Raw genomic sequence first — 144,179 nt, 5'->3', positions numbered from 1 at the left:
CAACGGCCATGTTGCAAGTACGAAATTGCAAGATATAGACTCATTCTTACATGCAACTGCTTTTATAGCCTATGACTTTCTCTTCCAAAGCAGTTGTTGACAGATTAACTCCACTTCACAACTCACCAGAAATTGAGAAGAAGCCTTCAAAGTCCTGATTGAATAAATAGATCGCGTGTCAAAACTTGTCCAAGGAGATTTGATTGATCAAATCAGACTCAATCGGTAATGGGGATTGGCCTAAAACAAACAACGTGTGCCAAGCTGCGGAATTACTGTTGTCGTGACGTCTTTTCCCCATGTTCTCTATTCTCATCCTTCCTGCTTATTGTTGTTAACGATTTAAACATACGTCTTTGGATATTGTTCTTATAGCAGGGGAATAGAATAATAATGGGAACGGTATAGTATTCTACTGTTTTGGTTGTCGAAATGAGGTAACGCCTTGCAAACTTGGAACCAATACCATTCAGTTGCATAAACATGGGCCTGCTTGATAGGCTCAGTTGTGACAGCCTTCGTTGACAGTGTGCTTGTGATTGATAACTGAATGACATCACTGAGTATAGAAGTGAGATAAGCGCTGTGTCAGCAAGCTGAGTATTTCAACTGGCAAAAACTTGACAAACCCCGCAAAAATAAAAGCATAACATGCAACAGCGATGAAATAGAGCGAATATCACTTCACCATAGAATGCTCAATCTACAGTGATCAAAGAATTCAATATTTAAAGCTATACTTTTTAACCACCTTCAGTTTACGAATTTCTATAATTATTTTCTACTAATAAAGTTAAAGAATTAAGAAACTTGGCAGCATATGTGTAGGAATCTTTCCAGCGTCTAACTTGCTAATTTGCATAAATAGCCTAATAATTGTTATATCCTCGCTATCTTGATAGCATAACTTTCTATAAAATAATCATGTATATGTCCAGAGGCCATTTATTATGGCTTGTGTCAATAAACGTTTCTGTTTGTGTGTCCATCTGTCTGTCCATATAACACACCTCACCACCTTGAACTGTCCATCATGTACCATATTTACAAGGGACAACATGGACAACTCAAACTGTGATATCCTTACTCGTCTGGATGAGTCCAAGATAAAGGCTTGTTAATAAGTCGCCCTTCTCAATGACAAACTGTGCGGATTGCAGACACCTTATGATAGGGCTTGACAGGATAACCCCACTCACTTCGTTGTGAATTCAGCTTTCCAATGGAAACAGTGGAAGGGGTCGAAATCTCTTCTACGAGTATGCCTCACAGATTCTGACTTGAGGGACTTTTGACAATGCAGTAAGATGCTCATCACCTTCTGGCAGCCCTTTCTAGCGGTGCCTAAACATCATGAAAAGAAATAGGAAAACAATATTATTGCTACGGAAATATGTTGTAATCGGGATGTCATTTTTGTTAGTTCTCGAGTACATGCTTTCTTAATACTTAATGTAGGAAGACAACGACGAAGTCATCTGAAGGCTTAATAAAAGAGAACAACCTCTCATTCACCATGGTTCCCACACTTGATTCTACCTTCTTTAAGGGTGTATGCCAGCTATAGTATTCAAGATGTTTGAAGAGAACTGAAATTCCATGTTTAGGGATTCTCTGAGCTTGACTTGGATTCGGCTCGTTTGTCTCAATAGTCTTAGTAATAGTAATAGTCTGCTTATATGGCGCTCATATCCAAACTTATTAGACTGGTCACTACTCATCACATGATCATAGTGATCTTGGGTCCAGTAGTATGTAACATCAGAATCATTCAAATTCAAGCCGCTTGCACATGCCTTGATGTCAATGTAAAATAATGGGCTCTCATCTCCAAGTGTAAATATCAGGCACATTACTACTTGGTCCTCTATCTATTTTAACAGTCTCCTAAAATAGAAACTCCAGCTAAAGTAGTTTGTTTTCAGGTTTTTCAAGTTTCTTTTGTGATAGTTGACTGGCTCTAAAAAGAGCCTTTCACAGCTTCTGTGCTGAGTACTGATCATGCTGAAACGCCTTGGGGTTCTTCTGCTCTTTCCAGTAGGAAATGGCGTGCCTTGACGATTTCCTGCGCTTTCCTGCAAGCATATTCATAGTAGGCATTACGAACTCCTTCCATTGTAGTCATCCGTAGACGAGAGTTATACTCAAAGGACAGTTGTTCGGCAGCTTTGGCGTGTTCGTAACGCACCTGTAGTTCTTCAAGGCGATGATTCAAAAGTCGAACCTGAGCACAAGCACGATAAAAGTGCTTCTCTTCATCAAGACAACGTTTTCCAAATACGACTTTTCACACACAACGGCCATGTTGCAAGTACGAAATTGCAAGATATAGACTCATTCTTACATGCAACTGCTTTTATAGCCTATGACTTTCTCTCCCAAAGCAGTTGTTGACAGATTAACTCCACTTCACAACTCACCAGAAATTGAGAAGAAGCCTTCAAAGTCCTGATTGAATAAATAGATCGCGTGTCAAAACTTGTCCAAGGAGATTTGATTGATCAAATCAGACTCAATCGGTAATGGGATTGGCCTAAAACAAACAACGTGTGCCAAGCTGCGGAATTACTGTTGTCGTGACGTCTTTTCCCCATGTTCTCTATTCTCATCCTTCCTGCTTATTGTTGTTAACGATTTAAACATACGTGTTTGGATATTGTTCTTATAGCAGGGGAATAGAATAATAATGGGAACGGTATAGTATTCTACTGTTTTGGTTGTCGAAATGAGGTAACGCCTTGCAAACTTGGAACCAATACCATTCAGTTGCATAAACATGGGCCTGCTTGATAGGCTCAGTTGTGACAGCCTTCGTTGACAGTGTGCTTGTGATTGATAACTGAATGACATCACTGAGTATAGAAGTGAGATAAGCGCTGTGTCAGCAAGCTGAGTATTTCAACTGGCAAAAACTTGACAAACCCCGCAAAAATAAAAGCATAACATGCAACAGCGATGAAATAGAGCGAATATCACTTCACCATAGAATGCTCAATCTACAGTGATCAAAGAATTCAATATTTAAAGCTATACTTTTTAACCACCTTCAGTTTACGAATTTCTATAATTATTTTCTACTAATAAAGTTAAAGAATTAAGAAACTTGGCAGCATATGTGTAGGAATCTTTCCAGCGTCTAACTTGCTAATTTGCATAAATAGCCTAATAATTGTTATATCCTCGCTATCTTGATAGCATAACTTTCTATAAAATAATCATGTATATGTCCAGAGGCCATTTATTATGGCTTGTGTCAATAAACGTTTCTGTTTGTGTGTCCATCTGTCTGTCCATATAACACACCTCACCACCTTGAACTGTCCATCATGTACCATATTTACAAGGGACAACATGGACAACTCAAACTGTGATATCCTTACTCGTCTGGATGAGTCCAAGATAAAGGCTTGTTAATAAGTCGCCCTTCTCAATGACAAACTGTGCGGATTGCAGACACCTTATGATAGGGCTTGACAGGATAACCCCACTCACTTCGTTGTGAATTCAGCTTCCAATGGAAACAGTGGAAGGGGTCGAAATCTCTTCTACGAGTATGCCTCACAGATTCTGACTTGAGGGACTTTTGACAATGCAGTAAGATGCTCATCACCTTCTGGCAGCCCTTTCTAGCGGTGCCTAAACATCATGAAAAGAAATAGGAAAACAATATTATTGCTACGGAAATATGTTGTAATCGGGATGTCATTTTTGTTAGTTCTCGAGTACATGCTTTCTTAATACTTAATGTAGGAAGACAACGACGAAGTCATCTGAAGGCTTAATAAAAGAGAACAACCTCTCATTCACCATGGTTCCCACACTTGATTCTACCTTCTTTAAGGGTGTATGCCAGCTATAGTATTCAAGATGTTTGAAGAGAACTGAAATTCCATGTTTAGGATTCTCTGAGCTTGACTTGGATTCGGCTCGTTTGTCTCAATAGTCTTAGTAATAGTAATAGTCTGCTTATATGGCGCTCATATCCAAACTTATTAGACTGGTCACTACTCATCACATGATCATAGTGATCTTGGGTCCAGTAGTATGTAACATCAGAATCATTCAAATTCAAGCCGCTTGCACATGCCTTGATGTCAATGTAAAATAATGGGCTCTCATCTCCAAGTGTAAATATCAGGCACATTACTACTTGGTCCTCTATCTATTTTAACAGTCTCCCAAAATAGAAACCCAGCTAAAGTAGTTTGTTTTCAGGTTTTTCAAGTTTCTTTTGTGATAGTTGACTGGCTCTAAAAAGAGCCTTTCACAGCTTCTGTGCTGAGTACTGATCATGCTGAAACGCCTTGGGGTTCTTCTGCTCTTTCCAGTAGGAAATGGCGTGCCTTGACGATTTCCTGCGCTTTCCTGCAAGCATATTCATAGTAGGCATTACGAACTCCTTCCATTGTAGTCATCCGTAGACGAGAGTTATACTCAAAGGACAGTTGTTCGGCAGCTTTGGCGTGTTCGTAACGCACCTGTAGTTCTTCAAGGCGATGATCCAAAAGTCGAACCTGAGCACAAGCACGATAAAAGTGCTTCTCTTTCATCAAGACAACGTTTTCCAAATGCGCCTTTTCACACACAACGGCCATGTTGCAAGTACGAAATTGCAAGATATAGACTCATTCTTACATGCAACTGCTTTTTATAGCCTATGACTTTCTCTTCCAAAGCAGTTGTTGACAGATTAACTCCACTTCACAACTCACCAGAAATTGAGAAGAAGCCTTCAAAGTCCTGATTGAATAAATAGATCGCGTGTCAAAACTTGTCCAAGGAGAGTTGATTGATCAAATCAGACTCAATCGGTAATGGGAGAGTGGCCTAAAACAAACAACGTGCCAAGCTGCGGAATTACTGTTGTCGTGACGTCTTTTCCCCATGTTCTCTATTCTCATCCTTCCTGCTTATTGTTGTTAACGATTTAAACATACGTGTTTGGATATTGTTCTTATAGCAGGGAATAGAATAATAATGGGAACGGTATAGTATTCTACTGTTTTGGTTGTCGAAATGAGGTAACGCCTTGCAAACTTGGAACCAATACCATTCAGTTGCATAAACATGGGCCTGCTTGATAGGCTCAGTTGTGACAGCCTTCGTTGACAGTGTGCTTGTGATTGATAACTGAATGACATCACTGAGTATAGAAGTGAGATAAGCGCTGTGTCAGCAAGCTGAGTATTTCAACTGGCAAAACTTGACAAACCCCGCAAAAATAAAAGCATAACATGCAACAGCGATGAAATAGAGCGAATATCACTTCACCATAGAATGCTCAATCTACAGTGATCAAAGAATTCAATATTTAAAGCTATACTTTTTTAACCACCTTCACTTTACGAATTTCTATAATTATTTTCTACTAATCAAGTTAAAGAATTAAGAAACTTGGCAGCATATGTGTAGGAATCTTTCCAGCGTCTAACTTGCTAATTTGCATAAATAGCCTAATAATTGTTATTTCCTCGCTATCTTGATAGCATAACTTTCTAAAAAATAGTCATGTATATGTCCAGAGGCCATTTATTATGGCTTGTGTCAATAAACGTTTCTGTTTGTGTGTCCGTCTGTCTGTCCATATAACACACCTCACCACCTTGAACTGTCCATCATGTACCATATTTACAAGGGACAACATGGACAACTCAAACTGTGATATCCTTACTCGTCTGGATGAGTCCAAGATAAAGGCTTGTTAATAAGTCGCCCTTCTCAATGACAAACTGTGCGGATTGCAGACACCTTATGATAGGGCTTGACAGGATAACCCCACTCACTTCGTTGTGAATTCAGCTTCCAAATGGAAACAGTGGAAGGGGTCGAAATCTCTTCTACGAGTATGCCTCACAGATTCTGACTTGAGGGACTTTTGACAATGCAGTAAGATGCTCATCACCTTCTGGCAGCCCTTTCTAGCGGTGCCTAAACATCATGAAAAGAAATAGGAAAACAATATTATTGCTACGGAAATATGTTGTAATCGGGATGTCATTTTTGTTAGTTCTCGAGTACATGCTTTCTTAATACTTAATGTAGGAAGACAACGACGAAGTCATCTGAAGGCTTAATAAAAGAGAACAACCTCTCATTCACCATGGTTCCCACACTTGATTCTACCTTCTTTAAGGGTGTATGCCAGCTATAGTATTCAAGATGTTTGAAGAGAACTGAAATTCCATGTTTAGGGATTCTCTGAGCTTGACTTGATTCGGCTCGTTTGTCTCAATAGTCTTAGTAATAGTAATAGTCTGCTTATATGGCGCTCATATCCAAACTTATTAGACTGGTCACTACTCATCACATGATCATAGTGATCTTGGGTCCAGTAGTATGTAACATCAGAATCATTCACATTCAAGCCGCTTGCACATGCCTTGATGTCAATGTAAAATAATGGGCTCTCATCTCCAAGTGTAAATATCAGGCACATTACTACTTGGTCCTCTATCTATTTTAACAGTCTCCTAAAATAGAAACCCAGCTAAAGTAGTTTGTTTTCAGGTTTTTCAAGTTTCTTTTGTGATAGTTGACTGGCTCTAAAAAGAGCCTTTCACAGCTTCTGTGCTGAGTACTGATCATGCTGAAACGCCTTGGGGGTCTTCTGTTCTTTCCAGTAGGAAATGGCGTGCCTTGACGATTTCCTGCGCTTTCCTGCAAGCATATTCATAGTAGGCATTACGAACTCCTTCCATTGTAGTCATCCGTAGACGAGAGTTATACTCAAAGGACAGTTGTTCGGCAGCTTTGGCGTGTTCGTAACGCACCTGTAGTTCTTCAAGGCGATGATCCAAAAGTCGAACCTGAGCACAAGCACGATAAAAGTGCTTCTCTTCATCAAGACAACGTTTTCCAAATGCGCCTTTTCACACACAACGGCCATGTTGCAAGTACGAAATTGCAAGATATAGACTCATTCTTACATGCAACTGCTTTTTATAGCCTATGACTTTCTTCCAAAGCAGTTGTTGACAGATTAACTCCACTTCACAACTCACCAGAAATTGAGAAGAAGCCTTCAAAGTCCTGATTGAATAAATAGATCGCGTGTCAAAACTTGTCCAAGGAGAGTTGATTGATCAAATCAGACTCAATCGGTAATGGGAGTGGCCTAAAACAAACAACGTGTGCCAAGCTGCGGAATTACTGTTGTCGTGACGTCTTTTCCCATGTTCTCTATTCTCATCCTTCCTGCTTATTGTTGTTAACGATTTAAACATACGTGTTTGATATTGTTCTTATAGCAGGGGAATAGAATAATAATGGGAACGGTATAGTATTCTACTGTTTTGGTTGTCGAAATGAGGTAACGCCTTGCAAACTTGGAACCAATACCATTCAGTTGCATAAACATGGGCCTGCTTGATAGGCTCAGTTGTGACAGCCTTCGTTGAAAGTGTGCTTGTGATTGATAACTGAATGACATCACTGAGTATAGAAGTGAGATAAGCGCTGTGTCAGCAAGCTGAGTATTTCAACTGGCAAAAACTTGACAAACCCCGCAAAAATAAAAGCATAACATGCAACAGCGATGAAATAGAGCGAATATCACTTCACCATAGAATGCCTCAATCTACAGTGATCAAAGAATTCAATATTTAAAGCTATACTTTTTTAACCACCTTCAGTTTACGAATTTCTATAATTATTTTCTACTAATAAAGTTAAAGAATAAGAAACTTGGCAGCATATGTGTAGGAATCTTTCCAGCGTCTAACTTGCTAATTTGCATAAATAGCCTAATAATTGTTATATCCTCGCTATCTTGATAGCATAACTTTCTAAAAAATAATCATGTATATGTCCAGAGGCCATTTATTATGGCTTGTGTCAATAAACGTTTCTGTTTGTGTGTCCGTCTGTCTGTCCATATAACACACCTCACCACCTTGAACTGTCCATCATGTACCATATTTACAAGGGACAACATGGACAACTCAAACTGTGATATCCTTACTCGTCTGGATGAGTCCAAGATAAAGGCTTGTTAATAAGTCGCCCTTCTCAATGACAAACTGTGCGGATTGCAGACACCTTATGATAGGGCTTGACAGGATAACCCCACTCACTTCGTTGTGAATTCAGCTTTCCAATGGAAACAGTGGAAGGGGTCGAAATCTCTTCTACGAGTATGCCTCACAGATTCTGACTTGAGGGACTTTTGACAATGCAGTAAGATGCTCATCACCTTCTGGCAGCCCTTTCTAGCGGTGCCTAAACATCATGAAAAGAAATAGGAAAACAATATTATTGCTACGGAAATATGTTGTAATCGGGATGTCATTTTTTGTTAGTTCTCGAGTACATGCTTTCTTAATACTTAATGTAGGAAGACAACGACGAAGTCATCTGAAGGCTTAATAAAAGAGAACAACCTCTCATTCACCATGGTTCCCACACTTGATTCTACCTTCTTTAAGGGTGTATGCCAGCTATAGTATTCAAGATGTTTGAAGAGAACTGAAATTCCATGTTTAGGGATTCTCTGAGCTTGACTTGGATTCGGCTCGTTTGTCTCAATAGTCTTAGTAATAGTAATAGTCTGCTTATATGGCGCTCATATCCAAACTTATGAGACTGGTCACTACTCATCACATGATCATAGTGATCTTGGGTCCAGTAGTATGTAACATCAGAATCATTCACATTCAAGCCGCTTGCACATGCCTTGATGTCAATGTAAAATAATGGGCTCTCATCTCCAAGTGTAAATATCAGGCACATTACTACTTGGTCCTCTATCTATTTTAACAGTCTCCTAAAATAGAAACTCCAGCTAAAGTAGTTTGTTTTCAGGTTTTTCAAGTTTCTTTTGTGATAGTTGACTGGCTCTAAAAAGAGCCTTTCACAGCTTCTGTGCTGAGTACTGATCATGCTGAAACGCCTTGGGGTTCTTCTGCTCTTTCCAGTAGGAAATGGCGTGCCTTGACGATTTCCTGCGCTTTCCTGCAAGCATATTCATAGTAGGCATTACGAACTCCTTCCATTGTAGTCATCCGTAGACGAGAGTTATACTCAAAGGACAGTTGTTCGGCAGCTTTGGCGTGTTCGTAACGCACCTGTAGTTCTTCAAGGCGATGATCCAAAAGTCGAACCTGAGCACAAGCACGATAAAAGTGCTTCTCTTTCATCAAGACAACGTTTTCCAAATGCGACTTTTCACACACAACGGCCATGTTGCAAGTACGAAATTGCAAGATATAGACTCATTCTTACATGCAACTGCTTTTTATAGCCTATGACTTTCTCTTCCAAAGCAGTTGTTGACAGATTAACTCCACTTCACAACTCACCAGAAATTGAGAAGAAGCCTTCAAAGTCCTGATTGAATAAATAGATCGCGTGTCAAAACTTGTCCAAGGAGAGTTGATTGATCAAATCAGACTCAATCGGTAATGGGGATTGGCCTAAAACAAACAACGTGTGCCAAGCTGCGGAATTACTGTTGTCGCGACGTCTTTTCCCCATGTTCTCTATTCTCATCCTTCCTGCTTATTGTTGTTAACGATTTAAACATACGTGTTTGGATATTGTTCTTGTAGCAGGGGAATAGAATAATAATGGGAACGGTATAGTATTCTACTGTTTTGGTTGTCGAAATGAGGTAACGCCTTGCAAACTTGGAACCAATACCATTCAGTTGCATAAACATGGGCCTGCTTGATAGGCTCAGTTGTGACAGCCTTCGTTGAAAGTGTGCTTGTGATTGATAACTGAATGACATCACTGAGTATAGAAGTGAGTTAAGCGCTGTGTCAGCAAGCTGAGTATTTCAACTGGCAAAAACTTGACAAACCCCGCAAAAATAAAAGCATAACATGCAACAGCGATGAAATAGAGCGAATATCACTTCACCATAGAATGCTCAATCTACAGTGATCAAAGAATTCAATATTTAAAGCAATACTTTTTTAACCACCTTCAGTTTACGAATTTCTATAATTATTTTCTACTAATAAAGTTAAAGAATTAAGAAACTTGGCAGCATATGTGTAGGAATCTTTCCAGCGTCTAACTTGCTAATTTGCATAAATAGCCTAATAATTGTTATATCCTCGCTATCTTGATAGCATAACTTTCTAAAAAATAATCATGTATATGTCCAGAGGCCATTTATTATGGCTTGTGTCAATAAACGTTTCTGTTTGTGTGTCCGTCTGTCTGTCCATATAACACACCTCACCACCTTGAACTGTCCATCATGTACCATATTTACAAGGGACAACATGGACAACTCAAACTGTGATATCCTTACTCGTCTGGATGAGTCCAAGATAAAGGCTTGTTAATAAGTCGCCCTTCTCAATGACAAACTGTGCGGATTGCAGACACCTTATGATAGGGCTTGACAGGATAACCCCACTCACTTCGTTGTGAATTCAGCTTTCCAATGGAAACAGTGGAAGGGGTCGAAATCTCTTCTACGAGTATGCCTCACAGATTCTGACTTGAGGGACTTTTGACAATGCAGTAAGATGCTCATCACCTTCTGGCAGCCCTTTCTAGCGGTGCCTAAACATCATGAAAAGAAATAGGAAAACAATATTATTGCTACGGAAATATGTTGTAATCGGGATGTCATTTTGTTAGTTCTCGAGTACATGCTTTCTTAATACTTAATGTAGGAAGACAACGACGAAGTCATCTGAAGGCTTAATAAAAGAGAACAACCTCTCATTCACCATAGTTCCCACACTTTGATTCTACCTTCTTTAAGGGTGTATGCCAGCTATAGTATTCAAGATGTTTGAAGAGAACTGAAATTCCATGTTTAGGATTCTCTGAGCTTGACTTGATTCGGCTCTGTTTGTCTCAATAGTCTTAGTAATAGTAATAGTCTGCTTATATGGCGCTCATATCCAAACTTATTAGACTGGTCACTACTCATCACATGATCATAGTGATCTTGGGTCCAGTAGTATGTAACATCAGAATCATTCAAATTCAAGCCGCTTGCACATGCCTTGATGTCAATGTAAAATAATGGGCTCTCATCTCCAAGTGCAAATATCAGGCACATTACTACTTGGTCCTCTATCTATTTTAACAGTCTCTTAAAATAGAAACTCCAGCTAAAGTAGTTTGTTTCAGGTTTTTCAAGTTTCTTTTGTGATAGTTGACTGGCTCTAAAAAGAGCCTTTCACAGCTTCTGTGCTGAGTACTGATCATGCTGAAACGCCTTGGGGGTCTTCTGTTCTTTCCAGTAGGAAATGGCGTGCCTTGACGATTTCCTGCGCTTTCCTGCAAGCATATTCATAGTAGGCATTACGAACTCCTTCCATTGTAGTCATCCGTAGACGAGAGTTATACTCAAAGGACAGTTGTTCGGCAGCTTTGGCGTGTTCGTAACGCACCTGTAGTTCTTCAAGGCGATGATCCAAAAGTCGAACCTGAGCACAAGCACGATAAAAGTGCTTCTCTTTCATCAAGACAACGTTTTCCAAATGCGACTTTTCACACACAACGGCCATGTTGCAAGTACGAAATTGCAAGATATAGACTCATTCTTACATGCAACTGCTTTTATAGCCTATGACTTTCTCTTCCAAAGCAGTTGTTGACAGATTAACTCCACTTCACAACTCACCAGAAATTGAGAAGAAGCCTTCAAAGTCCTGATTGAATAAATAGATCGCGTGTCAAAACTTGTCCAAGGAGAGTTGATTGATCAAATCAGACTCAATCGGTAATGGGGAGTGGCCTAAAACAAACAACGTGCCAAGCTGCGGAATTACTGTTGTCGTGACGTCTTTTCCCCATGTTCTCTATTCTCATCCTTCCTGCTTATTGTTGTTAACGATTTAAACATACGTGTTTGGATATTGTTCTTATCGCAGGGGAATAGAATAATAATGGGAACGGTATAGTATTCTACTGTTTTGGTTGTCGAAATGAGGTAACGCCTTGCAAACTTGGAACCAATACCATTCAGTTGCATAAACATGGGCCTGCTTGATAGGCTCAGTTGTGACAGCCTTCGTTGAAAGTGTGCTTGTGATTGATAACTGAATGACATCACTGAGTAAAGAAGTGAGTTAAGCGCTGTGTCAGCAAGCTGAGTATTTCAACTGGCAAAAACTTGACAAACCCCGCAAAAATAAAAGCATAACATGCAACAGCGATGAAATAGATCGAATATCACTTCACCATAGAATGCTCAATCTACAGTGATCAAAGAATTCAATATTGAAAGCAATACTTTTTTAACCACCTTCAGTTTACGAATTTCTATAATTATTTTCTACTAACAAAGTTAAAGAATAAGAAACTTGGCAGCATATGTGTAGGAATCTTTCCAGCGTCTAACTTGCTAATTTGCATAAATAGCCTAATAATTGTTATATCCTCGCTATCTTGATAGCATAACTTTCTAAAAATAATCATGTATATGTCCAGAGGCCATTTATTATGGCTTGTGTCAATAAACGTTTCTGTTTGTGTGTCCGTCTGTCTGTCCATATAACACACCTCACCACCTTGAACTGTCCATCATGTACCATATTTACAAGGGACAACATGGACAACTCAAACTGTGATATCCTTACTCGTCTGGATGAGTCCAAGATAAAGGCTTGTTAATAAGTCGCCCTTCTCAATGACAAACTGTGCGGATTGCAGACACCTTATGATAGGGCTTGACAGGATAACCCCACTCACTTCGTTGTGAATTCAGCTTCCAATGGAAACAGTGGAAGGGGTCGAAATCTCTTCTACGAGTATGCCTCTGGACAGATTCTGACTTGAGGGACTTTTGACAATGCAGTAAGATGCTCATCACCTTCTGGCAGCCCTTTCTAGCGGTGCCTAAACATCATGAAAAGAAATAGGAAAACAATATTATTGCTACGGAAATATGTTGTAATCGGGATGTCATTTTGTTAGTTCTCGAGTACATGCTTTCTTAATACTTAATGTAGGAAGACAACGACGAAGTCATCTGAAGGCTTAATAAAAGAGAACAACCTCTCATTCACCATAGTTCCCACACTTGATTCTACCTTCTTTAAGGATGTATGCCAGCTATAGTATTCAAGATGTTTGAAGAGAACTGAAATTCCATGTTTAGGGATTCTCTGAGCTTGACTTGGATTCGGCTCGTTTGTCTCAATAGTCTTAGGAGTAGTAATAGTCTGCTTATATGGCGCTCATATCCAAACTTATTAGACTGGTCACTACTCATCACATGATCATAGTGATCTTGGGTCCAGTAGTATGTAACATCAGAATCATTCAAATTCAAGCCGCTTGCACATGCCTTGATGTCAATGTAAAATAATGGGCTCTCATCTCCAAGTGCAAATATCAGGCACATTACTACTTGGTCCTCTATCTATTTAAACAGTCTCTTAAAATAGAAACTCCAGCTAAAGTAGTTTGTTTTCAGGTTTTTCAAGTTTCTTTTGTGATAGTTGACTGGCTCTAAAAAGAGCCTTTCGCAGCTTCTGAGCTGAGTACTGATCATGCTGAAACGCCTTGGGGGTCTTCTGTTCTTTCCAGTAGGAAATGGCGTGCCTTGACGATTTCCTGCGCTTTCCTGCAAGCATATTCATAGTAGGCATTACGAACTCCTTCCATTGTAGTCATCCGTAGACGAGAGTTATACTCAAAGGACAGTTGTTCGGCAGCTTTGGCGTGTTCGTAACGCACCTGTAGTTCTTCAAGGCGATGATCCAAAAGTCGAACCTGAGCACAAGCACGATAAAAGTGCTTCTCTTTCATCAAGACAACGTTTTCCAAATGCGACTTTTCACACACAACGGCCATGTTGCAAGTACGAAATTGCAAGACTTTTTTAACCACCTTCAGTTTACGAATTTCTGTAATTATTTTCTACTAACAAAGTTAAAGAATTAAGAAACCTGGCAGCATATGTGTAGGAAGCTTCGGTCGGGGGTTTTGGTTGTCGAAATGAGGTAACGGGGCATAATGAGAGGTGTTCTCAGTTTAGAATTTTAAATGACTATTTTTTACCCGTGAATTATTTCCAAAGGACACCCTTCGTGGAAAGTTTGATTGACTACTGAATGACATCACTGAATATAACAGACCGGAGTTCGAACACAAAACCATCAGAATGTACTTGTTTATATAGATAAGTATAAACGAGTATGCACAGACATATACAACTGTCACTTTTTTATTCTCATGTTCTTTGTTTGAGGAATGGAAAACCTATTTTGGTCCCCAAACAATAAAACAATATTGAGGACCATGTTAATTATCTTTTTCAATAATATGGCGCAGAGTTCAATTGGTACTCTGTGATCATCTTCGTATTCAAAATACATTTTACAAGTTATATAGAAATACATCTCTTCTGGGAAACAACGAATTAACGTACAGACAATAATGAAATAGAGAAGATATGTCTTTTTAAACCAGAAAACAGTGAGTGAGCAAGTGAACAATATTCCAGCAATATCACAGCGGGGCTCCACACGTTGTACCCACGTGGGGAATCGAACGCGGGTCTTCGGCGTGAAGAGCGAACGCTTTAACCACTAGACTACCCCACCGTCCCGCATGAAAACAGTCATACGAATGTTGTGTACGAGACGTTTGTAAAATATGGAACCCGAGGCTTTAGAAATGTGCATTCCACTGCGAATACGTACATCGTCATTAATATTTCTGTCGTTCATAGTGAGTGAGTGAGTTGGTTATACGCCGCTTTTAGCAATATTCGAGCAATATCACGGCGTGGGACCTGTTGTTAATAACATATATAACGTTTTATAGTGAGTGAGTGTGTTGGGTTTTACTCCGCTTTTAGCAATATTCCAGCAACATCACGGCGGAGGACACCAGAAGCAGTACTATATGAATGCACTTCCTTGTAACACAACTCCAATAGAAGCAGCAATATATGTTTGTACCTCCTGTAACAATTAGTGAGTGAGTATGGCTTTTCGCTGTTTTTAAGCAATATTCCAGCAATATCACGGTGGAGGACACCAGAAATGGGCTTCACACACTGTACCCACGTGGGGAATCGAACCCGAACCATAAGCGTGACAACAAACACTTTAACCACTGGGTTACTCCACCGCCCCGTAAATCAATTTCCTCTAACACTATCATATTGACACTAATACCCCTATATGAACCCTCAAACAATCTGACATCCTATACAAACATTCTAGTGTACCAGCAAACAATCCCATTTTCTCATCCAGTGCATACTCTCAAACTCTCAATATGGGCATCCCAGTGTGCGCGACAAACAAAGTCATTTTGTCATTTGGTGCATACTCTCAAACACTGTTATCAACATCCATGTGCACTTGCTAATAATGTCATTGTGTCACCCGATGCATACCAAATTTTCCTGTGTTGATATAGATGCTACGTGGTTCAGTTGTTTCAAAAGAAGCTCTTTTATCAAGAAATCTCCGCCTGGTCTGAAACCTCAAAGTAATGACTGACATCGTTTTTCCTCACGTCCGTATGTTTTCTATAGGAAACGAACGTCTCTTCATAACCTCTAAACAACTTAGCTAGGATGATGTTGATAGCAGACTGCTCAAATCTGTGACATTTGCCGTAGCGGCGCACCTTAGCATCGCATCCAAAACTCCATAATGGAAAACTGGTGGGACACATGCAGCTTCCATCCATTGCACAGGCCGCCCATGGCTTCACGACAGCCTCCCGTATAAACATCTCATTTTGGAAGAAAAGAAGCCCGGTTTGTTTTTCTGTTACATGGGCAAAGTTGCATGCGTCCTCGTCGAAGTAATCAAACATTGTTTGATATGTATGTTGTGCCACTGAATGTGATCCGTACAGAGTCATCACTCCTTTTGTCTCGATCTCCTGGAGCATTTCCTGTATCACAGACTTATGGAATCGGATTGACGAATCAACCCAAATCAGTATATCACTTGTATGGAGGTTAGCCTGAAACATGAAAAATGTAAAAAGTGAGTGGGTGCGTGAGTTTGATTTTACGCCGCTTTTAGTAATATTCCAGCAATATCACGGCGAGGGACACCAGAAATGGGTTTCACATATTTTACCAATGTGGAGAATCGAACCCGGGCCCGTGACGAGCGAACGCTTTACCCACAAGGCTACCCCCATCGCCCCGGCAAGAAGCGAGGGAAGGTTGAATAACGTTTTAGTCTGTAATATTTCAGTCACTTTGAGATGACATTTACAAGGTTGACCATTTCATACTTAGGACGGTGTATGGGATTTTGTAATAAACATTATATTTTCCCGAAAGAAATTGAAAAAATATTGTTCACTCGGTGTTGGGATAGTTATAGTATAGAACTAAAACAAATGGGAGAATTGTACGGAGCAGTGGCCAAAACAAATTAATGGCTTGGTTCATAAATAATCGTGGCCGGGTGTGAAGTGAATTGAGGTCTGACGTGGCGTTCAAGATAATTGTACGTATACATTGTGTGTGTGTGTGAGAGAGGGAGAGGGAGAGGGATTTATAGTGCTGGTTTGTGTGACTGCCTGTACTAGTCCATTATTACACAGGCTTTATAGGGCTGGTTTGGGTGACTGCCTGAACTAGTCCAGAATTACACAGGTTGTATTGGGCTGGTTTGTGTGACTTTCTGTACTAGTCCAGAATTACACAGGTTTTATAGTGCTGGTTTGTGTGACTGCCTGTACTAGTCCAGAATTACACAGGTTTTACAGTGCTGGTTCGTCTGACTGTCTGTACTAGTCCATAATTACACAGGCTTTATAGGGCTGGTTTGTGTGACTGCCTGAACTAGTCCAGAATTACACAGGTTTTACAGTGCTGGTTCGTCTGACTGTCTGTACTAGTCCATAATTACACAGGCTTTATAGGGCTGGTTTGTGTGACTTTCTGTACTAGTCCAGAATTACACAGGTTTTATTGGGCTGGTTTGTGTGACTTTCTGTACTAGTCCAGAATTACATAGGTTTTATTGGGCTGGTTTGTGTGACTTTCTGTACTAGTCCATAATTACACAGGTTTTATAGTACTGGTTTGTGTGACTGCCTGTACTAGTCCATAATTACACAGGTTTTATAGGGCTGGTTTGTGTGACTGCCTGTACTAGTCCATAATTACACAGGTTTTATAAGGCTGGTTCGTCTGACTGTCTGTACTAGTCCATAATTACACAGGCTTTATAGGGCTGGTTTGTGTGACTGCCTGAACTAGTCCAGAATTACACAGGTTTTATAGGGCTGGTTTGTGTGACTTTCTGTACTAGTCCAGAATTACACAGGTTTTATTGGGCTGGTTTGTGTGACTTTCTGTACTAGTCCAGAATTACACAAGTTTTTATTGGGCTGGTTTGTGTGACTTTCTGTTCTAGTCCAGAATTACACAGGTTTTATAGTACTGGTTTGTGTGACTGCCTGTACTAGTCCATAATTACACAGGTTTTATAGTACTGGTTTGTGTGACTGCCTGTACTAGTCCATAATTACACAGGTTTTATAAGGCTGGTTTGTGTGACTGACTGTACTAGTCCATAATTACACAGGTTTTATAGTACTGGTTTGTGTGACTGCCTGTACTAGTCCATAATTACACAGGTTTTATAGGGCTGGTTTGTGTGACTGCCTGAACTAGTCCAGAATTACACAGGTTTTAAGGGGCTGGTTTGTGTGACTGCCTGAACTAGTCCAGAACTTTACAGGTTTTATAGAACTGGTTTGTGTGACTGTCTGTACTAGTCCATAATTACACAGGTTTTATAGTACTGGTTTGTGTGACTTTCTGTACTAGTCCATAATTACACAGGTTTTATAGGGCTGGTTTGTGTGACTGCCTGAACTAGTCCAGAACTTTACAGGTTTTATAGTACTGGTTTGTGTGACTGACTGAACTAGTCCATAATTACACAGGTTTTATAGGGCTGGTTTGTGTGACTTTCTGTACTAGTCCATAATTACACAGGTTTTATAGAACTGCTTTGTGTGACTGACTGAACTAGTCCAGAATTACACAGGTTTTATAGGGCTTGTTTGTGTGACTGTCTGTACTAGTCCAGAATTACACAGGTTTTATAGGGCTGGTTTGTGTGACTGCCTGAACTAGTCCATAATTACACAGGTTTTATAGTACAGGTTTGTGTGACTGACTGAACTAGTCCAGAATTACACAGGTTTTATAGGGCTGGTTTGTGTGACTGACTGAACTAGTCCAGAATTACACAGGTTTTATAAACATGGTTTGTGTGACTTTCTGTACTAGTCCGGACCTTCACCAGTTCTATCAGAGTTACGCTGGGTTTATAGTGCTGGTCCGAATAGCATTGTGCAGTTTAACATGAATACCAAATAAGACATCTTGTACTGACTGACCCCGGACAGACCAGTTCCTGTTTAATCTCCTTAATGCCGAAGGTCTTTGGTTCGGGAATCAATCCCCACACCTCTACTTCTCAAGTGAAACGATCTGTCCACCAGACCAAGGACACAGCTTACTTGCCTCTAACGACCAGCAAGTGGTCAACAGGGACCAACTCCTGTCAGGAAGGTCAGCAGTCCCACATTACACTGTAAAAACAGGATATCCCCCAAGAGCATATACCCGTGAAGATCCGGGTTAGAATTGATATTCAGTAACCCATGCTTGTCGTAAAAGGCTACTAACTGGAGCGGGTGGTGAGGCTCGCTGATTTGGTTGACACATGTCATCGGTTCCCATTTGCGTACATCGATGTTTATGCTGTTGATCACTGGATTGTCTTGTCCAGACTCGATTATCTACAGGGATCGCCTCCATATAGCTGGAATATTGCTTAGCACGGCGTAAAACTAAACTCACTCACTCCTCAAGAGCATAATGGCATAGTCACCTGAACCAAAAATGCCTTCCACGTATAACAGGAAAGACTCTGTAGTCGCCATGGAAACAGGTGGAATGGAAACGTCCGAACTTCGCACTTACAGTGGGTCACAAACTGACAAAGAAAACCAATAAAACATTAAAACTCAAACTCAATCACAAGCCGCCCCATCCCCCAATTCGTGTGCAATTCATCTGGTGAGCGGTTGTAGACGGTGAAAACTTAAAATTTAAAATACAAGGTTTGTACAAGTATAAGTAGTTAGCAAACATGTTGATCAAATCTCTTTGCTGACATAATGAATATTTGATACACCTTTTAATATCAATATGTTATGCAATAATGGCCAAGTGATCTCACATGTAGAATTGTTTGTATTGGCGATTGATCTCAAACTGTAAATATATTGTCATGCCACTGACCCGGAATACATATGCATTTAGAGAACTACAGGAATGTTGGTTGGTTTGTTGGTTGGTTTGTTGTTTAACGCCGCACTCAGCAATATTCCAGCTATAGGCGGCCATCTGCAAATTATCGAGTCTGGATCAGTTAATCCAGTGATCAAGAGCACGAGTATCGATCTACGCAACTGGGATACCATGACATGTGTCAACTAAGTCAGCGAGCCTGACCACCCGATCCCGTTAGTCGCCTCTTACGACACACATGGGTTGCTAAAGACTAACCCGGTTCAAACCCGGGTCTTCGCGGATCTAAACTTACTCACTCCCTAACGTCGGAATGAAAATTTAGGGTGGGTGTGAGATGGCAAAGACAGAAAAAAGGTGGACGGCCTAATAGAATAATCAAAGAACAAACCTCACTTCTTTCATAATCACTTAGACCCAGATCATAGAAGACGAAGGTGTAGTTATTCACATAGGGAAACACGTGGTTGTGCAAGTTCTCCACCAGACCTTGGTTCTCGCTGTAGTGATCGGATGAGGCCGCAGAGAGGAACAGTACTCGTTTACCGGTCATCCTGGCTCCGAACAAATCAAACAGCCTGGCGAAATCTTCAGAGTCGGTGTTCCTCATGGAGAACAGCAAGTTCCGCAGGTTCTGTTCCGGACTGGCAGTCGGGGAGGGACACTTCTCCTCAACGCATTCTCTGTCTGTGTGAAGAAGGAGGCAGTGAGTGAGTGACTTTAATTTTACACCGCTTTTACCAATGTTCCAGCAATATCACGGAGGGGGACACCAGAAATGGGCTTCACTTAATGTATCCATGTGGGGAATCGAACCCGGGTGGGTACAATGGGCACAATGTGTGAAGCCCATTTCTGGTGTCCCCCGCCGTGATAGTGCTGTAATATTGTATGAAGCTGCGTAAAATCATATTCACTCACCCAGGCACTCGAGATGACGCTTCAAGTCGTTGCGTATCACTCGGTCCTGTGTACTGCACGCACGTCACAAATCACACGAGACTGGTAACGGAAACATGTGGATGGGTACCCGGTAGTATGAGATGGTAATATGACAAAGTCTTTTATAGCCTCATACGGCAGCTTTGGTTGTATACTCCCCAGGGCTTTGAGAAATATTGTTTTGAGTACAAAATGATCAAAAGACCGGGATCAGAATAATGTAGCACTTTGAACATTCACTTGCTAGATGTAATCTTACGTCAGTTAAGTGGATAAATCATCATTATCATCATCACATACCCGCGATTTTCTCCTTGCTGCATGGTTGGAATTGTGTGTTCGCCTTCCAATACCCAGCAGACTGTATTTCTGCAAATATTAGAAATGCGTGATAATATCTTCATCCATTACTACAGTAAGACGGTTATTTCTTAATAGTTTTCTTGAGCCGACGAGCCTTCGAATCCATTAGACCGTGTCCAAATATTAGTGACGTGTGGTGGAAGATAATTCACGCGGCTGAACTGTTCTACAACACCGCGGGGGACCCGAGATAAGGAGAGAAATGAATGAAAAAATACTATTTATACTCGCATTACCCCCGACCATCACAGTATCCGTTTTTGTTTGTTGCAATTTCGCGGTTTCGCATCCTGCGCTAGCCTCGCAATATTTTGGCAATGGTAGGCAATCATTAGCCGTAGTTCACTGACAAAGATCGGACTGAGCATTGAAACAGCTCTCATTCGCGACAAACTCTTGTCATTCCGGGACAAGCCGAGGTGGCGGAAAAGGCCGAGTGGTGACGAATGCTCCCCTCTCGATGACTGTAAAGCGCGAAAATCACTGGGGATATTTCGACAAGCCCCGGAATAACACGAGTTGGCCACGAACAAAGTCTTCTTTTAGGTTACGGAAAAGGGCGAGTGGTGACGAATGTGCAACTCGGGGTGCTGTCGTGGATTTTATTGTGCTTCTGTTACATTTCTCACAATATTGACTGAGCTCTCACAGTACCTGTCAAACGTTTTTTCTAATTTTGTGACCAATTAAAAACACATAGGACAAAATTAAAAAAGGAAAAAATATCTTCTGGAACTTGGCTATGACCTTACATTTAGGTGAGTGAGTGAATAAGTTTAGTTTTAAGCCGCTTTTAGCATTGAGTGAGTGACAGGGGCTTGCTTATGTTTTCAGACGTATAGTTACAGAGTGCATTTTTTTCCTTCTGTACAAACTTAACACGGCGCCATTTTGGTACATTTGTGTAAGTCAGTTGATGTGTGAACCGCTTTATCCAGTTAATAAAATAGTAAGAAGAAATCGACATTGTTAGTCCAGAAATGTGTATATTAAGCACGTATCCAATAGGGAAACGTATGGTGCAAAACGGTTGTTTGTTAAATGTCAAACAAATTATAAACAGTGTAAGAATGGGTTTACCTGCAATTTTTCTCTTGTATTCACTCAAAAGGTCATGGAAGGTAACCTGTTCAAGATGAACTGAAACACAAAAAGAGTAATCTATACACGTTGGGATGATTATATTGGCATTTTGTAAGTAATTGCTGCATCTGGCATTAAAACCAGCACGGAGGGTCAGTGAGTGAGTGTGGATTTACATCGTATTTGGCAATATTCCAGCAACATCTCGGCGGAGTGAGTGAGTATGGATTTTAATCGTATTTGGCAATATTCCAGCAACATCCCTGTGGAGTGAGTGAGTATGGATTTACACCGTATTTGGCAATATTCCAGCAACATCCCGGTGGAGTGAGTGAGTATGGATTTACATCGTATTTGCCAACATATCGGCGGATGAGTACGGAGTTGGCATTAAACACAATGGTCGCGAACCGGGATTCGAACCACAACTTATCGGTTTCTGGTAAAAGGGACGCAACTCTAGGCAGCAAATCTGGGAGTCTTCTACGACTGAGCCGCATGTGTTTACGATGTAGCTAATATATGACTTTACTAACTTACTTGACTTTAAACCAAACAACAAATACATACTCAAAAGTACCAGTGTAACCTTACCTTGCTTGGAGCTCAGTTTGCGTAGATGTGTGAAATCCACCGGAGCCGAATCATCTAAAATATGTTAATATAAAAACAGTTAGTATACAATTGCTGCCTAATTGCAAAACACTTGGAAAACCAGAATAAGACACCGCTGAGCCAGGTAAATGGCGTGGTTTGTGAATGTTGTTGAACGCCGCAGATATTAAATAATCAGAGTTAATCACGGTGCGCATTCGAGAATTACGAGGACAAACCAGTGACATATATATATCGTAATACTAAATCAACCACTTGCGTTGGCAGTATTTCTGCAATATAGTCACTAAACCAAGCTATACATTCATGACACATAAACCGAGAATACAACAACCAGAATATCACAGATACAGATGTAAAACTAGTATGCAAGTCTAACACTATAGACAATACATTATATATAACAGGCTATTGATCGTCAAAACTGAAGGTCCATGGGGACTTACGGCAGATTTGTCCTTTTAGTCGGCTAGTATAGTCTGTTTGCAGTGAAAACGTACCGATGAATTTCACTCTAAGCAAAAAAGTAAATCGAATAATGTGAAATTAAGATTGCGAATCCTCATAATTTTATATGTACTTTAAACGAAACACCGAGAACAAGTAGGGTTGGTCTAAGTTAACGCTCATCACGTACCGCACGTGCATTTGTTTCACTGTTCCATCTACTGCCCTCACCCCCTTGTAATACAAACCAATAATAGCGATTTGAATCTATGATCGTTTGTTAAACAACTTTTATCCTAAGTTGAATAAAAGTATGAGATTTATATGTTCATTTAGCAAGGTAAAATTATGAGGATTCGCAGATCTGGACTTCACACATTGCACCCACTTGGGGAATCGATCCCGGGTCTTCGGCGTGACGAGCGAACCCTTAAACCACTGGGCTACTCCACCGACCCCAGTTCCACAAAGCGACCATAGCGCCATACTTAACGTAACTACCATACTTTAACAATGACTTACGAGAGTCGTAGCGCCATGATGACTTTCTGGAACGGGGCCATGAAGACCAGTCCTGTTCAGGAACTTGATTGATGTATCTCATCGTATTCCAGTTATACAGATCAATGCTCATGATGTCAATCACTGGATTGTCTGGTCCGGGCTCGATAATTTACAGTCCGCCTCATATAGCTGAAAAACTGCTTACTGCGGAATCAAACAACACATGAGGGAATGAGTGAGTTTAGTTTTACGCCGCACTCAGCAATATTCCAGCTATATGGCGGCGGTCTGTAAATATTCGAGGATGGACCAGACAAGCCAGTGATCAACAGCATGAGCATCGATCTGTGCGATTGGGAACCAATGACATGTGTCAACCAAGTCAGCGAGCCTGACCCGATCCCGTTAGTCGCCTCTTACGACAAGCATGGGTTACGGAAGGCTCATTCTAACCCGGACCTTCACGGGTTCAAACACCAAATGAACAAAATAAACATGTGCATTAATTTCACAAGGACACACACAAACAAACACGCGCACACACACAGAAAACAATACTCACATGAGAATATGAGAATAATCAGGATGAAGATCAAACTGACGACAAATAGACAGCCCTTAAAATTTGCTGAAAATAACAAAAAAATATGTTTGTCTAATATGTATACCTTAACGTTCAACGTAGGAGATGAGGTGAGGTGAAATTGGGTTTAACGTCGTGCTTGAGAATATTTCGCTCATATGACGATGTGCATGCGTGTATATGTGTATGTGAGGCTGCTTGTACTAGCCCAGACTGAAGCTGGTTTTATAGTGCTATACCATGCCGCTGTGAAGCATGAATACCCCACTCAGACACATTATACTGACTCCGAGCCGACCAGTTCTTGTTGTACCCATTAATGCAGAGCGCCAGGCAGGGACCAACAAGTGCCATATTTTAACGTCTTTTGGTATGACGCGGTTGGGGATCGAACCCGCGACCTTCCGCTCTCCGGGCGGACGCTCTAACCACTACACCACGGAGGCGGTCTCAACGTAGTAGAACACCAATCAAAATTACCATATGTATGCATAGTAAAATCATAAAATAAATAAGGTAATAGTTGTAGGAATTAATTTTGAGAAAAGATATTGCGTATGTTCCCGTTTCATGTGGAGAGCATTTCATGAAATGGTTGGTTGTTGTTGAACGTCACACTCAGCAATATTCCAGCTATATGAGGTGAGGAGAGGTGAGGTGAGGTGAGGTGAGGTGAGGTGAGGTGAGGTTAGGTGAGGTGAAATTGGGTTTAACGTCGTGCTTGAGAATATTTCGCTCATATGACGACGTGCATGCGTGTGTATGTGTATGTGCGGCCTCTTTGTACTAGCCAAGACTTAAGCTGATTATATAGTGCAAGCCCACTGAGATACCACGCTGCAGTGAAGCATGAATACCCCACTCAGACACATTATACTGACTCCGAGCCGACCAGTCCTTGTTGTACCCAATAATGCCGAGCGCCAGGCAGGGACCAACAAGTACCATATTTTAACGTCTATTGGTATGACGCGGTCGGGGATCGAACCCGCGACCTTCCGTTCTCCGGGCGGACGCTCTAACAACTACAACATGGAAGCGGTCCCAGCTATATGACGGCGGGACCCGTGAAGATCCAGGGCAGAATATGTCTTCAGCAACCCATGCTTGCCACAAAAGGCGACTATGCTTGTCGTAAGAGGCGACTAACGGGATCGGGTGGTCAGGCTCGCTGACTTGGTTGACACATGTCATCAGTTCCCAATTGCGCAGATCGATGCTCATGCTGTTGATCACTGGATCGTCTGGTCCAGACTCGATTATTTATAGACCGCCGCCATATAGGAGGAATATTGCTGAGTGCGACGTAAAACTAAACTCACTCACTCACTCACTCACTATATGACGGCGGTCTGTAAATAATCTAGTCGACCAGACCATTCATACGATGACGTGTCAACCAAGTCAGCGAGCCTGACCACCCGATATAATACTTTAACCGATAACTGGATGGTTTAATTTAATAACTCTAGTTTGGATTGAGCAGTTTTCATGAAAATAGTAGTTTGTGGAATGCCCAGACCAGGCCTACCAAAGAAAACTTTGCCACTGTGGAGAAAAACGCAGAAATGTCGTGGAAATAGCAACATAAACATTTACCTCGAGCTCGCTACTGAAACAGTAAAACAGTAAACGGCAACGCTAAAACTGCATAAAATAACGAAGAGCCTGCAACTTCGATTTTGCGCATGCGCACATGGAAGATGAAGTCTCGACCGCATGTTGACATTTTCCAGCTTGGACCAAAGTTACATTCCCTTTTTAAGTATTTCTGTTGTGTTATTTGGCATTTATCATCATGTTTATCATCACTTGTTTAGTATACTTTCTATTCGTATGAAATGATGGACAGCAATTATTTCGACATATTTAATACTTTTTCTACGCAGGCGATTCACGGTTGCTCGGAAATTGGAAAGAAGCGCGGATCGTAATGCGCATGCGCAGTAGAGGTCAGAGTTCGCTGATATAAAAATGTTGCAGTTTCATAGTCTTTCGTTGCCGTTTTTACTGTTTCAGTAGCGAGGTATTATGTTTATGTTGCCATTCCATGATTAATGTGGGCTTTTTTTGCGTTTTCCTGCACAGTGGGAAAGTTTTCTTTGGTAGGCCTGCAGATCATGATTTGAAATTGTGGACCATAATATTATATAAATGCTCATTGCAAAAATATTTTGGTAAGGTGAAAGGTCAGTTTTAATAGAAAGTGCATTTGATGAGAAAGATATGAGTTAAACTTTACAAATTAAAGGTGATGTTACTAAAATTATGGGGGTTATTCAAGATTAGAAGATCATATATACGTTTGGTTGGCAAACATTGTGTTTAGATCAGCAAAAAGTTTCCATGCTTTACAAAGTATCAACAGTACCAAATTTATATACTGACAGTCTTCATCAGATGAATGATGAAGCCCTGTCATCTTTCACCTGATGATGGGGAAAGTATTAGCCCAAACGTCGTGTGGAAATAATAAAGAAGTTGCACATCCATATCAAATGTCTTGTATTACTCTACCAACTTCTAAATGCCTATCAAATATCTGACTGTATAGCTGTTTTGAACACGGGATATGGGATATTCTAGGAGTAGCCATGTTTGGAAATTCAGAGTATCTTTCCTTGGTAATAGTACTTGACTATTTTCATCTGGGCTCAATCATAAACATGGCCACGATAGAGGTACGAGGCGCCATCCGGCGTGCCGGAATGAAACGAGTAGTTACGAATGGTTTGTAGGTTGATATCTTTAACGGAGGGGAGTGCAACGTTACATGAACAGCGCAGTCGTGTACTTCACGTGCTACTTAGTCTTTTTCGACTGGCAAGATACGCTTTTCAGCCATTGTTCGCTTGTCACGCCGGAGATGAGTGGTTCGATCGCCGGCATGGGTACAATGTATCAAGCCCATCTATAATGTCCCCTGGGGTGGTATTGCACGAATATTGATAAGCGCAGTCTGGAGACTGACCATGACGGCATTAAATAGCTCGCTATCCATACAATGTGTTGTGCAGTATAAAAGTATGTCAAAGAAATGAACATGCGATAACAGCTTACCTCTCAACTTTCTGCCCAGCGATATCACTGCTTCTGCTGTCTTGCGATGGGCTGCTGACAGTATGTGACGAGCCATAACCTCCTTGTCCAAATGTATAAGAGAATGACTCACAAATACTCAATGATAACTCCCTTGTTGACAGAATGTGAAGTGCTAAAGGCTCCCTTGTCCAGGGCGAATAGAACACAAATACTCAATGATAACTCCCTTGTTTACCGAATGTCACCTGCCATGAACTCCCTTGCACATGTTGACAGTATGTGACGTATCATGTTCTTCTTGTAAAGCGCATAGCACAAAAGTACTCAATGATTACTCCCTTATTAGCAATGCAGCCTGCATCCCTATCGAGTGACTCTTTCATCCAGGCTTAACCTTGTCGCATGTTTGAATACTGAACAGCAAGTATGAGATCTATAACCAACTGCGCCCAGAACTTGTCATGAATTGGTCCCCGATACTCTCCTATCAAACAGAACCCTGAAACACATTCCAAGATATTTCATTAGTCTATAATTAATAGCAGGTCTAGACAGTGCAGCTTCTGAAAATGAAGATCATTAAAATACATCTTTTTGCAAACTATGTCTATTTTTAATACCAGATGTTAATCAACCACAATAAAACAACCCAGTTTTACGAATAACAAACACGGTTGGCATGAAGTAAAGCTTTGTGATAATTCATGAATGTAATTGCGTATGTGGGTTCTGAATACCAACAGGTTTGCTGGTGATCCAGATTGCGATAGTATTATGGCAGAGGGGATGGGTGTGGTACGACTGTTTCATATTCCCCGTTTCATTTGTAAAGTCCCCACGTACCAACCCAGTACATCTCCCCGCCATGAACACAGAACAGTCCCTGCATAATGTTCAGGTATACATTTGTAAATACCCGTGACGATATGGGTTTGAATTTGCCTTCAGCAACCAATGCGTGTCGGAAAAGGCGACTAACGGGGGTATCAACCTGTTTCGTCTAATTTTTAAAAAAGGTAAACAGTAGCAATTAGACGACCCAGGCATAGTCAGGGTTGACTGACTTTGCTCGTTAGACGAAGTAGGCATGTGGACCAATTTCAAACTTAACAGGGGTGTTGCCACAAAATAAAAACAAAGACAACATAAATATATTTCATCGTATATTTTTATTATTCATTATTTTACTGTACTTATTTGCATATATATCTCACACATATATAACATTCACAAATATATAGAAATATATTTTATCATATATTTTGACTTATATTATATAGTTAGTTGCACGAACATCTGCAACTTATCACCACATATATATATATATATATATATATATATATATATATATATATATATATATATATATATATATATATATATATATATATATATATATAAGAAAGTGATGAGAATACCGAGCGTACAGTAGTACATATATAAGAAGAAGTTTCTGAAATAATCACACACACGGATCTTCTCCAACATGTTTCACTTTTATCTTCAGGGAGAAGTGATTACAGTTAAACGGATTATGTTATGACGTCAATTTGTCATGACGTCACAATGCAACTGTATACAAATGTTGTGACGCGGCTTTATATTGACAGTACTAGTAGCACAATGAAAACAAGTATAATTCAGACACATTGCGTTACCTATTTAACGATGGACACAATTCTTTGATGAAAAAGTTTTCTTTAGCTTTACGCTGCATGGCGTCAGCAGTATATATATGTATATATATATATATAAATGCTCGACGAAGACCTTGGTCAACTGCCACATACTGTCGACGTCTTGATGGTTTCACCACAGTTGTAAACTGTTCCCTCTTGATGAGCTGAATGAAATCAAATATATTCGGGTGGCATGGGGTGAGGGAGTTGATCTTGCTGTGCCAAACTTCAATGTTGCTGTTTGTTCTGTGTCCATCATTAGCAAAGTGGTTCTAAGTCAGTTGGTCCCAGGCTCCCTCAATCCATGTTGTTGTCACATAGTCCATAAACTTGACACAGGCCTCTCCCTCGGGACTTTCACTGATAACTTCTAGCCACACTTTTTCGACTTGGTCAATGGGCACTAAGGGAAGGGCTTTAGCTCGGCTCACCAGTTGATAAAAATCTCCTTTCTCCCTATACGTTGCTGCAAGTCCGAGATTTTGAATCTTCCTCCATAGTGCCTGGTCATTAATCTTATTACTAAGTGTTTGAAAATGAACTTACTGCTTGTAATTTCTTTATTGTCAGATCACTGGACATATTTTAATTGATAAACCCCTTTAATTAATCTAATCTCATTAGTAAACATCTTGAGACCCCCAAGATCTCCAATAGCCTCTCCCAAACAGATTTTACGGGTCAGTGACACCACGGCTCACACTGACCCATGGAGAAATCACTCATGCCTGGTTAGACAATCCAGGTATAGTCAGTGCCTAAATATTAGACGAACCAGGTTGTAATCCTAACGGGATTGGGTTTTCAGGCTGGTTGACACATCTGTCATCGTATCCCAATTGCGTAGCTAGATGCTCATGCTGTTGATCACTGGATTGGTCCAGTGTGGCGTTAAACAACAAACCAATCAACCAATCAAAATGGTAAAACATTGGACATCTTTTCATCCAATCGTCGTTTACAACTACACTTATAGAAGTTTTTACAGGCCCAGCTTCCGCTGTCATGATTTTTATGGCGAAAACCACCCTCCCCACCTCCTCAAATTCATCTCAAGACCCTGTATTATCCCTGATGACCCACCGCGTCCATGGTATAATATACTGAAAGGCAAAAGAAACGTCGTAATAATGGAAATGACATTTATGTATCAATGGTGTATTTAAACCTATTTTTTAAATATACACCGGAAGTCAAGTTTGAGGAAAACATGAATCATGGTCGTATAGTCTGTTTTGCCCAATAAAGTATAGTTTGAGATTGAGGGTAGAAATATTTTTCTTTGTGGAAAGGGAAGAATTCGCACAAACACAACATTGAAATCGAGATGCACGTGCATCATGCATGCATTCAGGCATAAATTGCAGGCTTGAATGGCAATCGTTCAATTGTTTTCTTAACACAGTAGCTATGGCAAGGTTAACGAGAGGTGTTGATGGACGATATGACGGTCCTGTCAACGTGTTACACGGGGTCGACCACTACGTGGACGGTCATCAGTGCTGTTGGTGGCGTTGTATCCCTGTCTTAGACGTTCTATCGTTCGTATTTATGTGTTACAGGTGATTTTAATGCAAGAACTAAATCCCTTTCAGACTATGTCATAATAGACGATTTTCTATGTGAAAATGACCAGATTGACTGTGAATACCTTTACGCCAATGTTGAGGTGCTTGAGAAGAACGGTATACAGGTTAACCGAACTTCAATGGACAAATCTGTGAACAACTACGGTAACAAACTTATTAACTTATGTAAGAATACTGGTCTGTACATTGCCAACGGAAGATTGGACCTTGACAAAAATATTGGCAAACTGACTTGTAAAGATGCAAGTGTTGTCGATTACTGTTTAGCGTCGGCGGACACTTTTCGCTTGTTCAAACTTTTTGATATAAGTGACTTTGACCCTATTCTATCTGATGTACATTGTAGCATCTCGTTTTCACTGGTCTCGGATAAGTTACCAGTCCCTGAACAAACGAGTGGTGATGTAACACAGGAATCATGCTCAGAAAACATCGCGGCCAACAAGTATAATCCTACTTTGTCAGAGGCATTTGCACAAAGCATTGACGTTACACAGATTGATGTTATTTGTAAAGACATTGAAAATGTAACCGCTGAAAATATTGACTATTGTGTAAACATTGTTTGTGAAAAAATTACAGGTGTTATACAAAATGCAGCAGCTTCTGCTTTCGGCGTAAAAAGAAATTTCACAAAAGCTCGAAAAAAACGTAAATTCAACAAACCATGGTTTAATGCAAATTGTAAAATTATGCGCAGACATTATCATAAATATAAACGTGCTTATAGACGTAATTGCTCACAACAGAGTAAATTAGCGTTTTTAAACGCTAGCCAAAGTTACAGTAAAAATTTAAAAAAAGCTTTTTCAAATTTCCAAAGAGAATGTGCAGAAAACTTACGTTCCTCAAAAAACACTGATTCTAAATCTTTTTGGAACATTTTGAAATCTTTTGATTCACAACAAGAAGAGCAGCCAGTGATTGATATTAATTCATTTTATACTTTCTTTAAGGATTTAAACGCTGCTAAGGGTGTTGAGAACGTTGCTGGTGTTCATAACGTTGAAAATGTTAATAATGTAGATAACGATGTAAATATTCATGATGTTAATGATGTTGATGTTGCTTTTCGACAAGCCTGTATTGTATATAGTAGTATATTAGATGCTCCTTTCACTGATAAAGAAATACTTAAATCTGTACATCAATTAAAAAATAATAAGGCTTGCGGTTTAGATAACGTGTATAATGAGTATATTAAGGGTACGATCAATACACTGCTTCCTGTTTATGTAAAGTTATTTAATGTCATTTTAGAGTATGGCGTAATGCCTGAATCGTGGCTTACGGGTAGGATAAGACCAATTTATAAGAACAAAGGGAACAAAGCTGACCCCAGTAATTACCGGGGAATCTCAATATTAAGCTGCTTGGGTAAGCTGTTCACTTCCGTATTGAGTAAGAGGCTACAAGCGTACTCTGATAAGGTCAGCCTGATAAGTGAAGCGCAATCGGGGTTTAGAAAGGGTTACTCAACTATTGACAATATGTACGTTTTAAAATCTGTAATTGATATTTATCTTAGCCAAAATAAGAAATTGTATTGTTGTTTCGTTGATTTTAGTAAAGCTTTTGATACTGTGTGGCGCTCCGGTTTATGGAGTAAGATGATTAAATATAATATTTCAGGTACTAGTAAATGTTTCCTCGTCATACGTAACATGTACAAATGTATTAAGTCATGTGTTTCATACAATGGTAATACCAGTGATTATTTTCATTGTTGTTCTGGTGTTAGACAAGGCGAAAATCTCTCCCCATTTCTCTTTGCATTATACCTAAATGATCTGGAAGAGTATTTATTAACCAATAATTATAATGGCCTTGAGAATTTGAATAGTAACATTCATCATGATCTCGGTATCTATTTAAAACTTCTTTTGTTACTCTATGCAGATGACACAGTTTTATTCGCAGAAAACCCTACTGACCTAAGCAAATGTTTATTTTTATTTGATGAGTATTGTAAAAGATGGAAATTAACTGTAAATGTTTCTAAAACAAAGATAATAATTTTTGGGAGGAGGTCTGACAAAATACACCATGCGTTCAAGCTACAACAGCAAAATATTGAATCGGTCTCAGAATATGTATATCTTGGTATTTTATTTACTCGCACTGGTAGATTCTGTAGCTCATAAGAGAATTGTCGAACAAGCCTCAAGAGCAATGTATGCGATTTTTAGAAAATTACGTTTGTTAGATATTCCCATTGATTGTCAACTTAAACTGTTCGATAACCTTGTGCAGCCGATTTTGTTATACGGCTCAGAAGTCTGGGGCTTTGAGAAGAGTACTATCTTAGAAAGGGTTCATTTAAAATTTTGTAAATATATATTAAAAGTTAAGCAATCAACACCAGATTTTATGATATATGGTGAACTGGGAAGATATCCAACAGATATACTTATAAAGGTTAGAATCATTTCATATTGGTGCAAACTAATCTCATCAACTAGCACATTATCTAGTATTTTATATCGGATCATGTTTACAATGAAAACGAATGACCCAAACATATATTTACCTCTTATCAATGTTGTTAAAACAATTTTGGAATGTTCTGGCTTAAACTATATATGGATGTCTCAAACCTGTACAAGTAAGATTTGGCTTAAAAGTAACCTTAAGTCTATATTATGTAACCAGTTTTATCAACACTGGAACAAATGTAAATCGAAATCTACTAAAGGCCACTATTATAATATGTTTAAGATATCTCCATACCTTGAAAGTTATCTATTACACCTCCCATTAAATGTACGCATTTGCCTTACCTATATTAGAACTTGTAACCATAAACTTTCAATAGAAACAGGTAGATGGTATAATATTATTAAAGAAGAAAGATTATGTAAACTGTGTAAGAACACAATAGGAGATGAACTTCACTTCATGTTATATTGTCCATGTTTAAGTAATGTAAGAAATTCATTCCTACCAAACTATTATTGTAATTATCCATCATTAGATAAATTTATATCCCTCATGTCTTGTACGCATAAAGCACTATTGTTAAAAATAAGCAACTATGTGAAAACCGGACTACGTATGCTCCCATGAAACAAATCTGTACATTTGTATTTTTCTCTATGTCACTATTGCGTGATCTTCATGAGAATAAACCATTCATTCATACACTGCAGTTGAAGTCATTAGCAATGCCTCGAGCACGTTGACCAGCGTTGACCAGCGTCCATTGGCTTGTTGTCGTTGATCTCTCGTTAACCTAGCCTTGTCCCCTAAAACCACCAAATAGCGGAGGGTATAGACCAAACACTGTCATTCCCTAGAAAATGCCCTCCCACGGGGTAGTATACTAAGCCCAACCCTCTTTAACATAATGATAAACGACCTCTTCAAGGAATCTCCCCTCAAATAAAAGCTTCAAAATTTGATGAGGATAGGGTGGGATTGTACAATCAGTTTTGGAAACTATGAGTATTAAAATCACAAAAAGGTAACTGGTCAATGGATTCGGAGCAAAGTCTCCACAAATCAGAGCAAAATCACTGATTGTGTGTTGACTGTGTATGTGTGCACTGCTGTAAAGTATGATATAGTAAAACACGAAGATCACATAGCAGTATTTACCCAAACCAGTTAATTACTAACTGGCTGAATGATCAATGATAGCAAATTTTATGATTCCCCACCCCACCTCTTGGCTCTATCTTTACATTGTTATCTAGTTGGCTTCGTGATTGCATTGTTATCTTTATACAATAACAGACATACAGACAGACAAACTTTATTGCGCAAGCCAAGTTGGTCTCTGGCCATACATATGATATTGTAAATCCATTTTTAGGTGGTGAGGTGAACAATCGATAAATACATTAATTATTGTTTCTGAACAGTGGCAGATTTATTCATAAGAACGATATCATCAGCGAAGAGAAGTGAAAATAGCACAATATCGTGTATATCAACACCCGGGGTAATGTTTTCCTGTAGTTTTAATTCGAGGTCTTCAATAAAAAATTAAAACAATACTGGGGAAAGAGTTTCGCCCTGACGTAAACCAGTATTGCTTGTGAAAACATCACTAATCTCATCATTATATCTGACGCATGATTTTACATCGTTATACATTTATCACAGAACTTGCCCCCTATGCCTACTTATAGGGGTGACTATTGAGGGGGAAACAGCTATTGCGATAGCGATAGTCTATTGTGACCGACTATTGTAATACTATTGCAATAGTTTTTTTTCTCCTTGAATTGTCTCATTTGATTTGATTTGATTTAAACATATTTATTAAAGAGAATGGATGTGGTACAAGTTATGCCAACTGAGTGAAACCCTCTCCTATTTACAATGCTTACATGCAAAAGTGAAGCAAACTATATGTACAGAGATAGAAAGATATATACAAAAGCATATATACAATACAATGAATACATGAATTATTTAGATCATAAACATTATGTCCAATTACTGAACCTTTTGGACTTTGATATATATTTTTGAGCTTCTTTAAAAATTTGAATGTTGTCACTGTATGGCAGATATGCACTGCCATTTAATAGTACGTGTAGGTTTGTTGGTGCTCTAATGTTGCAAATTCTGCCAATATTTTGAAACATTCCCTGTCTGATATTAGAATACAAAGAACATTCCATAAAATATTGATGATAATTTTCACAGGTAAATTTACAATTACATTCGGGGTTCTCTATAAGACCAATCCTATATAGATCACCATTTAATCTACTGTTTGAATATCTTAGCTGGGTATGAATTACATTGAGTTTTCTATTATCAAGTGAGAAATATCCTGGTGCTTTTGACTTACGCGAACTTATATGCGATTTAAAACTTTAAAGGGAAACTGATTCTCTAACATATAAAGAGAGATTATTCCAAAGTTGTGAAGATGAAGGGAAAAATGATTGACTGTATAGATTTGTGCGGGAATAAGACAGGGGAAGATCACGAATGTTTCTAATATTATAATTTATCCTAGATTCAACTGTTTGAGGCATAAGATCACAAAGGTAGCATGGAGCATTTTTGTTGTAGAAATTATAGAATAAGGACAGTTTACGACATCTTCTTCTTTCTTTTAACAATTGCCAACCTGTTTCATACATTAGAGTATCTCTAGTAGCATATTTTGGTAAACCAGTAACTATCCTGGCGGCCTCAAACTGAACTTTTTCACTTTTATCGGTTAAATCTATCGAGCAACCATCCCACAATTCACAAGCATATTCAAGATGTGGTATTATAAATACAATATATATCTTATTTAGATTGTCTCTGTTTAACATGAACTCTAATCTTCTCATTGATGAAATCACCAAGGACGTTGTTCTTACAATGTTATCATTATGGGTGTTCCATTTACAATCAGAAGAAAATGTTACTCCAAGATGTTTATGAGATTTTTGCAAACGTACACACTGATTTTCAAATTCTAAATTTAGAATTGTACTATTATTCTTAAGACTGAAAAGTATGGCTTCTGTTTTGTTTGGATTGTATGTCACAAGCCAACGTTTTGCCCAGCACGATAAATATTGTAGGTTCCTATTGAGTGTCTCTTGCATAAGCCTTTGATTGATAGATGAAACTCCCATTGATGTATTATCTGCGAATAAGCGTGCAGCACAATCTAGTTCATCGGCAATACAATTAACATATACTATAAACAGAAAGGGGCCCAGGACTGATCCCTGGGGTATCCCAGCTGCAAGAGATTTGGGATTTGATAACGAACCATTTAAAAACACCTTTTGAGCTCTGCCACTGATGTAACACTGTATCCATTTAAGTAATTCTTCACCTATACCGTAGCTAATTAATTTATGCCGTAAACCTCTGTGCTACACTCTGTCAAAAGCCTTTGAAACATCACAGAACACCATGCAACAGACTTCACGTCTATCTAGATCTGAGCAAATATTGTTATGTAGTTCTCTTAACTGATGAGTCGTAGAATGGCCTACTTGAAATCCGAATTGATATTTGTGTAACAATCTATTGTCCAGAAAATAATTAGACATATGCTCCATGACAACTCTTTCAAAGATTTTTCCTAAACGACTGATTAAAGAAATGGGTCGGTAATTACTACAACTAGATTTATCTCCTTTTTTTATACTGACTGACTGAGTTTGGTTTTACGCCGCTTTTAGCAATATTCCAGCAACATCACGGCGGGGGGGACACCAGAAATGGGCTTCACACATTGTGCCCATGTGGGGATTCGAACCCGGGTCTTCGGCGTGACGAGCCAACGCTTTAACCATTAGGCTACCCCACCGTCCCTCCATTTTTATAAATCGGCATGACATGAGCTTCTTTCGATCTATTAGGATAGATCCCTGAAGATAACGATATATTGAATAAAAAACACAATGGTTAACTAACAGATTCTTCAATACATTTCATTAGTTTATGACTTATGCGATCAGGTCCACTCGCTTTGTTAACATGTAAGCATTTAATAATATCAGCAATTTCACGTTCATTTACTACAATGTGATTGAGCCTACTAGATGTACGCATCTCATTTGAAGTCATTTCCCAAATGAAAGTATAGTTTATATGAATATAAACAAGTTGAATTAGTTTCAGGCTCTTTTAATAAATGACAAGAAACTTGAAACCAAGATCAAGTAAACAGTTAAAACATAAACTCAAGTCTGCACCCAAACAATAAAAACAAATCCAAAACAACATAAATATTTAATAAAAGTGAACGAATCTGGTACTTCCTGTATTTCGCGCTACGCATTTATCAACAGAAGTCAATTACTAAACTATCGATAGTCACACATGCTATCGATGCATCGATAGTTTTTCGTTTCTACCATCGATTAATTGCTATCGGAGACTCAACAATTGCAATCCATCGATAGTTCGATGCATCGTTAGAACCCTACTAGCTTAATTAATTTGAGCCACGGACCATTACGATATACACGATCGAATGCCTTTTGGTAATCTCTAAAAGCACAAATAATTTCTCTTTTACTTTAAGGGCATGATCTATCAATCTATCTAATATGAATATAGCGTCTATTGCACCACAATCTGCCTTAAATACAAACTGGGCCTCAGAAATCACATTAAACCTATGTGCAACCATGCTAAGCCATGTATTTAAAATTTTAGTAAGTAATTTGCCAAAACTACTCAAGAGGGTGATACCTCTATAATTATTAGTGTCATCAACAGAGTTTCCTTGCAAATTGTCACAGATTTATATCGTCAGTATTGTCCTTGTAGATGCACACTATGCTTTCCACCCAGCTCATATGTACGTCACTATTTATCATTAATATTAATACTATTGTATCATTTTTGGGGAGCGGCATTGATATAAGCATGTTTTATGCTTGTTTGCCGATCCCTTCATGATCACATGAAGAAATATACTCCTAACAAAACATTAAGCAACAAGTATTTTCAGTGTAATATCTTTATCAATCTAGACAGCGATTTTTGCCGACATGTTACTGAAAGGTAAATATTCAAAGAATACATAACCTTTAGTGACTGTCAAATTGATTTATCTGATAACATTAACAACATCACCCGAAACCTACCTGTAATCATACCTCTGATACAACAAGCGGGTCCTAACTCCATTTTTATGGATGATAATGCTCGTCCATGGATGACAATGACCGAGAAAGAGTTGTTAATGATGTTGTTTAGATCAACAGCATCGCACGTATGGACTGATCTGCAAGGTCACCTGATCTTAATCCTATTGAACATACATGTACTTTGGGCATTATTAGAAGTCGTGTTTACGGTCTCCATGTTAACCCCCAAACTCTGGATGACCTTGAGCAGGCGGTACAGAGAGAATGGCGGAACATTCCACAACAGCACCTTTAAAAGCTCATTTTGTCAATGCAAAGACGTGTAGAAGCTTGCATTTGTGCTCATGGTGGTCATACGCGTTACTGAACACTGCTTCACTGTCCAAAACTGACTTGAACCTTAATCTTAACATTTTGCTCCATCAATGCAGCACATTTTTCACGACTGTTTCGCGGGTACGTGCTTTTGATGATTTGTAAGTCTATTGTTGCTCAATACCATTTCATTTCATTTTGTTAATCGTGTGTACATATGTTTCACCTTTCTATTGCATCATGCCATGATTTGCAATTTCAATAAGTGAAAATGTAATGAGACTAAATATTTGTGTTGCTTAATTTTTTGTGAGGAGTACATATTTAAACCATCAACAGGGTTCTTCTTTTGTAAAGGTGCTGTAAGTCCGATTGACCAGATGGTCGGAAAACATCCTGAATCTAATATATTGTTGAAAAACTATATTTTGTCCATAATTTCCAATAAAATGTCCACATATTCTAACAAAAAAAATAACCCAACCTAGTTTGCTTTGTGATTACATTCTTGTCTTTGTACATTCTCCCGCCTTGCGTTGTGCTAACAGGTTTTATATGTGTACATTCATTCCGTGCACTGACTCAGCATTCAAGAAATAAAGAACTTGTTATCCATAAAAAAATTAAAAAAAATAAAAGGTTCTGTAAGGGATTAACGCTCGCCCATGATTAGTTATAGTCTGTTCACGGCTCTGCTATGAATCATAAATAATCAGTGAACACTTTTATGTCAGTGTTTATAACTGAATATAACCCATGAGTGAGTTTCACGTATACATACACTGGCAAACATGCAGGCCATACAAACCAACCACCCCGACATTTGTTTGAATATGTTCATGTTGTGTGTAATTGTGTAGATTCTGTGGAAATAATTTCAGAACAAACTATATCTGACCTCTCTATTGTCAGCCTATTAACCATGGTTGACTGCACTAGTAAACAAAAGCAGCGAGCACAGTGGGTGTCACCTATTCAGCCGAAGTGGTCTGCGTGTATCGCCTTCTGCTCTTTTTCAAATTTTGTTTGTCAACATGAGTCACAGGGATTGCCATCCATCCCACCCCCAGGCTCCCCTTCCAAGTTCAAGTTCAAGTTCAAGAATACACGCAATGATTACTGAAAACTAGAACATATACATTTGATAAATTTAGATACTATTAGGTGTTTGATTGTTGACATTTTAGTACTTGACATCAATTTTCTATATGTAGAGAGATTAGGGAAGGAACAAACACTATTTTCTAGATGAGTGGTACGTTGTTTGCTAAAGTATGAACATCTAAAGATGTAATTGATTTCATCCCATTTCCAAATGATGCTTTCTTTTGAGTAGCCATTGCTGAAAAAAAATCTTACATTTCTTCCAAGTAAAGCAGTCGATGAAAGTAAAAATTCCCGAGAATTTATAAAGAATGTGCAGATTTAGCAGCGTTAACCAACCTGGGGCGTGCTTCGACCACACCCCCGTTTTGTGCGGATATATCGTCAGCCATTTGTGTCAAGATCGTTTAGTTGAGAGTCAAAATCGGGTTTCAATCTACTTGCAGAAATAACAATAAAGAATTGTTGGATGTCATGAGTGGTGCTCGACAGGCCAATCATCCATGATTATGTTTACATTAAGTTTTAATTGATTGCATGCGATGGTAGCGTAGCGATCGGCAAAGCAGTCGGGTGGGATGCACCAAAGTGTCCGGCCTTGTCATGATGTATTGTACTGTGAAGCATTTTGAGTCGGGGGTCATCTCAAAAACAATATTTATTTAATAATTAATCCTCGCAAAGACACGAAGGCACAGTTTGCAGTCTGTTCCCAACATAGAGTTTGTCTCTGTGCGCCTTTTTATGTCTCTCCTAGCGTCTCTAAGTAGGGGCATGAGAACATCCTTCCTATGTGTGCTCACCTCCTCATGGAACTTTTCAAATATGCTGAACTGTTGTCCCTTAAGTTCCCTCCCAGCCCTCTTGACCGCATCCCTCTCTACAGTGAAGATGAACGTCGCTATCATAGGGCGGGGTCGCGAGGTTGCTCCCTGGCGTCTCCTACGTTGACCAAGACTGAACTTAACTGAACTGAACTGAACTGAACTGAACTGAACCGAACTATTACAACTCAGGCCGCAGACAGCGGCATATGAGGTTACATCTCTGTTACAAATACACACACAAACACACACACACACACATATATATATATATATATATATATATATAGTTATATAGTTATAGACTGTTTGAGAAATGCATAGTCCAGCAGGGACAAATATAAAGTAACTGTAAATGTCAGTCTTTTATGACTAGCATCGTATTGTTCTAGACATATACTTAAATTATCATATTTCATCATTACTGCTAAAATGACTTATCTTGTAACAATGATTTTACTTCAAATAGAACAATTCATGCATTCTGAAGTTTATATTAAAATTGAAAATATAAAAATAAATACATATTTTCAAATGTACCACTTTTGCAAGGAATGTGACTTTTATTATAATCTTCGTCAGAACCTGCTTTCTAAATATTATCATTCTTCACCAACTATTTGTAAATTTGTAAATCGTATGTCATCACACAACACTCCTCTTATTAATAGTTTAGCTAAACATGTATTTCTGGCTTTCAAGAAACGCTCATTAACAAGCTTTTTGGGGGACAAGCTTTTTCAATTGTCATTAACAAAGGGTGCCATTTTACGTCGCTTTACCCACCATTCATGTACACTTGGCCTTGTACCTGTATAATAAGCCGATGACTCCCTTATTGAATTAAACACAGTTTAATTTTATATTAAAATGACATCAATATCATTTCGTATATATATTTACAAATACAAGCCAGATCAATATGAAATTATTAATCATACCAGCATTCCTATACAGTCATCGCGAACGTTAAGAAAAGTATGATACTTTATGGATAACGTCGGATCATAATATAATAAAGAAGTACCATAAAGTATTACACTTTTCTTATCATTCAGCAACTAAAATGCCAACAGATAATCGCGAACGTTGTTGTTTTGGGAAAACTCATTTCAGGAAAGGCTTCTAAACATGTGTTAACTCTATATTTACAAATTACTCTATAATGATACAATCTATAACATACCTGGCCATAAATGGATTGTCTGTATGAAGGATACTTTTTACAAAATTGACCCGTGAAGATCCGGGTTAGAACTGATCTTCTGTAATCCAGGCTTGTCGTACGAGGCGTTGATCGGGCAGTCAGGCTCGCTGACTTGGTTGACACCTGTTATCGCATCCCTATAGCGTAGATCGTTGATCGTGCTGTTGATCACTGGATTGTCTGGTCCAGACTCGATTATTTACAGACCGCCGCCATATAGCTGGAATATTGCTGAGTGCGGCGTAAAACTAAACTCACTCACTCACTTTTACAAACTTGGAATGAGTTATATTTGGGCTACACTGGCATACTCTTAAATCACTTGTTGAAAACAGAAGGAAAGAAATTAATGGAAAGACTTGGATATCAAGCACAGAAAAATATTCTAGAAGAGCTGATAAGATAAAAAAATGTATTCTTTTTTTAAGTTCTGAAATGAAATAGGAAACCTATCTGAATTTATTACATGATAATAATCGGAGGACGTTACTCATTTTCAGAACCGTAAACCGTTACCTTCCATTTGAAACCTTACGATGGAGTAAACACCCAAATGAAAGATCATGCTCTCCATGGAATTCAAACGATATTGAAAATGAATAATATTTTCTGTTAATTTGCCCTAACCTGGCGTAGAAAATAAAACTAAAATGTCAACAATTATTATTGTAGAAACCCGAATATGCACAAAATGAAAAAGCTTTTTCACTGTAATAAACTAGGCGCAATTAGGAAATTATTAATGTCTCATTGTAATAAAACTAGGCAGACTTTAACCTAATGTCTGAATTATATAGGGGTTATCACGGACGAGTGATTTCTATACCTGAACAACAGCGTGGGACCAACCAAGGACAGCAGCAATGCGAAAAGCGCTCTATTCACCCGAGTCCCAACCAAGGCCTAATTCTGAAGCATAACCACTGATGCCGTTTGGTGAATATATATCACTGCATATAGCGCTGTAGTCCGTTTGGTGAATATATATCACTGCATATAGCGCTGTAGTCCGTTTGGCTTGAAGGCTACCGATGAATTACAATCTAACTCGAAAACTACTAAACATATAATACTCAATGAAAAGCTGATCATAATCAAAACACCAGACCAACTTTGTGTCCAATAAATAAAAACAATTGTTTAACAAACTATCATTAAAATATTGACACAGTTCGCTATTTGTTTCGAGGGAGGAGTGCAAAGAGAGGAACAGCCATTGCAATTAGATTACAATCGGTCCGCTTTTGAGCCAAACAGACTATAATATGACTACTTTCATATGATATTGCCATTCAATTTAAAGTGCCATCCTAACGGGAATCGGGTTGTTAGGCTCGCTGACGTGGTGGTTAAATGTCATCGTATCCTAATTGCGTTGATCGATGCTCATGCTGTTGATCACTGGGTTATCTGGTCTAGACACGATTATTTACAGACCGCCGCCATATAGCTGGAATATTGCTGAGTGCGGCGTTAAACAACCAAGCAACAAAGAGGTGCATCAGGTATGTTGACTCAAGGTATGGTATCCTCCTATTAAAATTATCTTTGACAGAATAGTTGGATGAAAACACATTCAGGAGCTGCAGCGGGAAACCACAAACAAAAAACTGCAGCGATTATGAATTCCGATACTAAGGAGAAACACTTACGAATTTGGTACACTTTGCAAAACCACTGAGGGCAGTTGAAGTCCCTCGGCTCAAACATAGTATGTAAAGCCAGCGTTTGCTTTTAATATAAAACAGTATACCCTTATAAAAGTTTGTTTTGCTTAATGCCGCACTCAGAAATATTCCAGCTGTTTGACTATCTGTAAATAATCGCGCCTGGACAAGCCAATCTAGTGACTCGTACATCACAAGCGTCGATCAAAGCAATTCAGATACGATTATATGTGTCAACCAAGGAAGCGAGCATGACATCCCGACCCCATAAGTCGCCTCTCAAGACAGGTATGGGTTGATGAAGATCAATTATAATCCAGCTTTTTACAATAATTAGGACAGATTTGTTTCACTTACTTTCAAAAGATTAGATAAAGAAAATTGAATTCGGTTATCTGTATATGTTATATATACTTCAACCTATGCGCCCATTCTGGCTTGTCGTCTCTCACAAACATCGATCGATTGCTTGGCGAGTCTTCTTGCAGTCGCCGGAATCCTGCTGGCTTTCAAGGTCAATACACAATTACATCAAGGTGAACGCTTGATAATGAACGTCATCCTATCCATACACTTTGCGAACCAAGGTTAAAGCCTGTGATCTGATTTCGATCATACTTCCAAACCAGCTGACCACACTAAGCGATTGGGGTATTCTGGTCAGGCTGTTTGTCTCGACCTGAATCTTTATTGCAAAGTGAAATAATAATAGTTCTAGGGTCTTTGTTCTGATATTCTCGGGATATGTCGTCGGTCTGTAAATAATCGAGCCTGGACCAGACATTCTAGTGATCAACAGCATATTCACGGATCGATATGCATCTGAAAAACGGACTTAACACAAGGCCAATTCTAATCCGGATTTTCACGGCTCTGAAATTATAATAAGTTCTCATACTTCAAATTATAAAAACATGCCCTAGATGGTAAAGAAATACTCCCACTCTTGCACACTCGAGAAATCCGAGAAGATCCGGGGTAGAAATGATCTTCAGTAACCCATGCTTGTCTTAAAAGGCGACTAACGGGATCGGGTGGTCAGGCTCGCTGACTTGGTTGACACATGCCATCGGTTCCCAATTGTTTATATTGATGCCCATCATGTTGATCACTGGATTGTCTGGTACAGACTCGATTATTTACAGACCGCCGCCATATAGCTGGAATATTGTTGAGTGCGACGTAAAACAACATACCAATCATCAGGAAATCCAAGTCGGTTTTATCTATCTTTATCTGTATTTGTTAAGAAATAGTTTAAAGGATGTGATTTGCACAATTGGTGACGTCCTTTTTTGAATTGTATTTATCTTTTTCGCCCGCCCACTCTTACTGATTGAGATCCTGATTAGGCTCCCTGCGTAGATCAAAGCTTATGATGTTAATCACTGGATTGTCTGGTCCAGGCCTGATTATTTAATTCAGACCATCGCCATAAAACTGGAATATTGCTGAGTGCGCTTTTAAAAAGAAAATCTCACTGACTAGCTGAGGTTGGGGATGCGTAACAAAACACGGCTTCCCTTGCCACAAGATACATACAAGCATGTGTACTAAGACCTACACCTATCTACAAATTCCCTCGTAAAACAGCACATCATATACATACTGATGTTTTCCTTCAGGTTAACGGTATATCCATACCACTACCGTGATTGGAGATGAGAAACATGAACAAAACACTGATATCCTCAGCAACCTTCAAGCAACGTCATCGTAAAAGGTATTTAGTGTCTTTAGTTTCATTTATTGATTCAGTCATACAATATCAATTTCACAGTTACCTAGCAACTGATGGTATACATGCGTCAGGGAGATTTAACTTTCGATTCTTGATATACTTTTGAATCTTTGAATCATTAATGCAACTTTGATATCAAGACAATTGCGTGTTTTCAAAGTGTTAGTTTTCACTTGCCATTTTACATGCATAAAATAAAAAAGGTACGGTTAAGGTTAACCAATGGCTCGGTTAAGCAATGAAACATTGGTTAACCTCTGAGAGTATTGTTGATCACTTGATTGTCTGGTCGAATATTTTACTGACCGCCGCCATATAGCTGGATTTGGTTTTGGTTTGTTGCTCAACGCCGCAGTCGGCACTATTCCAGCTATATGGCGGCGGTCTGGAAATAATCGAGTCTGGACTAGACATTCCAATGATCAACAGCATGAACATAGATCTACGCAACTGGGATACGATGACAGGCGCGTAGCAAGCCATTTTTTTCGTGTAACCCCGACAGATTGCAAAGCTTTATATTTAGATAGTATTGAGGGCTTGCCCAACTTTCATAGCAAAATCATGTGTAAGCCCGGGCTTATTTAACAATGGAAGCTACGCCACTGTATGACCTGTGTCAACCAAGTCAGCGAGCCTGACCATCCGATCCTGTTAGTCGCCTCTCACGAAACGAATGGGTTACTGGAGATCAATTTTAACCCGTATCTTCACGGGTCTGTCGGAGGTATCACAGGTCGTAAAACAACAAACAAGATCGTGTCAATGCAACACGCGTGTTCTATGATTTCCCTTCTGTCAGTCATTCTGTTCTATGGCATAAGGTTGTATTCTATGCATTGTATTTCGGATATATTCAAAGAGCTAACTCAGTTGAATCATGCCAAGCCTCGTTGAAAGAAATCTGGCAATCTCGGTTGACATAAGCCCCTCAAATCTTAACCATCGAACTAAGGTAATTATCAGACAGCGTAATTACAGAAATCCAGCTTTAAAGATGACTCTTCACAAGCACTTTAAATAACCATTACAACGCATGTAACATAGTTTAAGCCAACTATAAAATTACAAAACAATAATATCGGTAGAAAATACTTGCTGCGTTGATCCAAACCCTGGTGTATTGGAATCGAATAAATATGGGCAGCCGCCATCTTACTTCACTGGTCAAAATCATGTTCTTTCCATTTAAGAATACTCTGAAACGCCATGCTGTTCTCCGCCCTGAGCCCCTCGCGGAAGCCACCGTTATTGATCTGAGTTATTCGTGTTGTCTATGTTCATCATCAGACATCTCAGATCGATCGCATGCTGGCTGATCGCATCTGTGCTGGCACTACGCCTTGCTATATTCCGTTCTGTTCGTTTATTGGTCGACGCCTTCAATAACACGTACACGTAAGTACGGTAAAGCGGTAAATTCAAAGTCTGTACTTTCAGTTGTACGAGTGAGTGAGTGGGTTTAGTTTTACCCCGCTTTAGCAATATTCAAGCAATACCAGGGCTGGGGACACCGGGAATGGGCTTCGCATATTGTACAGGGAATCGAACCCGTGTCCTCGGCGTGAAGAGGGAACGCTTTTACCAAAGGCTACCCCTCCGCCCCTTCGGTTGTACGATTAACGCTTATAGAGAAAACTTTTCATCTACTACCTGGTAACCATGGCGCCATTTGTAAATATACATGGTTGCATTTTACAAAGAATAGAACAAAAACTGTGATGGAAAAAAATCTTAATGTTCAACAAATTTTCATAAATTTGAATTATTACACGAGAATACTTCTTATCTTCTCTAACGGATGCTATTGTAGCTCATGATGTAACTTTCTTTGATGGTTTGTTTTCCCACCTGTGTTATTGTTATCTGTTTATCTTATCTTGTATATAAACTGGTGTACCCCTTCATTCCCCATATGCCTGAAAACGGTATAAGAAGCTATACCGAAACGTCGCCATTGTCGAAATAAAGAAGTTGATCATCTATAACGTCTTGTCATCTCTATACCACCAACGTTTAGAATGTCACTCAAACAAATCATTTCTCTGACGGATGTAAGCATCACACACATGTTTTGTTTGTTACAACCTCGGGTTTGTTTGTTTGTTTGTTTTACTCAGCAATATTCCAGTCACACGAAATCAGTCTGTAAATAAGTCCAGAGTGAGTGAGTTCAGTTTTAAGACGCACTTAGCAATATTCCAACTATATGGCGGTGGTCTGTAGATAATCGAGTTTGGACGAGACAATCCAGTGATCAGCAGTATGTGCATCGTCCTACGCATTTGGAATACGATTAAGTGTGTCAACCAAGTCAGCGAGTCTTACCATCATCATTGATTTTGTTCATGACATGCACTTACTTGGTACATCAATGTTGGGGTGGGTTGGGGTCACATTGGGGGATAATCATTCACATTGCACATTCACACTCTATGAATGCTCAATGCGCTGAAAAATTGAGTAAAATCACCCACCACAAAATCATCATCACCCACCACACACACACCCAGCCATAAATGGTCCCTAACAGCCTCAAAGACTTCATAATTGTCTAATTGAGTTAAAAGGACGCCCGTGTGACAGAGGACTTCACTCAAAAAGTCCTAGAAGAAATACATGCACTTTCACCCTGCTATTTGCAAGCTCGGGACGAAAATTGGAGGGTGAAAATCCGACACCCCTGAAGATCCGGGTTAGAAAATGATCTTCAGTAACCCATGCTTGTCGTAAGAGGCGACTAACGGGATCGGGTGGTCAGGCTCGCTGTCTTGGTTGACACATGTCATCGGTTCCCAATTCCGCAGATCGATGCTCATGCTGTTGATCACTGGACTGTCTGGTCCAGACTCGATTATTTACAGACCGCCGCCATATAGCTGGAACATGGCTGAGTGCGGCTTAAAACTTAACTCACTCACTCACTCCTCAAACATATCGGACATAGAAAATTCCACACCTAAAGTTGTTGACGCCGAGGACCTGGGTTCAGTTCAATATCGTGACTCGTCAACACAAGTAGCGAAGTAATGAACAAAGTCAGCTCGAGCCAGGTCCACATGCACCCGTACACGTGCATCACTCGCGTTATCCAGCCTCATGTACGAATGTCGAGTTTTGATTGGTTCACGTGACTCTGACAAAATACCATGTACACCCGTCACGATCCGCGAGCAGGGAGTACAAAAGTCGTATTATCCCGCCACGCCTAGGTGTCCACGCGAAGTGAGAAAAGCGTGCATCGCAAAGCCTTTAGTAACGTGCGCTGCATTGAGGTCAATCTATCAGCTGGTGTCAACATGGCAGCAAGGAAACGTTTTGCCACAACAACTGAGAATTTTGTTTTGTTTTCTTTTCATTTAGTAAAAACATTCGGCTAGATAAATGCGTTATCACATCGTGTCTCGGGAAATACCGGACTTTTATCAGTCCCTCGTGAGGTTGTCAACCTTACTCGGGACTGATAAAACTCCGTATTTCCCTCGACACGATGTGATAACTTATATGAACATGGCGGTCCGTCGCCTTGTTCGTCTCGACAAGAAGGCGATGTATGCTGAGCTGATGCAGCCAATTCGTGATCTATATACCACCAAATCACACCACATCGTCTTCTCAAAACGATGACACACAATTACGTATATTTTGGCAGCAAACAATCCATTTTTTATAACTTCAAAACTCACTTTTTATCAGAGCTGTGACTCACGCCTGTCCTCCTTACCCGCCAGGTGAAATACGCTTCATGTCGGAAGCGGACGTATAATCAAAGCACACGCGCAGCAGGGCGTGAAGTCATCCGACATATGACATCCTCACCTTATAAACTCATGGATTGGGTTAACCTCTGTTGTCATGTGGACAAGGCGTCCGACTTCGGTACAGAATGTCCGTCGTTCGAATCCCAGCACTTGACTGTCGAATGTGTTATGGAATACACACCCGGACTGTCGAAAAGCAGTGGAGTGTGGCAATGCTCAACACTGCCCAAATAACACCCGGAGTGTCGACTGCCTTGGAGAACATGAACCTTCGAATAGCAGAAAGACTGCGCTAATCCGCTCTACTCTAATTAACGAGAGAGAAGAGGTCAATGATACAGATACAGGCGGAAGTACACAACTGTTGTTGTTGAAATGAGAAAAGTTCACTAGATTTCTATTTGTATGTGTTGTTGAAACGAGAAAAGTTAAATAGATTTGTATTTGTATGTATTGTTGAAATGAGAAAACTTAACTAGATTTGCATTTGTATGTGTTATTGAAATGAGAAAACTTAACTAGATTTGTATTTGTATGTATTGTTGAAATGAGAAAACTTAACTAGATTTGTATTTGTATGTGTTGTTGAAATGAGAAAACTTAACTAGATTTGTATTTGTATGTATTGTTGAAATGAGAAAAGTTAACTAGATTTGTATTTGTATGTGTTGTTGAAATGAGAAAACTTAACTAGATTTGTATTTGTATGTATTGTTGAAATGAGAAATATTCACTAGATTTGTATCAGATTTGTCACATTTCCTTCCCACGTATACATGTGTAACTATATAAGCTAGGTAAGTAACATAAACTATGTGAATATGGCAAATGCGAAGGTTCAGGTTACCTTCACAGAGAACGTCTACGGTCACAGAAATTTACATCATGGAGGTGACAAGGACAAAGAGAACAGGGAAAAGAATGACGTCACATACTGGCGCTGTGTGGAGAAAACTTGCAAGGCTACCCTTCAGACTAGAGATGACGTCATATCCAGTTTCAGAAACCATCTTCACAACCAAGCCTCACATGTCTTCCTGCTTCACGTCGACCAATTCAAGTCTACACTCATTCACCGCTCCAAGACAGAGACAACAACCATCAACGCGATCTTCGATGAAGAACTGATCAACATCCGAAGAAACGCAGAGTCCCTGCCAGATGATATCTTGCAGCACAGTCCTATGTTTGAAACTGTTAGAACATCCATGTACCGAGCGAGGCGCAAGACCATTCCCAAGGTACCCAAGAGTAGAGCCACCGTCCAACTTGAGGGAGAGTAGTGCCAGACTGAAGTCGGAGAAGAGTTCCTCATCGCCGATGATGGAGACAACAGTCGTATCCTTTTCTTTGAGAGGCATTTTAGAAGTTGTGAAGATGAAGGAAAACTGATTTGTATGGATAGTCAACTTCTTTATTGCAGTGAGTGCGACGTTTCGGTGTAGGTACTAACACCGTTATCAAGCAAGTGATACAACTACTGAAGCAAGGAGAATATATACATAGCTGATTAGTGAGTATATACAATTGACAAGGTTGATGTACATTGGATATTTGATAAGTGATTACAGCAGAGGAGGTTGATGTACAGAGTGATTGATTGTGATTAGAGTTGAGTTTATACAATTGATGATTTGTCGTACAATAGTTGTGATTACAAGCACTAAGTAGGGAGCATGGAGGCCAGATGGACAAAGGAGGTAGGGAAGGATTACTGGTGGTGGTCTTTGATTAGGTGGTGATAGGCTGACGAGATGAAATAACCTTGATCTCAGTCGTATCCTTGTCTTCGCCACTGCTACCAATCTTGAGCTTCTATGTGACTCAGATATTATCTATGCTGATGGAACTTTCTACTCTGCCCCCTCTGTGTTTTACCAGCTGTACTCGTTCAAGGCCACATTTATCCTCTCGTGTACTTCCTTCTGCCCGACAAAAAAGAGGAGACATGCCCGCGCATTCCGCCTACTGAAGGCAGCTGCAGCACAACGTGGCTTCAACTTATCTCCAGACATCATTCAGATGGATTTTGAGAAGGACGCCCACAACGCCGTGTCGACAGTGTTTCCTACGTCACAACTACGTGGATGTTACTTTCACTACGTATACTCTCAGTGTGTTTGGAGATGTATCCAGAAACTTGGCCTAGTCACTGAGTACAAAGAGTGTGATGACTTGCGACGACTTGTACGACGTGCCGTTCACTAGTTTTGGTGCCTGTTGATCAAGTTGAGGATATTTGGGTCCAGGTTATTGCCGATGCTCCTTAAGGCGCTGCTATCACCAGCTTTATGGACTACATCACAGAGACAGGGGTGGATGGACCAAATCAGTGGAGAAGGAGGAGTGGAACCAATTCCTGAATGATGGCCGTCGCACGAACAAAAGTCTAGAAGGTTGGCATCATCGTTTGAACAATATCAGTGGGAAATGTCATCCCAACATCTATGTGCATGTCCGGGTGTTGAAGAGAGAGCAGTCCTTTGTGGAGGCCCGCCAAGGAAGCGCTGCTACCGCGAGCTTGACAGAAGGCTTCAGCGTCTCAAGGACCAGCTTCAGAGACAAGAGATTTCCATAATGAACAATGCTGATCAGACTGGCTACCTTGCTCGCTTGGGATGACTATGATGTGAATCAAAGTTCTATGAGCACTGCACACTGTATATTGTAACAAAGTGGCCACAATAAAGAATGTACTGTATAACGTATTTTGTTTTCCTTAATGCCCGGAGCGTCGAACGCCATAGTGTTAACGCCTAATTACCTCCTTAAATAATACCCGAAACATCGAATTTAAAAATTTCAATTTTCGACAGTCTGGGTTGACAGCCGTGAAACATGGGGGCCGTTTTGCGTACAAACGAACGTATGTGGATTCCAAATTATATGAATTTATCTCTTACATGGACATATTGATATTACAATCTCAAATTCGAAAACAATTCTTTTATGTTCTTTGTAATGTCAAATAGACGATATACATGTATATGTCGCAAGAACTGCAAAGTTCGAGCACGTGCTGATGTGTTTATTGTCGGAAAGAGTGTGAGAGTGAGTTTAGTTACTGAAGATCAATTCTAACTCGGATCTTCGAAGGTCCTTGCCGGAAAGAAACCTATGGATTAGAACAACAATTAAAGTTAACTTCTTTATTTTTTATTTGCATTTTAGAGATTGGGACGTACAATACTGAACACAATTAAGGAGAGCAACTTCTTGTATGTATCGAGTGGGATGTTTCAATACAGATTATTGTACCGTTGTCCTATTAGGCGGACTGTTTACGCCAAACAAACTAATATATAGTGCTGAAAAATATGGTGCAACGCTATGACAAAAGAAATATTATTCTGTGACGTATAATTTTCACGACTTTTAAACGATCATATAATGCCATAAATGATTCAAGTTCTGAGGAATATATTTATCAAAAAATCTCAATCGTTCCGTGCATTCACATTAGTTTTACGTATTTTCCGTCAATAGAGGGCTAGTCTTCTTGAAGGTTACCGCAAGTGGTAACGAATAAATCTGCACACCAGTTGCCATGGTGTTTGTAAACCTGGTTCCAATTGATCTACGTGATTTGATCGCACTATGCATAGACTCGTTATTCCAGCCAAAATATAACTCCCTAATCCAAGCCTAGTTCCTAAGGGATCATGTTGACCGATGGTTGTGCAAGTAGTTCGGTAAGATTTTAGGCCAACACTTAACAAAGTTTTATATTTGTTTTATTTTAATTATGTCATATTTTCCCGTTCGAATGAGGAAGTATAACACAGCTCTTTGTGTGCAGCCATACGTTAAATTATCCCAGAGAATAGTGTTAACTGTAAAAATGTTTTTGCTTTAATGATACGCGTGCTTTCCATTATGATGGGTATTTCGCACACGGCTTTTTGTTTTCGTGGAAACTGCACTTTTATGGTAAGTCAACTCCATACTCACTCACTCACTCCTATGTTGTATCTTGGTTTGTGCCGTGAGAACTAGATTTCACATTCCTCGTTAGTGCACCATGATGGCGTGACACTAATCGATCACCGTCTGGCCAATATGCAATATTGCTGACTACACTATGAACAAATGAATTTCATTGTTATTATTTGTCCAGGTAACTGTTTCAATTCAGGGAAACGAATGAGAACCCGTTGACATCAGGCACTGAAATAGTCTTCTGCGCCCATGCTTATCTCATGGGGCGACTGACTTGATCGAGTGGTCAGGCATTCTGTTTGCGTATTTCGATGCCACCAATCGACAGCTAGATTACTTATATATACTGCCACCATACAGCTAGACTATTGCTGAGTACTGCGTTAAACTAATACCAAATGACTGTGTTTTCATGGCACAAACCCATGGCTAACGGGAATGTGTCATCGCTTTCACTGTAATTGTACAGAAAAGAAAAATCAAGAATGTTTATATTTTTATTCAAATTAGAATTGTTTTGTACAAACATGAAAAAACGTTTTGCTCCCCGAAAACATCATGTACAGAGTTATTCCCAAATTAAATAAACTACCTGAGAATATTTGGATGAGGAACGGTCCTCGGCAACCCTAGCTAAGGGACTTAATTGATGCTCATTATGTCAATCATGGGATTGTCTGATTCAGGCCTAATCTTATGAAGACCTCAGTCAAATAAAAGGACTATTGCTGAGTGCAAGTATTGGAAGGAATCCCCACAAGTAGGTAATATATGAATTAGGAACTATATATAGACATTATGTATACAGATAGCAAAACAAAGCTTAGTGTATATCCCCATAATGTGATAACCAAAAAGGGTTTCTCGTATAACTTTTGTAAAGCAAATCATTTATGCTTTTTGTTTTGACTATACGAAATACAGAGAAGCCGAAATCGCGTATCTACTGTCATTTTTTGTGAAGGATCCTTGACAAGAGTCATTTGTGTACCATTCCAGTTGCTTCCTCTACTTCACAATAAAATAGCGGCGGTGGGGTAGCCTAGTGGCTGAACCGTTCGCTCATCACACTGTAGACCCGGTTTAGATTCCCCACGTCGGTACCATGGGTGAAGCCCATTTCTGGTGTTCTCTGCTGTGATACTGCTGGAATATTGCTAAAAGCTACGTAAAACTAAACTCACTCATCCACACTACAATAAGGCGAACCAGTACGTGCGTCCATCTGGAATAATATACACTGTTCCGATGTCTTGTCAATATTTCAACATAAATCGATGGTAATTTATGTAAGCTGCCATACCTGCAAACGTAGCAAAGAAGTAAGAGACACAGAGGTGGCCTGTTTTGATACTCCCACGTCAGCTTCTAAATTAGAGTGACCTCCCTTAGTTGTTTACAGTCTAACCCCAATACCAGCGCTTGACATCTTTGTTAGCACATATTTTAAGGTCGATGGATACGCAAAAGTAGTAATACAAATCAAGTGCCTCTTAAAAAGTAAGACATTTCCACTTAAAACATCACTCTAAATTTCATCTGGAACAAAGGATTTTCTTCATTCCGCTAACCATGCTGATCACGACATCCGGATCCACTGTCATCACCTCGGAGTCTCGGAGCATCCAGTTCGTATTAAACCAACTCGAATAATACACTTTACTCCACGAAGCAAGTTGTCGAAATCGATTGTCTGAAAGAAGTCTATACCTTGTAGGGAACAGTTCGATCAAACCAGCTCCTTGGTGTAAAAACACTGTGTTGGAGAGCTCATGACCATGTGGACCAATCAGAATGTCCGACTTAGCAAAAGCTTGGATCTGTTGGCGCATGCTCATGGACTCTGTACTGATAATCATGAGATCGCAATCCGAGAATTCCTCGTGCAATTGTTCAATTATATCATCAGTGTTGGATATAGAATGTTGAAGGACTCTACCTCTTTTATTTTCAGTCTTATAACTTGAAGTTAAAATTGATATTCTCAAGCCTGGGCAAGTGATGTCATCGCTTGAAACAGCCTCTCCGCTCGTGACCACGTGGTGCCGAAAATCGTCCAAAAACGGAAGCGGAAGGTCATATGTCGCAATCGGACCAAGTCCTTCTGGAATGCCCCAAATGATATTTTCATATCTTTGCTTTCTCGAAATATCTTTGATTTGAGACGCTTCTCCGAAGATCACGTTCCACTCGTTAATGCTTGATTCATCCGAATGAGCATCAATGAACAGAACGGAAACATCCTTCGCTTTTTGTCTCATCATCCTCACTGTTACGTATGTATTATACATATCCAGAATTTTCAGATACACATTATTTGTACGCATTCTCTTTATGGCAATAGTATAGCCCTCAACGGCATCGATTTCGTCGAATTTGTTTTTGGCATATGTCGTAATGTCTATGGCAGTGGCCCATGACGCGAAGTGAGACCACCCACCGTAGAACGATGATCGCGTCAATGGCGAATCACCAATACAGGCCACCGTAAAGAAACCCTTCTCCAGTTTGAGTTGATTAGGACTCCATCGCATTTTCACAGCCTTTCCGGGATCTAACATGACGTCACGAAGTTTCACCACATAGGAGTTAATGTTTTGTATTTGTTTCAAGCATTCTGCATTGTCATCAGCGTCCTCCTTGATGACGTAATTTTCTTGCAACGTTGCCATGGCAACCTTGTAGAGATGAGGAGGGGAGGTCACGAACACGACCATTTTGAACAGACCTATGACACATAGACCAAACAGGGACAGAAAGAATAACTGTTTTGATCGACATTTGAAACGAAACATTCTGTTCAGTCTCATAAAGATGCTGGCCATTGAGGTTATTACAGTCACTGAAGTCAAATATTAATTGATGGTCATCACAGCAGCCACACCCAAGTCTGGCGACGACGTCAACAGTGTCAATGTAGTCAACGCAGTCAACAGTGGAGCATCGAGTCCATTACAAAAGAACTTGTGATGTGTCGAGTCGTCGAAATAACTTGCATCCAATGGGTTTGTCTTGTGAAGGGCCCGTGTGCTGAAAGAAGAATAACTTGTTAGAGACGACTAAGTAAGTGCATAGTAAGCACACGTGGGTAAGTGCAGACAAGTCCATATGTGCACAGTTCATATTTAGACCATATGAATATATGCAGATTAAGTCGTCTAAAACAGATTTAGCGTCTTAAAGCTATACACTGATGGCGGCGAGATACCTTCACGACGTCCAGGTTCGATCCCCTCCTTGACTACCATGTGTGAAGCCTATTACTGGTATTTAATACCGTGATGTTACTTGATCGTCACAGCAGTTGGCGTACAAACACACTTAGCCATGCCAGATATAACAGAAATAATGTTCAATGCCGTAAACAAGCAAACTATGGTGTTTTACAGCACGACTAGCTGAGTTATAGTCTGCGAATAACTGCCAGAATAGCTGAGATATATCGCTTGAGTAACTCCCAGAATAGTTGCGTTATAGTCCGCTAGTAACTCCTAGAGTAGCTGCGTTCTACTTCGCGAGTAATTCTCAGAATAGTTGCGTTATAGTTCGCGAGTAATTCTCAGAATAGTTGCGTTATAGTTCGCGAGTAACTCCCAGAATAGCTGAGATATATAGCTTGAGTAACTCCCAGAATAGCTGCGTTATAGTCCGCTAGTAACTCCTAGAGTAGCTGCGTTCTACTTCGCGAGTAACTCCCAGAATAGTTGCGTTATAGTTCGCGAGTAATTCTCAGAATAGTTGCGTTATAGTTCGCGAGTAACTCCCAGAATAGCTGAGATATATCGCTTGAGTAACTCCCAGAATAGCTGCTTTATAGTCCGCGAGTAACTCCCAGAATAGCTGAGATATATCGCTTGGGTAACTCCCAGAATAGCTGCGTTATAGTCCGCGAGTAGCTCCCAGAATAGCTGAGATATATCGCTTGAGTAACTCCCAGAATAGCTACGTTATAGTCCGCGAGTAACTCCCAGAATAGCTGAGATATATCGCTTGAGTAACTCCCAGAATAGCAACGTTATAGTTCGCGAGTCACTCCCAGAATAGCTGAGATATATCTATTGCGTACTTATCAGAATAGTTGCGTTACAGTCCGCGAGTAACTCCTAGAGTAGCTGCATTATAGTCCGCGAGTAACTCCCAGAGTGGTTGCGTTATAGTCCGCGAGTAATTCTCAGAATAGCTGCATTATAGTCCGCTAGTAACGCCATGAGAAGTTGCGTTATAGTCCTCGAGTAATTCTCGGAGTACCTGCGTTGTAGTTCGCTAGTAACTCTCATGATAGCGCGAGGAGCATCCAGAGCAGCTGAGAAATACTACTGAGTAAGTCCCAGTGCATGAGTTACATCGCTAAAAGAATACTTCCACATGGTGTTATATTAAAGATATAATTACAGGTGTTGGCAACTGCTGTACAATAACACAGCACCGGGACTCCGTGCTGACATACACTTCTCCTCACAACTACATACCACTTTTGCTGTACAATAACACAGCACCGGGACTCCGTGCTGACATACACTTCTCCTCACAACTACTTACCGCTTTTGCTGTACAATAACACAGCACCGGGACTCCGTGCTGACAAACACTTCTCGTCACAACTACTTACCGCTTTTGCTGTACAATAACACAGCACCGGGACTTCGGGCTGACATACACTTCTCCTCACAACTACTTACCGATTTTGCTGTACAATAACACAGCACCGGGACTCCGTGCTGACATACACTTCTCCTCACAACTACTTACCGATTTTGCTGTACAATAACACAGCACCGGGACTCCGTGCTGACATACACTTCTCGTCACAACTACTTACCGCTTTTGCTGTACAAAAACACAGCACCGGGACTTCGTACTGACATACACTTCTCCTCACAACTACTTACCGCCTTTGCTGTACAATAACACAGCACCGGGACTCCGTGCTGACATACACTTCTCCTCACAACTACTTACCGCTTTTCCACATTAGTAATTACACAGTGGTACGTCCGCAAAACATACATAAGCGAACAACAGCGACATTTTCTGAGTTATTGCGTTACCTTTACATTCCCGTGTCGTGTCGTTGTATTGCGAACTTTCACAAAAAGAGGAACTTCTTGAGCAGTAGACTAACAAGGCTTTTTAATAAAGTCAGCATATAACTTTCACAATATGAGTAACGGTTTATAACTGAATTCTCTTACTGTCCTCTCCCCCGATATGTCGCCTGGTAGAAGTTAGGAGTCATCTGGTGACGGCTGTGATAACAGGGTTCAAAGTAGAGACTCGTGTTTGAACCAGTTATCGGCTGATACGGGATCTTCATCACATACCACATCCAAACATTATCGTTGTTGGACAACTGAAGGATCAGTATTACACAACTCGAGCAGGCCACCAGTCTTGCCCTGGGAACATAAAGCGTAGTCACCAAGTCGCCGCCAGTAGCTGTGTCAGAAGCTGATCATGGGTTCGAATCCCAGATTCGCCAAGATTTGATCGTTGGTTTGTGAGATTCCTACACACGTTCGTTGGTTTCGGCAACGTGGGGATTTTTTTCGGCTTCGTGCGTCACTGTGGGCTTTTCTCTCAAATTAGGTTGGTTGGTTGGTTGGTTGTTTTAACCCCGCACTCAGCAATATTCAAGCTTACACGGCACGAACTGACTACACTGGACATGCGTTTAGTACTTTAACGAATAGGTGTAAAATGAGTGAGTGAGTTTAATTTGACGCCACACTCAGCAATATTCCATCTACATGGCGACGGTCTGTAAATAATGGAGTCTGGACCAGACAATCCGATGATCAACACCATGCTCAAAGTAGGATATCACGTCCTACGTACTATGACTGAAATAGTGTTTTGAACTCAGCAGAGTGAGAGTACACAGGCGGATTCAAGAGGTTTCTAAAAAGGTAGTGGGTGTGGGATGGGGTGTACGCCACCCGATAGGGGATACGTACTCAAACCCTCGGCGGGACGAGCGGACACTTCAACCACTATGCTACCCTACAGTCCGATCAATACCTCAAACCTGTTTGGCATAAAAATCGCGTTATGGGTGAGCAATACACGTCAAATACAACAACAATATTATAATGACGCTGTGAAAACCCAAATCAGAATTGACATTCAACATCCAATTCTTGTCGTAAGAGGCGACTAACGGCATCAGGTGGTTAGGCTCGCTGACTTGGGTGACACATGTGATCGTATCCCAGTTGCGTAGATCGATGCACACGATATTGATCACTGTATTTTCTGATACAGACTCGATTAATCGCAGAGCGCCGTCATACAGCTGGAATATTTCTGATCGTTGCACTAAAAAGTAAACAGAAAACAAATACAAAAACAACCTACTGAAAGACAAAGACTGAAGCCGATGGGTGATCCAGGTCTGAAAAACTGAAAGCCAGTTCTAACAGAGCCCCATTCCTCATGAATGAGTGAGTTTAGTTTCACGCCGCACTCAGCAATATTCCATCTATATGGCGGCGGTCTGTAAATAATCGAGTCTGAACCAGACAATCCTGTGATCAACAGCATGAGCATCGATTTGCGCAATTGGGAACCAATGAACCGATCCCGTTAGTCGCCTCTTACGACAAGCATGGGTTACTGAAGGTTATAACCCGGGTCCATTCCTCGTGAGGGGAGGTGCGACAGCCTAGTGGAAGACCCGGGTTCGATTCCGAGCACGGGTATAATGTGTCAATTCCATTTCGGGTGTCTACCGCCGGAATATTGCTAAAACGACGTAAAAGTATACTCACTCAACATCTCCATTTAGAGGCCGTGAATGCAATGAATATATTATCAGTCTCTGAAGTAGTACTTTTGGTAAAAAAACTCTAAATGTCATAATAGCTTTAATCATTATCAGTTATTGAATACATAAAAAAGAAAAACGTCTTTTGAGAATGTGTTTTGATTGTAACAAGGGGCGGTGAGGTAGCATAGTGGTTAATGCGTTAGCCCGTCACGCTAAAGACCCGGTTCCGATTTTCCACATGAGTACAATGAGTGAAGACTATTCCTGGTGTCCCCCGCCGTGATATTGCTGGAATATTGCTGAACGCGGCTTAAAACAAAACTCACTCACTGATTGTAGCAATACCGATTGTAATGTGACACGTGTGTTGTGCGTCAGTTTATTTGGGATTTTTACTTACAACCCGTAAACTTTTTATTACCTACATTGAAATTAAATCAATTCATGTATTGAAAACACAGCATAAAGAACCATTTGTTACACTGATTGTGTTGAGAGTTGGATAGCCAGTTGGTTAGAGTGCCCGCCCTTCACGAGGAGAGGCTTGTTCGATTCGTCACTCACTCACTAACTCGGCGCGTTGGGGTAGCCTACTGGTTGAAGCGTTCGCTCGTCACGCCGAAGACCGGGTTCGATTCCCCACATGGGTAAAATGTGTGAAGCCCATTTCTGGTGTCCCCCGCCGCGATATTGTTGGAATATTGCTAAAAGCGGCTTATAACTACACTCACTTATAAACGCACCCACTCGTTCGTGTTTTTGTCAGACACCTGCCAGTTCCCAACGACAGAAAAGTAAGTTATCTGCGTGCAGTCATATTAATCTAAAAATCACCGGTAATCTACTGTTCTATCTGAAAGTCATAGAACACATCAAACACACACAATGCCTGGTTTGTTCTTCCCAGTCATTCTTATCCTAATCCATTGTTCAGGGGGAGTTCAGCCTTTATCAGGTAGGTGATAACGGTATCTTGTACTTGACACGAATGGCTGTAAACTACTGCCCTGATGGGGATTTGAGACTGATTTATAGTTAATTTGATTTTTAAAAAAACAAACATTTAAATTTGTTAAAATTGTGTACTTGTCCAAAACATGTCAGACACCTCCATGCTATGAAACCTTATTTATCCGGGCTGCCCAGTTAAATCGACTGGATAACTGAAATTTCCAAATGGCCACATGACGTCACCAAACTCTATATTACGTTCCCAATAACTTCGACTGGTATCAAGGGTTTCCGGACAAAGAGAGTTTCCATGGTATTGCGATCACATATGAATGTTTGTTATTACGCTTCATACAATGGGTCGCTGGTTGTTATCTCCAAGGTCAAGGTCGTCTAACAAATTTGCACCTGGAGGTCACAACAACAACCTGTCTACGTAAGCCTAACAGTGCCACTTTCGTTGCATATATTATTTTTATTATTACAATTAAATATTTATGTTTTCGAAATTTCTGGCTTGATCTCGAAACATCGATTACATTTTGCGGAGTATCGAATCGAATATATTTCGCTATTTCAAGTTTATACCTGGGAGGCGGTGGGGAAGCGTAGTGGATAAAGCATCCGTTCGTCTCGCTGAAGACCCGGGTTTGATTCCCCACATTGGTACAATGTGTGAAGCCCATTTCTGGTGCCCACTGCCGTGATATTGCTGGAATATTGCTGAAAGCAGCGTCAAACTAAAACTCACTCACAATACAATAAGAGGCGAACTCGAAATTTCGTTTTTTCTCCTTTGTATGTCTCGGATTCCTGAACACCATAAACCCCCAATACCCTGTGTGTGTCCCTCCAAGGTTTCACAAGGTATACTTACAAGTTCAAGGATCCACTGCTGTGTGGGAATGCCATGGTGGAAAGAGTCTCCAATAAGATACCCTTGTTTGTCCGAGGGGATTCCAAGTAGAATAATCTGTGCCTTCATAAACGTTCCTCGGTGTTTGTTTCCCCACGAAGATTGCATAGCTAAACAGGTGAACAGTACCCCACATGCATGTGTCTTTCCCTAAGCAGATTCTTTGGCACAACCGGCCCATCTCCCAAGTACCACATGGTTGTCTCCCTGAGGTACATAACAGAAAAGATCTCAAGGACCCTGTGTCTTCGCATGAGTGAGTGAGTTAGTTTTACGCCTCTTTTAGCAACATTCCAGCAATATCACGTCAGGGGACACCAGAAATGGGCTTCACACATTGTACCCATGTTGGAAATCGAACCTGGGTCTTCGGCGTGACGTACCCAACCGCCCCGTCTTCCCATGAAGATTAGTGGGCATAACAGCTCTCCCCTGGTAATGCAGAAACGAATACATCCTCAGGACCTGAGCATGTTTATGTCATTGGGCCATGATAGCGTGGATCATAGGATCAGTGATCCACATTGGATCATGTCAAATGTCAACATGATGTCAGTATAACTATAGGAAGCATGTTCAGTAGTGAACACTCCCAGTCGATATCATGACACCAAAAACGATTCGAAACGGGGTATTGATGTGAAGAGCGAACGATTGTAATCACTCGGCTACCCTACCGTTCTAACAGTGCGTGAGTGAGTGAGTGAGTATAGTTTTACGCCGATTTTAGCAATATCGCGGCGGGGGACAGCCAAAACCACCCCTACCGCTTGATTGTGATCAGAGGTTTTCTCTACTGTTATTTTCTTGCTTCAAACATATGAAACTAATTACAAGTGGTTCATATATTTTGTGTTTCAGACTACGAATACCAAGGAGAAGACTTCATGGTTGTATTTTTTGCCGAATTCAACCAACCCTCAAATCCCGATAAATTCAACTTTCTGTATATACATTCCGAAAAAGAAGGAACCTGTGTGATCGATTACAAAGTCAGTCGTTACACAAGCGCGCGCATTAAACAACACGAGATTCTACATCCGGGTAGGACGATCAGGGCTGCTTTACCGGAAGTAGTTCAAGAATCTCTTCACAGTCAGATTACCCCTAAAGGCGTCCACGTACACTGTACAGTTCCGGTAATACTGTACACATTAAGCAGGAAGCAGGGTACGTCCAATGTGTACCATGGTATTCCGTACAAATCTTTGGGAAGAGATTACCTCATACCCGGTGCTTTAAACAACGCACTGCTGTCTGCGGCGGGCGTTGATGAGAACACCGTTATCAATGTACACATTAAGACGAAATGTGTATATACCTATAGCAATACGACGGTGAAGGACGGGAGCAGCTTCACGGTCACTCTTGACAAAGAGGATGTGTTTCAACTCAGCAGAGAGTACGTTGATTATTTTGGTGATCAGCAGTGCGACTTAGCCGGATCTTATCTCACAGGGAACAAACCTTTCGCTGTGTTTGCGGGAGCGTCGTGTTTGTTTCTGGCTAACGCAACTACCGGAAACGGGTGCGACCAGGGGGTGATCCAAGTGCCTCCTCCTTCCCTGTGGGGCAAGGATTACCTAGTGGCGGACATGGCGGGGCAGACAAATGGGTACAGATTGCGAATTGTGGCCAGTGACGATAACACTAAAACAAGCATCCACGAATACGACTACGGCTCTTTTGCGACATCACGTGATGTCCATTTCGCGTTGAATAAAGGCGACGTCCACACGGCAATGTACAAAAGGAACACCTACCTTGTGATTGAAAACACCAAGCCAGTGTTCATCCTGCAGTATCTGACTGCTGATCCAATGACGGTGATCGTGACGCCTATCGACAGATTCCCAACAATCGACGCTAACACGTCTCATTACATATTTGACACAATGGAAGCTAACAAAAATGGGTCTGAAGAAATGTACGTCTCTCTCATCGTTGGCACCAACAACACCGACGGCGTGAGGCTGGACGGGAAACCTGTTGCAGTTTCGTGGGAAGACGTGCCTCTGCTAGGGTTCTCAGTGGGTCATCTGAACATATCTTATGGGTCCCACCTTCTCAACAGCATGACGCCCCACACCCCCGGGGCAGTGCAGGTATACGGTATGTCCAGATGCCTCGGGGAGGCCTGGGGGTACTCAGCCATCTCCTCCTGTTCCGAACATTGCGAGGATCTGTCAACAGGTGAGGGGGTTAGTTTATCTGTTCGTCTCCAACCAAAAGAAAATTCATATAACGTGAAGGTTTATACGATTGCGTGTCTGTTTTAGGTGGGAGGTAACCCCGAAGTAATTCAGGTTTTATACGTTTACCACTTGGGTGAAACCTGTCACTGCTCGCCCTTTTCCATAACCTGTAGATGAAGGTTATGGTCGAAAACATCGGAATGCGTGTATGACTTCAAGTACCTCGGTCAAAGAATCCTTCGGGAACAATTTTCTATTTGACACATGTATCTAAAAATATACCCAAGATGCAGATCATTAGGTCAGTATGTTCAGTAATACTGTATATCAAGTTAAGCATCTTTAATAGCACCTACAATATAAGAGAGAGTTAACAATTCTTTCAGCTATGCCATTTGCCCCTCGGCTGAACCAAGTCCCAATAATGGCTTTTGCACTATGAGTTTAATTTAATCAGGCTGTGAGTTTAATTTAATCAGGCTGTGAGTTTAATTTAATCCGGCTGAATTTGTGTATCAGGTGGAATTCCTCTCTACAATATACTGGCAAACAAGGATAAGTTGGACCGGCACAGAGAACGCGTTTACGAGAAGTAGGCGGTGCACCGCAACGAGCAAACCCATTTACAGTCTGTAGAGCAGATGTAGGCTAATGCACGTGCATTTCATGACGATGAAATTGATTCCGCGCGTAGCTGCACACGCCTTGCTCATAAGACTCTTATGACTGTGTAGCAAGTCGCACTACATTTGATCGCGGACAACCTGAGGCCCTTTCGCTAACAATGGCAAGCGCCAGTGGGGGCACTCATACATGCTAATACGGGTCAATTGTCAGGTCGGTGCTCAACTTATCCCTGTTTGCCAGTACACTTGGATTATTTAAAATGAACTTTCAGCCAATGATACTTATTCTCTTTGTATTTTGGCAATTCCAAATGACAAATGATCATTGCTGTAGCAAATTAGGAATCACGTGACCATGTGGGTAATTCGAAATAATTGTCCCGCTTTACTTCATGTGCGGAAATCGAGTTTTCTATAAATCTCTAATTTTTAGACACAATTTGTGTTTGTACTGATCAAAAAGGTTTATAAAATGATACACTTCCAATTCAGAACCATTCTACACACTTGTACTTGATCAGTGGACAATTTCGAATTGCAGAATCGGCAATACCATTCCCGTTTAGTAGTACCCATTAGCTTTTGTGGCATAAAATTTATCCCATTTTGAGAACGTGCCCTCTATGTAAAATAGGAGACAAATAACACTTTACCTTTATACGTCCTTATTATGATGAGATTAGAAGGGAAAATATACCCGTAAACCTAACTGTAAATATGTTGATCTTTAAGAAACTTCTTTTACCGAATAGTACACACCGCCTGACAATGTTGAGTCTGTATCTTTTCCGTGCTAATGAGAAAAGATGTACACTATAAACTGAATAGTTTCCCAGACGTATGTAATATGAATACTCTCTTTTATGTTTATTGTATGATTAATGTACATGTGCCCAGTGACCTTCATACTTAATAAAGCATTGATACCAGTGTGCGAAATAACCACTGGCCCGATAGCCCGTGGGTAGTAAAACTTCAGTCGGGCCAGTAAATCTCCAAGTCACTGGCCCGACTGGCTAGGAAATTGTCATGGGGTCATTTTAAAAATATATCACTCTCTCCCACTTGTTAAGTTATAATGCACTTTTAAATCATCCAAGATTATGGCCAGATAAATGATGATATTTGAACTTTTGGGAATCTTTGGCTTAGTTTCTACATTCAAATATTGGGATAGTGAATTATTTTGTGGGCTAGTAACTTTCAGGCATACCTAGCCCGACGGGCAAGCAAAATTTGGAAACTATTTCACACACTGATTGACAGTGGTATTTACGGAAATAATTACGTATTCACATGTCTTTTTCAGATGTGGGCCATTTGTTTGGAGAGGCAGCACTTGGATTCTATGTTAATCAGATTTTCAATGTTGTGGGCTCGGATGCATCAGCTTCCCAGTGTTTAGGGACGTGTGACTCGCTGATGAAGACTACACTGACTAAGTCCATCTGCCCTAAAATATGTCCATCGTAAGTATAACACCATCTTTGAACAATTCATATTCCCACTGCATTTTGGAAAATAATCTTTAAGACATTATCTTTCCTTCTCCTAAGATGAATATTTGTCGCCTTTAAGAATATCGATAAATGTACGTAGAATAGATATTGAGTTTTCAAAAGGAAAAATAATTTATCAACCATTCCTAGTTGGCATGGAAAGGTTCAAGAGATTTCATTTTTGCTGGATTTACCTGTATTATAACGTGTTTCCCTCCCACATTAAGCTCGGGCGGTGGGGTAGCCTACTGGTTAAAGCGTTGGCTCGTCCCGCCGAACACCCGGGTTCGAATCCCCACATGGGTACAATGTGTGAAGCCCATTTCTGGTGTCCCCGGCCGTGATGTTGCTGGAATATTGCTAAAAGCGGCGTAAAACCAAATTCAGTCAGTCAGTCAGTCAACCTAAGCTCATATAACCTTTCCAAACAAAACTTATTCATTCAGAGATGTGCAAAATAATGATTATCATTAATGACACACTGGAGTAATCTGCATTAATTGTGGGATGACGTTAACCGCTGTAGAGCTAGCTCTATATACTCTTAGGTTATTTCTATCTTTTGTTATGTTTCCCCTTTGTTCTTCACCAAGTTGTTCTCTATTTCAGATTTACTTTCTATATCCGAAAATACATCTACAAGTCACCATCACTAGCAAACTGAGAAATCCTTGTACCAGACAGCATTTACTAATACAAAAATCCGTATGTAGCTTTAACGCTGTTTGTTTTTCTACAGTATACACCAAAGCAATAGCTGAACGAGGGGTAACCCGGGGATTGAAGCTTTCCCACGAGTTTTCATTCCCTGCGTTAGTACAATATGTGAAGCATACTTCTTCCCCGGTTATTTCCTAAATGTCCTCCAAAACACGAAGTCTGAGCGAAACTAAACATTCTCACCCATGGGCCGGACGAGTTTAACTTTTGAGTTTTCGAAAAAAAAAAAAATGAAATTTTTTCATCCTTAGCATATATTCATTACAACTGCATGTTTGATTTTGTCAAATTCCTTGTCAGAAAGTGGCCACAGGGTGGAGAGTTACTGGCCTTTTGTGAGGCCAGAATTAAATTGTGACGTGTTTAATTGAAACGCAATGGTTAACCCCGACATCGGCTCGTACAGAACTTAAGTCTGAAATTAGTACATGACCAAACAAGAACACCGATTGATCATTAACGTACAATGAAACACACAGCTTCATGTCTACTGCTACAAAGACAATAGGTCAAACAACTCGAGTCAGGAATGGTTAACAAGCCCTGGAATATGTTCGTGGTGTCACGAATATCCAGAATACATCACAATCGAATGTCTTGCGACATGCCTGATCCGTTCCTCAAAACAGGATAGTATTGGAAGCTGGCAGGATTCCGTGTTTTGTCCGCAGATAGATGTCATTTTAGAAGGCCCCAACCCGCACTTGTTGTGGCACATGGAATTGCCAGTACAAACCTGGCCCACGTTCCACAATGTTATCTTAGCGCTGCAACTATCGTAAGTCCCATCCTTTAACTCAGACGTACCATAGTCGAACTGCTAACATCGCTTCATTTTGGAAAGGGGCGGTGGGGTAGCCTAGTGGTTAAAGCGTTGGCTCGTCACGCCGAAGACCCGGGTTCCAATCCCCACATGGGTATTATGTGTGAAGCCCATTTCTGGTGTTCCCCGCCGTGATTTTGCTGGAATGTTACTAAAAGCGACGTAAAACCAAACTCAGTCAGTCAGTCATTTTGGAAAATTGGGCACATATCATCAGATAATCGATTTCAAATTGGGCAGTCGTAGTGGTGAGGTGATCGTAACGCCCACACTTTGTCATGGCTTACGGTCGTCGTAGCGGTGAGGTGATCGTAATTGCCACACTTTGTCATTGGCTTACGGCAGTCGTAGCGGTGAGGTGATCGTAACTCCCACACTTTGTCATTGGCTTACGGTAGTCGTAGCGCTGAGGCGATCGTAACTCGCATACTTTGTCATTTGCTTACGGCAGTCGTAGGGCATACTTTGTCATTGGCATAGGGCTAAAATCGCCTATTCAACGAGGCGCTTGACTTTATCAACCCATCCTTCTCGCAAAAGGCGACTAATAGCAACTAACAGGCTAACTGACTCGGTTCATGCATGTGAGTGAGTGAGTTATTATTTAACGTCACGTTCATGCATGTCATCGTACCACGAACCCGTAGATAGACCCTCGTGATGTCCATCACTGCATTATGAGACTGGGACTCAGACTCGATTATTTACAGAATATAGAATATTGCTCGGCGAACCGAAAAGCATTAAAGAAACAAAACAAAATATAATCTGTATATAAATATCGAATCCCCGTGATTCGAATGATTTTTTCGTGCGATTTTCAGTGATCCCTTCCCTACCAATTTTCCAGATACGCCAAATGGGAAATGTTGCCTTGGATTGAGGCGTAGGAGGAGGGTAGTTGTTACGGCGTTCGCTCGTCACGCCGAAGACCTGGGTTCGATTGCTATTATGGATGGGGTGTGTGAAGCCCATTTCAGGTGTGATATTGACAGTATACTGCTGAAAGAAGAATTATAACCATACTCACTCACGGTTTTGTTTGATGAAAAAAGATATTCAATGTTATTGTGCATGTTATTTCTGCTAAAAGCAAAAACCGTCGTACGTTTCTGACTATAACATACGCATGCGTTTATAAATCACATTCTAACTGTGATATCGGGTGTTACCCAGCCTTGACCTTGACGGGGCAGGATATGGAATTGCCCCGTGATTAAACAATACAAATAAAACAAAACAAATTGACAGATTTATATTCCGACGTTGCCCGAGTTTAGATAACATTGATCAACCGATAGGCGAGCACATCAAATGTGAGCACTGGAATTGGCTGTTGCTGCAGGTGCAGGTGTTGCACCCGTCAGATGCCCTGACGACCTGCCCGTTGGTGTAATACTTGTTGGTGGCGATGTCATAGCATGCACTGCCTGAAAGTAGTAATAATAACAATAGTTAGTAGTAGTAGTATTTTTAGTAGTAGTAGTAGTAGTAGTAGTAGGGGTCTGACTTCCCCTTATAAAGCATTTAGCAGCAATGGATGAGTTTTCAAAGCAAAATTTTCGTCTTGATTGTGTTTTGCACATCGCGAGGTATTTTATTCAAGCTACCACAAGACGCTTATAAAACATCGTCAATGATTTCTCATTCAAAACGTTTCTTGCTGTATGCACCTGTGCCCGTGTTGCACTGGCGGTTGGTGCAAGACAGAATGCCCGTGCTGCACGTGCAAGTGTTGCAGCCATCTCGCGATGTGTATGAATCTCCGTCGTTGTGGAACAGGTGTTGAGTGTTGTCATAGCAAGTACTTCCGGTGTGCGCATTTCCGCCGGGATGGAGATTGACTCCTGAAAATCGATTAAAGTGAGTGAGTGACAGTTTAGAAGTTTCAAACGTTGTCATAAAGAATTCTTCAAGTACCAGTTTTCATTTTGACACTTCAATGACCGGCTTGAGCTGTATCGCATGACAACATGACATGTGAGCGAAGCCCAAATCGATGCAAGTCAAACTTCACCAATTTAATGAAAGCCATGGTCACGTGTATGGTGCTGACAACTCTACAAATATAAGCAGAGCGAAGCTGGATTCGAACCCACGACTATAGGTTCCAGGTACACCTAAGTGACGAAGCTGTGCAAATTGAAATAAGACACATCTGATGTCCGGTGATGACCCTGCCAAAGGAAGTAGCTTTGCACTCATAGGTTTCTGCCATAGTCAAAGGTCACAACTCTACACGGAGAACGTTTGAAGACTTTGTCACAGGAAAGCATTGCGGGATATGTCGAAAGCATGCTGAGAAGCCAGTCAAGATAACTAGTGAGTGAGTTTAGTTCTACGCCGCGTTCAGCAATATTCCAGCAATATCACAGCAGGGGACACCAGAAATTGGCTTCACGCATTGTACCCTTAGGGGGAATGGAGCCCGGGTCTTCGACGTCACGAAGGAACGCTTTAACCACTAGGCTACCCCACTGTTGTGGACAGTTTTCAAACCGCAAACTTTCGAATTCACAAATCTTCATTACCTATATTTAACCCGGAACCTTGACCCGTGCACGTGGTGTGCGTGCATGCGATATTCCCGTTGGTGCACGTGCAGGTGTTACACGCGTCAGATGACCGGTATGTTTGACCATTCTGATACAGTTGAGATGTCACTGGGTCAACGCACGTGCCTCCTGCGGAATACAGAAAATGCAGATAAGAAAATCGCGTTGTATTTGTTCAAAACCTTAATTCTGTCATTAAGAATACATCACAAAGATGAATGAGGATCTGTAATGCGTGTGTTATGTGTGTTATGAGTAAATGAAATAAAATCGATTTTGTCCTTGAAATGATTTTATTCTGAGGAAAAGTCAAGAATAAACGAATACAGCATTGTGCACGTTTGGATAACACATTAATAGTGGGTGAGTTGATTTTACGCCTCTCTTAGCAATATTTCAGAAATATCGCGGCAGGGGACACAACATTGGGTTTCATACATGGTATTCCCCACATGGGTACAATGTGTGAAGCCCATTTCTGGTGTCCCCCGCAGTGATATTGCTGGAATATTGCTAAAAGCGGCGAAAAACTAAACTCACTCACTCACTCATACATGGTACCAAAGTGGGGAATCGAACTCGGGCCTTCAGCGTGACGTGTGAACGTTTTAACCGCTGAGCGACCCCACCGCCCCACACTCTAATACTACTCCCAGGCACACTACACTGCCTACGAGCCGATCAGGCCTTACTTTATCCGCCTTAACGACAAATATGAGAAGGGTGGCAAAACATAAGGAGCAGCATCGTCTTTTTCTATGACGCGGATGAGGATCAAACCACGAATTTCCCGCAGGCACTCTACCCACGGGGCCACAGAGTTGGTGTCAGTCAGAATCCTACATGTGACAGTTTTCATTTTGACACTTCAGTGGCTATTGTCGTATTTTACCGGGTAAAGAGGATGCACATACCCAACCCCTGATCACAGCTCCAGTTGATTATATGCGCAATTCATCGGGGGTTCAGGCTTGCTGACTTGGTTGACACATGTCATTGCATCCCAATTGCGTATATTGATTTTCATGATGTTGCTCACTGGATTGTCTGGTCCAGATTTAAATATTTAAAGACCGCCGCCATATAACGGGAATATTGTTGATTGCGGCGTTAAGCAACAGACAAACAATGTGGGTACACTGGCACCACAAAAATCATAATGTCCAACCATTCAAAGTCCGAACATTCTTCAATAAGGAAGATGGACTTAAGTAGCAATGAAACTTCCATGCATCGAACAGGAATCTTCGAACAATATTCCACCATTATCACAGCAGATGACACGACGTTGTACCGTGGACTCCAACCTGGGACCTCTGCGTAACGGGTGAACGCTTGATGCACTTCGCAACAGGTAACCACCTTTTAAATATATATGTATATATATATATATATATATATATAGAATTTCCCATAATCCCACTTTTACCTATGCCTTGTACTGTGCACGTCTTGTGCGTGCACACAATGTTCCCGTTAGTACACGTGCAGGTGTTACACCCGTCAGCAGACGGGTATGTTTGGCCGTTCTGGTACAGCTGAGACGACGCTGGGTGCACGCAACCGCCTGTTGTAAAAGACAGAAAAATGTGTGACTCTACAATTTGTGCAAAACATGTCTCTCGATCATTATAATCTATCACAAATATGTGAGTGAGGGAGTATGGTGGGGAGTCGAACGTTGTCGGCATGAAGAGCGAACGCTTTAACCACAAGGCTACCCCACCGCCCCTCACAAATAAGCATCAGGACATGTGATCTACTTTTTCAAATCTGACATTTTGGGATGAGGTTTTAACAATAAAAAGTACCCATAGTTAAAATTGACTGTTTCTTATGAAGAATCGCGAATGTGACCCTTATAAAGCATTGCTCTGAAAAAAAATGTCAGTCGACCAGAGAGCTCTACAAGTGTAAATTTTATATATTCAAACCACAGTAGCTAAGTTCGAGGATGTTTCGGGGAAAGACCATTCCTTTATATGAATGTAGTTTCCTTGTGGCTAAAACGTTTGTTTAAGGTGGAATTCCCGTATTTCTATCTATTGGTCACTCTAAGCAATTGTCCTGAACGAAAAAACAAATGAAAGTATTATGCTTATGGCAGACAGACAGACAGACAGTATTTATTCAGTAAAGAGGCCCTCGCCCATGATACAATCCGACTGACATTGTGTTTAGTGGGTGCGCAAAATAACTTTGCAGCTCTATGTCCTGGAGTTTATCAATTTCTGTACATGGTATAAGTATAGGGGGCGGGGGTAGCCTAGTGGTTAAAGCGTTGGCTCGTCACGGCGAAGACCCGGATTCGAATCCCTACATGGGTACAATGTGTAAAGCCCATTTCTGGTGTCCCCTGCCGTGATGTTGCTTGAATATTGCTAAAAGCGGCGTAAAACCAAACTCAGTCAGTCAGTCAGTATAAGTATAAGCCTCATGACAGCATCATTTTTGCTTTGCAAAAGATTTACGACAGAGTAATGAGTAAGTGGTTTTTAGTGAACTTTGTTTTATACTTCTTATCTTATTTCTTATATTTCTGTATCATAGGCATTACAGATAAATGGTACATGATATTTATTTTTAATATAATGCTGGCGTCTGGCTTTACCATAAGGACATAGCCTTTCGTTACATCCAATTCCATTATACCTGCCACATTCAACAGCCGTATTATATTTACTGCATTCTTATTATTAATTATTATGATTATGTTGCCTAAATTGTCATGTAAATTACACCTCAGTTTGATTTTAATAAATATTGTGGTGCCGTAAGTGCGGTTTCGTTTTGAATTAGTTCGAAGATACACAGCTAAATAGCCCTCCAGTCATACTACTAACACGAGGGATATAAATTTTACGCTGGATTACGGATGACAGATGGAGAGGGTGACGTCACATCCGAAGCGAAGCGTTATTTGTATGGAGACATAATGCCCTGGCTAACTGACGATGTGCTGTAAGAACGGGTTATATCAAAAAGTGCAATTTGAGTATGGGAAAATAATAAAACTGGATTTCTTTTTTAGACTAACAGTTTTTAAATGAATTTACCTGTGCCCGGTACAGACACGGGTACTGTGACTGGTGCGGCAGTCAGGGCTCCGTTACACGGTGTGGCTGTACACTGAATCCCTGTCACGGTACACACACAGGCGTTACAACCGTCAAGACTCCCGAACTTGCTGCCCAGGAATTCGAAGACGCCGTTGTACAAGCAGCCCACGTCGTCATTGAGAAATAAGAGAGGTATGTTTAACACAAATTTAGTTTGGATTGGTTGTCATTTAACGCCGCATACAGAAACATTCCAACTTTATGGCGGCGATCTGTAAATAATTGACCAGGGAATCCAATGATCAACATCATGAGCATTGATCTACGCAAATGGGATACGATGACATGTGTGAACCAAGTCATCGAGACTGGACAGCCTACCCGATTTGTCGCCTCTTACGACAAGCATGGGGTGCTGAAGAACAATTCTAGTGAGTGAGCGAGTTTAGTTTTACGCCGCACTCAGCAATATTCCAGCTATATGGCGGCAGTCTGTACATAATCGAGTCTGGACCAGACAATCCAGTGATCAACAATATGAGCATCGATCTGCACAATTGGGAACCGATAACATGTGTCAACCAAGTCAGCGAGCCTGACCACCCGATCCCGTTAGTCGCCTCTTACGACAAGCATAGTCGCCTTTTGCGGCAAGCATGGGTTGCTGATGACCTATTCAACCCCGGATCTTCACGGGTCGAAGATCAGTTCTAACAAGGATCTTGACGGTCCTCAGCAAGCCATGTGCTGTGTCTGAGTATTAGGATGATTTACATGATTATAAAACATGTCAAATCTAATGCGCCCTGTATCTGACAGTAGCAATTGAATAGAATTAATTAGATGTCCGTATAACTGTGATATTCATGTAATAATAATAAAAATAACTATGATATTAGATCATACTGTTTGCATACCTCCATTGGCTCTTTTATCTGAAATAAATTGAAACAGCAATTCAATTTCTTTTTCGACCAGAAAAGTAATCTAGGTAAGAAAGAAGTCTGCATAAAATGTTAAGTTATTTAATGTTACTACAATGTTTTACGTTAAAAATAAGGAATAGTGGGAAATGATAGTCATAATTAACTAGCAACAGAACAATCCATTCAGAATGTCATTCACTTCTCCACATGTTGCAAAGCATATGATAAGTTTCCACATGATCTTATCTTCAAATGATAAAACACCTCGCCTCCCTAGAAACCGAACAATTCACTCAATCAGACTTACAATAACGCGTATTTTTTCAAAATACAAGGCCAAAAGTCAAGGCTATAAGAGAGAAAAAATTCAAAGGAATCTGGACCAAAGTAAATTTTAGGTATATATTACCTACGTATATATATGTTAACTATAAACTATGTAGCTATGTAAGTCTAAGTTAGGGACATCATTTTCAAAACTAATGGACATTTAAACAGATACTTACCCGATTTTAGCGAAGCTGTTTCTCCCAAAGCAAACAATAAGCTGGAAATGACCAGGATATTCATTGTGTGTCGGGTCCTGTGAGTCAGCCACGCGTGTTGTGCCGTGTTCCTAGTCCTGGTCTGATAAGGATCTGCCTTGGGGTCACACGTGTGAAAGTCTTCAGAACACACACAATGTGCTGGGTCGAAAGTTCGGGACGTATGCTTTGAGGAACATTATATATCGTACACCAGTGATTTTAGGGGTTAAATGTGTTGTTTTAAGGGGTTTTGTTTTGTTCTGGGGCTTTGTTTATTGTTCTTTCTTTTTGTTTCTTTTGTTGTTGATTTTTGTGTGTATTTCCTGTTTGTTTTTTGTTTGCCTTTGTTTTTTGTTTGTTTGCTTTTTTAATTTGTTTGAGATTTGTTTTTAAGGGGTGGGGAATGATGGAGGATGGATTGGGTTTTTTTAAGGATGGGGTGCATAAGCGGATCCAGGAATTTTCAAGTGAGTGAGTGAGTATAGTTTTACGCCGCGCTCAACAATATTCCAGATATATGGCGGCAGTCTGTAAATTATCGTGTCTGGACCAGACAATCCAGTGATCAACAGCATGGGCATCGACCTGCGCAATTGGGAACCAATGACATGTGTCAACCAAGTCAGCGAGCCTGACCACCCGATCCCGTTAGTCGCCTCTTACGACAAGCATGGGTTACTGAAGGTTCATTCTAATCCGGGCCTTCACGGGTAGGAATTTTCAAGGGTGTACGCAAGCACTTACACACACACAGACAGACAGACAGACAATACTGTATTTCCTTAAAAGGAATTCGTTTTGGTTCACAGAGCTTGACAAAAATACAAATGAATAACAGCATAAAATATGACATTACTAAAAACATAAAAAGAGATAAATATGTTCTAAAATTGAATTAAATGAATAAGATGATAACTGGACATTCAACATTTGTTTAAAATTGCAATACTTTGAGGTACAAAAGACGTTCGAGCTCGTTTAGTCTTGGTGATTGGCGCTGTATAGCGGCGACCGAAGGTAAAAGCTTGTACTCCAGACTTGTGTGGTGTCATTAACGATTTTTTTTCAGACGTTGAAAGTACTTGCCGCTCATAGAGAAGTAAAAGATTATCGAAAAGTGACCCCGGCTATTTTACTAGCTGTATTTACAATTTTGTTAAGGATTGATTTGTTTTTGACTGAAAGAGACTCGAACCAGCACTGAGAAGTAAAAGTGAGTTTACCCTGAATAAAAGTGGTATAAAACAACATCATAACAGATTGGGAAACATTAAAAGATCGCAGTTTCCGCATTAGAAGGACGCGTTGTTGACATTTACTATATAGGGCATCTGTGTTGGTATTCCACGTTAACCTAATACGCACTCACACGCACGCACGCACGCACGCACACACACACACACACACACACCATGGATGCGCCAATGGGTAGGGTTGGTTATATTTCTTGTTTTGTTGAATGGGGGAATGCTTCGATTTGTAGGAGAGACCATGTATGTGTCACTGCGCTATGCAGTGCAAAAGCCCGTAGCGTTACATTGCGGGTTCCGAGTTGTCCCCAACTTAACTATATTAATCGTATTATGCCACATATCAAGTGGTCAGACTCAATAATTCTGATGATTCCTCGTCGCGTCGCCATTCCCGACGGTGTTGGCCTATGTTTATTATATCAACCACTGGTTTGTCTAGCCCAGACTCGGTTATTTACCGGCCGCCTGACCAATTGCTGTGCGTGCTTTAAACAAAATACAAAGCAAAACTGTTTTAACTAATCGTTTTCAGATTGGTATATCCTATTGGGTACTTTCGTTCGATGTTAACATCAACAACCAAGTGTTTGGAGTAGGGATGGCCTTGTCTCCAGTACGCCGCTTTTCGCTGTGCAGAGTTGAGCCCCTTAGATGAGCCACACACAAGGGGTTGTGGGATCGAACCTCTGTTCGCCCCGAGTATATCTCTTGGGTTGTTTGCACGATATCAGTACTCGTGGATTTCAAGAAAGTTGTTAAGGTTTAAAATCTGCTTCACTTCAGATTTCCCTCCTCCATTAAGCTGAGCAAACCGAAACATGAGTCTCATTAACCTTTTTAGAGAATGACCTACTTTTTAGCCGATCCGAATTGTATCTTGTGAAAGTGAAAATAGACATCACAAACAACTATGGTTACATTGAATTCCAATTCCTTGTTTCATAAGAAAATGGTATTTACAATGAATTTTAGTTTTAAACTTTAATTACATCGTATTTCTATATTTTCTGGCGAGGTGTAGGCAGCATGACCTTAACTAAGACGTCATAGACTGCCCCTCTTGATGAGGTCGTAAAATGATTCACAATGCATCTGGCTCACTGGTTACACCTGTCGTGTGTTTTTAGCGCTTTATCAATTCCGTACCAGACCGCTTAACTTTTCTAGCGGCAGACCCTCGTGTTGAGATTTGCACGATTTCCAGGTTTCCGTTTGTCAGAGCTCGCTGTTCGACAGAGCACGCTGCACGACGTGTTTGTAAGGATTAGAAGGAGCGTAGTGATTGATATTTATGTCTCCAGTTAAATGAATTGGTCTTAAAATTCTGGACTGGTTATTGTACTCAGTTGTGCAATAGGACGGAACCCAGTCAACAGGAAACGAGACTGTTGAGTAATCAATGTTTTGACTTGGGCAGTGGTTAAAGCGTCTACCGTCGAGATATCGGACACGAGGTTGTTGTCGTGCGTGTTTTCCAGTAGGAGGTGGTGTGCGATCGATTTGCTGCACCGAATGCCCATTTCTTGGAAAGTTACTGCGATTTGTTTTGCCATACATGTTGTTGTTGGAGTGTATCCTGTATACTATAACAACTCCATATGTCTAATTGGAAGTTCGAGCAACCTTGGTGTCGGGTCGAAAAAGAACGGTTGCTGAAAAATAGGTAGCCCTAGCGAAAATGAGATTCTTATAATCGAAGTTTTGTGCAAAAAACTCATTTTTTGGTGGCTGTGGGAGCGGAATTAGGTAGTATGGAAGCTCCCAAGCAGGGTGCACCCATACTACTTTTTCTCCCCACTACTATACTACTCCCGCCATGATATTGCTCAAATATTGTTAAAGCCGGCGTCAAACTAAACTCACTCACTCGCCTACAGTAACCTGACACGCCAGAAATAACTACAATAATTACTTTTTAATGCGGCGTTGTACCCAACCCACTCACTTTAATCAGTTATCAGTGAATGGGTGAGTTTAGTTTTACGCCGCTTTTAGCAATATTCCAGGAATAGATGAGTTACGATACAATGGTCTATATTGTACCTTGTATAGGTGTTATATCTCACAGTTATTTCTATATTTGGCCCAGTGCAGTCACGAGAATACCGGCGAGATAACACCTATTACAGATACCGAACTACACACTATCTCTGACCTTAGGTTGACACTATCGGCAAGTTCTACCTTAAAGGTCGCACCTTTCGTTTCAGTTGCTCCAGACCTCGGGGAATGGAAGGGGGTGGTGGTGAGAGACTGTGGGGTCGGTTAAATCTGGATCCCAACAACTAAATGAAGGCTTGTCGAAAGACGAGTGAGTGAGTGAGTTTAGTATTACGCCGCACTCAGCAATATTCCAGCCATATGGCAGCGGTCTGTAAGTAATCGAGTCTGGACCAGACAATCCAGTGATCAACAACATGAGCATCGATCTGCGCAATTGGGAACCGATGACGTGTCAACCAAGTCAGCGAGCCTGACCACCCGATCCCTTTAGTCGCCTCTTACGACAAGCAAGGGTTACTGAAGGTCAATAGTCTAACCCGGACTTTCACGGGTCTGTCGAAAGACGAGAGCACATTGGTCGGATGGTCAGGTTCGGTGACGTAGTTGAATGTGTAGTATCGTACGTTGTTCATGATATCCATCACTGTTTGTCTGGTTCACACTCGATTATATACAGGCCACATATTCATATAGCTGGAATATTGCCGATGTTAAAAGCAACAAATACGATCAAAGTCCAATTCCAATATGTGCCCTGGGTGGTTGATTTCAAGATTCCTTGTTCATGCTGTCCGCCATTGTATTTATCAATCTTTTGACAAGGACCCCAGCCAATGAAAATGAAATTAATTAAAGCACGTGCATTATGATGGTTACTGGGGTCACATGAGCCCTCAAGTCACAGGGGGGCAACTTTCGTCACCACTCGCCCCTTTCCGAAACCTCCAAGAAGATATTCGGCTTGTCCCGGAATAGCATGAGTTGGTCACGTATGTTCCTCGAGGTTATGGAAACGGGAGTGGTGGCGAATGTGAAGTGTGCTGTGAGAAGTTCGTCAGAGTGTTGACAGAGTTACATCCCTTTGTAGGAAACACACGTGGAAACTCCATCCATGGATGTGACGCGCTCGTTACCCAGAGATCTCATCAAACGGAATACTAGTATTGCCGCAAGGAGCACGGATATCGCGACAGGTGATATGTCCCACAAAGAGTTTGAGTGCGTGAGTTTAGTTTTACGCCGCATTCAACAATATTCCGAGGGGTACAAAGACATATGTCAAACAAGTCAGTGAGCCTGACCGCCCGATTTTTTGCGCATGTACAGAACTGGCGATGTCGAGTCGCCTCTTACGACAAGCATGGGTTACTGTAGACCCGGATCTTCACGGATCGACCCACAAAGAAAGACAATCAGTTACAATCAATTTTGGGAGGAATTATGGAGAAACTGTAATTTTAATCGAGAATATTTCCGATTTATCTTCTATCCGCCATAGTTCTGTGATGTTTCAAAACTGAATGTGTCATAAAAAGTAAACTAATGATATAAATGATATTTTTGGATCATAATATTGAGAATATGTCGTAACACGGCTATTTTAAGACGAAGTAACGATGCACCCACCAGAATACACCACTGCCCTGAGGATCATGAAAGTATCTATGAGATGACTTGGTTTAATATCACTTTGAATAACTATTTCTTCATAACAGTCACGTGTATCTGGAACGCCAAAGGGACACAACTCTGCGCATAGAACTGACTACATGACCCTCAGCTCAAGAAACGTACAGCATTTAGGCAAGATTGCTAATGATATACATTTCGGAGTAGGGGAAGATTTCTGTAAACCTTTCTCGGAATTATCTGCCCTGTAAGATGTAAGATGATCCGCGAAGATCCGGGTTATAACTGGTCTTCATCACCATGTCTGATGCATGGCATCGGATGACATTTTGCGTAGGTAGATGACCCAGTGACTCGATGTTATACAGACAGATTTTATGAAGCTGAACTATTTCTAAGTGGAACGTTAAACAACAAACTTGTAATGTTCTTATAGCACTGGTCAGAACCATACTACTGGCAAATAAGGATAAGTTGGACCGGCACAGAGAACGCGTTTACGAGAAGTAGGCACACGGCAATGAGCAAAGCCATTTGGTTTGTGAAAGCTAGAGCAGATGTAGGCTAGTGCACGTGCATTGCATGACGATGAAATTTATTCCGCGCGTAGCTGCACACGCCTTGCTCATAAGACTCTCACATCGGTGTAGCAAGTCACACAACACTTGATCGTGGACAACCTGGGTCCCCTTCGCTAACAATGGCAAGTGCCAGTGGGGGGCACTCATACATGCTAATACGGGTCAATTGTCAGGTCGGTACTCAACTTATCCTTGTTTGCCAGTATTGCTTGTTGGTCTCGCCAAAACGAACACCTAAGATCATTTGCCACATAGGACCGATGTTCTAGGGTTCGAACCATACACCACCTATTCGTTTGGTATAGAATCAAATTCATTCCGCCTCACTCACTCAGAAATTACTTTTGATTTTTGCAGAGCAAGGAAAATATCGAAGATCTGGGAAATACGTGGTCTTCAGCAGCCCATGCATATCTGAGGAGAAATTGGGTTTAACGTCGTGCTTGAGAATATTTCGCTCATATGCGTGTGTATGTGTATGGGCGGCTGCTTGTACTAGCCCAGACTGAAGCTTGTTTTATAGTGCTAGCCCACTGAGATACCACACTGCAGTGAAGCATGAATAACCCCCTCAGACACATTATACTGACTCCGAGCCGACCAGTCCTTCTTGTACCCGACCAGTCCTTCTTGTACCCATTAATGCCGAGCGCCAGGCAGGGACCAACAATTACCATATTGTAACGTCTTTGGTATGACGCGGTCGGGGATCGAACCCGCGACCTTCCGCAGACGCTCTAACCACTACACCACAGAGGCGGTCCTATGCATATCTGAGACTCGACTGATGGATCGGAAAGTCTGGCTTGCTGATTTGGTTGATGTATACCATCGTATCCGATCTGTGTAGATTAATGTCGTGATGACAATCACAGAATTGTCTGGTTCAACCTAACCCCATTACAGAGCATCGTGGGGCAATGGGGCAACCTAATAGTTAAAGCGTTCGCTCGTCACGACGAATACCCGGGTTCGATTCCCCACATGAGTACAATATGTGAAGCCCATTTCTGGTGTCCCCGGTCGTGATATTGCTGGAATATTACTAAAAACGGCACAAACTAAACCCACTCACTCACAGAGCACCGTCAGGAGGCTGAGCTATTTCTAGGTGCAGCTACAAACAGCAATTAAACTTGTCAGAATCTGACACCAACTTATTAGTTCTGCACAGTGGAGAACCATTATTATTATTATAGAATATTTATATAGCGCACATATCCAGGCAACTAGTGCATGCTCAAGGCACTGATATACCCCTTCCCCTGCTAACTGTACCCGCAACTATAGTCTGTTTGCAGTGAAAACGTACCGGTGAATTTCACTTTAAACAGAAATGTAAGTCGAATACAGTGAAATTAAGATTGCGAATCCTCATAATTCTACTTTGCCAATTTAAAAATTAAATCTTAGATTTCTATTCAACTTAGGAAAAAAGTTGTTTAACAAACGGTTATTGTTTCAAATCGCTTATATTGGTTTGTATTACAAGGGGGGTAAGCGCAGTAGTTGGAACAGTGAAAAAAATGCACGTGCGGTACGTGATGAGCGTTAACTTAGACCAACCCTCCTTGTTCTCGGTGTTTCATTTAATGTGCATACCCCTTGTAATACAAACCAATAATACCGATTTGAAACTATGATCGTTTGTTAAATTACTTGTATCCTAAGTTGAATACAACTCTGAGATTTAAATTTTGCAATGGCAAGGTAAAATTATGAGGATTCGCTATCTTATTTTCTCTTTATTTGATTTGCATTTTTGTTTAAAGTGAAATTCATCGGTACGTTTTCACCGCAAACAGACTATAGGTGTTTGCACGTATTCATGTGGCCACCATCTGTTCATATACCAACGGATTCGGGGGTTCATTTAAGTGCACAGGTTGTGAGCTGTACACTAGGGGTTGTGACAACACTGATAGAGTCTGTACACAAAGTTGACTCCAAGGTTTTTACACCCGGTCACAGGTGGGCTCGATCCCGGCACCTAGTGCCCGCTGGATCACTAGCCTGGCGCCTCAGCCAGCTCGCCCACTACGCACTGTGGACACTGTTGTGTCCACTGTGTACCAAACACCAAACACGCAAACAACAATACCAACAATAAAATATCTTTCATTTGGAAATGTCACAAGGACTGTTCCTTAGGTTCCAGCGATAGCCTAATCTCTGACCTGTCACTCATACGCAACCTTACGCAAAGAGACATTTAGGAGCTCGGTTTGACACTTAAAATATCAGCGAAGTGAGGCCCAAAGTTCACTGCAAGGATGATAACTCTTTAATTTCTCAGAAGCGTGTTGAAGCTACGGTCACACTTGCACAAAGGGCTGCGATCATCGCTACAGGTTTAACAAAAGCTTGAGACAGTTATTGCGCTGAGGTCGTTTTGTGCAAGTGGGCCATGGAAGACAAACTGTAGTGTAGTGACCCATTTTGACTGAGATTATGCAAGGTGTGCAAATGCAGATTGCGTGGCGTTGAAATCATGCACTTGTGCCCTGAACTGGGTTTGAAACATCAATACTCCAGTCATATTGTTCAACCGGTCAAGTCAGTTTGGGGTTGCTTGCCTTGATGCATGTATGATACAGGTTGTGCTCCAAATCACATGTATCTTAGAATATCTATCCCACGAGACTCAAGACTTTGTGTTAGGCATCAGCTCTCTTGGGTGAACGTAATTGCTTGGTTGCTACTGCCAAGTGATTGTGCGTCAGTTTGGTTTTTGGCACTCATTAGGTAGTTCATTATCATCCGGGTCTTTTTCACGTGGTCAAACTGGGGCAAGGATTCCACCATGTGGTATCTAACATGCTTGTGACCCTTGACCTGCACGCGCTTGTCAGCAAACTGACACAGCTGTTTCCTGATCCAGACCTTCCCACCTGGTCGAGGATGTAACTCTGGAGTTTCCTGAAAGAAGGAGTGAGTAGGTGAATATGGTTTTACGCCACTTTGTGGCAATATTCAAGCAATATGAAGGCATGGGACACCTGAATGGGCTTCACATATTGTACCCATGTGAGTAATCGTACCCAGGTCTTCGGTGTGACGAGCTAACGTTTTTACCACAGCCCCCTTAAAAGAGTGAGTGTGTGAGTTTTGTTTTACGCCGCACTCCGCAATATTCCAGGTATATGCCTGTAAGCAATCGAGTCTGGACCAGACAATCCAGTGATCAACAAAATGAGCATCGATCTGCGCAATTGGGAACCGATGATATGTGGTAGTCGCCTCTTACGACAACCATGGGTTACTGAAGGCCAATATTCTAATCCGGACCTTCACGGGTCCCCTTTGAAAGAAGACTCAAAGTAAGCTTGTGAGTTAGGAGATCAACGTACTGCGTTTGGAAATTAGACGAATGTTAGACCGAATTGATAGTTTCAAAATTTTAAAATGATTTTTTGAATGGGTGGCTGACAAAATTATTATGTTTAAAGAAACAAATGACTGGCTCTACATAATATCAAACTGATTGTCCTTTAGGTAATTGCAGGACTGATAACAACTCATCCTTGTTCATGCTATCTTTTCACAATGAAAACATTCTAGATTCTTCACATATGACACAATAGCAATCTCCATACCTGTACATGTCTAGTGTACCGTCTCAGCTTGGGTAGTTTGAGGGTCATCTTGTTCTTGTTGCCGTATTTGAGATGAAAAGACCTGATCCTCGACTCCAGATAACTCAGGGAATTCTCGCTGGTGTCATAATCTGCGTATGAAGGTTCCTTCTCTGCTAACTGAGTCACGAGACGATCTTGAATCCTCTCCTGGATGATCTTCCTTGCAGGCTCCCATCTGGATCTCACCGTACTTGTGCTGGACCTACGTGTGGACTGGGGGACATACGCTATTGGTGGCAGATGGAATTCCTCCTCGGGGTTTACTTTAGGGGCTTCGATGTTCAAGGGTTCTAAATCCTTTACAGTTTTGGGTTGTTCCAGCTCCAGTTCCACAATCTCCTCCGGGGATTCAAGATTTGGTTTTCTGCTAACTGCACTTTCTTTTCGTTCCCGAGAGAGAAGCTGCTCTGCTGTGTCTTCTCGGATGGGTGGTAAGATGCTGGTGCTCTCTGTCAGCTGGGGCCCTCGGGAAGACGCTGGTGGAATAGGTCCTTGGGATATCTTAACGCTAGGCTCATTTAACGGGTGCATCAAATTCTGATCCTTTTCTTTCCCATCACTCGAAACACTCAAGGGAGATAATCCTCTTCTTGGTGTGGACTTACCACTGCTTGGTTCTGATGGAGGTTTAGGAACAAATTTTGAGTTGAACCTCTTTTGTGAAGAGGACCCATCACTCTTAACGGAGTCCTTGTCATCGGTGTCTGTGTTCAGGGATCCAGTTGATCCAAACCTTCCTTGTCGTTCTGCTTCTGGAAGGCTCAGAGAAGCTTGTCCTCCTGCTTCCAGTAGCCTCAGAAGCAGCATCAGTTCTGACTGAACCATTGGATCCAGAGTGTTTCTTTTTCCTGGGCTGTTGGAACATCAACAAGTCGTCATCCAACATCTGCTGAAGGCTTTCCACAATCTCTCGGCGGCTTCTTGGCTGACGTCGGTTTGGGTTCCTTATCCTCGGTTTATGTTGAGTATTGAAACTAGACCCTCTATTCCGAATATTGGCTCTGATTCTCGCTTTCTCCTGCATGAGATTCTTATAATAAACGGCCCCAGGAACTTGAGGATCTACAAGTGGAGATTTCCCTTCCAAAAAGTTATCGAGGATGTATTGTCTTTCATGATCAATATCCGGAGCAACCTTGGACTCTTTCAAGGGAGGTAGTCTCTTGGCTTCCGGAAAAGACCCTTCGGTCAGTTTATAGTGCAAAAACTTCAGGAGCGGTATGTGTTGAGCATATTTCAAGTCCTTGCGAATGGCTAACTTAGATTCCACAAGCTTCTTCATCATTTGGATAGTATTTGGATTTTTCCTTCCTACAAGTCGGTCAAAGTTTTTCATGTCGAGAATGAACACTTCAGTTTCAGTGGAACACACGACGGTCTGCATGTACGTTCCCAATCCCAAACATATTTCGGTGTCCCCCAACACCTCCCCGTTCTGGACCCCACATAGACTCACAGACCTCTCATGAAGCTTCCTTTCCACTGCGGCGTACCCCTTCCTCCGCCGAAGGTCGACATTGTCCACTTTCATGGGTAGGGCGTTGGGGTCACGGTATTTCCGCAGTATGGCGTTCTTCCTTGGCTCCCTGTGAAACAAGAGTGAGTAGGTGAGTTATTGGTTGCTCTTTCGAAAAGGCAGGCGAGGGCAGGGCAGAACCATGTATGTTGAGCCTTTAACTTAAATATGTGAGTGAGTGTGCCAGTGAGGGAGGGAAGGGGTGGGGAAGGAGCGAGCGAGCGAACGAGTCGGCCAGATTCAGACCAAACTGTGCCTAACATTTTGGGAATTCAACCCTGTGCCTTCCAGGTGGTAGACAAACACCCAAGACTATTCCATCAACCCGCGTTAGAGCGACATGGCTTCAGAGTTTAATATCATTTTTTATCGTCATTTATTTGTTACCAAGTCATATAACCTAAAATAAAATCGAGCGACGCAGGCACGGTGGTCCAGTTGCCAAAGGTGTAGCTATTTGCGACCGGAATAACGTACCATTCTATGATTGGAGATCGAATCTCAAGTTTTTCCATACCCTGAAACCGTACGTTACTTACTCACCCCCAAAGACATTCTACATCACTCGCCATACATTATACGTCCCTGCCTGCAGTATTAGGCTATATATCAGCGGCTTATGAATAACTGAATCCTGGCAAGGCAAACCAGAGGTTGATAGCATGAACAACGACCAATGTAGTCTGTATACGATGACACACTTACAGTCTCTTTGCAGTTAAAACATACCCATGAATTTCCCTTTTAACAAAAAGTAATCTAAATATAGTTGCAGGCAACGATGAGGGCTCCTTGGCTTTAGTTCTATCTATTGTATCTGAGGGCTAGAAATCATCGTCCAAAACGGAGCCAGAACACGTTTTTGACAGGCGAGCGGATCTTCCAAATAACAGGTCGCGGGGGTCATGTACCTTTTAAGAAGTTCCGGAGAAGAAATAGTTCCCTCTTTAAAAGGCTGTATCTCAGTTGTTCTTGGGTCAACGGTCAAAACAATTAGTGTTATAGAATCACCAACAGAATTTGCACATTTTAGGAGCAAACTACTCAGAAAACTGCTGAAAAACATGGCCAAAACTGAAAACAAAAATAACTGCCAAACGGTACGTTTTAGCGACTTGACCCGTCCAGGCAAACTTGTTGGGAATCCGATTGTGCATCTGTACAAGAGATTTGGAAGTGTTGGAACAATTAGTTCTTGAGATATTTGCTGTCAAACTTTGAAATTTTGGAATTAATTTTGAATTATTTCCCCTTTGCTATTGGGCCTAGAGCCTAGAGATTTTTAAGGGGAATATCTACACCTCGGTGCGCATCTGTGATTTTTTGTGAGCGATTCGGGGTATTGGTTTAGGAGTTATGTTTGGTACAAAAATCGGCGGAATAATAAATACTACTACTACTACTACTACTACTAAAAATAATAATAATAATCCGAACGATCACAATAGGTCTCCTGCCTAGCGGCAAGGAGCCCTAATAAAGTGACATTAAGATTGCGAATCCTCATAATTTTACCTTGCCATTTGAACATTTAAATCTCAGATTTTTATTCAGCTTAGGCTAAAAGTTGTTTAATAAAGAATCACAGTTTCAAATCGCTATTATTGGTTTGTATCACAAGGGGATATGCACATTAAAGGAGACACCTAGAACAAGTAGGGTCTAAGCTGGCGCTCATCACGTCCATCAATGTTACCAATGCAAATGAAATATCTCATTTATCTCCGCCAGTCACGTTCAACCAGGTACGTACCTTAGCCAATCAAATTCAATGGAGTAGATATCAATGGCAGCTTCAAAGGGCCAGAGGTTAGGATATTGGTGTCGATGCCGAGAAGGCTCCATGAAGAACTTAGCCTGACCTCTGCAACACAAGCACTAACAAGCTGTACAGTAGTATCACCAAGTCAAGGAAAATAATATTTAGGCAGCTTGTAGTCAGACCTCTGAAAGTAATTAAAGGACTATCATATTTTATGGTATTATCACCAGTTCAAGGGCAATAGCGTGAAGGCTGCCTGTATACAGGCCTGTAATGATACGCAGAGACTAACACGTTCTGTGATATCATCACCAGACTGAGTACAAGGAAAATCGCAGAATTGGTCTTCAGCAACCCATACTTGTCGTAAGAGGAGACTAACAGGATCGGGTTGTCAGGCTTGTAGTCCATGAGCCAGATGAGATTTGACTACCAAATTGAGGGGCAAACAGTCACTATGAATTTTATATAGCTTAAGGTATGTACTTTATGAAATTACGTGATGGACACCTCCAATGCGCAGCTAAATAGTTTTCACAATGTGGGAAAGTGAATACTGAACATAGTTCACCCACATTTCTTTGTCTAATGCTAATAGATTTAGCTGTAGCATTGTTTTTGTAGACAGATGGTCTGGTTCAAGAAAATGGCCGCCAAAACACTATTTAGCTGGGCATGGGAGGTGTCCATCACGTGATTTCATACAGTGCATACCTTAAGCTATATAAAAATCATAGTGACTGTTTGCCCCTCAATTTGGTAGTCAAATCAATATTGTCAAGGTCTGGCTCAAGGACTATTGCTGACATGGTTGACATATATCATCGTATCCCAATTGCGTGGATCGATGCTCATGATGTCAATCACCCCATTGTCTGGTCCTGACTGGATGATGGTGGTAAGTGTGAAGTTCATGCATGGTGTCCACCGCCGTGATATTGCGTGATTTTGTAAAATCGGACGTGAAACCGTATCCACTCAATACTTGTCATAAATACAGATCAGGTGGCAATTGAATTTTGTTGGTTTGGGTATTCCTGCCAACTCACTCTCTCACTCACTCACCCACTCACTCACACACTCCCTCACTCACCCACTGACACATTCTCACTTACCCACCCGCAAACCCACTCACTCACTCATAAACCCCCCCCACCCACCACTCACTCACACACTCACTCACTTACTCACACGCTCGCTCACTCACTCTATCAATCAACCACCGACCCACCCATTCACTCACTCACTCACTCACTCACTGAAGGTTGTTTTTGTGTGCGTGTGTTTCCCCATTTCCCGCCCCCCTGTGAAATTTCGTAAAATGACAAGAATTGTCACAAATAACCAGCCTGTTTAAATGTATTCCGATGTGACGAAAGCAAATACTATCACACTTGAACAATCATAAAAGATGAGGTCAGCCTGACATTTCTTCATCTATGTGTATTATCAATGTTTCCCGAGCTGAGCGAATCTATCGATCATAAAGTATCTGAAATAGATTCTGAAAAATGGCATAATTTCATAAAATTCAGAAGTGAAAAATATGTTGTTAACTATTGTATTCAATTTTCTCCCGCCTTGCTCTCACCTGGTTGAGGTTGGACATTAGAAACACATTTAAAATACGGGTGGCCTTACAAACGTACTGCCGTACAACCTCCCAAGTATGGCATTTCATTCTTTTCATTGAAACAACGAAACGCACTGAAAGGAAATGATACAATTCGGAAACATTGTGTTCCCGATATTCGAACCCACGGTTTGCAGATCCTGACATCAACGGAACTCCGCTTTTGTAGATTTCTTACCCACTGAGAATGGGAACGTCAGTGCAAGAGAATAGACATCGTTGACTTTCCTCAAAAAACAATTCCGTATTTTACTCTTGTCATGCGACAGCGGCTTATAAACGAACCAGACAATCAAGTGATTGCCTTGACTTATACTTACTTTTAAGGCAATAGAATTCAAGGCATGAAATCCGCGATGAAAAAAGGTCAAAGTGTGGCAATTACGAGGAGTAAATCTAAGTATATTTGTTCATAGATCTTATATCGTTATCATCGTGTCGTATCATCAGATGATCATTACCACCGTCACTTGATCACTGCCGAATTTTCTTCTCAGCTACCTGGGAAGTATACAACCCCAGTTCCTGTGAGGCACTAGTCTCTCATCTCCTCCTACCAGGTACCCATTTACTGCTGGGAGCACAGATTATATTTCCAATAAAGTAACCTAAGCTAAATAAGGAGACGCCACACAGCGTGTTACCAAGGATACCAAAATTGAGTCAGACTTACCTGAGTATGAAATGAAGGCCAATGATTGGCTCCCCTTGTTTCACTAGTGTACTCTCGAAGCCGTATTTCTCCTTCCGTAAACTGAGTGTAAGAAGTCGTTTGAAGCGCTGGGACATTTTCGAGAAGAAGGGATGTTTCTGCACAAAATGGCGGCATTCGGCGTACGACCTCTCTTCATATTCCTGAAACAAGCCCGAAAGAATTAAGATAGTAGAATTAAACTGTAAATATCACATTCATGATAGAAAAGAATGATATATATGAAATGGTTTATATATGTTGCGGTGATTTATCTATTTTGATACAAAAAAAGAAAGGAACCGATGTATCAACGGAATGTGTACATTTGTATTTTGTCAAACAATGTTTACGTGTTTCATTTGTAGTGCACGTTATAGTGATACTTGTCAGCATGAGTGAGTGAGTGAAGGGAAGAGAGTGGGTGAGTGAAGGGAAGTGGGTGAGTGAATGAGTGGGTGAGTGAGTATTGTTTAAAACGCTTTTAGCGCTATTCATGTAATATCACGACGGGGAACATTGGAAACGAAATCCACGTATTCAACCTTGTGGGGAATCGAACCTTAGACTTTGGCACCACGAGTGACATGGTAATGTGAGGTGATAGTGTCCTCCTAGAGGGCTAGAATGTTTGTTACTGGGTTATGAAATACAATACCCCGTAGGGTTCAGAGTTGTCCACAACGAGTGAGTGATTTAGTAAGTGAGTATGGTTTTACACCGCTTTTAGCAATATTCCAGCAATATCACGGCGGGGGTCACAATAAATGAGCTTCACACATTGTAACCATGTGTGGAATCAAACCCGGATCTTCGACGTGACGAGCGAACGCTTTAACCACCTTTCCGAGGCAAAGCAGTTGACTGGCTATAAACATCCGGTTTCCATGAAACCCGAAATCTGTGTGCGAAATACACATCATGTTAAAAAGCGCCTGTAAAATCTTCAAATCATCATTGAGTGAGTGCGTTTAGATTTACGCCGCTGTCAGCAAAATTCCAGCAATATCACGGCGGGGGAAACCAGAAATGGGCTTCACACATTGTACCCATGTGGGGAATCGAACCCTAGTCTTTGGCGTGACGTCCGAACGCTTTAACCACTGGGCTACCCCACCGCCCTGGTAAGAACAAGAACCATCATCTGCTCTCCGAGCGGACTCTTCATCCTCACCTCACCGCCAGTGTCAAGTCAAACAGTTGGCAGTCACTGCGGAACATAGTCAGTTATCTTGCCTCACACATAAATGTTGTTTTCTGATTGGCTGAGCGCTCTTCTATTATTTTCAATATACCCCGATTACATTTTCTATGTACCCCGCTGGGAATGCCGAACTCATTTGGTACTTCGTAGTAGTAATTCTTTATCTCGAATAACATTGAATCACGTATGATGTATGGAAATTACCGATATTTTGCAAATGCAAATCAATGGAAGGGAGATAACTCTAAATTTGTTTTTCTGGTCGTCTGGTACTCCATGCTACGATCTATACCCGTGCTTCAAACAGTTCAAAATTACCATTGATATGTTCGGTAAGATAACCCTTCGGGCTCAGGGAACATAAACAAACATCGAGGGTACATCAACCCATGTCCCCTTCGAGACCCGTGAACAACTTATAAATCTTGCAAGAATCACCAAGATAACTAGACGCCGCTGTTCTATGGCGTACTTGGATTCAAGGACGTAAAATCTCAATTTGCCATGGCGTTAGACTAGTGGTTAAAGAGGTTTTCGTCACGCCGATGACTGGGTTCGATTCTCAACATGGGTGTCATGTGTTACGTTTCAAATCCCCAGCCGTGATATTGCTTGAATATTGCTGAAAGCAGCGTAAAATAGTGCCGGTATTCAGGTACAGGTGAGTGTATCCTGGCCCATCGCTGTCATATGGCACAAATACATGCGCAGGCAATACTCACCCACACATATTTTCTTTCATATTGAGATCGACAATGACAAGAATTTTTTTTGTAATTTCACTTGCTTAAAGAACATAACATTTCTAGATAGAACCTCAATTTACATTTATTTTGAGTTTAACAAAAGAAAATGACATGCAGAAATCCTACGTTGTCCTTTATATTTAGGAAAAATTACAAATCGGTAAATCATCTTCTAATCTTTCCCTGTGCCGTGGAATAGTTAGACAATACTTTTGATTTGTTAAATGAGAAAATGATATCCGATTTTGACTTTTGAGGTCACGACTAAGATACACCACAATCTAAAAAATGCCCAGGACCACCCTGTCTCCGGTATTGCTCAGGACCACCCTGTCTCCAGTATTGCTCAGGACCACCCCGTCTCCAGTATTGCTCAGGACCACCCTGTCTCCGGTATTGCTCAGGACCACCCTGTCTCCAGTACTAGTATTGCTCAGGACCACCCTGTCTCCAGTATTGCTCAGGACCACCCTGTCTCCGGTATTGCTCAGGACCACCCTGTCTCCAGTACTAGTATTGCTCAGGACCACCCTGTCTCCAGTATTGCTCAGGATCACCCTGTCTCCAGTATTGCTCAGGACCCACCCTGTCTCCAGTATTGCTCAGGACAATCCTGTCTCCAACATTTCTCGGGACCCGCCTGTCTCCAGTATTCCTCAGAACCACCCTGTCTCCAGTATTCCTCAGCACCACCCTGTCTCCAGTATTGCTCAGCACCACCCTGTCTCCAGTATTGCTCAGCACCACCCTGTCTCCAGTATTGCTCAGCACCACCCTGTCTCCAATATTGCTCAGGACCACCCTGTCTCCAATATTGCTCAGGACCCATCCTGTCTACAACATTTCTCGGGACCCGCCTGTCTCCAGTATTCCTCAGAACCGCCCTGTCTCCAGTATTGCTCAGCACCACCCTGTCTCCAGTATTGCTCAGCACCACCCTGTCTCCAATATTGCTCAGGACCCATCCTGTCTACAACATTTCTCGGGACCCGCCTGTCTCCAGTATTCCTCAGAACCGCCCTGTCTCCAGTATTCCTCAGAACCACCCTGTCTCCAGTATTCCTCAGCACCACCCTGTCTCCAGTATTGCTCAGCACCACCCTGTCTCCGGTATTGCTCAGCACCACCCTGTCTCCAGTACTAGTATTGCTCAGCACCACCCTGTCTCCAGTACTAGTATTGCTCAGGACCACCCTGTCTCCAGTATTGCTCAGCACCACCCCGTCTCCGGTATTGCTCAGGACCCATCCTGTCTACAACATTTCTCGGGACCCGCCTGTCTCCAGTATTCTTCAAAACCACTCAATTCTCCAATATTGCTCAGAACCGTCCTGTCGCCTATATTGCTCAGAACCACCCTGTCTCCAACATTGCTCAGAACCACCCTGTCTCCAATATTGCTCAGAACCGTCCTGTCGCCTATATTTCTCAGAACCACCCTGTCTCCAGTATTCCTCAGAACCACCCTGTCTCCAGTATTCCTCAGCACCACCCTGTCTCCAGTATTGCTCAGCACCACCCTGTCTCCGGTATTGCTCAGCACCACCCTGTCTCCAGTACTAGTATTGCTCAGCACCACCCTGTCTCCAGTACTAGTATTGCTCAGGACCACCCTGTCTCCAGTATTGCTCAGCACCACCCCGTCTCCGGTATTGCTCAGGACCCATCCTGTCTACAACATTTCTCGGGACCCGCCTGTCTCCAGTATTCTTCAAAACCACTCAATTCTCCAATATTGCTCAGAACCGTCCTGTCGCCTATATTGCTCAGAACCACCCTGTCTCCAACATTGCTCAGAACCACCCTGTCTCCAATATTGCTCAGAACCGTCCTGTCGCCTATATTTCTCAGAACCACCCTGTCTCCAACACTGCTCAGAACCACCCTGTCTCCAATATTGCTCAGAACCACCCTGTCTCCAATATTGCTCAGAACCGTCCTGTCGCCAATATTGCTCAGAACCTACCTGTCGCCTATATTGCTCAGAACCACCCGGTCTCCAACACTGCTCAGAACCGTCCTGTCGCCAATATTGCTCAGAACCACCCTGTCGCCTATATTGCTCAGAACCACCCGGTCTCCAACACTGCTCAGAACCACCCTGTCGCCAATATTGCTCAGAACCACCCTGTCGCCTATATTGCTCAGAACCACCCGGTCTCCAACACTGCTCAGAACCACCCTGTCCCCAATATGCTCAGAACCACCCTGTCTCCAACACTGCTCAGAACCATCCTGTCTCCCGTGTTGCCAAGGACCACCCAGTCTCCCATACTATCTGTTGTTGCATTGTTATTTGTGTTGTTGTATATGTCGTGCTAAACTACATAAAGAACAAGAAAGTTTTGCTCACGTCTACGAGGTCACTGTCGTCGTCGGCATTTTCAGACATGGTCAGACTTCAGCCCCGACACTCTCCTGACAGCTAAACGTCTAAATATGTTACTGCTGACAGATTTCGGATAACTCAGTTTATGCCGGGGTCAAGAGGTCAGGGTGGCAAAGATATATCAGAACAGAAAGATCAGATCTCAGTGTGACAATGTAGAGCATATGTAACAGACTTAACCCGGTTTCTGTTGATATCTGTTAGACAAATATTTGAAGTACGGAAATAGATGGTGCGAACATGAGACTGTTCATTGGATGAATAAAGAAGGTGAGCCTGAGTGAGTGGGTGGGTGACTGGGTCGGTAAGTGAGTGAGTTGGGTGTTTGATGGTTGGGTGAGTCGTTGAGTTAGTTGGTGGGTGAATGATTGGGTGAGTGAGTGAGTGAGTGAGTGGGGTCGGTAAGTCAGTTGGCGGGTGGGTGGCTGGGTGGGTGGCTGAGTGAGTGAGTGATTGGGGGGTTCAGTAAATGGGTTGGTTGGTGGACGGCTGGTTGAGTGAGTGAGTGATTGGGTTTGTGGATGGACGGCTGGGTGATTGAGTGATTGGATGGATAGTTGAGTTGATGTGTGGATGGATGGCTGGGTGATTGAGTGATTCGATTGGTCGGTAAGTGAGTTGTTGGAAGGACGGCTGGGTGATTGAGTGATTCGATTGGTCGGTAAGTGAGTTGTTGGAAGGACGGCTGGGTGATTGAGTGATTCGATTGGTCGGTAAGTGAGTTGTTGGAAGGACGGCTGGGTGATTGAGTGATTCGATTGGTCGGTAAGTGAGTTGTTGGAAGGACGGCTGGGTGATTGAGTGATTTTGGTCGGTAAGTGAGTTGTTGGAAGGACGGCTGGGTGATTGAGTGATTCGATTGGTCGGTAAGTGAGTTGTTGGAAGGACGGCTGGGTGATTGAGTGATTCGATTGGTCGGTAAGTGAGTTGTTGGAAGGACGGCTGGGTGATTGAGTGATTCGATTGGTCGGTAAGTGAGTTGTTGGAAGGACGGCTGGGTGATTGAGTGATTCGATTGGTCGGTAAGTGAGTTGTTGGAAGGACGGCTGGGTGATTGAGTGATTCGATTGGTCGGTAAGTGAGTTGTTGGAAGGACGGCTGGGTGATTGAGTGATTCGATTGGTCGGTAAGTGAGTTGTTGGAAGGACGGCTGGGTGATTGAGTGATTCGATTGGTCGGTAAGTGAGTTGTTGGAAGGACGGCTGGGTGATTGAGTGATTCGATTGGTCGGTAAGTGAGTTGTTGGAAGGACGGCTGGGTTAGTGAATCATATTGCTGGAATAATGTTAAAAGCGGCGTAAAACGACATTTTTACATTTAAACTTTTTCCCAACTTATGATAAATGTCAATAGATCGGGCATACACAAGTATAGACAGGGCGGATACCTTTAGTGATGAGTTGAAGAGTTCTCTGTCGACCACGAGGAAGTCACAGTCGGTGTCCGTGATGATACTGGCGTTACGGATATTGTCCTCACTCATCAAGGCCACCTCGCCAAAACTCTTCCCTGACTCTGAAACATTGGATGAGTGAGTGAAGACTGTGCAAATGCTATATCTAACCATAGGTGAGTGAGTGAGTTTAATTTTACGCCACACTCAGCAATATCCCAGCTATATGGCAGCGGTCTGTAAATAATCGAGTCTGGACCAGACAATCCAGTGATCAACAGCATGATCATCGATGTACGTAGATGGGATACAATGACATGTGTCAACCAAGTTAGCGAAACTGACCACCCGATGCCTTTAGTCGCCTCTTAAGACAGGCATGGGTTACTAAAGATCAATTCTAATCCGGATCTTCGTGGGTCTCCAATCATAGGAAAAGTACATATATAGCACAGGACATGGTAAATGTTATATCTTATCACGGCACGTGGGATCTCTTTGCCTGACAACCCGATCCCGTTAGTCGCCTCAAACATGGGTTGGTGAAGACCAGTTCTAACCCGGTTCATCACGAGTATTAGCAGTACTAGAGTATTACGTCCGGCTTGTTTACATGGCCGCTATTTTTTAAAATAACTTTTGATTCGAAACGTTTTATTAAAAATCCTCAAACAAGCAACTGCTGGGTTTCTTACACATCTATTCTTAAAACATCAAGAAATTTGTAGTTTTTCCGACACAATTTCTGTTATTTCAAACATGGTATTGAAAAAATTACCAATCCGCAGGTTACCGCAGACTGTCACTGGAATAAGGGATGGTTCGACAAAAACTTATTAAAAAACATTTTTTTAATTTTAAAACAAACAAGTAAAACAGAAAAATATTCCAGTAATATAACATCGGGGGACACCAGAAATTGGCTTCACATATTGTACCTATGTGAGGAATCGAACCCGAGTCTTCGGCGTGACGAGCGAACGCTTTAACCACTGGGCTACCACACCATCACCACCACCCCTGGTCCCCCACCCCGCTCCCTTGAAACTTTAACCATGGTGATAGAGCGTCTTTGTACCCGACGACAAGGATTGCTAGTCATGCAATGAACCTTTAGTTTTCTCAGCCCAGATTTCATTTTATACAGGCCCAAATACTTATATAACTGGATGTTAGGGGGGGTGTAATGAGTTTAAAGTTGTGTTCAATAATATTTCACAAGCAATGCGGCATGGATGCTCGCGTGATCTGTTATCTGTTGTACCGTTACCTAAGTTAAACATGGAAACAGCGCAGCAAGACTTGTCACTAGAACCAAATCCAGATGTCTCATATCTCCCATAAAGTCACTCCATTGGCTTCCCACCCGCGCAAGAATAAAATTCAAAACGCTGTCTCTTGTATATTCAGCACTAAACTGTTCATCGCCCTCCTATATGCAAGATCTTATAACACCCTACACTCCAGCGCGGTCTCTCAGATCTCAAGACAAAGGTCTTCTCAGTGTCCCAAAATACAAGTTGCAAACTTTTGGCGGCAGATCTTTCAGCGTTCACTCAGCTTCCCTCTGGAACTCACTACCTCTCCATGTCAAGTCATCTCCTTCCATCTCCATCTTTAAATCAAGACTCAAAACACACACATTCTTGTTCAACCACAACTAAATCTTATAACACTTCTTCCTGTATATAGTGTACATATTTACTGTTGCGCAAAGAGCATGCCCTTGAGGTGTGGAGTTACTACTGCGCTCTACAAATGTCCATATTATTATTATTAAACGTCACTCATACACAATCATTAAGTGACCGGTTTCACCAAGCCATCAGAGGACTACGACTATCGTGTCTCCTATACTTTAACATAGAGTTACGACAGTCGTAACGCTAAGATCGCCAAGTTCAAGAGAGAATACTATCTACAACTGGAGTACAAATGTTGGTGCGGCGTAAATCAACATTCATTCGTTGATACACAATCAATGCTCGTTCAATGCTTACCAAAGTGTATGATGAATTTCCCATAAGAAGACCTGTCCCCGGCTCTCCGCCTCTTCACGGTCATCTCTGTGGGGAATGACTCCTCCACCCGTGCATGTTTCCTAGGGGAGGAGGGCACCGGCGTGAACCCCTCATCTTCCCCCGTCATGGACGGGTCGATGTACACCGATATCCTTCCGCGGAGGATGATGTACATGCTGAAAAAATAGTTCCCATATTTTTACCCGATTCCTCAAAACTGAACATAGTTCTTTTGTGTCGAGTTGAGTTGAATTGAGTTGGGTTTTACGGCATTATTCCAGCCCTATAGTGACGGGATCAAGTGTAAATTTATAAACGTTTTAAGTTCAAAGTCCAAATGAGTTGTTATTCAAAAGCATATATATTATTTACATTGTTATAGCACCAAATTCGAACGTAAGCAGTTCGTTATTCAGTTATTCACATTACATAACTACAATTTATGATAAAGGTCAAGTTCCTTCAGGTAGTTAACAATGAGTCGAATAGCAGAATGCAACGAAAAGCAGCGCACTTTGGTTTCCGTATTTGTTTGCGTGCCTGCATGCGTGAGTGCGTGCGTGTGGTGTTTATTTACTTGTATATAGGTAAAGGTATGACGACGCCTGAAAAAATGTTTCTCCCAATAAGTCAAAGTACACAAACAATTAGAAGGCTTAGTGTTGGACTATCCACAGGCGTAACATTTTAAGTGTGGACATATTTAAAACGTGAGCTTTCTCAGAAACAGAGATAGAAGGTATGGGGTTATCTGGAAGCTGCTGCCGAAAAGCATTATAGCACGATCCTCTGAACACATACTAGTATGTTACCAAAGGCACCTTAACCCACGCTTTACCAGGATCTGCTGAACACACATTTTCCCTAGAGCCACTGAACATTGATTTTCCCAGGACCATCTGAACACACATTTTACCAGTCACCTCTGAACACACATTTTACCAGGGGCATCTGAGAACACATTTTACTAGGGGCATCTGAACACACATTTTACCAGGGGCATCTGAGAACACATTTTACCAGGGGCCTCTGAGAACACATTTTACCAGGGGCCTCTGAACGCACATTTTACAAGGGGCCTCTGAACGCACATTTTCTAGGGGCACCTGAACATACATTTTACCAGGGGCCTCTGAACACACATTTTATCAGTGGCCTCTGAGCATACATTCTACCATGGGCGTCTGAGCATACATCTTACTAGGGACACCATTCATACACTTCACGAGGAGCCTCAGAACACATATTGTATAAGGAGCCACTTAACATAATTTTACCAAGATCACATTGGTATACACAATATCCTTGCTATGTGCAGTTATGTGACGAGTCGCCATCACTCTACCAAATCGTCCCCAACGTATCTTATAGGTCTCTGTTGGATTGCTGTCCTGTTATTTTGCCCATTGACGGCCTTCACCAAGAATGGTCATGGTCAAGGTCACATGCTGGCTAAACGTTCATGTTGTTTGTTGTCAGTGTTCCACAGAAACAAAGTAATTGACCGATCTATTTCTTACCAGTCTCCCAGCTCGCCCTGCTTGATGATGACGTCATTAGGGGACGACTTCCGGTAATGGCAGTTTCGTATCAGGTTTTTGAGAACCGCTGCAAGGAACATCAATAAAAACACACTTTACAGGCAACTATGTATGTGGTCTAAGTCCCTATTAGTCTATCTTGTGACAAGAGAGATGATGGCTACCGGATGAAAAAAAACATGCGTGTCCTACTGTCATTGTGGATTTTGATCACTGGATTATCTGAACATACACTTATTTCCAGATTGATTATTTCCAGATCGCCGCCATATAGCTGGAAGATTGCTGCATGCAGAGTTAAACAACAAGCCTTCATTGTGACTTCCAGTGATCCATTCATGCTATTTCCATTAGGAACTTGCCTCTTACACACAATATGGTATCTTTCGGCAGATCGAGACGTGTTGCATTTAACGTTCCTGTGGTTATTTGTACCTGGATGCTTAGCAATATTCCAATAGCTCCAGGCTTTTCTCACCATATTTCAGAAGGTGAACGTACGAACAGACAACATGACATTTCCAAATTGTCAAAAATGATGTCCAAATTGATTACCCACTTTATTTATACCATACATTCTCTCGTTTGTTCAGGTGGCTACTTGACTTGCCCTGCGTGTGTTTGTGAGAGGTAATATCGCGAACGCCTGATACAACCACTATTTGAGTCGAACAGTGAGACTCTGCTTCTAAAAGAGATTTCTAAAATTATAATGGCTATATTATTGCCACTTTTTTGTGGCGTGTTTACAATTTTCAGAACATACCTCTAGTTAGATGGTACACGGTGTTCGATCGTTTACGTAACCATGGCAATATCTCATTCACATCCTGATCTGTTCTTTGGTCCGGTGGCTTTGAGATGACCTCTATCACGTGATCTACGAAGTGTGCCATGTCGTCACGTGAGCACTTTTACGTCACGTGGTGCTATGACGTCAGTGTGTGACGTCTCCCGCTGTCCCCCATACTATGTACTCCATTGTCACTAGCGTTGTCTCTGTTCAAAAAAGTAATTCATGACGCTATGGCAGTTTGGATGGATCGTGATATAATCGGAATAAAATGGGAATCGACTGGCCACAATGGCTTCTCGATGTGCACTAGATGTGTTTGTCACATGTTTTTGACACCCTGCCTTGAAACTAGAGCTTTGCGGGCAATATATACTCATGGAAACGAATAAGGGAACACATGAAGTTACATGTGTTTCTGTATTCTTTTCCAGGTTTCTTCAGAAGGTATGTATTGCACTGTGTGTGAAATTTAGGAAATATATAAAGGAACACTTGTTCTTTCATGAGTTCCCTTATTTGTTTCTATGAGTATATATAACAGCGATGTGTTTGATTATCAAAGTATATTAATAAATGCGTTTTAATCTTATGTTTTTATTCATTTAGAAAAGCCCCAGTCTGTATCATGATAGTTACGATAAGTTGTTAAATTAGGAAAACAGATGGGTAGAATGGCTCCAAACAAATATAACCAAACACTTGTCTTTGGAAGACATTTCTTTTGTTTTGGGGAAGGGATTTGTCGGTATGAGCTCGAAGTAAGTGGTATGAAGCATATGTCACAAAACATTTTTAAAAATAACTGCAAATGACATGGTAAAATGTTGCATCGTTTTTGAAAATATATGAGTAGGACAGCTGAAAAAGACATTCATTAATTACACACTAATAGTATGAAATTGTAATCATATACAATGTAGAATAAATTGATTCAAGTTTTAAATTACACCTAAAAGTAAAAATAATTCAAAATGTAACTGTAAATGTTATGAATATAATATAATATAATATAATATAATATAATATAATATAATATAATATAATATAATATAATATAATATAATATAATATAATATAATATAATATAATATAATATATAATATAAAATAATATAATACAGTTCATTACAATACAATACAATACAATACAATACAATATATAATATGAAATTATACAATTATAGACTCTTGTAGAGGTCGATATCGGTTTTATTGACCTGAGAAAACAATATCGACCTCGCAAGCTCGGTCGATATTGTTTTACTCAGGTCAATAAAAACCGATATCGACCTTGACCTGAGAAAAAATATAAAATCGACCTCGCAAGCTCGGTCGATATTGTTTACTCAGGTCAATAAAAACCGATATCGACCTCTACAAGAGTCTATAATTGTTTTATTATATAATGAAAGAGAAACGGGTTTTAACATAAACTTTTAATGCACACACTGTGCCATCTATCCGAGTGATCTGATTGGCTGAAAAGCGGGGGAAGCCTCTTCGTACGGGATTCCTTGTCTATATTTAGTAACCCAAGTCAATATCGTAATTTATCAGAAAACTCAAGTCAATATCGTGTTTTGTAGTCAATCATGTGACGGTCTTTTGACCAATCGTGGTACAGGAAAAATACTACCTATATAATAAAATATAATATTTGTAGTGTAATGTAATGTGAGGTAAAAACAAAGGTTTATGTATATCTTCTATCAACCTTCGTACATTCCTAATCGCATAAACGAATCCATACTATGTTTACCGCCAACAACGTTAATGCATTCCATTTCTTTGTTCGACAACTTTGGAGTGCCAGTTCAACGTGGCCATGTCGGTCCCTTCCAACGCTCAACAGGCAACACAATCACATTATAATATCAATCCTTTCAGACCAATCAAGCGTGTCCTTATACCATGTGGATTGACCTTTCCTCGACCCAAGTATCAATAACCATTACGCCGTTTACCTTTCAATTGACATGGCCCTTTGCGGCGGTATCATATAAAACCGTGAACGATCAGAGAGCCTTTGTGGCTGTTACTACAAGCGAAACGAGGTTTTGATTCTTGTAAATATTGAGAATCCAAGTTCGGCGATGTTTATTTGAATGAACACGAGGGTTGGTAGTGATTATTACAGCTGTTTGGGGAAGTTTATCTATAGTTGAGGCTTGTGTCCAAGGCTGGTATTGGGGCTAGGCGTTGTGTGGTGTTTGTATGAATGGTTGTTTGGCTGTGTTTGTTTGGCTGTGTTTGTATGTGGTTGGCAGGAGGTACAGAAAACATCCATATGTGGGCTTCATTCACGAGATAGACATGACGCATAGGAAGCTCGGACTTAATCATTGGAAGCGGTAGAGTCGTGATAACGATAATGTTGTCTGAATGGTTTCGATAAAGTTAAAGAATTTGATCAACTTCCAGAAAAAGAAAACACTATATTGACAAACTTTATGGATGACTTTGTTTGTCAACATTGTTCTTCCCAACTTCTAAAATGCCACTCAAAGGAAAAGAGAGTTGTTATTTAAATAGATAGACATTTCATAAAGGACTTCAACTGTTTCATAAAGGACTTATTCATTCATTTAAATATTGCAAGAAAATATGCAAAATAGGGCCGTGGTAAAAGGTTTAGACCAACTCACCTCAAATGAAATATTACTTTTAAAACTCTCAGACAGATTAAATGACTCTTCATGTTTGTTGAGTATAAATAGTTGACAAATTTTACTATATCTACAATGCTTACTTTCCATAATCAATAGAGATAATATTACCTTGGCTCGATTCGGTGCCGTTCAATATTCAGCAGCGATTACGGGTTAAGAGTTTCTCGCCAAGGAGTCAGGTTTCAACACTCTCGAGACCAATTAACGCCTTGTATATAGCCTTGGCGCTATTGACTAAGCAGCATGGAGAGAGCAGCGGTGTCGAGACTATTCAAAAAGTGTACACCTTTGGCGAATTGTTGAGGAAATCAATCTCAGAGTATTAACACTGTCAAGAGCCCTACACGAAAAAACCTGTTATCATTGTGAAGAATTATTCAAATATTTTCTTATTAATTGTGCGATCTTAACGTATCCAGGCTTCCATGGGTACACATACATGTACGCTAGGCTAACACTTTAATACGGCTTTTGAAAAGAAGCTTTGCCATTGAAGTAATATTGTGTGTTACATATATTGGTGTGATTGCTATAAATTACATAACTACTAATTTGCCTAATATCAGGATTATATGTATACATGTAGATTGTGTGTACGTGTGTGTGTGCGCGTGTGTGTGCATGTGTGTGTAATGGACACGAAAGAATGCTACATAGGGAGGTTTATAGCTTCATATCAACGTAATCAAGGAAACGTAAACATGAAAGGATAAAGAAGATCAATCTTATCAAACAAGCATCTCGTGTTAAGTACACAAACAACCGTTGACGCAATCATGGACACCATTACTGAACAACTGGCCTCTTTATGGAAACATTTGTGAATAAAACTGACTTAACATTCAAACCATTCACTCGAACAAAACCTATATTAACATTAAATTAATCATTTCAGCGCATTTGTAGGAAAGGACTGGACATTTATATACATTGGCAGCCATTTTGGATTTTGAGGGAACGATGCCACTCAGACCTGGCAACAGCATTGATTGATTTTGTTGACAAGTTTCATGCCTTAATACTTCGTCATGACCATTCTCCTCATAACGGGGGACGGTGGTGTAGCCTAGTGGTTAAAGCATTCGCTCGTCACGATAAAGACTCTGGTTCGATTCCCCATATGGGTACAATGTGTCAAGCCCATTTCTGATGCCCCCCACTGTGATATTGCTGGAATATAGCTAAAAGCGGCGCAATCATATTTCAATCATAAATATAAGCATTTTAATGAATACAATTAGCTACATAGTATTGATAGTATATATATGTATTTTACTTAAACTTTCCATTGTTAATATAAATACCTTAGATTTAGTAAAGTCGCTTTGATGATGATTTTGGATTTAGTTGTTGTTCCACGTATTATTTTGAACTTTCTTGCCGTTTTACACACATTAAATAGAAAACCTTTGAAGATCCGGGTTAGAATTGGTCTCCAACAACCCATGCATGTCGTAAGAGGCGACTAAAGGGATATCGGGTGGTCAGACACGCTGACTTAGTTGACACAGCATCGTATCCCAATCGTGTAAATCGATGCTCATGATGTTGATCACTGGATTGTCTGGTCCAGACTCGATTAATTACAGACTGCCGCCAAATAGCTGGAATATTGCTGAGTGCGGCGTTAAACACAGAATAGAATAAAAAGTGCAAAGGTAGCTTTGTAAAGCAATGAAACGCTCTTTGTACCTGAAATAGTTACAGACTTAACCAGTACACGTAGGTGCTGTGTTTCTCTTTCTCACATCCATTGTGTTGTTACATCACAAGGGTAAGTTATATAACGGGCACTGGGTGTAAGTTAACGCCGGTTTTAGAATCTAATAAGCCATTTTTAACAGAAATGCGGTACCTTCGGTGGATCCAGGTCAATCAAGCCTATATAATCACCCATACGTTATGACATATTTTCCTGAGATATATCCAGTCAAAGTGATAACTGTCCTGCAGGGCGTCCGAAAACTGGTTCCGATTTCTCGAAACAAACTTAAGTCTGAGTTTTGACTTAAGTTAGAGTTTTTACTCAAATTGAGAAAATGCATTTCCCAAAATGAACTGAAATCGATATTAAACTCAAACATTGCAGACAATAAGAGTTTGGTGATAGATTTCTTAAGTTGTTTCGGCCTTTTTATTTAAAAATGCACCTGAGTTTAAAATTCAGCTGTTTAAAATTGTCAAACTCAGATTGAAATTTGATTAAAAACTGAAGTTTGTTTCGAGAAATCGGGGCCTGGTTGTCTTGGCAAACAGGGATCTGTTGCATTGTAAACACACATCACAAGACCCAACGCAGGGATATCATTGTCTGAAAATAACCTCGTGACGTCACCAGACATGCAGGACCAGAAACCTTTAAACCTTCTGATACAAGGTGACGTGCTAGGTCGTTCATCATTACTCCACGTCACTGATTGCGCAAAGCTAAGATATAATACCCAGTCGATACGGCTGGCAGTCGTGTCAGTGATGACTGTTGGGTATTATTACTTCAAAGATAAAGCCTGGTGACATTGTCCCGCTAAACATTGTTGTTTCGCCAAGCTTATTTTTTTCTCCTCTGCTTTTATTTTGCAATGCCTGTATTGACTACCTGGGTCCCAAGTTCATTTACTCGTGGTTCATGGCGGTGGGGATTTGTTTGTGGGTGGTGGAGATGAAGGAATGGGTAGGACTTTTTCTGTAGAGGGTTATGTTCGAGTAACTCTCCATTAGTTAAAAATAATGGACCCGAAGCCCTATTTTTAAGGAATGGAGAGTTACGAGGATATTACCGTACTTAAATTACATTCAATATATTGGTAATTTTGAAAGCCAAATGTAAACGAACTATCAAGTCTCATTTGAAAAAGGTACACATCACTCCATTTCTGAAAAATAATGGAGTGAGTAGACAATGGAATGACGTCACAAATGTCATTTGAATAGTGTGAATTGATTTTTGCGCCGCTTTTAGTATATTCAAGCAATATCACAGAGGGGGAATCGAACCCGGCTACCTCACTGCCCTTTGTCAGATATGTAATTTGAGAAGAGCTCGTTGAATGAAATTGAGACAAAACAGTATTTGGATTCACTGATATTTCTACATGCAGTTGTAGTTTTTTTTTGTTTCTTGCATTCGTTTTCTGGGAAGAATTTTGGGCATATTACGTCAAGGCATTTGCGGCACGTAGAACAATATTTCAGTTACATCGGAATGTCTCTGCTCAATGTGGGAGGAAAGACCGAAGTCATGCATAAAGTTTGGAGCTTTCCCGTTTTGACCAAACCTATAACCCAGGATCAGAACCACAATTAACGGATCTCTGCGCGATCAGTGTTCACTTTGTTTTTATCCCCAGCCTCCAAGGGTGCACACAAACGTTGATGTCATAGATGGTTTACAATTGACGTTACCTATCTCATCCTACCGGGAACCCATTAACTGCTGGGTGAACGGAAACATGTCTCGAACTAATTGACTGAAGTGGGGGACACCAGTCGTAATCTGTGTTTTAGCCTGGGGTGGTGAAATTCAGCGAAATTCTCAGTGGTCAGGGATCCGTGAAGATCCAGGTTAGAATTGATCTTCAGTAACCCAGGCTTGTCGTATAAGGCGACTAACGGGATCGCGTTGTCAGGCTCACTGACTTGGTTGACACATGTAATCGGTTCCCATTTGCGTAGATCGATGTTCATGCTGTTGATCACTGGCTTGTCTAGTCCAGACTCGATTATTTACAGACCGCCTCCATATAGCTGGACTATTGCTGAGCGCGGCGTACAAATAAACTCACTCATCCACTCACTCATCCTACCGGGAATCCAGTAACAGCTGGGTGAATTTAGACATTCTCGAACTAAGTGACTGGAATGCGGGACACCAGTCGCTAGCTGTGTTTTAGCGTGGGGCGGGACCTAATCACTCGAAACTCTCGGGGGTTAGGGTTGCACACAGCCACTCACGAACCTACATGTACTCCGCGTCCAACGTGGCTTAATTGTGCACATGGTCACGTGTCACCGCAAATGGCCATGGTCTCGTTAAATATTAGAATAACGAAACAGATTTGCTGAAATCAAACAGAGCACATACATTTCACTCACGTGTTTAGCGTGTCCCTTTGAAAATGTAGTACTTCTGCAGTTCAGTCTCACCAAGCAATATGTCCCCACGTCTTTGAAGCAAAGCATTTCGATTTCCTCTAATGCAAATACGATCTCAAATGTCATCAATCCTTTGATATCATAACAACCGAAGTCACATTTTGACCTCAAACATATCACCAGGACCCCCCCGTGAAGCTTTAAAGAAAACCGATCATGCAAATAGCGATGGCTTTTGTCGATCATAACGTGCAAAAAGCGATTATTTGCCATCTAATCGATATTTGATCAACAATTTTGTCAGTGATCGATCAATAGACCCGTCGTACCTGTAAATTGAAGATCAAAGGCCACCGACAAAAGCCTAAGCAGGTGTAACTATACACCACCTGTAAGAGTATGTAAATACATATTTGTAAACAACAAGAATGCAGGTCAGAGGCTTTTAGAAATATGTTGATTTAACCCGTGATTACAAATATTTCGCTATGAGTTAAAAGCCAATTGCAAGCCACGCCACAGAGTGCGTCTTTAGCAAGTCCAACATCCAAGGCGTGCAGTCTATTACACTAAACGGTTAACCCGAAATTCAAAGAACCACTTATTGTGATACGTTATAGCCATAATGACCGTTCGTTATATCCGTCAGTTCGTTATATCCGTCAGTTCAGTTCGTTACCGTTCGTTATATCAGTCAGTTCGTTATATCCGTCAGTTCGTTAGATCCATCAGTTCGTTATATCCGTCAGTTCGTTATATCCGTCCGTCAGATCGTTATATCCGTCAGTTCGTTATATCCATCAGATCGTTATATCCGTCAGTTCGTTATATCCGTAAGATCGTTATATCCATCAGTTCGTTATATCCATCAGTTCGTTATATCCGTCAGAGCGTTATATCCGCCAGTTCGTTATATCCGTCAGATCGTTATATCCGTCAGTTCGTTACATCCGTAAGATCGTTATATCCGTCAGTTCGTTATATCCGTCAGTTCGTTATATCCGTCAGTTCGTTATAACCGTGTTCGGTATATACGTAGTGTACTGAATGGAATTGTTCTGTCACCAGAACAGAAGGAAGCCTTGGTGCATTGTCTCTTTTTGCATTGGAAAACAATTCCAGTTTAATTAGTTTGAATTATTGTTTTCGTAAATATTTTACGACATTGCTTTGTTGTGTTTAATGTTGTGTGTGATAGCTGCATATTTGATATATATATGTTTGTATATACCGCAACAAGTTAACGAACACCGGATTTTTCCATATGCCTACAGTTAATTCGCATGGTATACCTCAACAATAGGCATGTGGAAAAAATCGTGTGTTCTTAACTTCTGTTGAGTCGTCTATGTGTGTATTGTGACGTCTTGTAACGTTGAATATGTTAAGCGTTATTATTCTCGTCACGTTCACGCATGTTTGTTTCAAGTGCATTGCTTTCATGTTTGTCTGCATAGTGCAGTGTCATGAGAAAACACTGTGTTTGTTTATGCGAGAAATGAGTATGAAAAGAGACTTTTTGCTCCTTGACGTGTAGTTTGTTTATTAAGGTGCGGACAACTGTCAAATATTGTTTTATAATGAATAGAGCAAATAAATACAGACTGAAAACTCTATTTCTCACGAAGAACATGTTCTTATTTTTCCTTCTTCTTTAACATTTTTATATGAAGCAGGATAGCTTTTAAACTTTCCTAATTCATTATCCAACACCAAGAAAGCAGGGGCGAATTTAAGATTAGAACGAACATCTGCGGATCCTGGATAGAGTAAGGGGCACAACTATTGGCGATGATTGCTAACCATGCCCCTGCTCATTAGTTAGGAACAGTCATATACCAAGTCCACTCAATACCAAGGTTCGTGATACATTCCAAGTTAATTCGGGGAAATTGCTTTTGCACAGTAGTGTAGTACTAATCTTGCACGAACCCACAACGAGTCATTTTAGAAGAGGCTTAAATAGCGGAAGGCCTGCACGAAGAAATAAATGACCCATGCCTTGCCAAGCTGTATGTTGTCACACATTTAGCGCAGGGTCGAGTTGTGCGGTGTTACACTGGCAGTAGGTCGAGCTGTGAATTAGTGAGATTAATGCCTCTTATCGGCAGGCTGAAGTCTTAGTCAACTACGATTAAAAATACCATGTTGAAAAGCACTATAACAGACATATGGTACACTGTTACATTGTTACAACTCTTCATGTGAAAACACTCTTCCCCGTATCTTTTTACATTAATGGTTGTGGGATAATCCTTACAACAAATGTATTCCTATGTAAATATACTCCTCATATAATGTTTTACATTAAAGTTTAAAGTGACAGATATGTCTGTACATTAAGGATTGGAGTGAGAGATATGTTTTTTTCTACATCTAGGGTTAAAATGACAGATATATTTTATACACTAAAGGTTAAAGAGATATAAATGTTTGATACGTAATGTATAAGTGACAGATATGCTTTTACATTTAGGGCTAAAGGGACAAATATGTTGGGTTTTTTACATTTAGGGCTAAAGTGACAAATATGTTGGTTTTCACATTTCGGGTTAAAGTGACAGATATGCTGGGTTTTACATTTACAGTTAAAATGAGAGATATGTTAAACATTTAGGGTTAAGTGACAGATATGTTTTTACATTAAGGGTTAAAGTGGCATATGGGATTTTTAACCTTTAGGGTTAAAGTCTCCCTCTGAGTTATAAGATAGTAGTTTTAATAACATGTACGCAAATATATATCTATTGACATTAGTCTCAATGTATTGGAAGAATGAACGATGCCAGTTATCTTGTTAACGACAGTAGCGACCTCGTGTTCTTGTTTAGACAAATCCTACACAGTGGTACTTGTTATACAGCCAAGGTCATCATAATCCTTTTTACTGAGTCTTCACTACTGAGCTACGTGTCTTTGATGTTTTTGAAATAACTGACAGTGTGTGTGTTTGTATTCCTACAACAGAACTACGCAATTTCAATGCTGGGCGAAACGAAATATATAGACAATCAATGCCAAACAGTATATATTGTTTCAAATATAATAGGTGAGTAAATTATGTGAGTGAGTGAGTTAAGTTTTACGCCGCACTCAGTAACATTCCAGCTATATGGTGGCGGTGTGTAAATAATCGAGTCTGGACCAGACAATCCAGTGATCAACAGCATGAGCATTGATCTGCGCAATTTGGAACCGATGACATGTGTCAACCAAGTCGGCGAGCCTGACCACCCGATCCCGTTAGTCGCCTCTTACGACAAGCATGGGTTACTGAAAATCAATATTCTAACCCAGACCTTCACAGGTTTCGAGTACATTATGTTATGCTTCGTACTGACATAAAACTTGATAAACATGAAATGGCGTATCTATATGCGAGAAGAACCACGACAGGAAACGAAATTAATTGTGAGTCAAATTTCAACGAAAGTACACATTTTGAGAAACGAGATATTTTCAAGTAGAGTGAATGAGTTAAAAGTAAACGTCATACCGACTTAGGATATTACAAAATGAATACATCAAATTACACATTGTACGATATTGACTGTGACATGAAAAGTGCCAAATTACATTGTTTGAACAAATATCGATTTTTTTTAAATATTTATCGAGCATAATTTTTGTAAAAAAATGGAACGTCATACAGCTGTTTCCTAGGAGCACTTATTGATTATCGTCCCTGTCTAGATTTATGTCTCAATTTAGATCGCTCTACCAGGCCTCGTTATGTTGTTTTGGCATGTTTATGTTCATCACTAATGACCAGAGAAGGTCGATTTAAATCCAGCGTAAACACCGTTGAACAATAGCCCTGTTTAGTGTTATCGACACGGAAACATATCACTCAACTTCGGACTGACGATATGGCTGTATGTCATGTGATTATTACTGGTACAGCGGTATGTGCTCCAGGGATTCAGTGCAATACGGCCAATATAGTAGTACTATATATGTATCGGCCTCTAATAGAATAAGCGCTGGATGTATGTACCTCCCTGTAAAACAAATCTAATAGAAGAAGCACTGTATTTATGTAACTAATGTAACACAAATCTAATAGAAGCAGCACTGTATATATGTAACCAATGCAACACAAATCTAATAGAATAAGCACTGTATGTATGTACCTCCCTGTAACACAAATCTAATAGAAGAAGCACTGTATTTATGTAACTAATGTAACACAAATCTAATAGAAGCAGCACTGTATGTACCTCCCTGTAACACAAATCTAATAGAAGAAGCACTGTATTTATGTACGTCCCTGTAACACAAATCTAATAGAAGCAGTACTGTATTTATGTAACCACTGTAACACAAATATAACACTAGGGAACAGTGCAGTGTAACAAACTGAATATAACACTAGGGAACAGTGAAGTGTAACAAACTGCATATACCACTAGGGAACAGTGAAGTGTAACAAACTGCATATACCACTAGGGAACAGTGAAGTATAACAAACTGCATATACCACTAGGGAACAGTGAAGTGTAACAAACTGAATATAACACTAGGCAACAGTGCAGTGTAACAAACTGAATATAACACTAGGGAACAGTGAAGTGTAACAAACTGCATATACCACTAGGGAACAGTGAAGTGTAACAAACTGCATATACCACTAGGGAACAGTGACGTGTAACAAACTGCATATACCACTAGGGAACAGTGAAGTGTAACAAACTGAATATAACACTAGGCAACAGTGCAGTGTAACAAACTGAATATAACACTAGGGAACAGTGAAGTGTAACAAACTGCATATACCACTAGGGAACAGTGAAGTGTAACAAACTGCATATACCACTAGAGAACAGTGAAGTGTAACAAACTGCATATACCACTAGGGAACAGTAAAGTGTAACAAACTGAATATAACACTAGAGAACAGTGAAGTGTAACAAAGTGCATATACCACTAGGGAACAGGGAAGTGTAACAAAGTGCATATACCAGTAGAAAACTGGGAAGAGTAACAAACTGCATATAGAAGTAGGTAACATGGAAGTGTAACAAAGTGCATATACCAGTAGAAAACTGGGAAGTGTAACAAACTGCTTATACCAGTACGAACAGGCTAGTGTAACAAACAGCATATACCACTAGGGAACAGGGAAGTGTAACAAACTGCCTATACCCCTGAAGCAGCAAAGCATTGCCTTGTTTTAACGAAGTGTTTCCCTCACCTGTAAAGAAGTAAACCTACCCGAGTAATAGGTGCACAAATGGGGTAAGTGGAGGCGGGTGGGAGGCGGGTGGTGTGGATGGGGTTAGTGGGAGTTGGTGGATAGATAGGGGTGAGGTTGAAGGGGTGGATGGGGTGAGTGGAGGCGGGTGGTGTGGATGGAGTGAATGGGAGTTGGTAGATAGATGGGGGTGAAGTGGAGGCGGGTGGATGGGATGAGTGGAGGCGGGTGGGGTGGATGGGGGTGAGCGGAAGTTGGATGATAGATGGGGGTGAGGTGGAAGGGTGGAAGGGGTGAGTGGGAGTTGAGTAGATAGATGGGGGTGAGGTGGAGGCGGGTGGATGGGGTGAGTGAAGGCGGGTGGTGTGGATGGGGGTGAGCAGAAGTTGGATGATAGATGGGGGTGAGGTGGAAGGGTGGATTGGGTGAGTGGAGGCAGGTGGTGAAGATGGGGTGAGTGGAAGTTGATGGATAGATGAGGTAGGGGATCCGAGGTGAGTGTGGAAGGTGTGGATGGATGGCAGAAGTGGATGGATAGATGGGGGTGGGTGTGGGGTGGGGGAGTGGTGCAGTAAGTTGGTGGATAGATGGGGTGAGGTGGAAGGAGCTGGATTGGTTGAGGTGGGCGGGTGGTGTGGAAGGGGGGTGAGTGTGGAGGCAGGTGAGTGATGATGGGGATAGTGGAAGTTGGTGGATAGATGGGGTGGGGTGGAAGGGGGTGACTGGGGTGAGTGGAGGCAGGTGTGTGGATGGGGTGAGTGGAAGTTTATGAATAGATGGGGGTGAGGTGGAAGGGTGGATGGGGTGAGCAGGGGTGTGGGTATGGATGGGGTGAGTGGGAAGTTGGTAGATAGATGGGGTGGGGTGGAAGGGTGGATTGGGTGAGGTGGGCAGGTGGTGTGGATGGGGTGTGAGTGGAGGCAGGTGGTGATGATGGGGTGAGTGGGAGGCTGGTGGTGGTGGGATGGGGTGAGCGGAAGTTGGTGGATAGATGGGGAGTTAGGTGGGCAGGTGAATGGGCTGAGGTGGGCGGGTGGTGTGGATGGGGTGAGTGAAGGCGGGTGGTGATGATAGGGTGAGTGGAGGCTGGTGGTGTGGATGGGGGGTGAGGCGGAAGTTGGTGGATAGATGGGGTTAGGTGGGCGGGTGGATGGGGTGAGGTGGGCGGGTGGTGTGGATGGGGTGGGTGGGAGAGGCAGGTGGTGTGGATGGGGGTGAGCGTAAGTTGGGGGATAGATGGGGGTGAGGTGGAAGAGGGGTGGATGGGGTGAGATGGGCGGGTGGTGTGTGGATGGGGTGAGTGGAAGTTGGTGGATAGATGGGGGTGAGGTGGAAGGGGTGGATGGGGTGAGTGGAGGCAGGTGGTGTGGATGGAGTGAATGGGAGTTGGTAGATAGATGGGGTGAAGTGGAGGCGGGTGGATGGGATGGAAGTGTAGGCGGGTGGGGTGGATGGGGGTGAGCAGGAAGTTGGATGATAGATGGGGTGAGGTGGAAAGGGGGATGGGGTGAGTGGGAGTTGGTAGATAGATGGGGTGAGGTGTGGAGGCGGGTGGATGGGGTGAGTGCAGGAGGCAGGTGGTGTGGATGAGAGGTGAGCAGGAAGTTGGATGATAGATGGGGGGTGAGGTGGAAGGGTGGATTGGGTGAGTGGAGGCAGGTGGTGAAGATGGGGTGAGAGTGGAAGTTGGTGGATAGATGGCGGTGAGAGTAGAAAGGTTGATAGGGTGAGTGGAGGCAGGTGGTGTGGATAGGGGTGAGCAGGAAGTCGATGGATAGATAGGGGTGAGGTGGAAGGGGTGGATGGGTGGGTGGAGGCGGGTGGGATGTGGATGGGGTGAAGCGTAAGTTGGTGGATAGATGGGGGTGAGGTGGAAGGGCTGGATTGGTTTGAGGTGGGCGGGTGGTGTGGAAGGGGGTGAGTGGAGGCGGGTGGTGATGATGATAGGGATAGTGGAAGTTGGTGGATAGATGGGGTGGGGTGGAAGGGGTGACTGGGGGTGAGTGGAGGCAGGTGTGTGGATGGGGGTGAGTGGAGGCGGGTGGTGATGATGGGGTGAGTGGAGGCTGGTGGTGTGGGATGGGGGTGAGCGGAAGTTGGTGGATAGATAGATGGGGTTAGGTGGGCAGGTGAATGGGCTGAGGTGGGCAGGGTGGTGTGGATGGGGTGAGTGAAGGCGGGTGGTGATGATGGGGTGAGTGGAGGCTGGTGGTGTGGATGGGGGTGAGCAGAAGTTGGTGGATAGATGGGGGTTAGGTGGGCGGGTGGATGGGGTGAGGTGGGCGGGTGGTGTGGATGGGGTGGAGTGGAGGCAGGTGGTGTGGATGGGGGGTGAGCGTAAGTTGGTGGATAGATGGGGGTGAGGTGGAAGGGGTGGATGGGGTGAGATGGGCGGGTGGTGTGGATAGGGTGAGTGGAAGTTGGTGGATAGATGGGGGTGAGAGTGGAAGGGGTGGATTGGGTGAGGTGGGCGGATGGGTGTGGATGGAGGTGAGAGTGGAGGCGGGTGGTGATGATAGGGGGTGAGTGAAGAGGCTGAGTGGTGTGGATGGGTGTGAGCGGAAGTTGGGTGGATAGATGGGGGTTAGGTGGATGGCGGGTGGAAGGGGTTGAGAGGTGGGCAGGTGGTGTGGATGGGGGTGAGTGGAGGCGGGTGGTGAGGATGGGGTGAGGAGTGGAAGTTGGTGGATAGATGGGGTGGGGTGGAAGGGGTGGATGGGGTGAGTGGAAGGCAGGGGTGTGGATGGAGTGAGTGGGGAGTTGGTGATAGATAGGGTGGGGTGGATGGGGTGGATGGGGGTGAGTTGTGAGAGGCAGGGGTGTGTATGGGGTGAGTGGGAATTGGTGGATAGATGGGGGTGAGGTGGAAGGCGTGGATGGGGTGAGTGGAGAGGCAGGTGGTGTGGATGGAAGTGAGTAGGAGTTGGTAGATAGATGGGGGTAGGGTGGATAGGGTGGATAGGGGTGAAGTGGAGGGCAGGGGTGTGGATGGAGTGAGTGGGAAGTTGGTGGATAGATGGGGGTGAGAAGTGGAAGGATGGATAGGGTTGGGTAGGAAGCGTGTGGTGTGGATAGGGAGTGAGCATAAGTTGGTAGATAGATAGGGTTAGGAGTGGATAGGGTGAGTGGAGAGCTGGTTGATAGATGGGGTTAGAGTGGATGGGTTGAGGTGGGCAGGTGGTGTGGATGGGAGTGAGTGGAAGTTGGTTGATAGATAGAATGGGAGTGGATTGGGTGATTGGAGCTTGTGGTTTGGATAGAGAGTGAGCTGACGTTGGTGGATAGATAGAAATTGAGAGTGGAAGGGAGTGGACAGGGTGAGTGGAGAGTGGGTTGTAGGAGTGGAAGTTGGTGGAGATGATGAGGTGAATGAGAGGAGAATGGATTTTGCGGGTGGGGGTGGATAGAGGTTGGGAAGGGCGAAAGGGTTCAGGTGGAGATGTTTTAACATTAGATTTGATCAAAAGAACCATATCTTCCAGTCTTAAAGATCACTGTTACTTGTGGCATTGAGTCTATCCCTTTACGAAAACCCCATTCAACCTGCTTTAGCTCTACTCGCCTAGATACTCAATACACACGTCAGTGAAGCTTAAACAGGATAGACGATATGGAAACATTTCACTTGAAAACACTAAACATTTTCAAACCGTATCCCCACTCACCTGTTTCCTGGGCTCCAGGTAAAGTCAAGTGTGTACCCGTGTTCTCCCGCACAGGTAACCACAGGTAGCACGGCTTGATTACAGGTATGTGGACACTACGGTTTCCACGTGTGGGCAGGTATTGTGTCGACACACAGGTAAGCTGTTAACGCAACCGTCGCCGTCATCGGTGAACGGGGAAACAGATACGTCGAAGTCAATCAAGACTACACTTAAGGAAAAGAAAAAAAAGGAAAATGGTGATTTGATTTATAGAGAGAGAGTGAAACTAAAAGGCACTGATTACCTGAGTAATGTTTGCTTGCAGGTGTAGATTATGAGGATTTAAGTTCTTTGACAAATGTTTTCCACTGACAGTATTAACTCAGATGTACGCCTGTTAAGACACTCGGCCGTATTAGAATTCATGAATGAGTGAACGAACGAACGAACGAAAGCCGCTTTTAGCAATATTCCTACAATATCAAGGCGGGGGACACCAGAAATGGGCTTGACACATTGTACCCATGTGGGGATTCGAACCCGGATCTTCTGCGAGACGAGCGAACGCTGTAACCACTAGGCGACGAACGGAAGAACGAATGAATGTAACACACACACAATAACACACCATACATGTGATACTATCCATTCGCATTTGAATGAAAACGAGGGGTGGTGGGGTAGCCTAGTGGTTAAAGCGTTGGCTCGGGTTCGATTCCCCACATGGGCACAATGTGTTAAGCCCATTTCTGGTGTGCCCCGCCGTGATATTGCTGGAATATTGCTAAAAGCGGCGTAAAACTAAACTCAGTCAGTCAGTGAATAAAAACGATGGCTTGTCCGAGTAAAATGACCTATGAGACACGTAAATACAGAACCACTTAAAACTAGATCTAACCGTATCACACACTGAAGGCACCGTCAACTGCATGGGGGATACAAATGCAGTTAGTTCTATGTAGAATTGGTTGTTTGTATTAATTAAAAATACTTCTGAGAGTTCTAAGTTAGATAATGCCAGGATTACGGATTTGGGACATAAACCAAAGGTCGGGTGTGGGTAATTAGAAAACTGGCGTGTATTTCGTGGCAGAATAAGCCCCCAGTACTCCATATGTGTCTCCCCGAAGTAATTCAGAGGACGACTTGGTCTCTGGTACCCATGGTTTTCCATCCGTGGAGATTCTGGGGCGGAATACGTCATAAGACCAATAGGATAAATATGACTCAAATGAAGATCGGGTGGTTTAAATGGACGTTATGGGTCATCATTAATTACAGACTAAATTATTTACAACCGACGCTGCGAAGCTGATGTACAGGTTATTTCACTAACTGTATCCTATTGCAAGATAACTGAATGGTCATTTTAGAAGAAGCATCTCATAATGAGCTTGTATCGTGTACGTGTATGTGACCACACGCGTCTTACTTGTAGGTTGATCACTGGATTGTCTGGTCTAGACACGATTATTTACATACTAGCGCTATGTAGCTGGAATATTGCTGAGTGCGGCGTAAAACTAAACTCACTCACTCACCCTTACCTGTAGAGGGTCGTCCGGGGTCTTCTAACGTCCGGGAAATGTCGTATGTTCACATAGGTAAACAATAATCATAACCTATCACATTCCAGCAAACACCACCGTATATCAAATCCTTCAGAGGGGTCGATACGCATGTGAGTAGTTTCCAGTTCTGTATGATCGTCAAGATAATAGAATTAGTTACGAACCACCGCGAACACAATAGCTTGTAGTCCACATCGCTACGTTGTGTTAGGTTGAATGTCTCTTCACAAGCCGCCCAACCTTGAACTGAATGACAACATTATTACGATAGTGTAGCACATTCCAAATTAGGAACACTTCAAGTCAGAACACTGGTCTTCTTCCGTCAAAATCTGTTCTCATATTCCACACATCACTGTCGCGGCTTTGTCAACGAACAAGCATAACTTGGATCTCTCAATCAGCGCACAACCACCTTCCGATCCGCCAAGACGCACTTCCAAACCAGCCTTCCATTTATAACGTAAATTAAATTTCTATATTAATCCCGCAGAAAATAATAGCTCCGCATAAAAAGTAATTATGGTATATCGAACTAACAGTACGGCCTGGGTAGATTCAATAGGCCTTTATCGTTTCCGTTCACCCCTCTATGGGTTTCATAGAATGTATTAGCTGCTAGCCGGGGTGGTTGTACGCAGAAAGCTTAGTCTCAGTGGGGATCGTATAAACGGATTGTGTAGTAAATAAGGCTCGCGGCGATTGAGTCGCACCTTGACTTGTGACCGCGGTATTTCGCGCTTATTGTCATGATCCTCGGAACGTCATGCGTGAAGGACGTGTGTTTGAATAGCATTGATGTTATTGACATGATAAATGATACCGAATCAGACCTGACAGGTTCCTGAATATATGTTTCTTGGGCCTACATTGCAACACAAAAGGGGGCCAACTAAAATATACTGCTCAATTATTATAATCAGATATGGGTTTCGGTTTGTTTTTTGTTGTTGTTGTGGTTGTTGTAGTTGTTGTTGTTAGCGCGGCACTTAACAATAGTCCAGCTATATGACGGCGCTCTGTAAATAATCGAGTCTGGACCAGACAATCCAGTGACCAACAGCATGAGCATCGATGTACGCAACTGGGAAATGATGACATGACATACTTCATACTCTTTAAATTGACATAACATTTTCATTTTACAATATTTGACATAATTTGTTAATCGGGCGGTGGGATAGCCTAGTAGTTAAAGTGTTCGCACACCCGAGTTCGATTTTCCACATAGGTACAAGATGTGAAGCCCATTTCTAGTATCCCCCGCTATGATATTGCTGAAATATTGCTAAAAGCGGCGTAAACCTAACCTCTATCACTTGGTATCTTGGTTCAGTTTGGAGCAGACCAATAGAACAGCTCACTCACTCACTTCGGAGACTTGACGAAAGGTCTTTAAATAGCACTCGTGTATGAAGTCTTCGAAGGGGCTAAAGCAGTGTCAGCGAGACCTCTGTTGAGATAACACCGTTATCGACCCCAACAGCGGTTGATAACTATAGGAAGATAATGGTTACACATGCAGCAAATTGTACCCCTAATCAGTGACGTGGATGTATATGGTTATCACGTCTGTCTCTGTCTAGTGACGGTTAACAGTCAGGATTCAGGTAGGTTCATGTACAGTTACTTTATAGGAATTAACATTGCCGATTATATTTTGAGTTATACTCAGTGGTGGGTGAGTGAATAAGTGTTTACGTCGCTTTCCGCAATATTCCCAAAACTGTGGGGACACCAGAAATGGGATTCATGCATTGTATCTATCTCGGGAATAGAACCCGGGTTTGCAGTGACGAGCGGACACTTTAGGCACTAGACTACCCCAGAGCCAAGTCAGTGGGGTTTAAGTGAGTGAGTGAATACTGTTCATACCAACACTTTTGCAGTTATTCTTGGCGAAAATATCTTTTGTTTTACATTATGGTAAACACAATCAAAGTGAAAACAAAATAAAATTACTTAAATGCCAGTTAAATATAATATTTTAGCGTAAAATCTGAAGTGGTGTTCACTGTTATTGCACTTTTCTAGCCGTGTGCATGCAGGTGCGTGCGAGCGTGCGTGAGTGAGTGTCGATGCTTGTACCAGTCCAGACTGGTCCGGTGTTATAATGCCAGCCGCTTTAGCATGGATACCCCTTACCAACTAATCATTTTACGAGGGGGTAACAATATCAGTTCAGAAAGCTGTAATTCTGTAATTATGAAACTTATACCCCAATATGCTTGACGCTAAGTGAATACACGACACATAGCTTTTGAGATATTGCTTTACAATAAATGAGTTTATGCTTTACACTTGCATTCCAGGAATGATTGCCTGGACACCAAAATATTAATATATTAGAAAAGGTCCCTGGATACACGTGGTGCTGAATTAATGCACATGTGTACACAGGGGTTCGAATCACTGTTTGGACAATAATTTTTTAAAATAAACAAATCTACACTTTTGCAACCGTATATTGTTTTTATATGTTATGATTAGCATATATTTCAAATTTGAACGAAATCGGTGAGGAATTGAATATTTTAGAAAATTCTACTGCTACATTCATTACATAAAATACACACTTGTATTCTACCGCTACATTCATTACATAAAATACAAACTTGTATTCTACCGCTACATTCATTACATAAAATGCACTTGTATTCTACCGCTACATTCACTACAAGTGTGTATTTTATGTAATGAATGTAGCGATAGAATTTTCTGAAATATTCAATTCCACACCGACTTCGTTGAGGTCATAGGTAATGGGCCTTTGTAGACACTTTGTAGTTGTTTAAAGTAATTGTCTCTGTACCGCTGATATTTGTCACATCGGAAGAATACATGGTTTTCAGTTTCTGTTTCTGCGGCATCACAGAATGAACACAAGTAGATCGTACTTGGAACATCCTCATTAAAACTACACTACATTAAAAATACACAAGAATAGTGTGTATTTTATGTAATGAATGTAGCGGTAGAATTTACACAATGGTAGTTTTACACGAAACTGATCGCAATTCCAATGCATCTGTCATAAATTGAAAACAGTGCGATAATACGCATAATCGCTGTCACTGACGTTGACAGGGCGGTGGGCTAGCCGAGTGGTTAAAGCGTTCGCTCGTCACGCCAAAGACCCGGGTTCGATTCCCTACATAGGTACAATATGTGAAGCTTATTCTCGGTGTTCCCCTCCGTGATATTGCTGGAATATTGCTAACAGCGGCGAAAAACCAAACTCACTCACTTATTCATGATGTTGACTGTGAATAGCCAACATATAACCATCGCTAATCTGATCCATGTGTGATTTACTTTTGTAGGATTGCCAAGTTGAAGCTTCAAAATGACGTACGACATGAACCTTCCCAGAATCCCCTCAGTCGGGAATCGCGAAACCCGGATCGTGGTCAACTGTGTGTTTACTGTTGGAATAGTCTTGGGAAACCTGCTGGTGCTGTTTTTGGTCGTGAATTCCAAGAAGCTGCGAAGATCGTCCAAGTACATCCTAGTCGCAAGCCTCGCTTTCGCCGACATATCAGATGGAGGCTTTTTCCTGCCAATGTGGACGGACATCTTGATTGACCAGAAAATCAACTACAGCTGTTTGGCGCGCTATCTTTCTGGGGCCTGTGGCTACAGCACTGCTACAGTCTGTAGCCTTTCTGTAGTAGCACTCAATACAGACTTTACGTTTAGTAGGGGGGTCTGTCAGTACCGAGGGTGGTTACGAGGAGTCATTACGAGCATCCTCCTCATGCTTTGTTGGATCGGGCCGTGTGTGACGTTGGGGCCGTTAGTTGCCATGGGGATGAGAAACTCGGACCCAGTCCACTGTTTCTTTACCTTAGATGAAAATTCCACATTTTTTATGTATCTGGCTTTTTTCATTCCGTCTGGAGCCATAATTATTTCGTCCGGATTTGTGATATTTGTACACGTTAAGACGAAAGAGGGAGGCAACTCCTCGAACACGGATTTTCCTTACGATATCTTCGTTACGGCGTGCCTGACGTTGGTTTTTTATCTTCCCTTTGCTGTTCTACAGATGAATACCTACCACTGTCAGCCCGATCAGTGCTATATGTATTATATTTCAAGATTTATTGTTACTGGAAATCTTGTGTATGCGAAGTCGGCCATACTTCCATGGATCTGGCTGTGTAGTAAACGTTTTCGGGACGAGGTCAAGGACATTTTCTGTGACGTGTCAAGCTGAAATAATAATGGCTTTGACACCGGTGATCACTAATTTTATTCATGGTGAAATTATATTCATGCTATGTGGAAGGATTTTTTCATTTGATCTTTATTCATTCGTGCAGAAACGCGTTCATTCATTCATCTTTTGATTCACACATTCATTCACATGTTCATTAATTAATTGATTGATTGATTGATTTACGCCACAAAATGTTTCAAGTTATGACGGTAGTCGAATAATCGAGCCTTGAATCTTGTATTCGATCACCACGGTCCACAAACTATACCGGAAACACTTTAAAATCAATGATAATTCCGACTTTAAAGATGACGCAATTGGCTGTGAAGGATTACGTCCTCTCATTTTGCTGGAAACCAAACCGAAACATGAGTCTCATTAATCAATTCAGACAATGACCTACTTTTCAGCCGATCCGAATTTTCTCGTGTGAAAGTGAAAGAGACACTACAAACGACCATGGTTACACGAAATTCCAATTCCTTGTTTCACAAGAAAATGGTATTTACAAATTAAGCTTAATTTTAAAGTTTATTTTTTTTGTATTTTTATATTTTATGTCGAGGTTTAGGTAGCATGTCGTTAACTAAGACGTCACTGACTGCCCCTGTTTGAAGAGGTCGTACAATGATTCACAATTCATCTGGCTCACTGGTTACACCTGTCATGTGTTTTTTGCGCTTACTAAGTGTATTTTGGTAACGTACAATATGATTGATATAATATCAAGTCCGTACCAGACCGATAAACTTTTCAAACGGCAGAGCCTCGTTTTGAGATTTCCACGATTTTCAGATTTCCTTTTGTCAGAGCACGCTGTACTACAGAGCACGCTGCATGACGTGTTTGCAAAGATTAGAAGGAGCGTAATGTTGCAATATACAAGTGATTAGATGTATAATCTTTATACATCCAGTTGAATGAGTTGGTCTCAAAATTCCGGACTGGTTATTGTACTGAGATGCACAATAGGACGGAACCAAGTCAGCAGGAAACGAGACTGTTGTGTAATCAATGTTTTGAGGTGTATGACAGCACGTTGCAAAACTGGTATCCTTGATTAACCACGGTTCATGATCTTGATTTGTCAGCACAACCGGGCTACAATCTTTTATATGTTTCACGTAGGCACCATGATCATGCACTTGGGCCGGTCGGTCGTGCGGTCAAACAACATATAATGAGATTTTTTCGCATCTACATCTGAAGAGAAGACACAGTTATCTGTAGCATTATTATTGGATATTTATATAGCACACATATCCACGCACTAGTTCATGCTCAAGGCGCTGGTATTTCTTCCCTCGAAAATTGGATGTCAATTTCAACGGCGCATCTTATTCGCAATCTCAGCTCTCTGGGGATCATACAACTCTTGCTGCCACTAGGCGCACCGAGTTATTGCAGCTTTCCCATCCTTACAAGGTACCCATTCACAACTGGGTGGACTGGGACACATTGTCACAGTACTTTGTCCAGGTTTACTGCACGTTGCTGTATCCGCAACTAGGTGTTTGCACGTATTCATGTGGTCACCATCTGGTAATATACCAACGGATTCGTGGGTTCTTTTAAGTGCACAGGGTTGTGTACTGTACACTAGGGGTTGTGACAACACTGAAAGAGTCTGCACACAAAGTGGACTCCAAGGTTTTTACACCCGGTCACAGGTGGCCTCGATCCCGTAACCTCAACCTTGCTGGATCACTAGCCCACAGGCCCTCTTGTCTTTGCGAGGATTAAAGATGTTAAAAAAACATATAACATTTGAGATGACCCTCGACTCGAGTCGGGGGTGATCTCAAAAATATATTTTGTTAATCGTTAATCTTCGCAAGGACACGAGGGCCTGTGCACCAGCCTGGCGTCTTAGCCAGCTCGCCCACCACTCCCCCACGCATTGATTCTGCTTTCTTTGGAAGAGGGGAAAACACTGATTTATTCTGTTTTCTTTTATTTGAGGAAAATGCAAAATATATACAGTAAAATCATTAACTTCTCGTCAACTTAACATCTATCCGTCAGCAGCTGATCGAGTCATGCAAGCTATTTTACTGTCACTTCGTTTACTTTACTGACCTCAAATTGTCATTGTTTGTTTGACAAACGCGGGATTCAGCAATTCACAAGCTATATGGCGGCGGTCTGTAAATAATTGATTCTAGACCAGACAATCCAGTGATCAACAACATGAGCATCAGTCTACGTAACTGGGATACGATGGCATGTGTCGACCAAGTTTGCGAGCGTGACTACCCCATCCCGTTAGTCGCTCCTTACAAGCTTTGGTTGTTAAATTGTCTTGACTAATCTCGGCGAGTGAGTGATTGTTTCCGTTTTGCCTCACTCAGCAATATTCCTTCTAAATATAATCGTGGCTTACCGGGATTCGAACCAACAATCACAGGTCTCTGATGTACTGAAGAGACGCAACTCAGTCGTGCAAACGCATTTTTTTATCATTCGTTGAAACACAGCAAGGCAATCCTGACAATGAAATTACACGTGCACTTCGTGAGGTCCTTCCCATATAATGCACGTGTATAGAGAGCTCAGTAGCCAGTCCTAAACATGCCGCGACTGAATTTGCAGCAACGTGCACACGCTCTGGGACTCCTTGAAGCCGGCATTTTACAAAATGTTGCTAGGCGCCTTAATGTCCACCACTCCACCATTATCCGTCTAGTCAGTGGTCATCAGATGACAGGGAGCATTGCCGACCAGGACGACTTCCGGTTACGACGGCAAGACAAGAGCGACAGATGCGACTGGCGCACCTTCGAGATCGCTTCAGAACGGCAACAACAACAGCAGCAGCAACGACTGGTAGCCATGGAAGAATGATCCACCAATCGACAGTCATTCGACGCCTGAGACAGGCCGGACTGAACTGTCGACGTCCATACCGTGGCCATGTGCTTCAGCCCCATCACTGCCAAGCCTGACGTCAATTCGCACAGCAGTATGCGCAACAACAACAACTTTTCTTCCGGAGGCTTCTTCTTTTCAGACGAGTCATGGTATTGTGTGTCATTTGTGGATGGAAGACATGTTTACAAACGTCGTGGGGAACGTTTATGCAGGCCCATGTGTCAGACAGAGAAATCGATTTGGTAGTAGTAGTGTAATGGTTTGGGGGGCCATCAACGCACGTTTCAGGAAAGATCTCCTTGTCATCCAAGGAAATCTGACTGCACAGCGTTATGTGGATGAAGTCCTGAGGCCCGTAGTGGTTCCTTTGCTGCGCCGTCACCAACGCGCTCGACGTCCACTAACATTCCAACATGACAACGCCCGTCCTCATGCCGCCAGGGTGACACAAACATTCATTCAGCAAGTTGGAATCAGTGTGATGGACTCGCCAGCGTATTCACCAGATCTCAACCATATTGAGCATTTGTGGGATGAACTGGGGAGACGTGTTTATCGACGTCAGCCACCGCCAGCCAGCTTCGCACTGGCCTTGCAGCAAGAGTGAGTGAGTGAGTGAGTTTAGGTTTTACGCCGCTTTTAGCAATATTCCAGCAATACCACGGCGGGGGACACAAGAAATGGGCTTAACACATTGTACCCATGTGGGGAATCGAACCCGAGTCTTCGGCGTGACGAGCGAACGCTTTAACCACTAGGCTACCCCACCGCCCCTCTTGCAGCAAGAATAGAGGAACATTTCCATGGCCTTCATTGCTCGCCTCTGTGACTCCTTGCCCCATCGTCTCAATGCCTGCGTCAGGGCGAATGGCGGACACACAAGATACTGACAGTGTTTAAAGGGGTGACCTTGTTTGACCTTATCTGTACCACTCGCATTTGCTGATATCCATAACCATCATCATTGCTTACTACCCATGGCTTAAACTGTAAATGATTTTGTATCTAAACATTTGTTTTTTGTCACTTTATTCCACATCAAAATCAGATATGCGTTTTCATTGCGGGCCAGTATAAATTACATGAAATTGTTATTCATACAAGTTAAATATAGACCAGATCTGGCCCTTGATTGGAATCCTGAAACGTTTAGAATTCTAGGTATAATATTCTCAGTTGACAATGATAAGATGATAAACCTTATTTTTTCTAGTAAAATATATGAAACTGAACAAATAATTAAACAATAGATGAAAAGAATTATTACTCCATTTGGGGAGATAGCTATTACGAAGTCATAACTAATTTCAAAGTTAAACTTTTTCTTACTCTTCCAAATCCACGAGGAGACTTCCTTAAAATGCTAAATAGAATTCTTTTTAGTTTCCTTTCTGATAACAATCCAGATAAAATCAGAAGAACTGTTGCTTGTAAACCTGTTGCAGATGGAGGATCAGGAATGACTAATATACAGTCGGGCACCGTTGTGACGAACTCTGATAACTCGATATCTCGGTTGTCTCGATATAACATCGCGGTCCCAGCAAAATCCTTCATAATTTATCAGTATTCAAGCTCTTTAACTCGATACGGATGTCTCGATATTTCGGATATCTCGATATAATTTCATGGTCCCAACAAGCAAAATAACCAAATTGTATTTGCCTACGTTGATGCACAGTTGACATGGATAAAGAAATCGATTAATGATGATTATGCTCCAAGTGATACATAGGGTTAATAAACTGATATGTTATAATAACGAAATTGTCATCGCTACGAGCGATCAGAAACTAGGCGTCAACCCAGACGCCAACGTCTACAGGTGAAACGGGAATAGTGAGTCCTCCAATATGGCAAACCACACAGCGACCCGCACCGTCAATAGTGAGTGAGTGAGTGAGTTATTATTTAACGTCACATCGGCAATATTTCAGCCATATCGTGACGAGAACATATGTGACATTGAAATGAAATAGATGTATATTATAAAAACCTGTCGACGAAGGACGGTAATACAACTAGAATATCCTAATTACAACTAAAACTAGTGTGGAAAATTAAAACTAATAGCACTATTTGGACAATACAATATAAAAACTGGCTATAGATCGCCAACAACTGAAGGTAGATCACCATACTTGGGACCATGGGGACTTACAGTACTTTTGCTACCTGCATGGACCCTAGTTTGATTTATATCACCCCTTCAGCCGCTGGCGTTTGACGTCAAATTTAGCCAAAACTAAAATGCCAAGAATACTATATTTAAAACAGCTGGTAATATTTAAATTTCCTTTGAATGTTTCGGGACTTACGTACCCTCTCAGGAGGACAATAATTTTACGCTACTTCAACCCCCTTTGAGGGTACAGCCACTAACAATCTCAGTTACTAATCTAAACTACCAATAATAAAATATGTATCTACTACAAATCAGTTAACAAGTCTAATTCTTTTAAAAGTGCAATAATTAAATGAGAACTTATATTACTAAAAAGATCCTTCATGAATCGTGATTTGAAATAGTAATCCCTTGTGATGGAATATTTAACACAGTCAAACAAGACATGCTTGACTATGATTCTTTCATCACAAGGGATACAAAACGGAGGATCCTCACCTTTTAATAGGTACTCATGAGTATATAGTGGCCAATACAACATCGTCGTATGATGACCTCTTCAAATCTGGACTTACAGCCCAAGTAGGTGTAACCAATATAGGGTTTTATTTCATGTAATTTATTTATACCGACTTGGGTGTCCCACTTCTTCTGCATTAGATCACGGACATAAGATCCGATGACAGCCTTATAATCAGAGTATGGAATAAGAAGTGGTGTCACAGATTTGTTGAGTGCTGCCTTGGCAGCAAGGTCGACCATTGTGTTCCCAGATATTCCAACGTGGCTGGGTAACCAACAGAGGACGATGTCGTACTGGTCAGTAGCAAGATCATTATATAATTATAATATTTCTTAATATTTTAAAAGTGGATGTTTACAAGAAAGATTTTTAATCGCCTGAAGGCAAGAAAGAGAGTCTGAAAATATTATATATTGTTTATGTTTAGGGTGTTTTTTAATTTATTTAAGCGCTGTTAATATGGCGGTAGCTTCTGCTGTGAAAATAGAGCTGTTATTTGGTAAACGGGAAGATATTGTTCTGGATCCAATGTCAGTTGCACAAGCCACTGCGCCACCACCCTTGGACACATAAGGATTTGTATGTATTATATTTATTTTTCAGTCGATTAAATTCTTGTCTATATTGTAATTCATTAGTTTCTGATTTCTTAAATGTTGTCAGTGTAAGATCAACTTGTGGTCTCACCAATTGCCAAGGAGGAGAAGAAAGCAGACGGGAAGGGGCTATATGGTCTAGCTCAATGCCAGCAGCAGAAAGGAAAGGTTTCACTCTTATACTAAGAGGCGGAACAAGAGAAGACGTCTTGTTATACAGATCCTCATAGAGGGGATAAAAGACACAGTTATATGCAGGGTTTGACTCATTCGAATATAGTTTCGTTATATACTGTAAAGTTAATTTTATACGACGTTGGTTAAGATACGGCTCATCAGCCTCAACATAGAGGCTGTCAACAGGTGAAGTTCTAAAAGAGCCAAAACAAAGTCTTAGACCTTGGTGGTGGACAGAATCTAAACGTTTTAGGTTGTTTTTGCAGGCTCCACCATATACGATGGAGCCATAATCAAGTTTTGAACGGACTAATGATCGATAAAGTTTAAGGAGGGTAGCTTGATCCCCTCCTAACTTAGAATTGGAAACGACTTTCAATAAGTCAAGGGCCTTCAGGCATTTAGTTTTAAGGGATTTAATATGCGGAAGAAATTAGGCCCAAGAACTTGGCCTCCTTTACAACTTTGAAGGGAGTGCCATTTGAAGATAGTTCTGGGTCCTAATGCGGCTTATATTTTCTACAGAAATGTATGCAATTAGTTTTTGATTTAGAAAATTTAAAGCCGTTCTCTAGACACCATTTATTTATTTTATTTAAACATAACTGTAGTTGCCGTTCTATAGTATGCATATTCTTACCGCGACAAGATATATTAAAATCATCTACAAAAAGTGATCCATCGATTGAATCATTTCAAGCCTTGGATAAACTGTTGATCTTAATACTAAACAATGTGACAGACAAAATACTGCCTTGTGGGACACCCTGATCCTGATTATAATGGTCAGACAGGGTTGAACCCACTCGGACTTGAAATTGCCTGTCTGTTAAAAACTTGGATATAAAAAGAGGTAAACGACCCCTCAAACCAAAATCATGTAAATCCTTTAAAATGCCATGCTTCCAGGTTGTATCGTATGCTTTCTCGAGATCAAAGAATATCGACACTGCATGTTGGTTATTTACTATTGCATTTTTGACAAAGGATTCTAAACGTACCAATTGATCAATGGTACTACAATTTATCCTGAAACCACATAGAGTATTTGTTATAAGGTTATTGGTTTCAAGATACCATGTTAACCTATTGTTTACCATTCGTTCCATGCTTTTACAGACACAACTCGTTAAAGAGATTGGTCTATAATTAGACGGATCGGTATGATCCAGGCCAGGTTTTGGAATAGGGACTACAGTGGCATTATGCCAGGATGTTGGGAAATTCCCAGAAGTCCATATTGAGTCAAAATATTTAGAAGTGTTTCCAAACATGATTCCGGTAAATGCTTCAAGAGCTGATAGTGTACGTTATCAGCTCCTGTTGCTGTATCATGAGCTTGCACAAGGGCAGTGTGTAGCTCATTTACTGAAAATAATTCATTATAGTCTTCGCCATTGTCTGAGGTAAAATTTATTCTCTTCTTCTCCTGTTGTTTCTGATGTTGTTGAAATTCCGGGACATAATTTGACGAAAAAGAATGTTTGGCGAGAGTTTCACCAATCTTATTGGCAATATCAGACTTATCAGTTAATAAATTATCACCATCCTTCAGATGGTGAACAATAGATTTGGAACCTTTGCCCTTAATTCTTTGTATCATATTCCACACCTTTGACATAGGCGTACGGGAATTAATTTTGGAAACATAGTTCCTCCAAGACTGACGCTTATTCTGTTTAAAAGTACGTCGAGCCTTGGTATTTAAAATTTTCACTTTATCTAAATTATGAACTGTAGGATGTCGGCGGAAATACTTTTCAGCTTTCTTCCTACTCTTTCTGGCCTGTTTACAGTCATTAGTAAACCATGGTTTACGAATATGTGGAACTGCAGAGGACTTGGGTATAGTTTGATCAGCAATGTCATTGAGGATATCACCAAACAATTGTATAGGATCTTCGCTGTTCGCAAATACGTCATGTTTTAAGTGTTCAACACACAAAGCCTCATATAATGACCAATCAGCCCTGGCGAAGTTCCTTCTTGATGATGGTGGATCATCACCAGGGTTAATTGCTTTGAGAATGGTGGGGAAGTGATCACTCCCACATAGGTCATCATGAACCATCCATTCAAATTCATTATATAAGTTGGAATAGGCAAGTGACAGATCCAGGGAAGAATATGTTCCCGTAGCTGGATGCAAATAAGTGGTTGAATCGTCATTTAAAATACATAAATTATTGTCAGAAATGAATTCCTCAAATATTTTACCTTTAGTATTAGTATGGGCACTTCCCCAAAGCGGGTTGTGTCCATTAAGATCACCCATGATGAGACATGGCTTCGTGAGTTGATCATATAAATTTTGAAGATCCGACTGTCGCATGTCAGAAGGAGGGATATACAAGCTGCACAGAGTCAGTGCAATGTGCAGGGTTAAACGAACAGCTACGGTCTGAAGATTGGTATTAAGAGATACTTGGCTATGAATAATACCCTGCTGTACTAAAATAGAAGCACCTCTAGTTGCTCTATCTCCCGGAGAGGAAAAGGAGTGGTAATCAGTATACTGTCTCAGATTAAAGTTATCAGTATTTTTTAGATAAGTCTCTTGAAGACATAATGCTGATGGTTTACAATTTGTATCAATAAGTGGATCTCATTGAAGTTATTTTTCAATCCTCTGCAATTCCACTGCATTAAAGTCGACAATTGAGTCATGGTGGCTCAATTGGAGATCGTTCTCGTGGATGTGAGGAGGAACTATTCCTCTGCCTGTCTTGTGCAGACAGGGTAACCTCCATATCTAGAGGCCCAAAAGAGTTTTCTAGGGGAGCCTCTGAAGTCAAAGGGATGATTGGGAATTTTCTGTTTAATTTTTTTTCCTTTCCAGTTTTTGGTATTGACATTTAAAGGTTGAGAAGAATACGGTTGAGATGAATTGCCAGACAGACTATCTGTTTGGAATCAGGGCGTAGATGTAGAAACCGGGGTCGGAGTGACTGCTGCCATAGTTAGAGTGGCTGACACAACAGGTTTCTGTGACTTAACCAAAGTAAAGTCAGTGTGACATGCAATCGGGGACGTTGCTACAGATCGTGTAACTGCAGCAGAATAACTGACATTCGACGGAGTCAATGTTTGGCATGATAGCAGTTTTTTTGCCTCAAAGTATGAAACATTTTTCTCACACTTAAGTCTCTAGATTTTGGCCTCTTTTGCCACACAGGGCATGACCTTGATGAAGCAGGATGTTGGCCATCACAGTTGGCGCATTTCTGATCTTTTGGACAATCTGTATCCTCGTGGTGGTCTGCACAGCAGGGACACACCGGAGAGTTGCGACAAGACTGTGATCCATGGCCGAACTCCTGACATTTATAACACCGGAGTGGATTGCTGACATACACCTCCACTCCAATGTTGAAATATCCTGCTTTAATTGAGGTTGGAATACGAGAACGAGCAAACGTCAAGACATAGGTATTGGTGTTAACGATAGCACCATCTCTCTTGAGAACGGTAAAACGTTTTACTGCCGTAACTGCTTGTTCATTTAGTTCTGTAGCAATGTCCTCTTAAGTCACGTCAGCAAGACATCTGGCTCTGTCACAAACGATGCCGCGACAGGAATTTAAAGTTCTGTGCACAGACACAGGAAATACAAACATTCACTATCACAACTGCACAATAATGTACAGTAATTGCAATGAGAATGTGTCCATGCACAGGGCATGGCGTGACCAGCCGATTCATAGAACCGGGCCAGTTCTACCACCCGTCTAGGTGAAGTGAGTGAGTGAGTGAGTTTAGTTTTACGCCGCACTCAGCAATATTCCAGCTATATGGCGGCGGTCTGTAAATAATCGAGTCTGGACCAGACAATCCAGTGATCAACAGCATGAGCATCGATCTGCGCAATTGGGAACCGATGACATATGTCAACCAAGTCAGCGAAACTGACCACCCGATCCCGTTAGTCGCCTCTTACGACAAGATAGTCGCCTTTTTATGGCAAGCACATGGGTTGCTGAAGACCTATTCTACCCCGGATCTTCACGGGTTTCTAGGTGAAGTAAGGGGCGAAGTGGTGTGTTGGGCAAAAGGAACACGGTTCCAGGCTCCCAGTGCCCTCAACCACCAGACTCCTGTCCTCGACCGACACAGGGGCGCAACCCACGGCAAACAGGTTGGTGGACCAAATATGCCCCCGGTCCCACAATGGGGGGTTGAAGAGCGCTTAGCGTTACCCGGCACCCACCACGAGGAGGTGGCTCATCACGGGTGCCCGCACCGTCAATAAGATTTGTAGACAGGATCACGGTTGGTTAGTGCCTTATTTGGTTAAAAATTCCTTCCCAGCTACGTACAACAGACGGCAACACCGAATACCCACAAATTTTGACTGAGGCAAGTGACCATTTTCGACGATTGTCCTAATAACCAGGATACGACGCTAGGTACCGATGATACCTGTAAGCGCTTCCACAGTTTTACCCGCCAGTCTCGCAAGGGCTTTCCCCAGGAACTTTAAATGATTCTTTTATACAGTCAACCAACGAAGACGACTATTCAAAATAAAAATCTAAACGATTACAAATTAAAACAACCAATCAGACATTTGACATGGGATGTGTATGTGAGCAAGGGTCAGTTTTTCTCTTGCAAAATGAAACAATTAATTGGACATTTGACATTGCAGGTGATTATATTCAACCTCGACTACTGTACGATAAGTCAAAGCTCTCGCAGTTGTGGTCAGATCGGTTATTCTCACAAGACTATGTCAAAGCAAGAGAACTCAAAAGTGAAGCTAAAGATCGAGGGCTGACAGGTTATTTTCACATGGGAAAAGCTCAACTGATTTCATTGCTGAACGACATGAAACCGGTTGGCGACACAAAACCGATTGACACTAAACCAGTAGAGTTGAAGTTTGTACCCGCAGAACATGTCGTTGACAAGTATCTGAGAGATTGGAGGATGGTTGTCAATTATTCTAATATTGATGTAAACAGTGTTAAACCCATCATAGCTAGATGAACAAGGAGTTGTGAAAGTATCAAATACCAATTAATGACCAAAATGTAACTAAAGAAACAGAACAACACTGATCTTTGATGCATTCTAGATTTATTCAAACATTTCATTTATGACTTTACTACAACGAACTCAAGAAGCAATACGGTGATAGATGTGAAGTGTTTGTATACCGACACCGATTCATTGTTGAAGGAAATTCAAAACAAGGAGGACATGGTGAAGAACATAAACATGTACAATATATATATACGAGTGATTACCGCCAAGACAACGCCCTACACTGCTTAGTAAATAAGAAAGCACTCGAGAAGATGGAAGATGAATCTGCTGGGACCCCAAATGCCGAGTAGTAGGATTGAGACATAAATGACAAAGCCAACAGCGGGAAAGATAAGAATGGCTAAGGGTGTAAAGAAATCCGTCATGACAAAGAAAATAAAACAGGGAACAATTCAAACAGGCCCTATTCTATAGACAAACTTTCAAACAAGAAATTAATGCTTTAAGAAGTGACAAGCATACGACATATGGGATAAGGTTGAATAAAATATCATCGCCGATGGATTGCTGACGATAGTGTCACGACTTATGCCTACAGGTACAGTAGTATTAAAGGGAAAACATCATGAAATTAATAATGAATAAAATTTACAATAGCCCACTGGGAATAGCGCGGGCTCATCGTAGCAATGCTAATGTTCATAGATTTAATTGAACATTGTATCAGTATGGACAGGAGATGGTAAAGCTTGATACACAATCGACGGAATGGGTGACACGTTTACCCAATGTGGTGTCAGGGATAAATAATGAAGTGACTAGATTATTTGGTAAGAAACTATTCGATGCCATTAAAATTAAATCTGTGACTTCTGCATCATCTGCACTGCGCACGCGCAAAGAGAGGAAAATCTCAGGTCAGTCAGTGTGAACTCGAGGCAGGTCAGCACCGCGTAACCTACCTAGTTTGGTCCAAAAAAATGTCCAGTATTGATAGGGTGAGTATGAAAAAAGGCGAACCTTTTTTGTTTTACCTAAAGGACGGACCTGGCTGGGGATTTGTGCGAGAAGAATTACATATACTACCCGGTGATATCATCCGAGAGTAGTATACATAATAAAAAATTTAGCGGGACATCATTTGGTGCTCCGCTGAATTTATCCTGTTTTTGTGGGGCTGTGTGGGGCTGTGTGGGGTTGAATTGGGATGAAAAGGCTGGATGAGGCTAAGTGGTCCCGTTCGGTCATTACCTATACTACTGATATTGGAGCTGTCCTTGACAATGACATACGATCATCAATGTCTGTTACCTGCACGCCACAAAAACATTGTTATACTACTGGTTACCGCCAACATATCAAGGTGCGTGACATCAACTCACAAGCTACACTTATTTCACGAAACAAGAAGATTATACACTTTTAGTTTTCTTTTACGCTTTGCTATGATGGCTGCCGTTTCCCCATCATTGTTCCTGGCGTTAATGTCGACCAGATTCTGTGAAAGGATGTGCTTCGTCATATACACACGTCCATATGAGGAGGCCAGATGAAGGATGTTGTGTCCATTATCATCAACTTGTGACACATTAGCTCCACTGCGCATGAGGAACTTAAAAACATGGATGTGTCTTTGAATAGCGGCCAACATCAACGGTGTTATTCCCCTTTTTCCCCTTTTTAATTTCAACACCGCTTTGTGAAAGTAGATACGTCACCGCATCCAAGTCTCCGTTCCGGCAGGCAAAGTGCAGGACGTTCTCGCCGTAGTCATCAACTTGTGACACATCAGCTCCATTTCGCATTAGGAGCTCCAAAAGATCTCTGTGCCTATAAATAACAGTCGCCATCAAAGGTGTCTTTCCATCTCTTCTCCTACTGTTAACATCAACACTGCTTTGTGAAAGTAGATACTTTACCACATCCAACTGTCCACGCTGGCAAGCAAAGTACATCACGTTGTCGCCGTTGTTATCAACTTGAGACACATTAGCTCTACTACGCATGAGGAGCTTAAAAACATTTATGTGTCTATGAATAACAGCCAACATCAAAGGTGTACTTCCATCTTTTCCCCTTCTGTTAATATCAACACTGCTTTGTGAAAGTAGATACTGTACCATATCCAACTGTCCACCACGGCAGGCAAAGTGCAGGACATTGTTGCCGAAGTCATCGACTTGTGACGCATTAGCTCCATTTTGCATGAGGAACTCAAAAACATCTATGTGTCTGGAAATAACAGCCTCCATCAAAGGTGTCTTTCCATCTTTTCCCTTTCTGTTACTGTCAACACCGCTTTGTGAAAGTAGATACTGTACCACATTCAACTGTCCACCACGGCAGGCAAAGTGCAGGACGTTGTTGCCGAAGTCATTAACTTGTGACACATTGCTTCCTGTACACAAGAGAAACTCCAAAACGTCTCTGGATCCCCTCAATGCAGCCTGCATCAAAGGGCGCATATTTCTAGCATTAATGTTAATACTGTATTGTGGGAGTAGACACTCCTCCATACCCACATGTCCACCCTTGCATGCCCAGTGCAGGGCGTTCTTACAGTTATTATCAACTTCTGACTTATTTGCCCCTTTTCTGATAAGAAAGTCAAATGTTTTGCAATGTCCCTCCTGTGCTGCCACCATTAGGGGTGTCCTTCCTTGCTTTTCATCTCTACCATTGATGTCAACCAAACCCTGGGACAGGATGTGTTCAACTCGGTTTATGTCCCCCTTCCTACAGGCCTCGTGAAGTGGGCTGTTGGCAAATGATTCCTGCTTGTGAACTTTATGTTGTGGAGATTTCTCATGGTGGGTCTGCTTTTCATCTGTGAATATGATAATTATACAATGCTGGTAAGTAAGCAAGAATGTGTTACATATTTTCCGCTATGAATGGTGCTTACAGGATATATACTGTATTACCGCCTGTGCATAATGTGCAAGGAAGTAATTTGGGTGCAGTAATCACTTTTGAATTGAGACTTGAAGCTAAAACCGGCTTGATGCTTTCGTTGAGTAAATGTGTCTGACAAGAATCCCCTGGCACATCATCACAACTCCGGTTTACTCCAGGCATTTATGTCTATTATTTAAGATATAACCATAAACACATTAATTGGCTATTAGAGGTCCCAATGCAAAGTCTATTGTTACTGCTGATGGATGTCCCTCCTATTGTGCCAGGATCGCGAATAATAAATGTCACTGTGGTGTTTAGTTCAAATCTGTTCTGTTTTTACACGGAGTTTTACATGTCTGAAAACATTTAACATCTGAATAAACATTCGATTACCGCAGCAATTGTTTTATAGAGTTTAACGACGTTTTAGGGCTTGCCCCTCTATCAGGTTAACTGAGGGGGCACCAGAAATTCCCTTCCCAAATTGAACCTGGTTTTCGGTGTATTAAGCGAATGCAGTAACCACTAGGCTACCACACCGCCCCTCGACAATTGTTTGCCAGTATGAGTAGGATATTGGCAGATGTCATCCGTGTTATGGGTGGCTGCACCAAGTACTGATGTGGTCGCCAGTCGCTGTTCATACAATCAAAACAACTGGAGGAAAATAGCTTTCAGCAACCATTTTAAGACGAAGAATTTGTTTTATAGTTTTTTTCCAAAGCAAATACAGCAGTAGGTAGTGTTTTCGTGTTTGATTTATGTTCATGTGTACACATGTTATAAGAGATAAAACATAAATTTGGCTCATGTGAAACCCTTTGTCAAGGAACATTTAATATAACTGACAACGTTTTGAAATACATAACTCAGTTTGACGTAGTGCGTGCATACTCATTACACGATATAGATAAGCAACCAGAAGACGCAGTTCCAAAATGAGCAGAGATTTAACCTGAAAGACATCACAAGATTTGTCCGCATAACCCTCTTTCACGTTATACACATTTGCCAACAATATCGAGGGATTGAATCTCAATATCACTGTTTTCCTCTTAGTGGATGTGCAAACGTCATCCACTGTTCATCGTTTAAGTCGGAATGGGTTGGTTAGAGGTCTTTTTTATGTTTTAGAACAAACGGAAGTTAGACAGAGTAAGGTAAGGAAATCAAGGTGGTTGCTGAAGGAGCCAAAGTTCCAGTCGTGGATTGTTGACACTTCAGTAACTGATTTGTGCAATGGCACATAATCCTAACAGGAGAGGACACCATCGGGTTTCCTTGCCCAATACGATCGCACACCAACAATCGCAGAACATCGCAGAATGACAGTGATTCCAAATGATTCTCTTGGTTGGTGAACTTGAAGTTCCCTTTTTTGCAGCGATGACAGCAGAAATCGCAGGTTCTTATAGCTGGTATCTGTCTCAGATGTAAGGTGAACATCGAGCACTAAATTCTGGCATATCCGGAAGTCTTAATTGGTGAGAAAGGATGTCACATCAAATACATACATAGATGATAGATCAAGAGCTGCCCAATCCCGTCCAGGGAGTATTTGAGAAAATAGGTATGTAAAATACCGGCCATTACCTTGAACACAGACACCCTTTCCAGGTCGAGTCTTCAAACACCGTTGATCGAATCTGCACATACTGGATGTACAGGAACCAGTTAGGACCTCCAAAAAGGACAAAGAAGAATTATGTTATCTTGTCCTCTATACCTCATGTTTAACAGTCATACGTTTTTGTATTTATTTATGCTCTGGTTCAATCACAAATATTTGGAATAACTTTAGACATAATTGAAATTGTTTCTACGTTGACATAAACACAATTTACTTTTTCCAGTGACCACTTAGATAACTATTGTGGGGGACAGAATATTTAGACTAGAAATAAGCATCCCCCTACTGGGCAACTTTAGTATGACTTGCTCATATTTCTCTTTTCATAGTCAAGTAGTGAGTACATGAGTGTGTGTTAACGCCACTTTCCCAGAAAGACCAGAAATGGGCTTCTCACATTGTACCCAAGTGCGGAATCGAACCCGGGTCTTCGAGGTGACGAGGAATCGCGTTAACCACTAGGCTACCCCACTGCCCATTGAAGTCAAGTAGTAAAGTCCCCTCAAAATTGGCAAAATTGTGTTAAGTAATATTTCACTAGCTCTTCAGAATGCCCTGTTTAAGATTTAAGAACATGTCGCATGAAATATGTTCAAAAGTTGTGCAAAGGGTTTTGTAGTCAGCATGTGAAAGATAATCCCCAAATGCATCAGTAACTAAACTTCTGAAAGATGCAAGCCCCCTTTTTCAGCTCTTTAAAACTGACTAAGTAACATCTTCTGATGATGCGTCGGAGATTTCTCATCGTTATGGACATGCTTTTGGACACTTTTACTTACATTGAAATGATTCCTTGCAAAAATGACATATCCTTCCTTCTTCTTGATTTTCTTTAATTCAACTCTTGATAAACGGCAGGTTAAAGTCTCAATATTGTATTCAATACTCAAACATTGACCGTCGTCAACACATTTAAGCTGACACAGCTTGATGCCAACGTTCTTGATAACATAACCGCCCCTCTCTGTCTTCTTAGGTGTACACTCCTTCGTGCTTGATGTTGAAAACACAAACATCATAATAACTATTAATTTCAGGAGTAGTTTCATAAAATCACTCACATATTTCAGAGTCATGTTCGTGAACAAACAAGATCAAAAGCTGTGACGTGGTAAAGGACGCCCACGATGTTCAACGTTTACGGTCAGGGTCAAAGTCTATTTTCACCAATGGCTGGAAGGTATCATCTGCTAGAGAGTGAGCCCAAAGTTATGGACGCCCGTGTCTACAGACTACCACCTGACATACCGTGAACACAAGAATTGGACATCTCGCTATCTTGGTTGAGGTACGTCATCGTATCCCAACTTCGTTCATTGATGCATGGGTACTATGTGTGAAGCCCATTTCTGGTGTCCCCCGCCGTGATATTGCTGGAATATTACTAAAAGCGGAGTAAAACCATACTCACTCACTCGTATATTGATGCTAATGAGGGACCAGGCTCAACCATTTACATACCGCCATTGTGTAGCCCGATTATTTCTGAGTTCACTGTTAAATCACTAACACTACGCCAAGATGTCATCCTCAAATCACAGAGCTGGAGGCACCTGTTGTCACTAATCTACCCTCAGGTTGGATCACTCACTCAGCCACACACTCGATATCTGTGTTGCCCATAGTCAGTCCACAGTGCTTCCAGCAGCATATACCACTGAGCTACTCTTTCCTTCCTTCCTAGATCTCTAAGCTACCAATATCTGAGACCACTATATTACTCCAGGTGTGACCACTACTGGGCTAACTGACCCTGTAACCCGTGAGCTAAACATTTCGTACAAGTAAGAGCTACCCCTAAATCAAAACCTCGAGTTATCCAGACCTTTGTCCATTGAGCTGCTGCCATATGTCAGACCACTGAGCAACATCTCTTCAGATCATATGTCCATCCGTGGCCAAGATGTGACATTAGAGGTAAACAAACAATGCGACCACTTTTTTCAAATTGTATAAACTTTCTTCAAACATATTTTGAGTTGGGTTATATTGTTCACAACAGAAATACCACGTATCATATGTGCGTCGAAAGTTAATAATGAAAACGGAAGGTCTTATGATCACGATGGACACTGAAAGTCAACTCATCCTAAGTTATTGTCACTTACAAGTTTTGACATTTTACAACATAAACTTTCTCTAAAGTGTATCAGTATCGGCGGACTAATCGTTTTCTGACAACTGCATTCAATATGCATGGAAATGTGCTCCTTATTCATGTTGGGTTAATGCGTATTAGACATTAGATCAGTTCTGCTCTAAGTGTCTTTGTTGGAAAATACGATGCATGGTTAGAAATATGACTTCCTTTTATGTTTTGATGTGTCGATTAACGTAAATGTGTTTATTTCAGATTCTTCTTTAAATATTCAAGTATGTGATGTTGTCCAGGACTATTTGTCTAGTCGCCTACAGCAGACAGACCATGAGTCCTTCAACATATGCTCACATTTTATCAATGGTCCTTCATAAAATTACCATTCTTTTGGGGAAATTTACACTCAATAGAGTATGTTCATGGGATACCAGAGACAGTTTATGCCTTTAAGACTTTTGTATATAGAGTAGAAATTGATAACATCTATTATCAACTCCGACGCATTTACCGGAATCATGTTTGTAGACCCTTTGAATATTTTTGATGATATTTGGACGTCTGGAAAGTTTCTTTCTTCATGGCATGATTCTCTAAATGAACCCATCCCTAAACCTGGAAGTGGCCATATCGATCCTTCTAATTAGCGACCGATTTTACTTGCCAGTTTCGTTGGTGTCCTCCCATTTGTGAGAACTCCCAGTTGTGAGACACATGAATTAATGGTTCAGTGCACATAGGTGGTGTTTCCACACCCCACAATGAAAGTGGGATCATCCCAGTTGTTGAAGAGTACCCACAGGAGTTATTGATGAGTAATGAAACATTATCCAAGATTCTATTTACACAGAAGAAATAGACTATTATGAAGTTTGAAAGTCATTTTGGTTTAAACATATTTTATTATTATTTATGAAAATGAATTGGGATTGGTGAGCAAGCATTACTGCTTATGTTAACACCGCTCCCATGCAACATAAAATACAAAATGAAATGGAGGATGTGACATCATCGATATTGACTAGTGCATAAATATATTTTTAAGTATACATCAAATACAACTGTTCTCTAAGTAGTCATAAATAGAGAGTTACAGTTGTGTGTGTCTAACAAGCTATTGTAGGAATATAAATCAATCATGAGAAGGTTGCTGAGTTAATTTAAGCATTTTCCTGAGAAAATTTGAAGTCTTGTGTCTTGATGATATAATCGTAGACAGATTCAACTATTTTCTGGTTTACACAAGGAGTAAATTCTTTGTTTCCGTTCAAAATGGTATCCAGGTTATAACGGGTAGTGCCGGGTAAAAAGGATTTGGCATAAGAGGCAGTTCGACTGTAAACTTGTATTTCAGAGTTATTTCTTAAACTATATCTTGTAGCTTCGGAGACAGATGTAAATCTGAGTAGGTAAATTAATTTCTCTTTCAATGATCACGAAGTTACCTACACAAAGTGTATGTTAATCAATGTATCTTTTAAAGTTTCATTAAGACTCCCACAAGATTCAGTTACATAGCAAATCAGTCATTAGCTAGGGTTAATCTATTCTATCAGACAGGGGAGTATGGTGTGTTTTCTTTGTTAATTACCTACTCCACTGACTCATAACTGGGAGTCACACAATTGGTAGTTCTCACAAATGGGAGAAGACCGTTTCGTTTGCAAGACCATAGAACGAATGATAAATAATCGACTAGTTTGGTAATTAGAAACCACTAACCTAATCATCGATGTTCAATGTGGTTTTCGCAAACACAGAAGCACCGTCAATCACTTAGTGCATTTCGAATCATTTGTTAACGCTCTTATTAATAAACAACACGCAGTCTCTATCTTTTTTATTTAGAAAAAGCATATGACACTACGTGGATATACGTCATTATAAAAGATTTAAATGGCTTTGGATTGAGAGGTCGTGTACCTTAATTTATATCAAAACTTTTCAAATGACTGGCAATTTCAAGTTCTACCCTGTCTGAACATTAAAATGAGCATCAGAGCGTCAACAACAATTTCTTCTCGAATACCGGATAACAGCTCTATATTGACTGCAGAAACAAACGCCATATTAAGGATTGGAAAGTCACATGACTTGGTGCGCCTAGTAGCTGCACGAGTTGTATGTTCCCCAGGGAGTTGAGATGGAGATTGCCATGTCCCGTTGAGACTGACATCCAATGACCGAGAGAAACAAAGCGCTTTGAGCATGCATGTAGATGGGATGGACTATAACGCTATATAAATACCTATATATAATAATAATAATGATATCACCAACCCTTAAATATATTAAAAAACACCAACAAGCAAATATAAACAATGTATCATCTTTTCGGACTCTCTTGCGTGCCTCCAGGCTATTAAAAATTTGTCATTTATCCACTTTTGATTGAAATTATTGAATTATATAATGATATTAGTACTGGCCGATATACTACATCGTCTTCTGTTGGTTACCCAGTCACGTTGGAATTTCTGGTAACATACTGGCCAAATTTGCTGCTAAGGCAGCACTCAACAAATCTGTGACACCACTTCTGATCCCATAAATCTATCATTAGATCTTACATCCGTGATCTGATGCAGAAGAAGTGGGACATCCGAGTAAGTGTCAATAAATTACATAAAGAAAAGCCAACTATCGGTTGCACCCACTTGGGCTTTCAGTCCAAAACATTCGAGGTAAATTGAGCTTACCGACTATTTTACAACGTAGTATTTTTGTGATTTTAAATTTTGGCTAACTTTAACTTCAATGACCAAAGGCAAAAGCAATGATGCAAATCTGACTAGGGCCCATGCAGGTAGCAACAGTACTCTAAATCCCCATGGTCCCTCGTATGGTGATCTACCTTCAGTTGTTGGTGATACTCAGCCCATTTTTATGTTGTATTGCCCAAATCTGAAATTCCATTTTTTAGATAGATGTTAGTTTTAATTCTTGATACTATGATATACTTGTAATGTACTCTACGGGCACTGAACTTTAGGAGTTATGATTAATGACAGTGAATAAAGACTTTATTGTGACTACATTCACTATTTTAGGAGAGCTGAATGCTCGTATTGGTCAGGAGCAATGTTGTATTGAAAGCGAAGATGGAAAGTATCTTCTTCTGGAAGAGATAGATGACGACGGCGATACATTTAATATATTTAAAAGCTCTAAAGATGAATTTGTCAACACACAGGAGACCCCGTTCATACATATGTGCAGAAAGCTTTGTTCTTAACGAGAGATCGGGATGGGACAACAAACGTGACTTCATGTTCATAGGTTCATAAGGGAATAGCGTAGACGATTACAGCGTAGCTGTCTAGATGTCTAGTGAACACTCCAGAATCTTAGGATTGATCATCTAACAATAACGGTTGTTATAATAACATCACGTGACCAGCCAGTGGCACGTGACACACACAGTACATTGAGCGTTGCACCTGGAGGTCGGAATACACCGGTAGGTTCTCTGATATTATGAAGCATGCTCCTGATACATTTTCACACACGTTTGATATCCCGATACTCTTCCCAGAAACACAGCACATGCCACAAACAAACAACGTACACAACAACCCAAATGGTTTGACAAACAATGCGAGGACTTACAACGAAAAAGTACGAACTTCTAGACATGTTAGAAACAACCATTAGGATACCATGCCGCAGTTAAGCTTGAATACTACCCCACGCAGACACATTATACTGACTCCGAGCCGACCTGTCCTTGTTCTACCCATTTATGCCGAGCTCCAGGCAGGGAACAACAAGTAGCATATGTTTACGTCTTTTGGTATGAGTCTTCCGGGATCGAACCCGCGAACTTCCGCTTACCTGGCGGACGCCTTAACCACTACACGACGGAAGCGGTCATGTCTGACAAAGAAATTATGAATTCAATAAAACAAAATTCCCTAATGCAGACGGTATTCCTGCGGAAGCTCTTAAAAGACCCTGTTCATTATTATTGCCATTTTATAAACGATTCTTCAATGAAATATTGAACACTGGAAACTTTTCACAATCATGGCATATGGGTTTGATTGTAGTCCTATATAAGACTGAAAGCAGGAATCGTCCGAATAAATACAGAATTGCTCTTCTTGATTTTCTTAGTAAAGTATTCATGACCATTCTAGAGTCCCGCATAAAAATATAGGTCACCACACAGGAACTGATATCTTAGTCACTGGCGGAATTTAGGAAAGATTATAACACAACCGACCAAATATTCATTTTCAATTCTATAATACATAAATATATCAGAAAGAAAAGCGGCAAATTGTTTGGCAGTGATCGCTGTTTCGGCGCGGCGATTGGCTACACGCGCTGGAAGGTTCCGTTTCAGGGGCGGGTGTGTGCTCATCGCTTAGTGGGTTAGGCCTGCTAGCGGGTATATAAAGTGTGCGCGACGGGTGTTTTATTATCTAAGTTGGGGACAGCCGAGGATAGCTGAGCCCTTGTTTCGTGACGAAACAGTTGATCCCCCTCTCACAGTGAAACACATAGGATAAGAAGTAGTAGTCAAGACATAGGTATAAGGTGGTTGGGGGGAATAAAGTATCTAGTTTCAGGGATATATATATATATACACACACACACACACACATACACACGGTAAATGCTAAAATCAACTACGGCTGTGATAAGACAGGGTTAGCACTTGTACAAGATTTACACTAGTTTGGGGTTAGGTGGGATTGTTATTAATTTATCCTTTGTTTAAATCTTCCCAGAAATATATTTTGTATTATTTATTCCTCTTAGAGATTGTTTTCTTTCTTTTGTAAACAAAAATGGTGATTTTAAGTTTCTTGTATGAATCACAAGGCTGCAACCCGTAACTGGGAAACCGCGCAGTGGAAAGTTTTTCTCATCGAATGACAGGTATACACCTGTAATGTACATTCTTGTGGCAAACATGCATATGGGCATGGAAAGCAAACAACGCAAAGTAGAATCACACACTTAACATGAGAGAGAGTGAGTTAAAATCTATAGTCACATCGGCAATATTTCAGCCATATCGTGACTAAAACAGTTAATAAGTTATCAATAGATAATATAAAATCTGTCGACAAAGAACAGTAAAACAGCGAGAAGATCACAATTTGAGGTATTAAAAGTAGCATTTAACTTTAAAATATACGACTATTAGGGACAGTACAATATAAAAATGGGCTACAGATCGCCAACAACTGAAGGTAGATCACCATACTAGAGACCATGGGGACTTACATTACATTTGCTACCTGCATGGGCCCTAGCTGGATTTACACCATCCCTTCAGCCGCTGGTGAGTGTAGGAAAATTTAGCCATGATGTAAAATTACAAAGATACTACGTTTTAAACAAATTGGCAAATTTAAGTTTCCTTTGAATGTTTCGGGACTTACTTACTCTCTCGGGAAACATGAGAGAGGTTGCATCAAGGTTGCATCTTATCCCTTATCCTGTTCATTCTATATTGTAGTTTCAAAATCCTTTGTTCAGTTCTATTCAAGTCTATACTCAGTTTAAGATTCAATTCAACTTCAAAGTCACATGTCATGAACCTCTTCAACAAAAAATACCAATACCTTCAATACAGTTGACTTGACTTTTATTCTTCATCAGTGCTTGGAATGATTGACATTAATATGTATGATGTAGGTCCTCAAATCCTCAAACATTAAAGTGAGTGAGTTTGGTTTACGCCGCTTTTAGCAGTGTTCCAGCAATTATTATGGCGGGGGACACCAGAAATGGGCTTCACAAATTGTACCCATGTGAGGAATCGAACCCGGGTCTTCGCGTGATGTGCGAACGCTTTGACCACTAGGCTACCCCACCGCCCCTCTCAAACATTAAAGCCAACCCTCCAACTCCAAATCCTCACACCTAACAGCATCTAGTCCAGCTGACCATGAGCTCACATCTCAAGTCCATCTCCTTACTCTCATACTTCCTTTGGTCCCTGGCTTGAGCTAAGTGTCCCAAAATCTAGGCCAATTTAGTTTTGCACAAAACTTAAAATTTTGACATAAAAATAATTTCAACTCATAATTTTGGCCATAACATATATATTGATAAACTTGTTAAAGATATCATGAACAGTACCTATAGTGGTGCATCTATTGACGAAGCTGTTAACACACTTTCCATTCCTGTTTGCCGATGGTGTTATTTGGGGACAGTATTATAAATTTGCAAAATAAATTTGATATTCCAGATATGTATTGCAAGAAGTGGGGACTCTCTATATATACCGACAAGACCAAGGTTGTAGTATTCAAAAAAGGTGGCAAAGTATCAAAACATGAAAAGTGGTGTATTTT

At 41.3% G+C, this 144,179-nt stretch overlaps 4 protein-coding genes and 2 long non-coding RNA genes across 6 annotated transcripts; 3 read left to right on the top strand and 3 right to left on the bottom strand.

The window, feature by feature from the left end:
• Window positions 1-52,684: 52,684 nt before the first annotated feature.
• LOC124281697 lies at window positions 52,685-57,440 on the bottom strand. The gene is made up of 2 exons (XM_046717647.1): window positions 57,394-57,440; window positions 52,685-55,231 (listed from the first exon to the last, which is right to left on the bottom strand). The coding sequence occupies exon 2, from the start codon at window positions 55,024-55,026 to the stop codon at window positions 53,737-53,739; it is 1,290 nt and encodes a 429-aa protein (XP_046573603.1). The 5' UTR covers window positions 55,027-55,231; window positions 57,394-57,440; the 3' UTR covers window positions 52,685-53,736.
• A 2,392-nt stretch (window positions 57,441-59,832) lies between these two features.
• On the top strand, window positions 59,833-65,873 carry LOC124281709. Its single transcript, XM_046717658.1, has 4 exons — window positions 59,833-59,922; window positions 61,696-63,027; window positions 64,965-65,124; window positions 65,764-65,873. Exons 1-4 carry the CDS (start codon window positions 59,853-59,855, stop codon window positions 65,816-65,818), a joined length of 1,617 nt encoding a protein of 538 aa, XP_046573614.1. The 5' UTR covers window positions 59,833-59,852; the 3' UTR covers window positions 65,819-65,873.
• Window positions 65,874-67,026: 1,153 nt separating this feature from the next.
• Window positions 67,027-70,464, top strand: LOC124281696. Its single transcript, XR_006899963.1, has 3 exons — window positions 67,027-67,130; window positions 68,943-68,945; window positions 70,454-70,464. It is a non-coding gene; the product is annotated as an uncharacterized LOC124281696 (long non-coding RNA).
• LOC124281693 (kielin/chordin-like protein) lies at window positions 67,938-73,879 on the bottom strand. The gene is made up of 7 exons (XM_046717646.1): window positions 73,744-73,879; window positions 73,230-73,246; window positions 72,309-72,483; window positions 70,682-70,819; window positions 69,229-69,381; window positions 68,371-68,544; window positions 67,938-68,127 (listed from the first exon to the last, which is right to left on the bottom strand). The coding sequence occupies exons 1-7, from the start codon at window positions 73,805-73,807 to the stop codon at window positions 67,988-67,990; spliced, it is 861 nt and encodes a 286-aa protein (XP_046573602.1). The 5' UTR covers window positions 73,808-73,879; the 3' UTR covers window positions 67,938-67,987.
• Window positions 73,880-81,497: 7,618 nt separating this feature from the next.
• Window positions 81,498-114,367, bottom strand: LOC124281692. Its single transcript, XM_046717645.1, is given in 10 exon segments — window positions 81,498-82,150; window positions 82,828-83,571; window positions 83,573-84,455; window positions 86,139-86,249; window positions 88,454-88,635; window positions 94,198-94,325; window positions 96,204-96,400; window positions 97,745-97,832; window positions 98,532-98,764; window positions 114,181-114,367. Coding segments are annotated over 9 exon segments (2,718 nt in total). The 5' UTR covers window positions 98,662-98,764; window positions 114,181-114,367; the 3' UTR covers window positions 81,498-81,895.
• A 2,942-nt stretch (window positions 114,368-117,309) lies between these two features.
• On the top strand, window positions 117,310-120,019 carry LOC124281672. The gene is made up of 2 exons (XR_006899957.1): window positions 117,310-117,343; window positions 119,057-120,019. It is a non-coding gene; the product is annotated as an uncharacterized LOC124281672 (long non-coding RNA).
• Window positions 120,020-144,179: the final 24,160 nt, after the last annotated feature.

Source organism: Haliotis rubra, unplaced genomic scaffold (genome assembly GCF_003918875.1).
Source record: "Haliotis rubra isolate DU_JTF1 unplaced genomic scaffold, ASM391887v1 Scf288, whole genome shotgun sequence".
Classification (NCBI taxonomy): Eukaryota; Metazoa; Mollusca; class Gastropoda; order Lepetellida; family Haliotidae; genus Haliotis; species Haliotis rubra.
This window is presented reverse-complemented; position numbering and strand designations above follow the sequence as displayed.

Excerpts from the sequence above, each read along its gene's own strand:
- LOC124281697 (XM_046717647.1), bottom strand. The coding sequence starts at position 55,026 with ATGGCCAGCATCTTTATGAGACTGAACAGAATGTTTCGTTTCAAATGT.
- LOC124281709 (XM_046717658.1), top strand. The coding sequence starts at position 59,853 with ATGCCTGGTTTGTTCTTCCCAGTCATTCTTATCCTAATCCATTGTTCA. Across the intron at positions 63,028-64,964 it reads TTGCGAGGATCTGTCAACAG|ATGTGGGCCATTTGTTTGGA; the intron begins GTGAGGGGGTTA and ends TGTCTTTTTCAG. Across the intron at positions 65,125-65,763 it reads TGCCCTAAAATATGTCCATC|ATTTACTTTCTATATCCGAA; the intron begins GTAAGTATAACA and ends TCTCTATTTCAG.
- LOC124281693 (XM_046717646.1), bottom strand. The coding sequence starts at position 73,807 with ATGAATATCCTGGTCATTTCCAGCTTATTGTTTGCTTTGGGAGAAACA. Across the intron at positions 70,820-72,308 it reads CGTGTCTGTACCGGGCACAG|GCGGTTGCGTGCACCCAGCG; the intron begins GTAAATTCATTT and ends CTTTTACAACAG. Across the intron at positions 68,128-68,370 it reads CCAGTGCAACACGGGCACAG|GCAGTGCATGCTATGACATC; the intron begins GTGCATACAGCA and ends TACTACTTTCAG.